The following is a 121,896-nucleotide window of genomic DNA, read 5'->3' on the forward strand; positions in this document are numbered from 1 at the left end:
AGCCGCTCCACAGCATGTGGGATCTTCCCGGACCGGGGCACGAACCCGTGTCCCCTGCATCGACAGGCGGACTCTCAACCACTGCGCCACCAGGGAAGCCCCTGCCTGCCTTTTTCATGGCTGCATCCCCAGCCCCTAGAATAATGCCGGCAGGTGGTATTTAGATAGAAGTCGTGTGCCCTGACTTCAGGTCTGGAGCACTCAGACGTCCAGGACTGAGGACTTGCAGACAGTAAGAAACCCACGCGGGTGGCATGTGGCAGCAGTTCAGGCAGCAGCACCTGACTCTTGCAAAAAAGGAGACTTATCTGCCTCATTCTAATTTCAAGAAGAAGGTGCCCATATACTGGACAAATGGCTGAAGACATTAACTCAGTGGGCTGGCAGAGATTTTTATGAAGTGTGTGTGGCAACATAAGTTATGATAGAAGTGAAGATATCAGGATAAAAAATACAGACTGATTACAGGCAGGGTGTAAGCAGCACAAATACAGTGACTGATTTTTTTTACTTGTTTTGTTCACAGCCATTGCCTGGAACAGTGCCTGGGACATGGTGGGTACTCCGTAGATACTTGATCGAATGAATGAACTAGGCATAAAATTGGCATAAGATTGGAAGTTCCAGTAGCATCAAGGGTATTAAGGTGATGTGATTACTTTTTATTCTCTTGTTTGATGTCTTCCCCGTTGTCTATAACGGAGTTAGGCAACTTGTCGATGAAAAAAATTTTTCTTACGTTTTTTGGGCAAAGCTTTTCCGAGATGGCACCACACTAGGTGGCCACCAGAGGGCAGGGTTGCCCTACTGTCGGGGGCCGTAACCACCAAACCAAGTTTCTTCTAAAACCCTTAAGTCATGTGGAGGTTTAGTTACACACCTGGGGACCTTCCTGGTGACAGGATTCAATCCTATTTCTCCCTCACCCAGCTCTCAGCTCCCCAGATTGGAGGCAAAAGCTTTTGTGTGAAGAACACAACCTGTCCCATTGGGCCCTGCACCTTCTCTGAACCAGCTTTTAATTTATTGAGTGCTGAGCCCCTTCTGAGTGCCGTCTCTGGGATGAGCAGTGAAGAGGACTTGGTTCCTACACTCACAAAGCTTGTCCCAGGCCTGCTAACCTTCAGATTCACACAGGGAAACTCAGGCCTGGAAAGATGCCAAGCTTGGCAAAAAAAAAAAAAGTCTAGAGCTTAATTTAGCAACCTGTCTTATTTATTTGTGTGTCCATTCAAAAAGAGAGTGGTACTGGTGCGTGTGGCTGGGGCTGGTGGGAGGATTCATTCATTCTCCCCAAATATGCACCAGGTCCCTCTTCTGCACAGACACTGCTCCAGGCACTGGGGAAGCAGCAGACCCTACCCTCGTGAAGCTTACAGTTTGGTGGTGGTGGTGATGGGGTTACAGACAAATAAATACAGAGTGTGAAGGTGGCGATGAGGGCTGTGAAGGAAAACAGGCAGGATAAGGGGGTTGAGAGTGATGGGCTGGTGATGCTGTTTCTATAAAGAAGTCAGGGAAATCTCTGATGAGGTTAATTTTGAGCAGAGACCTTAGTAAAGTGAAGGAGCAGAACTAGTGGCCATCTGGGAGAAAGCAGAAGGGACAGAATGTGCAAAGGCCCTGAGGCAGGAGTGTGCTCAGGTGGGAATGTGTATGTGTGTGTGTGGGGGGGTGCAGGTTCTGGAGAGGTGCAAGATCCCACAGACCCTGTGGGCTGCTGTAGACTTTGCCTTTTGCTCTGAGCTGCTGCACTGAGAATAGTCTGCAGAGGCGCAAGGTGGCAGCAGGGAGACTGGTCATCTGGGTGAGCTGATGGTGGCCTTACACCTGGGACCCTCAGTAAACGCTTGCTGAATCGAACTAAGCTATTCTTATCAGAGCTTGCTTGAAATCATGACCTCCTGACCTGCTACAGAGAATGGAAAAAGCACCACAGGAACAAAACCTCCAAAGGAAAAACTGCCCCAATTGTGGTGGGATAAAAAGGAAGATTTTTTTCCTATTCTCCATCAGGAACCAGAATTCTGAAGGGGAAAGGCTCCTGGCCAGAAATGCCTGGCCAGACCTCGAATTTGGCAGAAGAGCGATCTGAAGCCCAGGGTGGTGAGGTGACTCATCCAAGGTCACACAGCAGCTTAGTGGCCACCTGGGATGCTGGAATGAGGACTCTTGCCCTGCACTGTGTACCTCTTGCTGCTTTGTTCCTTTTCCCAGGCTCTCAGACAGTCCCTTCTCTGCTCCCACAGTATGAATCGCCTCTCGCCTGGGGCTCCGCTCGTGGCTCTGGCTACTCGCCAGCTCAGCCAGGTTGCACCCAGCAGCCCCAGCCTCGCTGTGTTCTCCCAGGACCCTGAGCTGGCTCTGGTCCTCTTTCCACTTGGCAGGCCCCCTGGTTCTCTCACTCCGAATCCAGAACAGAAATAAATTTGATCTGTGACTGACGCTTTCATGCAATGTTGGTGAGAGGGAGAATTTGCAGTATCTATCAAGATTACAAGTGCCATGCCCTTAAACCTAGAATTCCACCTCCAGGGTTTATCCTGTGGAAACGCTGTGACTCTGCACTCTCCTGGTGGCCTCCTCTCTGGCCTTTCCCTCTGCCACCCAAGCTCTCGACGTGGCTGTTTCTGCAGGCACTAGACCTTTGAGGCCTCTCTCCCTCTGTGTGCTCTCTGGGTGTGACTCTCCGTTCCCTTGGTTTTAAATGCCGTCTCTACGCTGACTCTCCCTTGGTTAAGACATCTCAGTGGCTCCAGTCTCATTCAGCCAACTGCCTTTTTATTTTTGAGATGTAATTTATGTACCATAAAATTTGCCATTCTGAAGTGCGTATTTCAGTGGTTTTCAGTATATTCACCAGGTTGTGCAGCCATCGCCACTGTATAATTCCAGAACATTTTCATCACCCCAGAAGGAGCCCTGCCTCCACGAGCAGTCACTCTCCGTTACCCTCTCCCGTCAGCCCTAGGCAGCCGCTAATCTATTTTCTGTCTCCATGGATTTGCCTATCCTGTACACTTCCTGTCAATGGAACCATGCAATAGATAGCCTTTGTGTCTGACATTCTTTCACGTAGCATAATGTTTTTGAGGTTCACCCATGTTGTAGCGTGTATCAGTACTTCATTCCTTTTTGCGTCCAAATGAGGGTTTCATCATATACCATAGATGTAGACCATATTTTGTTTACCCATTCATCAATGGATAGATATTTGGATTGCTTTCGTTTTCTGGCTGTTATGAATAATGTTGCTGTGAACATTTGTGTACAAGTATTTGTGTGCCTATGTTTTCAGTTCCGGCCCATCTCTCTAAAGTTGTAACCCTTCTTCCCCATCCCGCCCTTCTCTCCTGCTTCCTCACCCCTCCCTACACCACCCCCATGGCACTTAGCACTCTGTATGCCACTTTGGATTTTACTGATTTGATTGATTGTCTCCCTTTCTCTCAATAGAATATAAACTGCATTTTTGGCTGTTTTGTTTATTTCTGTATTCCTAGTGCCTTGAACAAGGCCTGGCACCAAAGTAGCTCAGTAGATACGTGTTGAATGAATAAATGAAGGAAGGAAAAACAACTGTTCTGCTTCTCATCTCTTTCTGCTCCTCCAGTTCTCTAACTAACTCAGGGGTAACCACTCACCATTGTTTCCCAGGTAGTTAACTCGGTTTCTCTAAATAACATGCCACTGCTGCCTTCTTTTGATTTATCCATTTTAAACTTCTATCAGCTTCCTCTGACCCTGCTACCTCTTTTCCATTATCCCCAAATTGATGTTTTACATTTAGTTAAATCATTCGGACTATGGAAATATCGTTCGGTGCAAAGACAAATTTGCACTCTCATTATATTTCCTTCCTTAAACACCTTTTTGCTTTTCTTAGAGCTTCTAATTGCCTATGTCATCCCCTGCAATGTTTATTATTATTATCATCATAACTCTGATCATTTAAAAAATTTTTATTTATTTATTTTATTTTTGCCTGCATTGGGTCTTCGTTGCTGCACACGGGCTTTTTCTAGTTGCGGCAAGCGGGGGCCACTCTTCGTCGTGGTGCGTGGGCTTATTGCGGTGGCTTGTCTTGTTGTGGAGCACGGGCTCGAGGAGCGCGGGCCTCAGCAGTTGTAGCACGCAGGCTCAGTAGTTGTGGCTCGCGGGCTCTAGAGCGCAGGCTCAGTAGTTGTGACACACGGCCTTAGTTGCTCCGTGGCATGTGGGATCTTCCTGGACCAGGGTTCGAACCCGTGACCCCTGCATGGGCAGGCAGATTCTTAACCACTGCACCACCAGGGAAGCCCCAACCCTGATCATTTTTGAATGGTGTACCATATTAGAGAGTCTTAGCAGGTTTTTTTCCTCCATGGTGCTTATCACAACTTGTAATTATGCATTTACTTGATTGTTCACTTTCTTAAATGTCTCTTGTTGAAACATAAGCTTCTAGAACAAAGCCTGCTTTGTTTACCAGAGCATTTCCAGCACCCGGCACTAATAGATCCTCAATACATATTTACTGAATAAATGAACAGCAAAAACTGGCAACATATATGGCCACCAGTGGCTGGTTGGTTCAGCAAATTGTAGAATATCTCTATAATGGAATAGTATTCAGCATCTGGAAACAATGAGCTATGAAGGTTGAATACTCTCCTGTATCACCACTGTTTTGTTCTTATCACTGCTAAATCCCCCAAATTTTGCAGCTTCAGAGGAATCACTATATTATATTATGCTCAAGGATTCTGTGGGTCAGGACTTGACCTCCACATTTGTTTTTAAAACTTAACATAGGGACTTCCATGGTGGCACAGTGGTTAAGAATCCACCTGCCAGTGCAGGGGACATGGGTTCGATCCCTGGCCCAAGAAGATCCCACATGCCGCAGAGCAACTAAGCCCGTGCGCCACAACTACCGAGCCTGCGCTCCAGAGCCTGTGAGCCACAACTACTGAAGCCTGCGTGCCTAGAGCCCGTGCTCCACAACAAAAGAAGCCACCACAACGAGAAGCCCACGCACCGCAGTGAAGAGTAGACCCTGTTTGCTGCAACTAGAGAAAGACTGCACGCAGCAACAAAGACCCAATGCAGCCAATATAAATAAATAAAATTTTTAAAATGGTCAAATGGTAACTTAAAAAAATTAACTTGTGTTTTGTCTTATAAGATCGAAACATAGTTATTACAGAAAAGTCAGAAAATATAAACAAAAGATCAAATAGAAAACACTTTGTAATGTAACTCGTCTAGCAATGAGCACTGTTAAAATCTCCAACGTGTCCTTTCCAGACCCTTTGTGTTCTGTTTTCTCGTAAATCCTTCCAGGCTTAAACAAATGTATTTACAACTCCATCGTGCTGGGTTGTGATCTGTATTTTCTACCCACCAACACATTGTGGCAGTCTCCCTGTATCAGTGATACCAACCTCAGCCTCTTTCTTCCAAAAGCCTTTATAACATCATATTATGTTTGTTCATTTGTTCTTCCCTTCATTGAACAAATGCCTGCCATGTACCAGACACCGTGCTGTGTTGTTAGGTGTATAGTGGGGGTTTTTTTTAAGTGGATTTTTTTAAATTTATATCTTATTTATTTGTTTTTGGCTGCATTGGGTCCTCCTTGCTGTGTGCAGGCCCTCTCTCCTTGCGGCGAGCAGGGGCCATTCCTCACTGCGGTGCACGGGTCTCTAACCACAGTAGCCCCTCTCATTGCAGAGCACAGGCTCTAGGTGCGCAGGCCCCAGCAGTTGTGGCACACGGGCTCGGCAGCTGTGGCTCGTGGGCTCTAGAGCACAGGCTCAGTAGTTGTGGCGCATGGGCTTAGTTGCTCCGCAGCACATGGGATCCTCCCGGACCAGGGAGCAACTCAGAATTTCACTCGCCGGTAGGGCTTCGTGTCACCTGTAGCCTTGAAGGGCTGATGTCATTTGGCGCCCTCTCTTCAAGGTCATGGATGAGAGTGTTTCCAAAGACCAGTCCTTGCACAGATCCTGGAGCCCGACCATGGAGGCCAAGCCCTTCTTGCTGTCATGCCAGGGTCCTGTCTGTGACCACACACTCCCCCCCAGATGGTGACACATCTTCACTGAGTCACCTTTGGTGGAGAAGCCACACCTCAAAGTCCCAAAGTATGATGAAATGGGACTCAACTGCTCCGACACATTTTCCTCAAGGCCGTGTCCCTTACTCCTTAAGGCAAGACCTTGACCTGAAGGATTATTATGGGATCTGGGGGTATCAGATACTGCAGCTGTGTGAATGTGAAAGAGAGCTTTATATTTATTTTTGTGTTGTTCATTTAAAATTTATTATTAATAAAAATGCTTTCTTACAAAAGGGCTATATGTTTATTTTAGAGAATTTGGAAAATTTAGAGACAAATGAAAAGAAGAACACAAAACGCCCCAGTAATCCCTGGATTAGCACTGTTAGCATGTGGGGCACGTTTTCCGGAGGATCTAGTTCTCTTCTGTGTACTCTGTTAAAACAGCAAAAATGGGATCACACCACAGATATTGATTTGCCACTTGCTGTTTACCACTTAATAACAGCAGGAATGTCTTTCCACGGGATTACACATTTTTCTACTGTGGGAGAGACTTCTGGGTGCTCAGGTCGGCAGCAACCTTCTCACCCACGTGGGACGCTGGCCCTGCCTTGCCCTCTGGGGGTGGTACAGAGGAGACCCTCGCTCTGGGCCCTCGTGCCCCCCGACCCCTCTGGGCCCCATGCTATGGCCAGTCCAGGACAGGGGGACGGTGCGCATCCTTTTCCCTCCCCTCCCGAGTATGAGCCTTGAGGTTTTAAGTCTGTTGTTTCAGATGGCCAAGCAGACCCCCGAGTAGGCAGCAAGGGAGGTAGGCTGCGGAGCAGAGACCTCAGGGAGCCTGAGAACTTCTGAGAGGCCCCCGCACCCCAGCCTCCCGCCTCCCTTCCTCCACCCCTGCCCCCACCCGCCTGCTCTTCACATCCCATTACCCTGGTCTGACCATCATTAGCGTCTAAAACATTTGGGGGGCCGAGAGTCACTGGGCTCTGGGGCCTTTGTCATCCACCCACTTGAGTGGAGTACAGTGGGCTGAAGGCCGCAGAAACAATGGCAAATGGCTCCCCTGCCGGTGCTGATGCAGCCCCTCGGGCTCCCCTGAAAGCCTCTGCCTTCCTCAAGCTCCTCTCCCCTCCCCGAGCTCATCCCTTTCCAGCTCCATCTGGGAAATCGACCTCTTCAACTCAGTGCCCAGCAAACCACTTCTGCTCTCAGCTCCTGAGCTTTTTAAAAGCAGAAGGAGAAGATGAGACTCGACTACTGTTTTTGTCTCCCTGCTCCCTCCCCACTCCCCATCTAGGCCTGTGCAATGGAGGCAGCAAGCAAGCGGCTGCCCAACGAGATGCCACGACTTTGTTAGGGGAAGACAGGGCCTGGGGGACACTCTCTCTCCCAGGGGCTTCAGGTGAAAAGCCAGGGCCCCTTGACCACATTTGTTTCCCCTCAATGACAGTCCCCGGGCCAGTGTTCTCAAGGCCAGGCCACCAGCAGCCCTGGGGCGCAGTCACCACAGATGGGAAGTGGGGGATACGTGACTGGATGTGCAGGGAAAGCTGCCCTGTTCTGCCAGGGCTGGTGAAGAATTCAAAGACTCTTTGAGGGCAAGCATAGCCACCATTCTCTTCTCTTTTAAACTGGGGTATAATTTACCTAGAGAGAACTGTGCACATGGTGACTATAACTTTTGTTCTCTTTTGATACACCTGTGTGACCCACACCCATCAAAATATAGAGCATTTTCCTGACCCCCGAAAGTTCTCTCATATGTCTTCTCAGTCAACCCCTCACCACCACCCCCAGCCCTCCCCGCCAGGGGCAACCACTCATCCAACTTCTCTCACCGGAGATGAACTTTGCCTGTCCGAGGACTCGGTATAAATGGACCCACACACACCGTGTAAACTCTTCTGACTTCTTTCACTCAATCTCATGTTTCTGAGAGTCACCCACGTTGTTGCGTTCACCAGTAGTTTGTTCCTTATGAATACACCACAAGTTTTCATCCGTTTCCCTCCCAAATCACCCCCTCTTTTTTTTTCTTTTTTGATGTGTATTTCTCTTCTTTTCTTCTTGGCCGTGTCACACGGCTTGTGGGATCTTAGTCCAGGGATCAAACCCAGGCCACTTGCTTTGGGAACGTGGAGTCTGTGCCGCTGTGCCACCAGGGAAGTCCCAGTTATCTCTTTATTTAGATATTTAGATATTGTCTCTTGATTTCCTAATGATCCCTAGTGACATTAGTTATGCATTACTTCTCTCTCTCTCCTTTGTCAACTAATTTGTTGCTCAGGGTTTTATCTCTGTAATCTGAAATAAGTATCATTCGATTTTTTCAGTTTCAAAGGACATTGTTCTATTCTCCCCTAGTAACCAGGGGCAGTCAGAAGCCTTATTCTGGCTTGTACTCATCGCCTTTCTGGTTCTCCCATTTTCAGTCAGTTGAATTATTCCTGCAGTGTCAGAGCATCTGACACTTACCTGTAGCTTCGTCTCTTTTAGTTTCAGTTCTTCAGTTACATTTAACATCACCCCACCCCACCTGACCAAGAGTTAGGCTGAAGCTTCAGAACAATTTCACAGTTTCCTTAAATTTGGTCTGTGGTAGGTTCCTGCATGTTCATACCTGGTTGTTTGTGGCCTTTATACTTGAAGAGTAGTTTAACTTAATATTAAATCCTCGGTTCACACTTTTCAGTGAGAATGCTGTTTCCATTGAAATGTTACTGCCAAGAAGTCCGAAGCCAGTCTGATTTTCTTTTGCTTTTCTTTGATTCGTACTGGATTTGGATTTTTTGCATTATGATCAGAGAATATTTTCCTTAATACTCAAGCCCAATGATTGTATTGAAATTTTGTCAGTGTTGAACATTTTGAGTCAACTTTTCAAGTTATGAAATGCCCTTTTAATATAAGCATTACAATATATGTATGTCTATATTTTTTAATCTTTTAGTATAGCAATGTTTCCTTGAATTTTATTTATTTATTTAGTTAGTTATTTAGGCCATGCTGCACGGCTTTTGGGATCTCACTTCCCGGACCAGGGATTGAACCCGGGCCCTGGCAGTGAAAGCCCAGAATCCTAACCTCTAGGCCACCAGGGGACTCCCTTGAATTATCATTTTAAATGTTAGTTTGTTCTTTTCTGGGGGTTCCAATAAAATGTGGCTCAGATCTCCCTTGTCTAGCTGCTTTATGTATCATTTTCTCTAGAACCCTCTTATTTCTCTTTTTTCTATATGACTTTTCTTTTAATTATGTCTTTTAATACTTTATTCCTTTTCTGTGCTTTTAATCATGTTTATTTTCTCTTATGGTTGTGTTTATTTTTTCGTGTATTTCTTCTAGCTTAATCTTTATCTCTGAAACATCATTTTTTCCTAATACATTTTTAAATTCAATAAGAATTCTTTCACATCTTTCTGTCCTTACTGCTCCACCCCCTTGAAATAACTCGTTAATTCAAGTTATTAGACCATATCCTCATTTTCTTTTGCCTGTTTATTTATTTATTTATTATTTTTTTGGCCACACCTCTCGGCTTGTGGGATCTGAGTTCCCTGACCAGGGAGTGAACCTGGGCCCTCAGCAGTGAGAGAGAAGAGTCCTAACCACTGGACCGCAAGGGAATTCTCCTTTTGCCCGTTTAGATGGGATGGGTTTTCTTAGGCTACTATAGGAGGTTCCCATGGAAGGGCGTGAGATAATAGAAAGAAAAAAAAAAAATATATATATATATATATATACTGGCCTCTGCCCCCCAGTACCTGGCCAGAGCTCCTAAAACGCTTGTATCTTCCTTAGTGATAAGAGCACTAAGAGCATCTCTTGTTCTACTGAGGCGACCCTGGCTGGGCTTCTGGATGATTCCTGGATGGGGACTGGTCACCAGAAAGACCAAGCCATGATCAGAAGCTTGGAAATTTCATCCCTGAGAGAAGGGAGAGGGGCTGGAAATGGAGTTACCTGCCTACGTGAAGAAGCCTCCGTAAAATCCCAACAGTGCAGTGTTCTGGAAGCTTCCAGGTGGGTGAACACATCCACACTGGGAGGCGACTGCACTCCAGTTCCGTGGGGACAGGAGCTCCTGCGCCTGGAGCGCTTCCAGACCTCGCCCTGTGTATCCCTTCATCTGGCTGTTCATCTGTGTACCTTATCATATCTTTTAATAAACTGGTGAATGTAAATGTTTCCCTGAGTTCTGTGAGCGGCTCCAGCGAATTAAACCTGAGGAGGAGGTCACAGGAACCCCCGTTTTTTAGCCAAATTGGACGGAAGTTGTGGGAAACCTGGGGACCCACTACTTGCGATTGGCATCTGAAGTGGGGTGGCAGCAGTCTTGTGGGACTGAGCCCTTAACCTGTGGGATCTGACACTATCTCCAGGTAGAGAGTATCAGAATTGAGTGAAATTGTAGGATGCCCGGCTGGTGTTGTAGAGAATTGCTTGATGTGGGGAAAATCCCCCCACATATTCGGTGACCAGAAGTGTCAGAAGTGAAGTGTTCAGTGTGAGTAATAAAAGGAAACACACAGGAAAGAAAGAGGAGGGGAAAAGTGGGTGATTTTTCTTGCACAAAGGGGTAAAATGTCACATCTTTGTATCTGGAGGATTCCCTCCTCTTCTGCTATGTTGAAAGACAATGCATGGCTTTCTCAGAGAAGTAGTCACTTTTCTGTCTCTCAAAAAGTCACCCCCTTTTTAAATAACAGTTATATTGAGATATTATTCACTTCCTATACAATTCATCCACTTAAAGTGTACAATAAAATGACACTTATAATATTCAGAGCTGTGCAACCATCACCACAATCAATTTTAGAACATCTTCATCACTTTAAAAAGAAACCTCGTACCCATTAGCAATCGCTCCTATTCTTCCCAACACGCCCAGCCCCTGGCAACCACGAATCTACTTCCTGTCTCTATGGATTTGCCTCTTCTGGGCATTTCATATAAATTGGATCAGACAATATGTAGGTTTTCATGTCTGGCCTCTTCCAATTAGCATAGTGTTTTATTTATTTATTTATTTATTTTTATTTTTTTAAGCATAGTGTTTTTAATATTCATCCATGTTGTAACATCTATCCATACTCCATTTCTTTTAATTGCTGAATAATATTCCATTGTATGGATATACCACATTTTGCTTATTTATTCATCAGTGGATGGACATTCGAGTTGTTTCCACTTTTGGATACTATGAATAACGCTGCTACGGACATTCATGTATAAGTTTTGGGGTATATACCTAGGGGTGGACTTGCTGGGTCATATGGTGACTCTATGTTGATAATAGATAAGCCGAGGCATATTAAAATCTTTAAGAGCTTACCTGAGCAAAAACTGATTGGATTGGGCAGCATCCAATCTAGCAGATAGAGAGGAGCTCTGAGGAGCTGTGCAAAATAAAAGACTTTTATAGGCAGAAGGGATTGGGAACAAGGAGATTACACTAGCAAAAAGCAGGTTGGTTATTGCAAAGTTACTTTCCTTTAGGGGACGGCAGGGGTCTATCAGGCAGATGACCTAACTAGTGCGGGTCAGGTGATTCCTGAATTCCTGATTGGTTTGAGATCCCATTTCCGGGAGATTAAGTCTTGGTCTGGTGATGTGGGGCTTAGCATAAGAAACTCCATTTCGGGCCTGTTGTCTTGTTTTATTTATTTATTTAGTTATTTAGTTATCTATCTATCTGGCTGTGCCGGCTCTTAGTTGCAGCACACGGGATCTAGTTCCCTGACCAAGGATGGAACCTGGGCCCCCTGCATTGGGAGCATGGAGTCTTAACCACTGGACCACCAGGGAAGTCCCTGTTGTCTTGTTTTTAACAATGTTTAACTTTGGGAAGAACTGCAAACTATTTTCCAAAGCGCTACATTATTTTACATTCCAACCAGCCACAAAACTTCCTTTTAAAAGCAAATATTCTGTAAGGTCTAATTTAATATATTGAAATGAAATTTATGTATAAGATGACCTTCCCACGTCCATCATAAATAGAAAATGTTTCAAGATAAAGACCTAACTATAATAAAAAGGAGAAATAAAAGGAACATAATTGGGGCTTCCCTGGTGGCACAATGGTTGAGAGTCCACCTGCCGATGCAGGGGATACAGGTTCATGCCCCGGTCCTGGAAGATCCCACATGCCGCAGAGCGGCTGGGCCCATGAGCCATGGCCGCTGAGCCTGCGCATCCGGAGCCTGTGCTCCGCAACAGGAGAGGCCACAGCAGTGAGAGGCCCGCGTACTGCAAAAAAAAAAAGGAACATAATTGATACATTAAAAAAAAATGTGACCCAGGACTCAGAAGACTGGTCTTCTCTGGTGACTTAGAAACTGGTCCTGGAGGTGCCTCCCCAGAGGGTCCACCAATGGCTTGAGCCCCAGGCCCATCTCTGGCATTAAAGACACCTGCCCAGGGGATGTTTTGAAGGAAGTCACTTTTGTCTGACATAAAGGTGTTGGCCATTTTGTTAAAAACCAAACTACCTTCCAGATATCCTTGCACAGCTCACATCACATGCACACGCGTGTTCAGGTACAGATGCAGAGTCATGGGCTTTGGAGCTGCTGCACAACAGGTCACTGTGCACCAGCTCTGCCCGGGCCTGGCGTCACTCTCCCAGGGCAATGGGGCATGAGGGTGTGGTGTGGGCTCTCTGGACCTCAGGCCGGCTGCTTGAGTTTGCTGTCCTGGTTGCTTTGAGGAGGGCATGGAAATGGAAGTCAGGCACCCAGCAGGCGGGGCTCAGAGATGGCCCTGAGCTGAGTGCTTGTAAAAAGGCCACTTCAGCCCCCTCCACGCAGCCATTGTTGGCTCTGGAGGAAGGACAGTCTGGGGCTGCTGAATGCCTCTCCCTCGCTGCACTAATGGATGTACATTATCAGCGTCCCTCCTGGCCACGAGTCACTCTCCCTACCTCCACCCTTGGCTGAAGAATTCTGCATCCTTCTGGAAAAGTGGCTGTCATGCTGGCAGCCCTCACAAAGGCATTTCCCCACAAAAGGACCATTATGACCACCGCAGCATCAGAGGGTGGCTGCTGGTGCCTGGGCTCTGGAGAGTCTGCTGTGTTCTTAATGTCCACGATGTCTTCAGCAAGACTCCACCTCCAAGAAGTCTGCCCTGATTGCACAGGAACAAACCCTCCGTTTGAAAAAAAGGGATCAGGATAACGGAGTAGCTCTGGAAGAACACTCACGTGGTTCCATGTGGCGATACACCCGTGTATAGAGCGCAGGGGAGGGGAGCTTGACATTTCTAACACAGGACTGTAAACACAAACTCACAGTCCTGGGGTGTTGCACTGTGTAGAGAAGCAATCACAGGGGGCTCTTTGCCTGGGGCTGGCCACCTGCAGGTTCCCTGGACCCCCGACGTAGCTGCCTTCAGGGCTCTGCCCAGTAGAAGAGAAGGTTATCGGTCAAGTGACCCCACTGGCTTCCTTTGGAATTTGTAGTGGAGAGAACAGAGAACTGGTTGACTCATGTGAGGGGACTCAAGTAGAAATTTAGAGAAAAATAGGGCATGAGGGAGGCCCAAGAGACCGACGGACAGAGAGGGCTTAGCTCCTTGGCCCAGCGGGCTCTGCTCTCTCCACTCTAGGCCACATTCTCTAAGACTAGTTATTCTCTACTACAGAGTTTGACTCTAGATCTGAGCTTAAAACTGTTGCAGGAGGGGGACCCCTTCCAGGGGACACACGTGATGACAAAACAAGAGACTTTATTGGGAAGGGGCACCCGGGCGGAGAGCAGCAGGGTAAGGGAACCCAGGAGGATTGCTCTGCCACGTGGCTCGCAGTCTCAGGTTTTATGGTGATGGGATTAGTTTCTGGGTTGTCTCTGGCCAATCACTCTGACTCAGGGTCCTTCCTGGTGGTGCTTGCATCACTCAGCCAAGATGGATTCCAGTGAGAAGGATTCTGGGAGGTTGGTAGGACATACGGACTGGTGTCTCCTCTCTCCTTTTGACCTTTCCCGAATTCTTCCCATTGGTGGTAGCTTGTTAGTTCCTCGTTCCTTACCAGGACCTCCTGTTCTAAGACGACGCATGCAGGTGGCTACTATCTTGCCTGGCCAGGGCAGGCGGTTTCGGTCAGTGGTTCCCCTAACAAAACCATAAAACACCAGACCTGGAAGGACCTGAGGGGCCATCTCGTCCACACCCTGCCTCCAGGCCACCGTTCAGATACGGAGACTGAAGCCCAGGGGGAGGTGCCCCTCGGCAGCAGAGCTGGGGCTGGAACCCAGGTGTCTGCCCTCCCACTGCCTCTGCCTGCACTCTTGACTGTTTTGGGCCCTCAGGGGGCTGTGGACCAGCTCCTGGGAGGGACATGGACTCTGGTTCCCTGCCCCTCTGGCCTTGCACCCTGCTGCCCCCACCCCCACCCCACATCCAGGGCATGCAGACGGAGGCCCAGGCTTTGCACTGGTGCACACATTAGCAGATAAAAGCAGTCTCAAGGGTCTCTTCATGAGGCCCCTCCGGCTGTAACAAAGCAAATTAAAACCCCATTCAAAGGTCAATTGAAATCTCTTCCATTCCAATTCTCTGCACAAATTGATTCCTCTTTGCCCTTGGGGTCAAACCGAAAGCCGTTGAAGTGGCCTGGCCACAGTGCTGAATGGGATGTGCAGTGAAAGGGGTTGCAGATAGGAGTGTGTGTTGCAGGGGATAAATGGGGCCAGTGGGACCCTCCCCCATTCCCTGGGCCATCTGGTGCGCCAGAGACCTTCTCCTCCGCTGTGCTCCAGGCTTCAGGGTCCTTTTTTGGAGACTAGGCCTACCTCTGCCCCCCAAACCCCATCGGGCTCCCCTCGGGGGAATTTGTAGTTAGCTTTTCTATTGACAAGAATCTAATGGTAGTTAGGATTTCTTGCACCTGCTCATGAGTCTTAAGCACTGTGAGCTGGGGCTTTGGAGGTGCCCAGAGAAACTCAGAGAGGTTAAGTTACTTGCTCAAGGTCACAGAGCTCATTGTTTCCACCTCCAAACCTAGCTACCCCTCAGTCTTCCCCAGATCACTGAATGGTACCACCCCTCATCCAGCAGCCAGAAATCTGGAACCATGTTTAACCCCCTCCCCTTTGCCTCACTTGCACGTCTGCTCCAAGTCCTATTGGTTCTGACCCCCCAAAAGAGGCTGTTGGTTGCTTGCTGTCTGATTCGTTCTCCAGACATTAGCCAGAGCCATCTTTTCAAGAAATTCCACTGGATCCTGCCATTCTGTTGCTTAAAACCCAGCAATGGTTTCCCTCTGCACTTGGCATAAAATCTAAGTCGTCATCTGACGACCTTCATAGCCTCCAAGGCCTGGCCCCTCCTGTCCCTCCTCCCAAGGATTGCTCCCCTCCCCTGCTGCCACTCCAGCAGTGCTGAGAACCTCTTCTCTGCCCCAGGGCCTTTGCATCCTCTTCCTTCTGCTAAGAAGCCTTTCCCCTCCCCTCTCCCACTCTGTTTCCTTAATTGTATTTATCACAGCGAGTAATGACTCGTGGACTACCTTGTTATAGGTTTCCCTAGAGCTGAAGTCCTCTTGGGAGCACAGACCAGATCTGTCCCGGTACATGTAGGGGTCAATAAACATCCGTCGAGTGAATGAGTGACGGAACAAAACCTGGGCCCTCCAAGCCGGCACTTTTCCCACCTCCCAGTAAGCCCTGTGTGAGCACCCACTGGGGGACTGGCACTGGGCAAAGGGCGCATTGAAGAGCAGCTGCTTCAAAGTCACTGTGTCTTAGCGATTCTGCACCCGACCCCACACGGCTTTCTAGCCCTGCCCTCTGCTCCCCCAGCCCCACGCCTAAATGCCTAAATCCTGCCTGACTTCCTTCTCTCACCCCCTCTCCCCGGCATCAAGTCAGACCCCAAGGCCTGGCCGTGGCCCTTTTCTGCCGCTCCCTCCCAGGGTCCCTCCGCTTGTCCTTTCCTCTCCAGGCTCTCTCCCTAGCTTGCCCTCCCTTCCCTCCTACACCGCTGGGGCAGAGAGGCCCTGCCCGAAGCATGCTCACCTTCCCACCCTTCTGTGTGCCTCCCACGGACCCCCTCTCTGCAGCGCAGGGCGGCCCCGGGTCCTGCTTCCCGCCCTCCTCGCCCACTCCAGGCCCCACATCTGCTTTACTCTCTCACCGGGAAGCCCCTCTCCCCGGCACCCATAATGCACCAGGCAGGAGGCTCCCCTGTAGAAGGACACTGGTGTCCTCTCTTCTTGTCTCTGAAAGCGGAGATGCCTGGAAGGTGAGAAGCCTGCAGTGACTTAGGTTGGGGTCATGGGGGGCCAGAGCCACCCCAAAGCTGCCCGTAGTCCCTGGGCTGCTGCAGCCGGGGAGCGGTGAGCGTTCCCTGCCGTCCCCAGCAGGCACACACATAAAGGGGCGGGTGCTGGGCTATTTCTAATCCAGACACATTGTGTGGAGGGAGATCACCTGTCAGTTTTAGGTTCATATATCGTGCAGAGGAGGTTTGGAGAGAGTTTTAGAGGCTCATGCATGAGCTTCTGCAAATGCAATCTTCAGAGGGTCTCCCTTCCGCAGTCACTCCCTCCAACCCTCTCTCTGCAGAGCCTCTTGAGTACCCGTTCTTCTCATACACTGACTTGGGAGCTGTCCCCTTGCCGGCAAGGGGCACCAGCGGAGCAGGCCTGAGGCCCGTGCGACCCAGACAATAGCAGGAGTGAAGCACTCCCTCGGGCAGAGGCCCTGGCTGGGCCCGAGGAGCCCTGAGAAGGGACAGTTGTTCTGACCTGAGGCAGGGCTGGCAGCCTCCCTGGCTTGTCCCCTGAGACTTGGAGCGGCCAAGATGGAAGGCTCGGATTCCCTCGCACCCCACCTCCACCCCTCACTCCAACCCTCAAGGCTTGAGTGTTGGCTTGTCCCAGAGTCTGCGGAACACAGGCAAAGGGCAGCCTCATCCCTAAGTCTTCTCTTTCCCCAGTGAAATGTCCCCTGTTGCCTGGCCCCAGGGCCTGGAAGCTGAGGGCTAGTCTACCCTGCCCGTGTCCCCTCCCGTGAAAGCTCTCAGCCACCCGGCCTGCCCAGCACTTCCTCTCCCCCAGGAGTCTGCCTCCACACCTGTCTTTGTAGTGCATTCACACCCTGGTGACATTGCTTTTCCAATTAAACCCTCAAAGGTGAAAAGCTGGGGTGACGAGAGCAGCCGTGGCCCTGGCCCGCAGCCAGGTGTGGATGCCTCACCCCGGCCCCAGGCCCTCAGATGAGCACATCAGCTCCCTGCCAGAGTCATGTCTGCTCCTGTCTCCTTCCTCCTTCCCTTCCCCCCACCCCGCCCCTCTCCTTCCCTCCTTCCTTCCACGCCAGGTGGGCTCTCCTGGGACCAGCACTTCCATGATAAGAAGAACAAGGGCAACCATAACTAAGGCCAGGCCCTGCTCTCCCATCTTGACATGTGTTACCTCATTGTGTCCATATGGCAGCCGCAGTCATTTCCCTCATTTCACAGATGGGACAACTAACACAGAGAAGTTGGGAATTTGCTCAGAACCACACAGCTAGGCAGTGGTTGAGCAGGATGAAGACCAGCTGTCTGGCTCAGAGCTGTGCTCTTAACCATGACATCACACTGTACCATCCACGCAGCCACGGTAACCTCAGATGGGGAAGTGTTCACGACACCTTCCCCCACATTCATGCCACCTCTTTAGTAGTTCATGAACCTGCCTCTGCCTCCTCTCTTGCCTCATTGCTCCCACTGTTGGCTGGACTGGCCTCCAGGCCCTGGAGGAGAGCATCGGGCTTTGGGTCACCCCGTGCTGGCTCCAGGCTCCCTCCCCTCTGATCATTCTCCTCACTGCTGCAGAAAGCTGGTCCTACGGCCCCTCTGACTCAGTCCCTGAATGGTCCCCACCTCCTTCCCTCTGACCTCTGACTGTTTCCAGTCTTCTCTCTCTCCCTCTACCACCTGTACCAGCATTCCGTGAACATAAGGTTTTTCCTGCCTTGAATCCTTTGCACATGCTGTTCCTTCTGCCTGGAATTACTTTACTCTCTTCATCCTGGTGACCTATTGTATCAAGACTCAGCCCAACTCAGCATCCCCTTCTCTGGGAAGCCCTTGCTCACTACCCACCCCCTCGACCTGGAAGAGTAAGTCGCCTCCAGATGCATACATAGACCTGTGCCTATGTGTAAGAAGTCTAGCTCCCCTGAGGCTGCATGCTGAAGACGTCACGTGGCCAGGCTGCATGGAGATAGACAGAAGTGTCTGAGGAGCCCCAGCTCTCCTTGCACCCCGCTGAGTCTTCCCAACCAGGAGCCAGTCGTGTGAGTGAGTGGCTTCAGATGATTTATAGATGTCGGCCTCTGAGCTGCCCGAGCCGCTGCCAAGTAGAGGAGGGACGTGTTGGCCATACTTGGACGTGTTGGCCAAACCTTGGCCATACTGCAGATTCATGAGCAACGTAAATGCTTAAAACCATCAAGTTTTGGGGGTAGTTTGTGATCTAATATTAGATAACCAGAACAACCATTATTAACACTTTGGTATCTCTTAATCTTTTTCTCTATTTCTATCTCTTTCTGTATTTACAGTATCCCTCCATACTCACGAGAGATTGGTTCCAGGACCCACCTCGGATACCAAAATCCACAGACGCTCAAGTCCCACAGTTGGCCCTCTCTAGCCACAGTCCCACGTCCGTGGTCTAACCATGATCATGTAGGACAGCAGTATGTATTTACTGAAAAACATCTGAGTGTAAGTGGACCTGTGTAGTTCAAGGGTCAACAGTATATCTATATTTTATCAGTGGTCATTTTTTATGTCTAGAAATAAACCTCTATTTTATTTTGAATGGCTGCAAAATATTCCGTTGCATAGCTTTACCATAATTTTTATGAGTATAATTTACTGTTTTTATAATTACACTCAAGATGTTTAGTTTATTTCATTTTACAGCTACTATAAACTATGTTGTATGAATAGTCTTGAACATTATTTAGGGTAACTGTTAGATATTTCCTCAGGAAATTCTGGATCAAAAGGTAAAGGCTTTGGTACAGACAGAAGTCACTCATCTTCCCATGGCTTATCCTGTGTCTATACCCCCTTCTTTCTTGGAAGAGGAAAGCTTTCCACTGTTTGGAGGCCAGGTTCTTCCTCTGGACCCCACCTCACCTCTACTTAAGACTTGGATCATTTGGTTTCAATTTCCCCTTCTCCACTGGATTATTTCCATCAGCATGCAACCATGCTCTAGTAGCTTTCTGCCGTCTTCATCCTTGATTCTATATTACCCTCCACCACTGCCCCACATTCACCATTAGATTTCTAGAAGGAGTTGTTTTTATGCCAGGACCAAAGGGAGAAGTAGCTAAATTTACGAAATGAACGGGGAGATTTAAAAAACATACATCTATTAGTAACTAATGGATTAAAATGACAAATAATCAGAAAGGATAAGGGTATAGAAAGGATATAGAATATTTGAGCAATCATAGAATACATATTCTTTTTAGTTTACAGGAAGCATTAATCAAAATGGACCATATGTGCAACCATTAAGCAGTCCCGCAAAATTTCAAAGGACTAAAATCAAAGTATGTTCTTTGACCACAGAACAGTTATGCTAAAATTTACTTTCAAAACAGAACTAGAGGGCTTCCCTGGTGGCGCAGGGGTTGAGAGTCCGCCTGCCGATGCAGGGGACACGGGTTTGTGCCCCGGTCCGGGAGGATCCCACGTGCCGCGGAGCGGCTGGGCCCGTGGGCCATGGCCGCTGAGCCTGCGCGTCTGGAGCCTGTGCTCCGCAGCGGGAGAGGCCACGGCAGTGAGAGGCCCGCGTACCGCAAAAAAATAAATAAATAAAATAAAAAAAAATAAAGTGTTTTAAACTCAATGGTAATAAAAATATGACATATCAAAACTTGTGAGATGCAACTAGAGCCATACTTAGAAAGAAATTTATAGCCATAAATACACATGTCAAAAAGAATAAAGGTTGAATATCAATTATATAAGTAAAAGCATTTATTTAATATCCAACTCAAGAGAATAGAAAAAGAATAGCTAATTAGAAATTAGAAGGCAAGAAATAATAATACAAGTAGAAATTCTGGAAATAGAAAAAATGTACATGCAATAGAGAAAATCAACAACATCAAAATTCATTCTTTAAAAATACTAATAGGACTTCCCTGGTGGCACAGTGGTTAAGAATCTGCCTTCTAATGCAGGGGACACGGGTTCGAGCCCTGGTCCGGGAAGATTCCACATGCTACGGAGCAGCTAAGCCCGCGCACCACAACTGCTGAGCCTGCGCTCTAGAGCCCATGAGCCACGACTACTGAGCCTGCGTGCCACAACTACTGAAGCCCGTGCGCCTAGAGCTCGTGCTCTGCAACAAGAGAAGCCACCGCAGTGAGAAGCCTGCGCACCGCAATGAAGAGTAGCCCCCACTCGCTGCAACTAGAGAAAGCCCGCGTGCAGCAACGAAGACCCAATGCAGCCAAAAATAAATAAACAAACAAACAAATTAATTAATTAAGTTGGTAAACCCCTAAGAAAATCAGTCAAAAAAAAAGAGAGAGGACATAAATTACCAATATCAGCGATAAAAGAGGACCATAAGTACAGACTCCATAGGTGCCAAAAAGATAATAAGAAGATATAATAAAAAATTTAAGCCAATAAACTTTAAAAATTTAGGTGAAATGGACAAATACCTAGAAATACACATCTTACTAAAACTGACACAAGAAGAAAGAGACAATTGGAATAGTGCTATTTAAGTAATTGAATCTGTAATTTAAAACCATTCAACAAACAAAAAACCTTAAAAACCTAGATAGCATCGCTAACAAATCATCCCAAACATATAAGGAAGAGATAAACACCATTGTACACAAATTCTTCTACTAAATTAGAAAAAATGGGGGTGGGTGGAGGGATTTCCAACTTGTTTTATGAAGGCAGCATAATTTTGATACCAAAACCTAATAGGAATTCTACAAGAAAGGGAAATTACAGGCTGGTCTCATAAACATGGAAGCAAAACTATTAGATAAAATATTAGCAAATTTAACCCAATGCTATATAATGGTAGCACATCATAATCAAACTGAGCTCAATCCAGGAATGCATGGTAGGAAATTCACCACATTATCAGAATAAAGGGGAAAATCATATTATCATCTCAATCAGGGGCGCCTGCTCCAGGCTTTCAAAGAGGAGCTCGTGATATAATGAAGCAAGGGCAGTGGTCAGTCCTTTCTGGTAATATCAGCCAAAGTGGGAATGACAACCTCCCAACCTGGTTATAGAAGTGACATCTATGTCCAATGCCTGTGGTGTTGACAGTACAGCTTGCGGCCTCTTGGTCCCAAGAGTGGTCTGGTTTTCTTTCTCATTGGATCCAATCAGTGACCATGATTCCAGCCACCTTTTGTCTCTGCCCATTTTTGGATCCTGGTTGTCCAACCTTCCCAGGGATTCTAAATGTGGTTCAATGGAGCTTCAATTCACATGGGCCAAAGTCGGTTTTGCTGCATGTAATTAAGAACTCGACTGACAGAGGAGGACAGAGGCTGGGTCAATCTGAACTTTTCCTGGTCTGGCTTTTCTGCTACCATCAGCTGCCTCTTAAAGTTATAAAAATAATACAGAGAAAAATGAGATTAAAAATCACAATCTGAGAGGGCTCGTAAGCCTGGCAGTGGTAGGGGCAGTAGCGGGTGGAAGAGGGAAGATGGAAGACCGAGTGGAATTTGTTCCAGCTGTGAAAGCTACGTGTACAGGTGAGATGGGAATGGGCTTCTCTGGAAAACAGAGATTGCCGTGTTTCATGCCCTGGTCGGACAAGTGACCAAGGAGGGCTTCAGGGAACAGGTGATGAGGGATGAGCTAAATCTTAATGCAAGAGTCTAATTTTCCCAGGTGGCTGGAAGGAGAAAGGGTGTTTTAGTTGAGGGAATAGCATGGACAAAGAGATGGGGTTTTGAGAAAATAGTGGTTATGGGAATGGGAATGTTGTGGATGGTTGATGTGCCAGGACACAAAATGGAGAGGTTGGAGATGACCCTGGAAGGAGGCCAAGCCCAGGTAGTAAAGTACCTTATTTACTGTTAAGGAGAGTGAATCTCTCCTGTGGCCCAAAAGAAAAGGGTTGCTGAATATAAAGCCAATGTCACCAGCCAGAAATTCTCAAGGGAGTCCTGGAGTCTAAAAGGGCGTCTGATTGGGAATAAAGAAAGTTCCTGCAAATGACAGGTGAAACAAGCACCTTGAAGTTGTTTAGTCCCAACACTCCTGCTCACCCCTGCCGCTCCTCACAATTTGCTTCTGCTTCTTTACTCCAGGTTAAGGTAGAGACTCTTCCCTTGTACGTTTGAGCTCTGACCTCTCCTCCCTGGCCTGACGTGTGAGACTAGCACCAAGCCAGACCTCCAAGACCGGGTTTGGGGAAGACTGAGAATCCCCAGACCACTCTGTTAGCTCATTGGCACAGGGAAAGTACTTCAGCCGCTCTTCACAGAGGACTCCCTCCTCCCTCCATTAATAGGCTAAGGTTAACAGCACTTTTTCCTTGGGGTTTAGGGCACAGGAGGGAGCCTGCCAGGGACTAGGCTTCGCAGAGGAGGCCCCAGTGGGACAGTGCAACACACCTTCACACCCCCAAGAAGGCAACGTGTCCTGGGTCTCAGGTGAGGGACTCCTGACCTTCTCTGCCCCTGGTCTCTCCAACCTGTAACAGAGGGATTGTGACTGCTTGTGACATTTTCACATCACAGTTTCCAAATGCTGGGGAAATCTGAGGCATCACAGACGTACTCCCTGGGCGGTGGTATTTACCTCCAAATGCGAAGGAGGCAGATGCCAGGCCAAGCACGTACACAGGTAACTTCACCCTCTCCTCAACGACCTCAGCGGGCGCGCTAGACCTGCCCCACACCAGGGTGCTAAGCCTCCCGCCCGTCCTAACTACAGACCCAAAACCATCCTTAATTAAGTTCTTACCTGCCCGCTGCCAGGTGTGCCCTTCAGCAGGACAGTGTTAATTCCAGCCTCCGGGGGCAGGGATCCAGCCCCCTTTCCGGGCACGTCTGCTCTCGCGCTCAGCCCCTACCTGGAAACCCCCTCCTGCGCCCCACGGCCCCCCTTCCTGTGGACGGGGGAGTTGCCTGTTACGCTGCCGCTGCCGGGAAGTTCACTCACGTCCAGCGCCCACCCAGGCGAGCCCCGCAAGTATATAAGGACCGCGGAGAGCGAGCGGGACAAGGCGGCGCGAAGGAAGAGAAAGAGGGGAAGAAAAGTGACCGAGAGGCCGCCGAGCATCCTCGCCCCGGAGCAGCGGGAGTCGCCCGAGAGCAGCCTCCCCGCGACAGGTAGGGGCGCCACGCCGCGGAACCTCGCTCTTATTCCCGGACCCCTTGCCCCTGGGGCCTCGGGATGCTCTCGCCCAGCTCCGATCTCAGAGGTATCTTTGACTTGCCGCGGTCCTGAGTTCTTTGAAAACTTTCTGTACTGGGTGCAGCGTGGGAATCCGCCGGCAGCGGGGCGGCGAAGCCCAGCCTCTGGACGGTGGGAGAGCGGCTGCGACGGCTGAAAGTGGCGCCTTCCTCGAGCTGGCAGCCACATCTCCCCCGGGGAGGGGGGCTGCTAGGGTCCCTGAGGCTCCTACCGCGTTCTGGGGAGATCTCGGGACACCCAGTCTTTCGGGTTTTCTTCTGCTTTTCTGGGTAGGTGTCACTTCTTAAAAGATACCATACGATGTTGGAAATGGGGGCAGAAGAGACGAGGCTAAAAGTCACAATAAACTCCCTGCATTCCAGACTTTTTTGGATTCAAATTTCTGAATCCTCGTTTCCCTGTCCGCCTCAGCACACCCGACGGGGCCGCGCTCTGATACAGACATGGCCTCCCCTACGAAAAGCAGCTGGTGTTAAAAAGAGGTGGCCCGGACGGGAACTGTCCACGGTCCTGAACCATCCCGTCTCTTCCCTCAATAGGACCTCAGAGTGGACCTTCTATCTCGCAAACCCTAGGTTGCAGGGCAGAAGCGGCCGTAGGAGCCGATGGAAGCCCAGGCAAGATGGAGGCTCAGGCGAGGTGGGTTCCCAGGGAGGGAGAGAGAGTCTGCAGGGCATTTGGATTCCCCAAATTCTTCCTGAATAAATGGTGATGTGGTGGTTCCCACAGAATGGCTGGAAGGAGCCAAGGAAAGTAAAAGTGTGCATTTGTTCTGTCCATTGTTGAGATATCTACAGACTATGGCTTATGTAATGACTTAATGTTCCTTTGACATTCTGTTTTAGGACTTGATACGTGTGTATCATGGTGCAAGGACAAAGCTCTGCGCCTCTGGTCCTCTAATCTTTACAGAGGGCATGGCCAGTGTGCAATTTTATACTAACAAACAAAATGTTTTGGGTGGTGCGGGAGGGAGGGACTGGGAGTTTGGGGTTAGCAGATGTAAACTAGTATATACAGGATGGCTAAACAACAAGGTCCTACTGTAGAGCACAGGGAACGATGTTCAGTATCCTGTGATAAACCATAATGAAAAAGAATACTTTAAAAATAAAATAAAATTTAAAAAAACAAAAAAAGTTTTGTTTAGCTCATAGAGAATTCACCTACACAAATGAATTTCTAATAAGTGTAGTTCTATTATAAAGTTAATGTCAAGATTAGCAAATTCCAAATTTCTACTTATTTTTCCAAGCTTTCAATTATTGGACACTCCCTACTTACAGAAAGCACTTGACAGCTCCCCCTTACTTTATTGCTTTAAAAAATAACACAATTATTGGACACTCCCTACTTACAGAAAGCACACTTGACATGTCCCCCTTACTTTACTGCTTTAAAAAATAACACAATTATTGGACACTCTCTACTTACAGAAAGCACACTTGACAGCTCCCTCTTACTTTATTGCTTTAAAAAATAACACAATGTAATATTTGTTTTTTGTTGAAAAATAGAAAATATACAGAAGCAGAAAGAAGACAAGTTGCTTTCAGGGAGCTATCTAACTTTTTAGCAGGAGATTGCAGCTCTGAGAGGGTGGGGAGTGAGAATGTCACCCTGTTGTACACATAGCCAATGGAGCAGGAGAGGAAATGCTCTCTGAGGCTTTTCAGGAAGGTCTGAAATCATGAGGTAAGTTTTTAGAAAATGAAATCATTCCAGGGCTTCCCTGGTGGCGCAGTGGTTCAGAGTCCGCCTGCCGAAGCAGGGGACACGGGTTCATGCCCCGGTCCGGGAAGATCTCACATGCCGCAGAGCGGCTGGGCCTGTGAGCCATGGCCGCTGAGCCTGCGCGTCCGGAGCCTGTGCTCCTCAACGGGAGAGGCCACAACAGTGAGACCCGCGTACCGCAAAAAAAAAAAAAAAAAAAGAAAATGAAATCATTCCAGAATGGCCAACTTTGAGAACTGAAATATAGTTGAGGGGACTGTCAGACCTGCATGATTTTACTTCCTTCTTTACTAATATGTTATTTTACAGTTGCCCATAGTGATATAAAACTGTCATTTTTCTGCTTCTCTTGTAAACCTAGGCGTTTTTTTCTGACCAAAATGCGTTGTGTGGTCTCAGAGCTTTAACATAAATTGCCTTGTCCACCAAATTCAGGCTTTGTACTTGAACTGGAGCACCAAAAGTCTACAACAGGAGCAGCCTGTCCCAGGTCTCAACTGGACACCAAGGTTGACCAATGTTCTCCCAGTTGCCCTGAGACGCTGATAGGCTAGGCCACTGGCTGCCAGCACCACCTAATGGCTGCTCTGAAAACACTCAGGCTGTGCTTGGCAACCACTCAGAAGGGAGCCCTTTTGCCTCAGCTTTTGGGGGAAGGAGTGGGGTGGGACAGAGAGAAGGAAGTGGCTTCCTGAAGTAGACAATGAGAGCCAGGGGGAACTTTCACTTCCAGAGCCTTCCCTATAAAAAGATTTGGCCTATGCCTCCACAAACAGGAGATTTCTTTAGGCAGATATTTTTAAATTAGGAGAGAAAATTAGTCATCCACACCTTAATGTGAATTACTTTTCTTATCTAATTAGGTTTCTTCCTAACAGGTGGTTGAAAAGATCTTCTGAAATCTAAAATGGTTGTGGAGCTGTTGGTGAGCTGATGACAGAACTCAGGGTCATTTCAGAGGGCTGACCTTCATGACAGGGGACAGGGCAGTGTGAAAGCTAGAAAGCTGGGGAAAGAGTCAGATACATGGGGCAAAATGCAGCCTTGATTCTTCCCTTTACTGCATCCTGACCCCTTGAACTCAGCATCTGACCAGAGGTATTTCCTGACTTCTCTGAGAAAGAGTCTTTGGTAGGTGTTCACAATAGGAGGTAATTCCCTTCTGCCCTGTGTGACCATCTCCTTCCCTTCCACACCTACAGCATCTTCAAGTCCAGCTATTTCAGACTACATTTGAGAGACTCATAGAACAAGAGGAGGTCTGACGTGTAATGTGTTCAGGAGATGAGCCAGTTTTAAAAGAATGGGTCTGATTTAAACATAAATCTCGGGCTTCCCTGGTGGCGCAGTGGTTGAGAGTCCGCCTGCCGATGCAGGGGACACGGGTTCGTGCCCTGGTCCGGGAGGATCCCACATGCCGCGGAGCGGCTGGGCCCGTGAGCCATGGCCGCTGAGCCTGCGCGTCCGGAGCCTGTGCTCCGCAACGGGAGAGGCCACAACAGTGAGAGGCCCGCGTATCGAAAAAAAAAAAAAAAAATCTCTTCAAAGTTACAGGGGCCTGAGAAATAGTGATCCCCTGAGTGATGTGTGTACAGGACATCAGACTGGGTCGGCTGAGGTTTTGGCTTAACTGGACAGAGATTTTATTTGCCTTTATTTAAACCTACTATTCATAGGAAACAGGGTTTCTGAGGAATGATAGAATCCTGGTGGAGAGGAGTAGACCATCTCAAGCAGGAGTTTCAGAGTGCTTTGCCTTTCCCAAGTTACTCCTTCGATCTGGAGTGTTAGAACTATAGTTTCCTGAAGATGGTAAAATAGAAAAGCTCTGTGCTGGATCAGGAGGACTTAGCCTTACCTTGTCATGAGCATCTGAGTCACTGTCTCTCCCTGGGCCTTAGTTTCCTCATCTCTCAAATAAGGGGCCATACCAAATGACCCCTAAAATATCTTCCAGCTCTAATGTCCTTTGGGGTCTGATTTTTAATAGAAGATAAAGGAGAAATTGTACATAGTTTCCCCAGGTCCCACTGCCCTCCTCTCTATCCCAACTCACACGACCACCCTGCACACCGCCTGCTCCTTGAGCTTGTCCTCGAAAGGCCTTGAGCTCCACAGATGAGTATATTGTTAATGTTGGCTCACGGTCCTTTCTGATGAGTGGCCAACATTGTTCTGCTCCTTGCAGGGGTCCCATTAATCTTGTTTGCCTCTGCAGAGTCTCAGCCTGCCTGGAAGATGCCGAGATTGTGCAGCACTTGTTCGGGCGTCCTGCTGCTGACCTTGCTGCTTCAGGCCTCCATGGAGGTGCATGGTTGGTGCCTGGAGAGCAGCCAGTGTCAGGACCTCACCACGGAAACTAACCTGCTGGTATGTGGGCTGTGGTCGCCATCTTGGTTTGGGTATCAGATGGGACTGAGGCTGGGACAGCACAAAGAAAGGGGTATGGGGAAGGGGAAATTCATTCCCAGAGATATGGGTAAGTCATCCAAGGGCAGGAATAGACCTCCAGAGTGAAGTCAGAATTGGGCCAAGGAAGGGAGGAAGCAGCTTCAGGGAGATGGGTCTGGTCTCCAAGTTCTGCTTGATTATCTTTACTTCCTGTCCTGTCTTCTTGTATAGAGACCCACTTCATTTAAGCTATTTAGAGACAGTGCCATTAAAGCAAACAATACTAACAATGATGATAACAATAATTGCTCCCTCAACTGATCCTATACTTTCAATCTTTTAGCCCCCAAATTATTCCTTTTTATTTTATTTTTTTTGCGGTACGCGGGCCTCTCACTGCTGCGGCCTCTCCCGTTGTGGAGCACAGGCTCCGGACGCGCAGGCTCAGCGGCCATGGCACACGGGCCCAGCAGCTCTGCGGCATGTGGGATCTTCCCGGACCGGGACACGAACCCGCGTCCCTTGCATCGGCAGGCGGACTCTCAACCACTGCACCATCAGGGAAGCCTCAAATTATTCCTTTTTAAATAACCTCATGTCACTTGACATTTCCATTCCATTTTTCTTCCCTTTCTATCTACTACAAGTTACAAAGCCAGGAAGGTAGTACTATAAACCATCTCTAGAGGGAGAAGGAAAAAACCCTTCAGCAGCCTTTCCAGAAGCATATAAAGGCCCTTTTTGCCAGGCTGGAACTCCCTCTAGGTCACCACAGTGTGTGTTTATATGTGTGTGTGTGTTTATGTGTGTGTGTGTGCGTGTGTGTATTTGTATTGGGAGGCATACATGAGAAACAATACCAAGTCAAGGCAAAAGACACACTGCTGGTGTCTGTGACTGAGTTCCATCCTTCTGCCTGTAGCTGCCTGGTGAGGGTGCAATGCATATCACTACATTCTGTGTATTTTGTCAGTAGAGAAGCTGAGTTTAGGTGAGGAGAGAGACTTTCTCAAAAACAGAGTAGGTTGCACGTGGAATATAAAATAGAAATAAAGAGCCTAGGGAATCCTGTGAGCTCTAGTTCAGAGACCCAAGAGACTCTTGACACCCATTGCACAGGCTCTTCCGTTGAGAGCTCACCAGGGAACGACCTCTGGCCGTGGTCAGGCCCATGGGTTCTAGTCCCAGCTCTGTCACCAATGGGCTGTGGAACCTTGCCAAGTTCCCTTCTCCTCTCTGAGAAATTGGGTGTCATTATGTGTCCAGGGGAGAGGAGTATGAGATAATTTTTGTTTTCCACTGTTAATATTCTGCAGTGTTATAATTCTAAATCCCTGGAGTATGAAATCCCCAACTCAACAGAGTGGGTGCGATCATTCTGTTCCCTCCTTTGTTGTTCCCAGTAACTAAAAACTCAAGGCTGCAGCCCCAAGGTCATTTTCCTAAGCAAATGTGTGCCACAGTTGTCCAGTTATAGGGAGAGGAGATACAGGCTCCATGACCCCTGCAATGGAAATAATCCTGACTTTCTACCCTTCCCTCCAGTCAGAAGGTGACAGGGAAGTGAGACACCTCTTCCCAAAGCTCACTGATTGAGGAAAGTATAGGATCAGCTCAGAAGACTTGAAAGTGCGTGCCAGATGGGTGTGGGAAAGTTTGGAGGGAGATGGCTAGGGGAGGGTATGAGGTAGGTTTGCAGACCACTGGGGTAAGGTGGAGGCATTATGGAAAATACAGGCCCTAGAAGCCTGGACTTCTTTTCCCACGTTGGGAGATTCTCTCCCAAATTTCAACCCGATGCCCTTCCCAGACCAAACTGAACCATGTTCATTTATTCAGGATTCACTAAGTGCCAACAACTACCACCCACCTGCCGTTTACTGATGAATTCCTATATATCTGGCTTATAAGGTTTAAGACGTTGACCCTGCCCACAAAGCTAGGGGACAAGTAAACCACCGAGTGGGACAGGATTTTGTTGTAGCTGCCAGGCAGGGGTACCAGGGGACAAACGAGGCGCTGCCCGAGCTGAGTCTCAGATGTCCGTGGGTGCCCAGAGGCGGGGGTGGGCAGACGTCCTCGGCAAGGAATCCACAGGGCACTGGGGCCGCTTGTGCGGCCCGCACGTGCGGAGGGAGCAGAGGCGCAGGTGCAGCTTGTCGGTGGTGAGGCCGCCGCGACGGGGGATGGGGGCCGCGGGGCGCGGGGTCCTGACGCGCTCGCCGCTCTCCAGCAGGCGTGCATCCGGGCCTGCAAGCCAGACCTCTCGGCCGAGACGCCCGTGTTCCCCGGCAACGGCGACGAGCAGCCGCTGACCGAGAACCCCCGGAAGTACGTCATGAGCCACTTCCGCTGGGATCGCTTTGGCCGCCGGAACAGCAGCAGCAGCGGCGGCGGCGCGGCCCAGAAGCGCGAGGAGGAGGGGGTGCCAGGGGGCGAAGGCCCGGGACCCCGCGGCGATGGCGCCGAGCCGGGCTCGCGCGAGGACAAGCGCTCCTACTCCATGGAGCACTTCCGCTGGGGCAAGCCGGTGGGCAAGAAGCGGCGCCCCGTGAAGGTGTACCCCAATGGCGCCGAGGACGAGTCGGCCGAGGCCTTCCCCCTTGAGTTCAAAAGGGAGCTGGCCGGGGAGCGGCCCGAGCCGGTGCGCGGCCCCGAGGCCCCGGCCGAGGGCGCAGCCGCCCGGGCCGAGCTGGAGTACGGCCTGGTGGCGGAGGCCGAGGCGGCCGAGAAGAAGGACGAGGGGCCGTATAAGATGGAGCACTTCCGCTGGGGCAGCCCGCCCAAGGACAAGCGCTACGGCGGTTTCATGATCTCCGAGAAGAGCCAGACGCCCCTGGTCACGCTGTTCAAAAACACCATCATCAAGAACGCCCACAAGAAGGGCCAGTGAGGGCGCAGTGGGCAGGGCTTCTCTCCCTGGGAAGTCGACCCCAAAGCCCCACCTCCTGCCCTCCTGCCGCCTCGCGGCCTGGGTGAGGCCTCGCCCAGGCGGTGATGGCGCCAGGCATTCCACCTTTTAAAGCTGTCTGTAGTTAGGAAATAAAACCTTTCAAGTTTCGCATCCGACTCTGACTTTGAGTATTGACTGGGCGAGTAAAATAAAAATGCATAGCCATCAAATAAAGAGGACACATATTGAAAGAGCGATAGTGGTTTCCATGTGACCAAGTGGTAGTATGTTTCATAGGATATAGTGGGAATGAAAAGAAAATGTATTTCCCACCCGTGACAAATGGGGCTTCAAGGGGTCAAATAGTTTGGGTGATGGCTCAGTATGGCTACATTTCCCACTCTCCATTGGATGGGGAAGGACTGCTCAGCTGGCTGATGTGTCAAGAGGCAGGATTCCTCCAAGTGACCCTGCTTCCCATCCAACTCCGTGGGCCAGCGGGAAGCCGATGAAGCCCAACCAAAACTGGGAGGACGCTCTGGGCTCAGGTGGCAAGCTGTGGTAATGCCTCCGTGAATCTAGCCATCTGGGACCTTGGGCAAGTTTCTGAACTTCTCCAAGATTTAGTTCTCTCATCTACTCCTTTCTTCCTTGCTACTGTGAGGGTTAATGAGAAAATGGATGGGATCATGTTATCACTGAGAGGCTAAATGTGAGAGCTGAAGGTTGGTATCAGTTCAGATTTGACTGCCTTATCAGACTACTCGCAGATATTCTCAAACACAGGGTCTCACCCACATAAACACACACCCATGGAGACACATCTGTCTAAATACAACACAAAATGCACAGATGCTTCTTCCAGTCCCTAGGGCTCAAGCCTTGAGGTGTGACTATCTTTTCCCCCTTGTCATGCCCAAGCTCTCTCCTCATGTCCAGCTGCAGCCTTCTCTTCATTCTCAGCGCTCGTGGCTCAGGCCTTAACTATCCTAACAGCTTCCTAACCAACTGGTGCCCTTGTCTCCAGTTGCCTTCTTCCCCAACCCATCGTACACATTCTTCATATTAATGTATACAAAATCTTGCTTTCTCCATATTCCCTAACTCGACACAAAACAATCGCCCCACCCCCACTCTTCCATCAATTCCAAACTACTGGGCACGGCACACACAAGGGCCCTTGTCCATCAGTTTCACTCTCCTTACCAAACCCCACTTCCCCTGGTCTTCTCACTCTTCTACCATCCTCCTCCACCCTCTGCCTGGAATTCCCCACCTTCCCCCTCCATTTTGAATGTTACCCTTTTTTCAACATGAGCCCAGGCTGAATTCCACTTCCACTGGGAAAGTTGGGATCTCTTGCAGCTGAACCTGCTCATTTTCAGGGTTTCTGCAGTCAGCCCCTCTGCATTGGGGGGGGGGGCATGCAGACCAGCTCAGATGGCAAGTTTCTTGCTGCACATGTCTTGTGCTTTTCTCTCAGGGAAACTCTAAGCTCCACAAGGGCAGAGGCCAGGGGTTGGGCTTCTCTTGTACGTCCCCATGATGTTTTCACGATGTTGGGGCCCCTGGTTTGCAGTCACACACATTTACAATCCACAAGAGACTCACAGACACTGATGCACAGAGATGCACATCTCCACATCAATTGCATCAGACATACCAGGGGATGATGCAGATCAAAGCCAGCTGGGGAACGCTTCTGTGTGGCACTTCCACATTTACTCCCATATATATATATATATATATATATATATATTTGGTACGTGGGCCTCTCACTGTTTTGGCCTCTCCCGTTGCAGAGCACAGGCTCTGGACGCACAGGCTCAGCGGCCATGGCCCACGGGCCCAGCCGCTCCGCGGCGTGTGGGATCTTCGCAGACCGGGGCACGAACCCACGTCCCCTGCATCGGCAGGCGGACTCTCAACCACTGCGCCACCAGGGAAGCCCTACTCCCATATTTTGATGATCTTAGAAGTTCACAATTAAAGAAAACTGGAATGCACCTGGGAAGTCCTGATGGAATCAGAAAGCCAGACTTTTAAGATAAAGTCTCCCTCAATGAGGGTTATATGAAATGGGGCTAGATTCTAGTCACTGTAATGAAGAAATGGCCCAGGGCTTCCCATCTGAGGATGCTCCTATGCTGGGAATCCTGGGCCTTGTGTTTACATCTTGGTAGCATCCTTTCCCTTACCCTCCTTCCTTTTGAGGCAAGTAAATAATGATAGGCGGGGGTGGCTAAATGTCAGTGATTAATACTGGTGGCATTTTCAGATCCTGTTTGCATCTCAAAAAACCATTTACTTTAAAGAAATCAAATAGACAACCGTGTGGTGACAACATTAACATTTATTTGAAAAGGGCATCATGAAGGCTCATTGGGAAATCACGACTAATAGTCCTAAAGAATAATCTTGCTAAGAGTCCTTCTTCCTACGTTCCACCCCCGCCCCCCCCCATCCTCCTTCCTATCCCTTAAACTAATTTGATTCAATGAGTTCAAAATACAGAAAACCGCCACAGGCACTAATTCTGCACTCACATATAAATACGTCAGCTATTATATACATACACTGTCAACTATGAACTACACTATACACACTTGCACGCGCACGGGCACACACACACTCAGCCAGGTCATGAACGTCTAAATGGACACAGACATGTCACAATGTATGTGTAATGCTGCAGCATTTGTGGATTTACAGCTCTGCTCTCCACAGGCCAGAATCAACAGCCATGGAGGAAGAGCTCAAAAGGGGAAAGTGATGGGCTGGGGTCCCAAGGGCTCCTGAAGGAGAAAAGACCTGGTCAACCTGGTTGGTGCTAAAGGAGAGCACGGAAAACAGGCCGCAGAGCCCCCTCCCACAGGCCTGTGTCCCCTCCCTACTTCCCCAGCTGGCAGGCCCCACCAAGACCATCCTTCGGCAGGCTTCAGCCCTAGGCTGGATTTGGGATACGGGGTATTTTAACTAGAAGATTTCTAGGCTTAGCGAGATGAAGAGGCAATACACTGCCCTAAGCCTTCTCCCCAGACATAAGGAAGGTGCCTCGTTTCAGCACAACTGCCTGCCAGGGTCTTTGGGTCTGGAGAAGTGGGCGTGGCCTGCTCAGAGGTGCCCACTTCCCTGTCTACCATCAAACTTACTATTCAGCCTGACAGCTCAGGTCTAGTCTTTTCCCACAGGCCCCAGCTGGCCAGCTGCCATTTCATGGTCATAAAGAGGAACTGGGAGAAAGTCTCACTTCTCAGTGAGACTCTCTGTACCCAGGTGAGAAGCCCCAGGGACAATGGAATAGCAACTGGAAGGTGTCATGACCCAAGGGCCCCTAGTGAAGCCAGGAGGTCTGGCCTTTGAGGAGTCTAAACAACTGCAAGGCTGTTCTGATTCTTAGGTCAGTTGAAACATATCCTCTGGGACTGAGAACACCCAGGGCAAAGGACAGTGCACCTGGGACCCCTGCACTCCAAGCACTTCACATGGTCCCAGCCCCACCTTTTCACTGCTCATCCATCTATGCTTATGCTTGAGGCGGAGGGCTGGACAGAGGGGAATGTCTGAGGACTTCTCTCCTTCTTCTTCTGACCCACTCAGGCTACTTCTCTGGGGAGGAGATGTGTAGCAGCCAAGAAATCACTTATTTCTACTTTTCAAAAAGAGGAAAATGGGAACAGGCACAGGCCATGGGGGACCACTTTGCAAGGAAAACCGTAAGGAGCCTCCAGGGTCACACTGGGGCTCTCCTCTCATCTGCTTCTTATGCATTTATGTGACGCAACCAAGTTCACTGAAATTCCAAGTATATCCATGCTACTGGGTTCTGTCAGCAGAGTGCTAACCGACCCTACCCCTTGCCCACGAGGAAGAGTCTTCAGCAGTTTTGGGGAGTGACTGGCTTGCGTGGCCTTGCTAACTGAAATTCACAACAGAGGGGGGAAAGCAAAAAGGGCTGGTTGCTTGACACGGTGACGCCAGCGGGCTTGGAAGGCAGGAAGAGTGGTGCTAGGCTGAAGGCTGGGGCACCCACCAAACTCTGCTTGCCTTCTCTCCCAGGGCTCGGGAGGGCAGGGGTGGGGTGAAGGAGGCTGCTTAATTTACCAGGTAATTGTTCCAGTTAATGTTCATCATGAACTTTCTGATTCTGAGGCATCTTTGGCCAGAATCCGTATTCTACTCCATGTCAGCAGGCAAGTTAATACTCTACTGAGTGTAAGTTTAAATTGAAACCGAGAAGGAGGGCACTCAAAATGTGGCCATGTCTCCAAAGGAAGCACATCTTTGCTATGTAGCGGTGACACAAAGAAAAAGCTGCTTCAGACAGAGGAAACAGCAGTGAAGTATATGAAGAATGGGAATCCTGCACCTTGTTTCTTCGATCTGTTCCCAGGGTGGGGATGAGGGAGAGACAGCTGATGGACATGTAGGTCTCTGGTTCTAGTGCTGGTTCTAGAAAGAGGCTCCAGGGAATGACTGCCAAGTCCCAGAACCAGGGCCCCAGGGCAGTGCTCAGGGTGCAGTTGCTATGGGGGTGGACCCTACAGTCAGAGAAGCACTAGAGAGAAACAGGGCTTCGCGTCAAAGCTGAGCAGGGAAGAAAGATGGGAAGATCCAGTGAGGAAAAGACATGTTTGTGGCTCAAGATTTACATTTTCTCTGAAGCTTCTTCCAAAGGTCATTTGTCTTCAAGTTTGTTTCTAGTTATTTTATTTTATTTATTTATTTATTTTTTTTCAGTACGCGGGCCTCTCACTGTTGTGGCCTCTCCCATTGCGGAGCGCAGGCTCCGGACGCGCAGGCTCAGCGTCCATGGCTCACGGGCCCAGCCGCTCCGCGGCATGTGGGATCTTCCCGGACCGGGGCACGAACCCGTGTCCCCTGCATCGGCAGGCGGACTCTCAACCGCTGCGCCACCAGGGAAGCCCTGTTTCTAGTTATTTTAAATTTGGTTTCTTAATAAAGAGATATTAAAGTAAAGAGAAATCTCAGTTCATGCCTGTAAAGTTGGGTTGAGTATTAGCCAAAAGCCATAGAGCAGAGCCAAAGGCTGTGGTGGAGGGGCGGGAGCCGGGCCCCCTCGGCCCTGTAGTCATGTAGACCCTCTGGAAGCCACAGGCCCACAGCACAGAGGCAGCAACCAAGGGGGGAAACTATAGGAACGAGGGTCAGGTAGCCCCCACACCCAACAAGATTATTGCACACGCAACAGGAGAGTTCCATGTGTTAAGATTCTCCTAATTTGGACAAATACACCTATCAGCCCTGATAATCAGGCTCTCACAGTGCATCTGTGCAGGGCCACGCACAGAGGTGTGACCCGAGGGTGTCCTGAGAAGACTGCCCTCCCCTTAGCAGAATCAGCCCGCTTCTGACCCCACCCCACGCTGCCGAAAATGGTACCCTCAAAAGGGGTTCCTTTGGGTCAAGAAATCTACTCACCCTCCCTCTTTTCAAGAGCAAATTCTCCAGGAAGGAATCATGTGACTATTCTCACCTTCCTGTGAGTCATATCAGCTCAGAAAAGTTATGGGAAGTTAGACTGGAAAAGAAGAAGGAAAGGGCTCTTCTTGGCCAGAGGGAGCTGCCTCAGGAAGAGGCCCAGGTGAGGTTCTGCCAGCTGCTCCTGGACAGGAGGCTGGCCCGTGCTTCTGCTCCCTGGCCCAGCCGGCCAGCCTGGGGACACGGGCTCCCTCTGTCAGCGGCCTGCTGCCCCCCACGGTGTCTCTACCCCAGCTTCCATTATACAAGCTCAGTATTAATTAACAATAGAAACAATTCACGAAGAGGCAATTGGCAGGGTGAGCAGGGGAGTGGAAAAGACACCAGAGACTTGAAGGCCTTTGGACCCTCAAATGGGGAAGGAGGAGGGGACACTCTGGAGGAGATCAGCGCCCCATCTTCCAGCTCTCACAGGCCACTGCTTTACGGGAGGAGCTGGCCTTGCCTCCTCCTGATTGCAGTCTACGGCTTCCTTTGACCAACTGTGTCTCTCTCTAGTTCCCTCCCGGGGGAATGGCAGCTGCACACCCACCCCCGTGAAAGCCCTTCACTTACTACACTAAGCAGGAGTTTCCTGGGACCTCAGCCTCTCTCTGGAGACCCCCAACGACTCCTGACCCCAGGATGACACAGAAGAGGAGACAAAGGGCACAGGTAGGATGCTTATTAGCCCCAGCGTGGCCAGATCTCCCTCAGGGAAGACAAAGAGGAAGCAGGGAGGCCGAGAGGGGGGCAGGGGGGCCCAGGGCTCCACCTTGCTTAGCTGTCCAAGGTGCTTTTTCTCTGAGATCCCAGTTAGATCTCCATGGTGTCGGGGTGGGCGTGAAGGCGAGCCCCTCCCTCAGGCCCCACCCCTCCGAGAAGCTGTGTCTTGGAATTCAGTATACGCACAGATCGGGAAACTTCATCTCATAGACGGGGATGGAGTGGCTCTGAGGCTGGCCATAGGCTGCAGTGATGGTCCCTGATGGGCTTGGTGGGGGCCTGGGACAGAAACACAAGGAGGGGAAAGGCATGAGGACAGTTCTGGGATCCCGCCCCGTGCAGCAGAGCAGCTGATTGAGGTTTCTCTTTGAATAGGGACCAGAGATTATGTCACTCCGTGGTTCCCAGGTTTCAAGTTGTTCTAGAATCTTCAGCTTGAAGTCAAGCTTTATTGCAAGCTCTACAGCGACTCTGTTGCTCTAGAAAGTACCAGCTTGTGACACTAGGACCCCCGGCTCTTTTCCAGGGTTCACTGAGCTGTCTCTTTCTCCCTTCAGTCTCTGTTTCCTTATCTGGGGAGACTTGGTGGCTGACTCCAGCCCTGGAGACAGAGGCTGGGGGCAGGGAGGGCTGAAGACAGGTGCAAGAGGAGGACTTGGGGGGAGGGGTACCTACACTGGGCCACAGAAGTGGGGATCCCCTGCCCAGGGCTGCCACTTACCGGATGGTGATTTCAAAGATCTGATTGAGTTTGCTCTGCAGCAGTGATGCCTAGACACAAACAGAGGGAAAGTGAGCCAGGGGTTGACTCCCAAGCCCCCCTGCCCACCATGCACTGAAAGTGCTGGGCAGTTGCGGCCTTAGGAAAGAAACCGGTGTGAGCTTGTTTCCAGCACTTATCTGTGGACCCTGGCGGTGGGTTCAGATCAGAAAGAGCCGCCCAGCAAAGGCCTGTCGGGGACAGCACAGAGGCCAGGAACCCCAGGAAGGACTTCAGCCAAAGTTCTGGAAGAGCCCTTAGCTCCTCCAAGTGGGGCAATAGGGCCTGCTGGGCAGAGTCAGGAGGCTCAGAGCTGGTTCCAGCTCTTTCCTTAACTCCCAAGGAGCAGTTGTACAAAGTTGGTGCATTAGGGAAGATGTTCTCTCTGGTCCCTTCCGGCTCCACCTAAGTCCACGTACACAGAGAGTGAGATTGTGCTCAACTCTGAGCTCACGAAATGAGCAGCCTCTACCTCTCAGGATGGAACTAGAGGTCAGCATAATATAGGCCCAGAAAAATCTATATTATACTTACATGTATTTTTATATATAATTTATGTATTTTTTATATATTACTATATATAATTATTATAATATATGAGAAGTTTATGTATATATATTTGAAATATATATAATAGAAAATTACACGTGTTTTTATTGAGAGGAAAAAGTACAATAAAATATAAGTTATTTGTAGACTTTGGATGTTTACAATTATGTTTCATTGTTACGAAGATGGACACTGGGGCTAACAAATCCTGGAATATCATTTTCAAGGAATGTTTGTGCTCTTCCCTTAGCCATCTACTCGTCTGGCACCCTCTCATTCAGATTTCTTTTCCAAGGCCAGGCCGTTCCATTCCACCTGCCGGGGTCCCCCAGTTGGAAGCGGGCCCTCTAGCAAACGCTGGCCATCTTTCCTGTGCCCTGGCCCCTTCCCCCATCACTCCATAATGTGACGACCCTAATGGCAACAAACTGGCAGAGTTGTCATGAGAAGGAGATAAGCTGATAAATATAAGATGCTCTGATGAACAGCAAGTGCTATTTCCGTTCCTGCTCTGATGATTATAATTATCATCATCTATCTATTTGGTACAGGAGATCCTGAGGTCAAGGTTTCTCCCTTATATGAAAACTGTGACCTCTGGAGGGGTGTATGACTAATAGCCTTAGGTTCATGGGAAAACAATGTAGTGCCAAGGCACTGTTGGGATCTAAACCCTAATTTCTGGATGACAACAGAACCAGGATCTCCTAGAAACTCAGTCCTGCCCTGGGCCCCCATCCAGTGTCCGTTTGATCCCGGGAGGGGCACCGTTACGTCTCACTTACCCGGGCCCCGCAATGCGCTGCAATCTCCTCAAAGGGCGCCTTCTGGAACTTCTCCACCACCTGTCGCCGCCGTTCACGTTCCTGCTCCTCGACGGCCACGCTGTCCACTGCGCCACAGAGAGCCAGGTCAGCCCTCAGGTCCTACCCCAGTGATGCAGTCTGAGATTTCCCCCCAGATCTCCACTCTGCTGATGAGGGGCAGGGTAGCGTGGAGGGTGCGATGCCATCACTCAGCCCTGGGAGGGCTAGACCCTTTTCTGATTCTGCCTGAGGGCTCAGCCCCCTTCCTTGCCTAAGAGTTTGAAAACTAGTTGAGTGGACCCTTAAGTGGGGCTAAAGCCCCATGTAGCTGCATTGACACTGGGACTCTTAGACGGAAGTTCCTGGAACAGGAAGTACTCTGGGGGAATATGAAAAGGGACATCAACAGTGGAAAAGCCACAAAAGACAGCGAAGAACCCCTACGGCAGAGCAGTCGGAGGCCATTAAGTTTAAGGCTTCTGCGTATTCCTCTTGGTAGCCGAAATGAAAAAAAAAAAAAAGGAAGGGTATGAAATATGTTCATCATGCCCAGTTTAAGAAGGCAGAGCAGTGGGAACATTTAGAAAGTGTACCATCAATGACAACAAAGATAAAGACTTGTTATCAGTTACCGGAAAAATTCTCTAATTCGGGATACTTCATTGCCCAATAATCTAGACGAGGTAATACTGCATTTTAAAATCTATTGCCATGATTAAATAAATATTAATAGGATTTGTTCTTAATGGCTTTCACTAAGAACTTTTTCAACTTTTTCTTTTGTATCACACTCCACCAAAAAATTGTCAAGGTATTTATACACATTAAAATTGCAGGTGGGAGGGAGGGAGACGCAAAAGGGAAGAGACGTGGGAACATATGTATAACTGATTCACTTTGTTATAACCAGAAACTAACACACCATTGTAAAGCAACTATACTCCAATAAAGATGTTAAAAAAATAAAAAATAAAATTGCTTTTTACTTGTCTGATTGGCTGTAACCCTCAACTGACCACTTTTAATGGCAGCAGTCAGTAGAAAAAGGGTTCCTGGCATAGGACATGGACACCCCCCCAACCCGTTAAGAGAGGGGGACTTTTAATTGCAGCTTCAGTAGTTGTGAAGAGTTTAGAGGAAGCCACCAGCCTCTCCCCTCACACCTGTGTGAATCACACTTGCGAGGGCAGCAGACAGCTGCACACACCCACACACCTCTCCAGGACCCAGCCCTGTGATCCCCTCCCTGGGGGGCTCCCACTTACCAATGGCCTTCTTCAGCGTCTCATAGGTGATCTCCTCGGCAGGCACGCGCTGAGGGAGAGGGAACAGAAGTGCTCAGAAAGGGGGAGGGGGGAGCGGGGGTGGGGGGAGGCAGCCTTGGCTTCCTCAGTTACCTGGCAGCCACTTCACTTCTCAGAAGAATGTCCTGAAGGGAGAAACTCCCTGAGGACACCCACATTCTCACTAGGGTCTCTGGAAGCTGCCTGAGCAGGCACAGAGCCTCCAACTGAAGGAGAGCAGGGAGAGAGAGAGGAGGGGAGGCTACTGCCTCATCAGTCACAAGTCTGGCCTGAAAGAACTCACTGGCCCCTCCCCCCCAGCCCCCCAGCGGGTCCTGTTAAGCTCCCTGGGAAGAAAACACTGTAATTCAAACAAATCTTCAGAGGACTTAACAGAAAATATTCGAAACAAGAGAAGGCAGTTAGCAAATATAATCTCATATGAAAATTTCAAGAACATTTTTTTTTTTTGGCGGCACGCGGGCCTCTCACTGTTGTGGCCTCTCCCGTTGCGGAGCACAGGCTCCGGACGCGCAGGCTTAGCGGCCATGGCTCACGGGCCCAGCAACTCCGCGGCATGTGGGATCTTCCTGGACCAGGGCACGAACCCGTGTCCCCTGCCTGCATCGGCAGGCGGACTCCTAACCACTGTGCCACCAGGGAAGCCCCTGACTAACATTTTTGAAGACTCCTGATATTAAATTATCCACCAAGGTGATGTGAGTATTCAGTAAAGGTAAGGCATACTGAGGTTGGTCCAAGGACCTGGGTCACAGGATCTCAGTGTCCTGGGAACCCATAAAAGGAGGTGGAAAATAATAAAACCCAAAGCAGGGTGTTCTATGGATGTGTGGCCTTAGGTCAGATGCTGAAAATTGTGAAGGAGGTTGGACTAAATTCCAGGAATTCCCCCCTAGACTGTGAGCTCCTTGAGGCAAGACCCATGATTTCTTCATATTCTATTAGTTAAATGTAATATTACATGAACGAGGCAGACACAGGAGAGAATGATTTCATTGATATAAAGCCCAAGAAGTGACATAAGCTGGGCTAGTGGCTCCCTCTGGGGAGGGGGTGCAGAGGCAGGGCTCCTGGAGGACAGCATTTTAGTCCCTGATCTGGGTGTGAGTGCATCCGTATATCCACTTTATACACTCAGACAATGCACTGAGCTTGGAATTCCATAAATGCTTGTTCGAGTAGGAATGGACAGAGTTGTAGGTCTGGGATAAAGTCATCCAACAAATATTAAGTGAGCACCAATTATGTGTAGGATTCTTGGCTAGTCACTTAGTTGAAATTGCAAAATGTATTACTATAGGAATGACACGCAAGAGAGCGCTATCATTCACTCTGAAGATTCATTCACTGTGAAGGTTCATCCTCTGTAGGTCTGTCTATCCACCCATCCATCCATCCGTCCATCCATCCACCCATCCACTGTCAGCACTGACCAACATCAGATATTCACGGGTAAAGTGACAGGAAACCATGTGGTGGTGGGAGAAAAAGGAAGACAGGTCACTGGGTAAAGGCAGGCAGAGAGGAGCTGATGGAGGAGATGGACCACAGGCTGGATGTTGATGAATGGGCGATTCAAGAACATAGAGGTGGAGAGGAAGGGTGATTCCGACATGGGATTTCACACTAGCAAAGACATGGAGGTGAATGAGATAGCATGGGGGAGACTGAGAGCAGACCAGCCAGAGAGGAGGGGAGATGAAATGAAATGGGAGGGCATCCCTGACTACAAATGGCTCTGAATGCCAGGCACTGGGCTTGGAATTTAACCAAACCAGCATTTATTGATCACCTGTTATGAGGCTGGCATTTGAGGCTACAGGGAGTTACCGTGAGATTCTGGAGGGGTGGGGGGGGCAAGGTGGGCTGGAAGTGGAAAGAAGTACAGCACGGCAGAAGGGTGGAGGCTCCCACACCCCTGCTTTCGATACCAAGCCATCCCCAGGCTAAGCTGACTCTCTGAGGGGGAGGAACCCATGATGCTGACCGAGGGGCCATGAGGGAGCAGGCAGCTGTGTACCCAGGTGAGCATTTCTCTTCCTTCTTCTGCTTCACTTTACTTATCAATTCCTGAGGGTCTCTCAACTCTCGGGAAGGAAGAATTACAACTATTGAGGGGATAGCAGTCAACTCACGCTGTGCTCCTAACACGTGAGGTTCCCATCCCTGCAGAGCTGGAAGGGCCTTGGAGGACCCCTGGCTCAACCTCATGTTGCTTCTCCAATTAGCCTGAGTCAGAGCTTCCTTCCTTCCATGGGAAGGTTCCAGACAAGCTTGGGAAAGCCCTGCCCTGGAGGTCTGCCCTAGTAACCGAGGAGCTGTTGGAATGGCTGAGGACACAGTTAGGGGGAGGCTTGACCTTTACCCCACTGACTTCTCCTTGCTCCAGGCCCATCTGGGGAAAGGCTGGGTGTCCAGGCTGTCCTGCACAGCTACTCCAGGCTGTCCATGCCCAGGGATCTCACAAGTCTCCTTGTCCCAGTCCCACCCAGATGTGCATCCTCCCTGCTTCTTGCTAAGGTTCCCCTGGGTCTCTGTCTCCATTAACTCCCTTAATTGGCAGTTACCATTTAAAACAAGGGTACCGCATCCTGAGGCTTCAGTTCCCTCGGGATGCCTTTCTCCCTCCTCACTGCCCCGCCCACATTTCTTTTTCATTTTAGTGAGTAAATTTGGTATTTCCACTAAAATTCTCTATTCCCCCTTACTTGTGGGTACACCTTCTTTATTTTCTGAGGTAGAAGCACTACCGCGCAAAAAAAAAAAAGCATTTTTCTTGACATATCTGGAAGAAACATTGTAAAAGCTATTCTTGCCCTCCTCTTTTCTGTGAGGCCTTCCAATTTCCAACATGGAGCACGTCCGCCTCCATCATGAACAGGGAATGACTACCAGCAAGGCTTTCAAGACTGACTTTTATAACATGCTCATGGGAGTGTATGGGGTGGGGGGGATTCGGTAATTTTTTCCAGATGGAAATGTCTAGGATACATATGATGAGAGTCAGTAAGAAAACAGGACTTACTTGAGAAATTTACTTTCTGTGCAACTTTAAATGTGTGGGGTGGCTAAGGGAGTCTAGATCGTGGAGTGTCTGACCACCTAGGAGGTAGGAAGAGTCCCCTCCCGGGAGGACGCTGAGCTTCACCAGGACAGTGGATCAAGAATGAGACGCTCACCTCCTCCTTCTCTGGGCTGTTCCTCGATTCTACCTCCACCTGCAGGGAAATGGTTTCTCCAATGCTCTTCCTCTTGGATAAGCGATCCTCATCTGGGAAAGGAGGATAGAGAAGCTGGAGTCCCCAGCCCCTGCAGAGCAAGCCAGGATCATGCCTCCAGCACCATCTCCCAACCCCCCTGCCTTTGCCTGGTCCACAGTCCTCGGAGGGCTCAGAGGGAGTTTATACGCTGGGGCTACAGCTGGAGTTTATGGAGGGCTGCGGGCCTTCACCGCCCATCTTAGGGTGGTGAGTTTTGCTTTTTAGGGCTAAGATTTTGAAATTACTGATGAGCACAAAGAAGCCGCTTATGACCAGAAAGCGTATCTCAACTTTCACAAGGGTCATCTGCTAACAGCACCAGCAGCTGTCATTTGCGTAGCATTTCCTACTACGGGCATCTGCCTCTACCCTCTAAGGCAGGTATTGCTAATATCCCTATTTTACAGTCAAGGCAACTGAGACTCAGGGATGCCAAGGGACTCGTCTAAGATTCTTCAGGAAGTAAGCTACAGAGAACTGGGTCTCAGACTCCACAGCCCATGTGTGCTCTTTCCGGCACCGTGGGGTCTCTCCCACGCACAGGCCAGGCTATCCCATGGGCCAGTTACTCCCAAGGACCCTGCACTGAAGAGGAGAGGTGGGAAAATCAAGGATCTCACCATGGATTTCCACTGTGTCTTTCAGCTCTTGTGTGACATCTAAGGTGCCATGGAAGGTGACCGAAGGACCCACAAGTCCCTTCCTTTCAGGCCCTGGCCAAGAAAAGCCAGAGGCAGGCTCGGAAGTCCTCAAGCAGGGCTCCTACCTGTCAGCTGAGGGATGTAGGGCAGGCAGAGCCTGTCTGCATTGTAACCACTGCCCCCCAGGACCTCACTGATGTTGCTCTGGCGGAAGAGAAGCTCAATCACCACTCCATCGACGTTTTGAGACAGCCTGGGAGACAAAGGAGGGAAGAGGCAGATGAGAACCATGGGGGACTAGAATGATTTCCTGATGACCTTCCTTATGTTTTTTTTTTTTTTTTTTTTTTTTTTTTGCGGTACGCGGGCCTCTCACTGTTGCGGCCTCTCCCGTTGCGGAGCACAGGCTCCAGACGCGCAGGCTCAGCGGCCACGGCTCACGGGCCCAGCCGCTCCGCGGCATGTGGGATCTTCCCGGACCGGGGCACGAACCCGTGTCCCCTGCATCGGCAGGCGGACTCTCAACCACTGCACCATCAGGAAAGCCCGACCTTCCTTAATTTTAAAAGTAATCCTCAAGGCAGTTCCCCGGTGGCCTAGTGGTTAGGATTCCCGGCTTTTACTGCCGTGGCCTGGGCTCAATCCCTGGTCGGGGAACTGAGATCCCTCAAGCCACGCGGCAAGGCTGGAAAAAAAAAAGTAACACTCATTATACAAAAGTGACAGAGGAGCAAAAGGAAAACAAGCCACCTACAGTCCCACGTTCCACATTCAGATTTTGTGCAGAGTCCCTCAGTCACACACATTTTTGCACACACACAGACATCCCCATGGCCCCCACTGCCCTGTTCTAGGATCTATTTTATTCACCTATTGTACAGTGAATATCTCACATGAACTATTCTTTAAAAACACTTTGGATGGGCTACCAGTTGTCTAGGGTGTGGATGGGCCACCATTTATAAAGCCATCCTCTATCGTGGGATATTTTGGTTTTTTCAGAATATCTTTCCCTTGAGTCCCTCTGATGCTGAGGTGATGTTGGCCCACACTGCAGGCTGAGAAGGCCACTTGGATTGGCGGCACTGTCTTGTCAAGAAGGACTCCTCCAGGATTTGTTCCCATGGGCTTGGTCAAAGTTCCCAGAGGCTGCATGCAGCCCGTATTCTACGGTACAACACGCTGAGATGGCTCAAGGCATGAATTATGGTCAGGTGAGGGGATCACACTTGACCCAGGACTTCTGGGTCATAGGCATAAGGTCCACTTTCTGCCCTTGAGCCCATAGAAGCCCAAGTCCCTGGCCTCAGACCATCCACTTCCTTGCTCAGCTGCTTGGGTTGTCCTTGAGCACGTCCTCAGTGTTCTCACCTGGGCCTCTCCACAAACACGTCCTCAGGGAGCATGTACGGAGCCTCTTTCTTCCTGCTCTCTATCACCTGAGGTTTGGGAGGAATCGTGAGAAAAGCTGGGTTCAGCAGGGAGAGGGAAATCCAAACAGGCCAGTGAAAGAGTTCCCACTCCCCTGAGCACTTCCTCCCTCCCACGAACCCCCTGGAAGAGCACCCATGGCTGGGCTTCTGAGGGAGAAACTCAGACCAACAGGGACCTCAGGGCAGCCTGTGAAGCCCAGGAGGACTGCTCAGGCTGTCTCCAGTGACACACATGCATTAAGTGTCCTCCAAAGGCAGGGGACTTAGCTCCCAAGAGAGTTCAGTTTCTTGCTCCTGTGTCCTATTCCTGTTTTCTGTTTAAATGCAAAAAAGGGAGCATAGGTCCCACTGTTCCCCAAACCCAGGTGCACTGCAAAAACACCCTGATGGAGAGTGACGTGGTGAGTTTCCCTCAGCATCCTTTGCAAATTTTTGACAAGAAAGCTGACAGTTATTAAGATGCTGAGAAGTGGGAGGACGCTTGGCATGAAAGTATGTGCAGGAGGTGAGGAAGCCATGATGCTACTATTTTTACTGAAGAGGATGTGGGGGCATTGCCTTTCCTGCCCTCCTGGATCAGCCCAAGGCTGGGAAGATCCTGCCTCATTCAGGGTGGTCTCTGGCACAGCAATACAGCACCTTCCTCCATGCCCACAGCCAGCCCAGGCCAGCTGAGACCTGAGCTTTCTTGTTTAGTTTTATTTTGTTTTGCTAGTGTATTTTAAAGTTAATCCTACGTATTATATCATTCTACCTATACATAGTTCAGTATGTCTTAAAATGCCTTTTTGCAACAACTGAGAACATTTGATTATAGACCGGGTATAAGGTAATACCAAGGCATAACCGATAATTTAATTAGGCATGTAAATAGCATAGCAATCAGGTAGAAAGGTGTCCATAATTTTTTGGACACACACTGATATATGCAGAGGTGAAACGACATGATAGTCAAGGTTTGTCTGAACACATTTCAGCAAAGAAAAAGAAAAGGAGACAGATGAAGCAAATGTGGACGAATCTTCATAACTGTTTAGTTCATGTGACAGCTGTGCAGATGTTCACTGCCCTACTTATATTGCTTTTGTGATATTTGAAAATTTTCATAACAAAAACTTTCCTTAAAGTAGCTTTAGTCCCAGATGACCTGAGAGATGTGGGTATGTGCGCTTCCGGGAGTGGGGGGAGCATAGAGGGGCCGGAAGTAGAGGAGGGCAGGTAGCAGGTTGGGAAGGGGTACAGGATACTGCCTGTGCCTGACCCTGCCCTGCTATGTCATGTCGTACAGGAGGAGTCACTACCGCTGAGAATCTCTCATCGTTAGTTCTCATGCCTAGACTAAGCACAGGGCTCATGCAATTAAGCAAAAGTTGTTCTGGGGAAACCCCAAGTCAAGGGCCTCCTGAGCTCTCAGGGTCATGAGGACACCAACCTCACGGATGTGCTGGCAGAAGGCAGGCACTGTCGTGAGTTGGCTGATGAGGTTCAGGTAGGCGGCACCCAGCGCGTAGAGGGCACAGCGGTTGTAAACAGGCAAGTTCTCTTCATTGACCTGGGCCACGTCCTGTGGCAACACAGAGGGAACAAACTATGCTGGTGCCCCACCCTCCAGCCACCCTCTACCAACCTCCTTTAGACGTGGCCCACTACTCAAGGCAAAGCCTTTTCTAGCATTTTCCCCGTAACTCCCTGGGGAACAGGGGTCGCCCTCATTAAAGCTGAAGCAAATGGTCCTTAGAACAATCCATGAGCTGGAGGCTCGTATCCTTGAGTGGAGAGGCGACGCCCTCAGGGCCCCGCTCTGCAGTTCCCGCTGTAGGGAGCTGGACTGTCCAAACCCTCATGAGTCCCACCTCCAGGAGGCCGTCACCTTCACCACAGACCCTGGATGATTCCTGGAGGACTGGATTGGCTTGCTAAGCTGGGTTCACATGTTAAACCGACAAAGCTGTGTGAGTCACTAAGGGATCGGGACACAAAGGAATCTCAGATTCTAGGATGAGGACGATCGGAGCATCTGGGTTGGCCTTGCAGGACTTAGCGCCATCAAGCAGGTGGCTGAAGAGTCTCCACCACACAATTCCAGGGTCGCCACCATTCAGGATACGATGCCCACCTAGCCTCGGGGCCCTGCTGACCCTGGCCTTTGAGGTCTGAAGGACCTGCCCCAATTCCCAGCATCCTGAGCAGTGGACTTCCACCCAGGCAGACCATGAAAGTCTAAAGCCCTATCTAGTGCCACGCTGGCTGCCTGAGAGTCACGAGGGGAGCTTGTTGAATCTCCAGATCCCCAAGCTTGGGGACAGAACTGGGATTATATATTTTTATTTATTTATTTATTTTTATTTTTATGTTTTGCGGTACGCGGGCCCCTCACTGCTGTGGCCTCTCCTGTTGCGGAGCACAGGCTCCGGACGTGCAGGCTCAGCGGCCGTGGCTCATGGGCCTAGCCGCTCCGCGGCATGTGGGATCTTCCCGGACCGGGACACGAACCCATGTCCCCTGCATCGGCAGGCGGACTCTCAACCACTGCACCACCAGGGAAGCCCTATATATTTTTAATAAGTGCTTAAGGCAATTCTGAAGCACAGCCAGGTTTGGGAACTAGGTAATCTTTAGACAAATGAGTTTGTATGGAGATCACTCCAGGCTTATGGGTACCCTCTTGGCAATCCTTGGAGTCTCATTCAGACCTTGCAAGAGACCCAGAATACTAGGGTGAAGGGATATTTTTGAAAGACCCTGTTTCCCAGGTCTCCTTTACTCTGAGGATGGGCCAAAGCCATGAATTCAGCATCGTTTGGTGGTCCCCAAATAGGACCACGGTTTGTGGTCTTCATGGAGGAATGGCCAACCAAGGGTGCAATACTCCTGGGCTCCAGAACAGGTGTTAAGCAGTGGCTACTTGGCTCTCTCACTAGTGCTTGGCCAAAACAGGTGCCTTCCCCCGATCCCAACCCCTATGTCCCGCCCACAGGGGGCCCCACCTGGACAGCCAGCACCAGGCGGATGAGGTCTACCACCACCTCCTCGTTGGCCAGCTCAATGCTGATGAGCGCCAGCAGGCCGTAGAGCGCCTCGTAGTGCTTCTGTATGTTCGTTTCCTCCTTACAGCTCAGGTAGATGTGTCTGTAGAGCTGCTGGGAGTGCTGGAGACGGGGACAAGGGTGGAGGCAAGGCCACGGCGGGCAGGGTGGGGACAGGAGGGGCAAGGAGAATGGGAAGAGCAGTCTGAAGGGGGCGATGCAGCTGTGTGTACCCCACCTCCGCCCTCAGGGACAGGATGCCTTTAAAGCAGACCCCAGTGGAATCGGGCAGTGCGGGAGTATGTGCTTAGGGAAGGTGGGCCCAGTGAAACCAGCAACAAAAGCTGCTGCCCAAATCCAGTTTTAGAACATAGTCAAGGGATGCTCCTCACTCTGGCTCGGTGATAAGTATGACCTGGGGGCTTGATCCCCTAGAGGGGTCGGCTGGTCATCCGGACTAAGCATAGTCAAAGAGGAGGAAGTGGGTTCTAGGGGCATGGCCAGTGGCGACTTGGGGGCTGGAAGACTGGGGTCCGCAGGGCCTGACCCACCCGGGGTTCACTGTGTCTTGAGGTCACGCTTGCTAACCTTCTTCATGAAGATGGTGTCCTGCCGGGAGCACTTGTCCACTTTCAGCTTCAGGACAGAGATGTCGCTGAGGGTACTGGGAGGGGACGTGAGGGGCCACCTCAGTCAGCCCTTGCGCGAGGCCAGCAGAGCTCACATGGTATCACTGGGCTCTATCCCAGTGTTGTTAGTTGTACCAATGCCTCCCTGTGTCCTCCTGCCCTGGTTCTTAGCCTGATCTCCACTTTCTCCCAAGTTCTCAAGCTCCTGTCTCTTTTTTCTTAAATACTGATCCAGATTACCCTCTTCCTCCCTTTCCTTCCTCCCTTTCAGCCCCCCAGTCTCAACTGATAACCCTGCATCCCCTTCTTTCCTCCCCACCTGAGAGCTCCCGTGGGTACCTGCTCTTTACCTCCCAAATCTCCCTCCCTTGCTTCACCAGGCACAAATGCCCCTTCAGTCTCTCCTTCCCTTGTAGGACCCCAGGGTCCATGTCCATGATTAGCTCCCTGGGGGGTTCCCACTGAAGATCTGAATCGTCTTCCCACCTGAGTGCGAGGTCCTAATGGGAGTCTCCTCCCCCATCACACACCAAATAGAGGGGAGACCCCAAGTTCACCTGATGGTGGAGAACTTGTGACGGTTGCCATGACGATCAATGAAACTGATGAGAATCTCTAGAACGAAGAGACGGATCTCTGCGTCCTCCATGAGGGCGGTGGAGAGAAGGCGGTCAAGGAAGTTGCTGGGCAGAGCTGACATCATGTTGTTGCACTGGAAGCCGGTGGATACCTGCAAGGGAGCCCAGGATCACGTGCTTACGAACGCCGGCCCTCCTGGCAGCAGTGAGGAGACTGAGGGGCAGTCGGCAGAATTTGGGTCTGAAGCATCCATCCTCTCTAAACATCTCCCAGCCCAGTTTCCCTGTCCTCCACCTTAGGCAGCTTTTGGGAACCCTCCAACATCTACCTAGGCAACCCGCCCAGCTCAGCTTAGCTAAGTGGATGGGGACAGTATGCAGGAACATTAAGTTACTAAAAGCAAGCAAAGGATGAGCCCTAGAAGAGAGCAAAAGCCAGGGAGCCTCTGAACCTAATGTTTCAGCCCATTAGGGCACAAATGGCGAACATTCACCATGAACACGCTTCATTAGAAGACGAACAGTCACAAAGAAGGAGAGACAGTGGAAGAACTTACAGCTGGGCTGAGGAATTAGAACCCACGGACATGGCAACAGCCGAGAGCACACACAGCATTTGCTTACATCTCTTCTAGCACGGCCATAATGAGGGTCTTCTGATTAAAGCCAGCAGGCGTAGAGACACCTCACCCATGATGGTGTCAAAGTAGTTAAAAGCCGCAAACCAGATTTACTGTTAAGTCCATATTGCAAAACAATGCCTTTGATGATTCAGCAGGCCCTTGAGGCTCTGGTAAAGCCTGGTGGCATCGGTAGTAAACGTCAATGTTCACTGAAGGGGGATGTATTTGAGTGTGCCCCAAACTGTCACCTTGGTAAGACGCAGGGTACAAATTAATGACGGTAAGCTCAGCAAAGAAATGGCAGGAGTACACAGACAAAGGAGGTACCAGATGTGGGCAGTGTCAGCACAAAAAACCTTTATAAAAATAGTGTGACGTGAAAGGTGTGGGCTGGAGAGAGGGGAGGGAGGGCGTGAGCGGGAGTGAGGCGGCTGTGCAGAGCGGCAAGGTTAGAACAGAGACGGGTCGAGGGGTCACATGGGGGGTCTACGGAGGGAAAGGGGACTGAGGACCTTCCAATTTCAGTCTGAGAAGTTTGAAATCTGGATGCACATCAATTAGAAACTGAGATTTACTCTTTAACAAGGAGCAACACGTGAAGAACAACATTTCTAGAAAATTCTTCCTGGTTGTATTTATGATAGGTGAGGAGGAGGGAGCAACTATAGAATAATCTAGTTCTGAGATGTCCAGAGTTTAGGCCAGGGTTGTGCCTTGGGAAGCTTGTTACAAATACAGATTCCAGGACCTCAGACTAATGGCTCAAAATCTCTAGGGAATCTATATGTTAAACAAGTTGGTCATAGGAACAGCATTTGAGAACAATAAATCTAGCCTCCAGTGATGGCTGCAAAGAAGGAAAGAAGACAAATGTAAAAAAATTGATAAAGCGGGGAATTCCCTGGCGGTCCAGTGGTTAGGGCTCGGCACTTTCACTGCCGGGGCCTGGGTTCGATCCCTAGTCAGGGAAATAAGATCCTGCAAGCTGCGTGGCCTGGCCAAAAATATTTTTTAAAAAAATTGAAAATTAAGTTAGATAAAAGAATTATGGCTATTATTTTTTTTTAAATGGATAAAGGGAAAGACAGTGGCTAGGGGACTGAGGTGGTCATAAGTACCAAGGGAGAAACAGGTGGAAGGGACCTGGGGAGATACTTGGAGGGAAAAAGGGCAGGAACCAATAGAGTCCACCTCAATACAGAGATAATGTTTGAGTGACAAGGCCATCAGTAGCTGAGAAGGTACCTTTGTGAAAGTTAGAAACAGGCATCCTGCCTGCTCTGGAAGACCCAGCCCTGTGGGTACCCAGCCTGGCTAGTGAGTGGAACACAGGTTGGATTTCAGCCCCCTACTCACCCCTTTGGCTGGGCATGTTTGTGCAGTGTGCAACCTGCACAACTGTATGTAGTAGCCTTGTCTTGTTTCCTTGGAAGGAGCTGCCTCCTACAGAGGCAGAGCAGGAATGGGGACAGGAGAGGCTCACCTGAAGGAGGGATTTCAGCAACATAATCTGGGTCAGTCGGTTCCTGTTCTCCCTATAGACCAGAGACACAGATGATCACCAAGATGGTGATACAGGCAAAGACCCCACACTTGCCTGCCCAGTTCTTTCTCCTGATTAGATTCTCCATGAGGCTTATCTTGTTGGGTTACCCAGGACAGTGATTTCCAGACCAGGGAACTAATGGCTCCCCCCAAGGTGGGAGGTTGTTATTGGTGGGACAGCCTGAGGAACTGTAGGATCCAAAGGCCCACTAAAGGCTGCTGAGGGATTTGAGAGTAGAATGAGAGAAGACAAGTAAGGACAGAACCAGGAAAGTTGAGGTGGAGAAGGGAGAGAGCCCAAAAACGTGGGACGGGGAGTCAGGTGGAATTTAGGCTGGGAGAGGAAGGGGGAGGAAGGCATGGCAGACTCACCCGGTCCTCCCCATCTCCATGGGGTGATGCAGGGAAGGCAGTGGAACCTTGCTCATGATGAAGAGGATCACCTCGGAGCGCTGGTAAGTAGGCAACGTGCTGGCAAAGGAGCCTTCAGGAAAAAGACAGAAGAGAGGGTTTGAGGCCGGCAGCTGCTGGAGTCTCCGCTCAAACTTTCAGCTGAACAAACTACTGTGAAGAGTGCGGGCTGCTTCTCTAGGGAGACGATTAAGACCCAGAGGGAGACACCTAGATGACGGCAGAGGACTCTTCCAGGCTCCCGTTCCTTCACGTGTTATTCCGGAGGCTGTGGTTAAGGTCTTCGGGATGGCGAAGCTCCAGTGGCGCTAGGACCAGAGGGCTCTGAAAGTGATGAGCCCTTACACGCACATGGTGGCTTTATGGTTCTCCCCTTCCACATCCACGTGCATATCCATGGCCTTCTCCCTGTCCTCTTTCCTTCCTTTTCTCTTTCTTTCTCCCACCTCCCCTCCAATCGCTCAAACGTGGAAGCATCAGGCGGCCCTAATGGGGACTGGGGTGCGGGAAGAGTTCGCCTGTCTCAGCCTCTGATCTGAACTTCAGGCTGAGAAACCCAGGGAGATTGTGCTGTGATCTAACTCGGGCCTGGCCCAGGCCACTCTGTGAGCTGTGTGCGCCATGGGCTGACTCCATTTCCCCCAGTGTCCGTGAATAACACGATTTAAGTGGATGACAATCTTACACTCCCCTGGACTAACATCCTCGCGGAAGGGGCCTCGCCTTCCCGCCCGCCTGCCTGGAGCCTGCCCACCTGCCTGCCCCTCCCACCGCAGTTCCGGCCCCGGGCCCCGCCCCTCCCCGGGCCCACCTATGGTCTTGATGACCGCCTCCTGGAACATGCGCTCTTCGTGCTCCTTGATGATCTTGGTGCCAAGGCTTATGGCCCCATCGTAGCTCCCGGTCAAAGCGTAGTCGATGCTGAGCCGCAGCTGCCTCAGCAGAGTGTTGAACATCTCCAGCACCGTGGGCCCTGAGCGCAGCGGGGTGGGAGACCTGAAATCCGGGGCTGGCACTCCTCCCTTATTCTCCCCTGCCCTGCATTATCGGGCAAGCCCAGGCCCCCTTCCAGCCAGGGGCTTCCTCTGCCCACTACCTTCCCCAGCTGATTTCTCCTCCTGAGGAAAGCCGGCTCTGACACCTCCCTATCGTGCCTTGCCCTCTTCTGGAAGGGGAGGCAGCCTACGGTTAAGGGCAGTTCCTTGTCCTTGGGGGGGTCCCCAGGCTCCACTCCACTCGGGATCCCCCTTACCCACAGAGCCCGTGGCGGCGATGACAGCAGCTTCCGACAGGACCTCCACGATGCCCGCCCGCACCGTGGCCGCGCTGCGGCTGTTGGCATCCAGGTGGCTCAGGAGCTGCTGGATAACCAGGTGGGAGTGCTGCGGCTGGGGGGGAGGGAGAGGTGCTGGTCCCCAGATAGCAGCCCCCATATGGCCTCTGAGCCAGGGCAGCCCTCGACGAGGACCCAAAGCTGGGTGGACAAAAGGGAGGTCCCAAGGCTAGCAGGCACTAGAGGTGGCACCCGGATACCCCAGTCCTTTTCCTGAGCCCCTCCCCCTCCTCGGTCCAACAAGGAGCTGAGTCAAATCCCAATGAAGACCTGGATTTCCACATTTTCCCTGGGCCCTTTCACTTCAAATGGGTCAAAAGTCAATTTTAAGATACTGTCTTCCTTTTCGGTTTCCCCAGATCCCAGGTCTTATTAGGGCCACAAGAGGCCCGGTGGTTTAGTCCAGTGGTGCTCAAAGTGTGGCCTGTGGTCTGGTGCCAGGTCAAGATCTGTCTGATGCCCATGTACATTGAGCTAAGTATGGAAATTGAGAGTAAGTGTTGAGTAAGCAACTTGACAGAAGCCATGGCAGCCAATTATGGTCTGTGGGCCTGTATTTTGCATGAGGTTGTCGTTTGTTTTTTCTAACAATTCTTTTTGTGTTTTATAAAGTATGGGTCTGTGACATATTGGAGATTAAACTAGTCCTTCTCCACGACTAGATTAAGCAGCGCGGGTTTAGACAACTAGGGGCTTAGGAGAAGTCACAGAGGACAGCTGGTTTTCTCCAGGTGTGCACCGTTCCGCTCCGAGAGGCGCCACCTTGGCCAGAGGGACAGGCTGGACCAGGGGAGCCGCCGTACCTGAATTGAGTACATGATGATTTTAAAGCAACGGATGGCGAACACCTTGGGTTCCCAAAGAGAATGGTTATCCAGATGGCTGTGAGGGAGAAAATATGGAGAGTAACTATGAAACGCAAGTGATGTTAAGAGGGAGAAGCTTGGTGGGAGAAAGTCACCCCCCCAGAGACCCAGCCCCTCTCGAAGCTCCCAGGTAAGTAGCAAGGGCTTTCAGGTGTAGGTGAGAGAAGGGAAGTACGAGAAGTCAACGAACAGGGTTCCATAGCTGTGGGCTCAGGAATGAAGCCGGGCACCTTCCTCCTCCCAACTCCTCTCCTCAAAACTGTGCTCAGTCACCATGTGGTAGCTTTTTTTTTTTTTTTTTTGCGGTACGCGGGCCTGTCACTGTTGTGGCCTCTCCCGTTGCGGAGCACAGGCTCCGGACGCGCAGGCTCAGCGGCCATGGCTCACGGGCCTAGTTGCTCCGCGGCGTGTGGGATCTTCCAGCACTGGGGCACGAACCCGTGTCCCCTGCATTGGCAGGCGGACCCTCAACCACTGCGCCACCAGGGAAGCCCACCATGTGGTAGCTTTTGATGCCACAGTGTGGGGAACATGGGCACAGAGAAGGGACCCACTTGGCCGAAGCACCACAACTATAACACCTCCTTCCCTCCTCCCGAGTCAGCAAGGAGATGCCGGACCTGAAACTGTTCAAAGCTGAAGGCGGGTGGGTGGGGAAGGGGAACACTCACACGAGAACAGGCTTGATGGCGTTTTTGATGTTGCCAAAGGCAGCCCGGCCCAGCAGTTCCCGAAGGCACCTCTCAGCCAGCTCTGCAGGGTTCTCCTTCTCCTTCTCTGGTGCTTGGAGGGGGGAGGGGGACCGGCTGTGGAAACACACAGCCCACGGGTGAGGGATGGAATGCACAGCTGGGCGTCGCTTTGTGCAGGCCTTCTGTGCTTCCCTCACGCAAATGGTCCCAGTAGGACAAGCAGGAATTTGACGTGGGCTGCACTAGGTCACAGGGGAGGTGTTGAGGCTGTCAGAAGTTAAATGGGGGTAAGGAAGCCCACAGTGGAGGAAGATTGTGGGAGGAGGGATAAAGTTCTTTTTCTGGACATCCTAGGGATAGGCCTGATGTGCCTCTGCGGGAAGGATAGATGCCCTGAGCACCATGGGCCTGGGGAGGCGCAGACCACGAGTGTCTCCATGCCCCCAAGGCTTTGGAAGGAACGACAGATGAGATAAGAAGAGAGGGAGGCCGACAGAGTTGGAGAAAGCAGAAGTGAAGGGGAGAGAGGAAGGAGGGGAAAAAGGAAAGGCACGGGCGTTGGCTTAGTTAGGTGCGACTCAGTGGTACCCACCCACCTCCACCTGAGACCACCAGGGAGCTTGTCAGTGAGATGCTATTCCAGGAACAACCACCAGAGGGCACACTAAATTTCCCAACCGGCTCTAGCAGCGCAGGCTCAACTGACAGAAAGTGGGGAACCCACGATATCTTCAATCGGCGTCATGCTCAGGCGACGTGGACAGCACCGTGAAACTCTCCCTCCATCCCACTTCACAGAGGGGAAGAGTGAGGGGCAGGGACAGGATGAATCCTTTCCAGGGGTTCCCAGATTAAAACTCAGTATCTGTAACTCGTGTCAAGTGGCTGCTGGCTGGTCAAGTGGGCATTTCTAAGGGACTGGAACACCACTAGGAAGTGAGAGAGAAGAAAGGTCCTCCTCAGCACCTGGAACCATGAAAGGCATTTAAAAACCTCCTTGGCCTGCTGCTTCTAGAAAGACCAAGGGAACCCGACTCTTGGTTCTTTGTGTTCAGTACACACTTACCCCAGGGAGCCCAGCACCATTACTGTTTCTCCTTCAGGAATGCAGACCTTAAGGGGTACAGCAGGCTGGTAGAAGGCCAGAGCCAAGGCTCCTAGGGAAGCAGCTTTGGACTCACTGCAGAACAAGCCACAAAAGCCAAGAGCCCTGACTTTGGGGCTGGGTTTTACCAACCAACCCAGCCGTGTGGTTGCCAAGTGCCCTGGGAGGGCTGCAGGGCCGCGTGCAAGCTCCCCCGTCTCCTGCTCACCTCTCCGCCTCCTCCACGTGTTGCAGATTGAAAAGCAGGGATGGGACGATCTTGTCCATGTGCTGTGGGTCCCAGATATTGGCCTGCAGTTCATCATTCACGGTCTTCCTCACCACCCCTTGTAGACCTTTGATACCTGACATTCGGATTCTGTAAGGAAAAGGGAGACATGGCGCCATGAAGTCTGCAAGCCCTGACAAGTCCAGCTTCTGTGACAAGGAGAGGAGCACAGCGAGGGGATTAGGGATGCACTCGTCCCTTAAAAGGCAGAACAGAGCCCACCTTCTACTCTTCATGTGACTTGGCCTCCTGGCTGGCCGCCTTCTTGTGCTGGTGGATGTGAGCACGAAGGCCACGTCTTCTGGCTTGTCTTGGAGATTCCCAGACAGCCCTTGCCCCGTACCACCCGGGCTTCATCCCTAGGGTGCCCAGCTTCTCCAGGCTCCTTAGTACCTAGCTGGGTTTTCTCCAGTTTGAGCCCAAGATATAAGAGCTCAAAGTGCTGCCAAGAACGGACGAGGCAGAAACCAGGGCTGTGAGCAACTTACAGGGGGAGGGGATCTGGAGGGGGAGGGATCTGGAGGGGGAGGGATCTGGAGGGGGAGGGGATCTGGAGGGGGAGGGGATCTGGAGGGGGAGGGCATCTGGAGGGGGAGGGGATCTGGAGGGGGAGGGCATCTGGAGGGGAGGGCATCTGGAGGGGGAGGGCATCTGGAGGGGGAGGGGATCTGGAGGGGGAGGGCATCTGGAGGGGGAGGGGATCTGGAGGGAGAGGGCATCTGGAGGGGGAGGGGATCTGGAGGGGGAGGGGATCTGGAGGGGGAGGGCATCTGGAGGGGGAGGGCATCTGGAGGGGGAGGCACAGAGCTGTCAGACTCTCAGGCACAAAGAGGTCTTGGCTGGGACTAAGCTGGCTGAGAAAGCAGAGGGGAAATGAGTAACAGCACAGAGGGGACCCCTTTTGCACATCCCCAGTTCCCACTCTGCTGACTCAGGGATCAGCACAGCCCTGCAGGAGGCGGCCCTCTTTACTGGCCATTTATTTCAACCTGAAGTTCCTTTTTTTAACCAAAGCTTTTTTTTTTTTTCCTGATTATAACATAATACATGCTAATTATAGAAAAGTGTAAAGATGATTTCCCATGCCATCGCCGCTCAAAGATAATTATCTTGGCATTTTGGTGTCTTTCCTTTCTTCTGTGTATAATATATAAGAGGATCAAGAACCTGCTGCATATGTAATTCGTATTGGCTTTTTTCACCTATAGCATTCTATCACAAGCATTTCCCTACATCATTAACTCACAAACATGCTGAATGGTTATGTGCTACACTGTTATCAGAACTTTCTGAACTAGTCGCCTATTGGTCATTTAAGTTGTTTCTAAATCTTCTTCTGTAATAATGCTACAATGGACATCGCTGTACAAAGTACTTTACTACCTTCCAAATCATTGCCATGAGTAGAATGACTGAATCGAAAGGTAAGGAATGAAAGGCTCCCAGTTCTGCCAGATTCCCCCCACGCCCACTGCACAAGCTGCAGGAGAATACCATCCTCACTGTGCCTGCCTCAGCACTAGGGATCTCATTCTAAACATCTGCTCTAATTTTGTGGCTCAGAAAAATCCTCATATCTTGTAGCGATTTCACTTCGTATCCTTTTGATGATTATTGGAGTTGAGCCGTTTTTCTAAATATTTAGTTGCCATTTGTCATTTCAGCTTCAGTTTTAAGTGCTGTTACCACGGCGCTACCCTGAGCTTTACGCGGAGACCATAACTGGGTGGTGAGAGATGCCTAATGCACCGTCATCCCCTGGCCCAGGACCATTAGGGCTGCTGGCAATGGACAAGGATTTCCCGGGCAAACACTTAGCTCCTCTAATCCTGAGCCAGGTCAGCACCCTGAGCTGAGGTTGTCCGGACTCGAGGACGAAGTAACTGTAATACAATTCTGCTAACTATTCCTGGCTCCAGGTTAAAGGTGCTCCCTAGTGCACTACAGAAATAAATCCCAGACATGCTGGACTCATGTCCCACCCAAGAGAGCCTGGCTGGCAGGAAACCAGGCCCAGGGGATGGAAATTTTTCTACCCAGGGCTTCCTTATGTGTGACTCAATTAATTTTTCTTCACTCTTTCAATCTCCCCAGAATCCCTTCCACATAGGTACACATTTCATTCCATGATGCCCAGAGCTGACTGATCAGGCCTGGGGGAGAAGCAGCCTCTTACTGTTCCTTATAATGGGCTCAGTGGAGGCCTGCCCACGTGCAAGGGACTGAGAAGTCTCTGAACCCAAGGGGACTACACACACACACACACACACACACACACACACACACACACCCCTATTCATGAGACCCAAGGGTAGTTCTTGGAAAGGAGCTCTGAGCTCTGCAAAGGCTGCGAAGGACCAGGGGGAGAGCTCAGGGAGAAGGGGTGCAGGGAGGTTAGGGATGGGAGACAACACAAAGGGAGAAACTCCCCTCACCCGGCAGCCTTGCTTCCATGGGCGGCAGGTGCCAGGCTGTGGGTGCTGATGGCACTGCCCGGTGGCCAGAAGCAAACCTCAGCACCCTTCTCCTGACCTCCAGTCGCTCCCCACACCATCAGGACACGGTGCGACCATGTCTGCTTCTGTGCCTCCTCCCCTGCTGTGGAGTGTGTGTGTGCGGTTGTACGTGTATGAGTGTGTGTAGAGCAGCATGGAGTGTCCCCTCCCCTCCTGGAGCTTGGCTCTACCTGCGGTCAGCACCTGTTCCAGCCACACCTGGTCACAGTCCCCCCCTTCCCCATCACCTGCTTCTGGACACACCCCACCTGCTCCAGCCCCTTCTGCCTCTTCACAGCCGTTCTGGAGCGAGGTAGCTGCTGAGGGAACCAGCGCTGGGGAGACAGGGGTTCCTTCCTCCCGTGACCCCCACTGGCCCCACTGAGGCACTGCAGCAGCACAGCCCCAGGGAGCCCCTGGCTGGTCCAGGCGAGACTGGGGAGCAGGGACACTGCCATCAGTCACACAGGGTCCTGCCCTGGAGCCGTTCCACAGCTTGGGAGCTTTGGGAACAGGCAGCCTGGGGGATGGAGGGGTTCACGTCCTGTTTCTCCAACCCAGACCAGCAGCCGTAGTGAGGAAGCTGTAGTTTCGGGGCACACAGGGCTCCTGGACCGTGCCATTGTGTATCATGTGCACTCGGGCCCGCTGCAGTGCTGACGTGATGCAGGAAGAAGCCATGGGCTGAGCTCTGGAACAAAGCCATGGAGACCCAGTCTCCCGTGGGCATGTTGGCCACCCAGCCTCAGCCCCCAGCCCCTTCCTTCTCCGCCTCCTGCAGCTTTGCCTGGTAAGGACAGCTCAGCCCTTTTCCCTCCTTCCTCCTCCTTTTCCTGTGTTTCATTTCGCCTCCCCAGGTTGATAAGCACTCTTTGTAGGCAGTGGTTTACTTCTCATCCTTTATCTATCGGTATCAGCATATATTTGTGTGAATTTCTTTGTGATTTCATTGAGGGGTTTAATTTCTATGTCGAGGAATGTATTTCTGTAAGTTAAGTATTTTTGTGAGTGTGAGTATGTGTGTGTAAAAGTGTGTTCTGTAATTCAAGATGTTGATCTGAAAAGCATTCCTTCATTCACTTACTCAACAAGTATGTCGTGAGTGCCTGCTGCTCTCCAGGCACTGTCTTAGCACTTGGGATGCGTCAGAGAACAAAACAATGACTCCCGTCCACACAGAGCTTACATTCTAGTGGGGAGAGACAGACAATGAATGAGAAACATATGTACATTATGGAACATGTTTGAAGGGGATGAGTGCTATGGGGAAATAAAAACAGAGCAGGGTGAGGGAGAAGGCGAGCGTCAGGGGAAGGCGTTGTTGACAAGGGGACACTTGAGCAAAGCCTTGAAGGAGGTGAAGGAGTGAGCTGTACAGCTCCACAGAGGAAGCCTCCCAGGCAGAGGAACAGACCGTGCAAAGGCCCTGTGGCAGGAATGTCCCTGGTGTGTTTCCAAGGCAGCACGGAGGCCTGGGTGGCCGAAGGGGAATGAGGAGGGGAAGAGCGGAGGAGATAAACTCAGGAGGACAGCAGGGATCAGCCAGTGTGAGGACCTCGGCTTTTTATTTGTGGGTGTATATTTTGATGGAGAGTGGTGAGTGGGAGTGTTTCTAGGGTGTATAAAGGCATGTACTTATGAACAAAAGAGAGCACAGGTGTGTACATGTGTGTGTCACTGGCTCTCAAATTGGGCTCAGAGGACCGTCACCTTACGTCCCACCCTGTTTTCTGTCCCCAGAGGCTGTTCCTTTAGAAAGCATGTGCTGGGAGCCTAGCTCTGTCCACGCATCCACCTAAGTCCCGCCAGGTGCCCCTTCCCCACCAGCAACATCAGAGCCTCGGTAAACGCCAGTGAAATCAGACACGCAATCCGGGCTGGGAGCTCTGCAGGACCATCAATGCCTCTGCCATTAGAGGCACAGCCTCCTCCACTTCCCTTATACTCACTTAGTCTTGATCTCCAAGTCTTCATGGCCAGAGTGGCACATTTCACTGAAGCGAGACACGAAGAAATCGTAGCTCCGATGGTAGGATGGGGTGTCCTCCTCTATGTTGGCAAACTTCACAAACTGTGTGGGGGGAGAGGGGAAATGCATCGTGAGGTGACCCGCCATGCTCCTCGCCTTTGGGCTCGGGGACCTGGCATCCCCCAGGCCCTTTGCCATAGTAAAGCCACAAGAAAACACATCTTAGGAACCATGCATCTCAGGATCTGGCTATAGTCCACCTCCCAGAGCACACTCGGGAAATCTGAGTTTCTGAGTTCTCCTTTCCTTTCTACACAACAGAGCAGAACCCCTGGCCCTTCTCAGCCCTCCCCTGCTGGGTGAGCAGAGGATGGAAGAGAAGAGAAAGAGAAGGGGGCTCAGTCACTTAAGTTCCTCCTCCCATGTACATCCAGAGCTGCCCCAAACATACAGGCTGAAAGGCAGTGAGGAATAACGCTGGAAACTGAGCAAAAGCCAAGGCCACAGCACAGAGCACCACCCAGGAATGCATTCTGGGAAACCAGGACAGCGCTGAAATTTGATTTAAAACTGTAATCACGTTTTATTGTTAAAATTTTGAGTACACGTTTAACGTTTGCAATTTCGGTTCATTAAGCCTTGCTCAGCATTCTCAGCCGCTAGATTCCTTCTGTCATCACCAGGCCGCACACTTGCAGCTCTAAATAGGGACTTGATTTCAAATGAGTCTCTCAGAGAAGCAGGAATCACAGACTGAGTGGAGTTAAATGACTAAAAGTTAAATATAATTTTTATAGGTTATGTTGTTTAACGTTATGAATTTAATACCACAAACAACTCTAAACGGACTAAACTTAGACTACATCCTCCACTATTCTGCCTTGTATTATTATATAATTTTTACAAACCTTCGTTGGTTCGAAGAGGACATACTGTTATTCCTAAAATTATCTCATCAGCACACTCATAATATTCAGTATCAACTGTCAACCTGTTTCCCCATTTAACTACTTAAAAGTTGTTCATAAATTTTTGGGGGATGAAAATTAGCAACTTCCACAAACATCCTTGTTATTACAGTGTTCTGTTCTTGCAATAATAAATATGCATTTATTTTCTGCTGAATCATAAAACCTCAACATGCAAAGCAGATAAGGAAATCTTCCCTTCTAAGTTACATCTAAAATGCACACATATATGTGGAAGTATTCTGATATTAGCAATAAACCCAAATGACATTGCTTGCATCATTGATGGGGTTATGCAGAAGAGGCATAGTGGTAATCCATGTGATCACAAGATCATTGATTAGACCCAAGTTCAGGAGTTCCAGAAACAACGGTAGAGCTGGCCTTTGGCTACGTGATCTTCCTAAGCCCCACGGGCTAGAACACAGACTTAGGCTGATACCGAGGCTGAAACTAAATTTGGGTGCACTGCTGCTCTTAACCACCAACAGGATGTTCCCAGGCTGCACTCCCCATGGCCAAAGCCTGGCTTGGTCCATCCACTGAGAGGGTCATGCAGCTATGCGGTTCTAACCGCAGATCTACCTCTAACTGGTGGGTGACCTTTGAGTGGGACATTTGACTTCTGTCTTGGTGTTCCCATGTGTGAAATAAGCAGGCCAGTCTTCGTTCACTACATTTCTTTATTTTTTTATCGATGCTATATCTACTTCAAATATGATGAGGCAGCTTAAGATAAGACTATGTGTATGCGAGAGTGCATGCATTTCAGAATAATCAAAACAAGACTGAAAAAGAAAAGAGGCCAGTAATAAAGGAGAAACAGTCAAAGACTTTGTCCCCAATACAGTGACTGTGTAAACCCAAATGTATGTCAGGAGCATGAATAATCAGACTTCATGGTCACTGGTGTAGGAGTTTATGGGCTAATAGCAACGATGTTTAGAACATATGTGTATCAGGTACTGCCCTAAGCATTTGACATACATCAGCTCTGTTGTTTCTTAAAATGACTCTAAGTTAGAGAAATATTATTATTCTCATTTTACAGAGAGACTGAGACCCACAAATGTTACATAATTGCCCAGGGTCCTGCAGGAGAAACCCAGGTCTCAAGCACGAGCCTCTCCAACAGAGCTCTGCCCAGAAAACCTCCAGCTCTGTTCCTGCTCCTGGCTTCCTCTAGCGCCTCAGGCCAAATGACCCAGGAGAGTTGCTCTGGGGAGGCGAGGGTGATGGATATTGTCAGGGAGAACAAACAGAGGATGAAGAAGCTGCCAGAGGGGACCTTAGTCTGGCATTTTTAAGAGGGCTGCAGGAGTGAGGCCACTGGTTTCCAAGCACTGCGGTACAACAGAGTCGAGGGGTCTCCGTGACCATGCAGATATCTGCCACAAGCCCCAGACGTGCTGAGTCAGCACTGGAGGAGATTCATCTGTTAGATGGTCTGAGGCTCACGCTTGAGAAACGCAGCAGGATTCCTGACAGGCAACCTGGCGGCCTCCCTTCCCTCTGGCCCCCCTCCCCACGCTGATACTTCACGGAACGATTCCTGATCTCTGTGGACGTGACATCAAGTCTCTTCACTTTTTTTTTTGTTTTGGCTGTGCCACGTGGCTTGCAGGATCCTACTTCCCTGAGCAGCGATCAACCCCCATCCTCGGCAGTGAAAGCACGGAGTCCTAACCACTGGCCCGCCAGGGAATTCCCAAGCCTCTTCACTTTCAACCTTGACTTTCCCCTTCCTCCAGTGCCGTGGAACCTCAAGGACTGGTGGCGCGTCAGGTGGCCTGGCCGGAGCCCTGTTCACGCCCAGTCTGCTCTGACTGTTTTCCACACCGTACAGGCTGCTGAAGATTTCGACTACGACGCCCTGGCTGCAAGGTTAAAGTGGAGATTACAATCAATTTCTTTTAATTAATTAATTTTATTTATTTATATTGGCTGCATTGGGTCTTCGTTGCTGCGTGCAGGCTTTCTCTAGTTGCGGTGAGCGGGGGCTACTCTTAGTTGTAGTACGTGGGCTTCTCATTGCAGTGGCTCTTCTTGTTGCGGAGCACGGGCTCTAGGTGCGGGGGTTTCAGTAGTTGCAGCACACAGGCTCAGTAGTTGTGGCTCGCGGGTTCTCGAGCGCAGGCTCAGTAGTTGTGGCATGTGGGCTTCAGTAGTTGTGGCACGCAGGCTTCAGTAGTTGCGGCACACGGGCTCAGTAGTTGTGGCTCACAGGCTCTAGAGCGCAGGCTCAGTAGTTGTGGCACCCGGGCTTAGTTGCTCCGCAGCATGTGGGATCTTCCCGGACCAGGGCTTGAACCCATGAACCACTGCACCACCAGGGAAGCCCCAATTTTTAAAAAATGGAACATTCTGTGATAGCCACAGAGGTAACGCAGGGTAGAAAACACGCATGGGGATTCCGTTCCTAGAACTACAGAGGCTTTTTTCTAGGCCGGCCCAGCAGTCACTCCTGAATCTCCCCCAGCTGGGCCAGCCACAGCTGCTAAGCTCACTGGAAAATTCCCTCACTCTTTTCTCTCGTGACTCTCTGCATCCCTAGATTTTTACTCTTCTAGAGTCTTCTTCCCTGGAAACTTAGTTTTGAGTCTCCTTCTCCATTTTCGATTTTAACATGATGGTGCTCTATTTAAGTGGACTATACTCGCCTACATCTGCCGGGCCCACAGTCAGACAGCCGTGTCCTCACTCTGCTTCTTGTCACCTGTGTGCCTGTGGACATCGTTTAGCTTCTGAGCCACTGTTTCCTCATCTGAAAAATGGGGGTGATGGGGCCTATGCCACGGGCTGTCAGGGCTGTCACCAGGGTTAAACGAGGGATGTATGCAGAGCCTGCCCGGAGGAATGCTCAGGGCTCTGCGCTGCAGTGAGCATGGTGATAGGGGCCTTTCATGGTCTGCTCATCAACTCCGGTCCTCGGCTCTGGTGCAGTGTGACCCTTGTCCTTTCCAGCCAGGCATTCACAGAGGAGGAGCCCAGATGGGCAGCGTGAACCATGCAGGTGACCAAGCAGGATGCCGGGGGCAGGTGTGAATATGGAAAGAAGGAAATGAGTTAACAGCCACCCCAATGAACTGGTGCCCGAGGGTGGGAGTTGAGGACAGTGGCAGAAGGCAGGGAAGTTGGAAGATGAGGGCCAAGCCCCCTGAAGCACCCTTCAGGAACCGAAGGTCAGTGAGTGCAATAGGATGGGACAGAGCCCAGCACCGAGAGACAAGGAGGTGGGGCTCGATGGGAGCTCTGGGCAGCCGGCACAGCAAAACCGGGAAGATGTGGCCGAGCATTTGTTTTCATCTCTTTAAAATGCATAGATCACGTCCTAGGAATGTGAATGAGGGGGAGATAATTAAGAAAAGCTCCCTGAGTTCCTGGGATAACAGGAACTGAGTGAATTCAAGGCTTACTGTAAGTGAGGTTCCTAGTTCTAAGAGGCTTAAACTTTTTACGGTCCCGCAGGATTCAGCACCGCACAGTCGTGGAAGGAGCGTTTGCGGGGCAACGTACAAATACATTCAAGACACTGCTTCGCAGACAGCACTCCACTCTCCACGCGCCTGCCGCTCCGCTCCACCAGAAAAACAATTTCGAATATGGTTATTGTGAAGCATGTTTGCTTTGTTTTGACTCATACTTTGTTCCGTTGGGAGCCTTCAAAATACTCCTTGAAGAAGCTATTTATAGACACGGGAGTTTGTGTCCGGAGGACCCACACCAGGCCCCGTGCCCCATCTCTAACGCCACGTGTGGATGGCAGCACTCCGGGAAAGAAGGAGTTAACGCCTATATGCCGAGAAATGACAACATTAAATGTTTCTAAGGCACCTGCAGCTCAGGCATCATGTTAGTTTCCCGGGGCTGCATGCCTCCAGTCTCTGCTTCCGTCTGCACATTGTTTCCTCCTTTGTGTCCAACCTCCCCCTGCTTCTCTCTTCTAAGACCCTTGTGATTGCATTTAGGGCCGACCCGGATAATCCAGGATAATCTCTCCATCCCAAGATCCTTAACTTGGTCACATCCGCAGAGACCCTGTTTCCGTATCAGGTGACATTCGCAGGTTCCAGGGATTGGCACGTGGACATCTTTTGGGGGACCATTTTCCAGCCTACTGAAACATCCATTACCTGACGTAATTTTTGGCAAACCAGCGAGTTTAATAGGAGCGATATTGCTCCCATTGTGAAGATGAGGAAACTGGAGCTCTAAGGGAGCGACTGAATTATTTCAGGTCAACCCGCTCGTGACAAGTGGAGCTGGGGCTCAAATTTGGGAATTCTGATACTTTGATGCTCTCTGCCCTCCACCAGTGGTTTTTAAATTTTACTGTGTATCAGAATGACCTGGGGAGCTTGCTGACAATGTAGACTTTTGAGCCACCCCAGGCCTGTTGAACAAGACTCTCTGTGGGTAGGACCTAGGCATCTGCATTCGGAACAACCCCCCCCTGCCCCACCAACTCCTACCCTGGAGATTCTGGGGCAGGGCATCTACAGACCCCACGTCCTTTGTTCTTTTACTGGAAAGCTGGACCAGTAGCTGTGGAAATGATCCGAGGCAGGCTAGGAGGAAGAAAGCTTAAGCAATATATTTTGGCCTCCTCCTGTCCTTGGTAACGGAGGCCAGTCAAGGCTGGAGAGATGGCCACCTCCTTTGAACTGGGGTGGCCTGGGGTTGAACCAAGGGGTCCATCTCTGAGGCCCGGGAGGCTGCAGCCTCCAGGCTCAGGCTGTCGACCAGCCAGGCCATTGCCTCGCTCTCCAGGACTCTTGCTCTGTTACGAGATCTGGTGATGAGGCTGCACTCGATGCCATCCAGAGGGATTGAACCCCGTTTATTACATTACGGGTGGCACCAGGGCTAATAAAAGAGGCAACATTTGGTACCAGGAGCTCTGAGCATCCTTGGGAACCCTTGGTTTGATAGCTTGTCAGGAGGAGCTTCCCTTCCCTGAGTCTGAAACTACGACAGCACAGATGACCTGCCCAGATGACCTGGTCAGGGAACGTTGGCCTGCAGTATCCCCATGGGGGCAGCTCCGAGGGAGCCCACCTCAAGCTGCTCCTGAGTCCTCCAGGGCTGACAGGAGGAGGCCAAAATGGAAACTTTGGTAATTGTGGTTCAGAGGATGAAATCCGGGGGACCTGGTCATGGGACCACACCCACTGTAGGAGTCCACTTGGGAAACATGCCCAAACCTGGCTGAGATGGGGTTGAGACTCTAGGGTTTAAAATAGAGCCTTCGGGGCTTCCCTGGTGGCGCAGTGGTTGAGAGTCCGCCTGCCGATGCAGGGGACACAGGTTCGGGCCCTGGTCTGGGAAGATCCCACATGCCGCGGAGCGGCTGGGCCCGTGAGCCATGGCCGCTGGGCCTGCGCGTCCGGAGCCTGTGCTTCACAATGGGAGAGGCCACAACAGTGAGAGGCCCGCGTACCGCAATAAAATAAAATAAAATAAAATAAAATAGAGCCTTCATCCCTCCTATTAGAGGCAGAACAGTGTTATGATTATGAGAAGGGGTTTGGAACCAGAATGCATTTCTGAATCCCACCTCCCACTTAGTAGGAGGCTGATAGGAGGCACGTTTCTTAAGCTCACCATGCTTCGGTCACCCCATCTGTACAATGGGGCCAGCAAGAGCAGCTGCCTCATAGGCTTGGTATGACCAGCCCATCAGAGTTAACAGTTATCACCTCATTTTTCCCCCAGTGGATTTCTGGCTTGCTGTCAACACTCCATACGTTTTCACTGGGCCCATTTACCTGTGTGACTCACTAATGTTTTAAACACTTGATACAGCAGGAACTTCCTGGCTACTTCACCCCTACCATTGTTAGGTCCTACCTTACAAATGGCTTTTGTTAAAATGCTACTTGCCTAATGCACAAGACTGTGAAACAATAAAGTTGGGTTTTTTTGGTTTTATTTTTTTAAGATATTGCAATGATGAGGAAGGTCTCCATAGCAACAAACTGGAGACTGTGAAGATGTGACACTTCAAAGGCCAAGGGCACCACTAGGGTGACCCTTTCAAGACCAAAGTTTCAGCTCTTCAGCCAAGTTTGCTGGAGGAGATTCCCAACCCTCTGGCACAAGCAGGAAGGCGACACGGTTGTGTGAAAACTAAGAGTTACTAAGGGGCTGGGTCAATAGAGAGAAAGCAACCTCCAAATATTGACATTGCAAAACCAGCTCTCCCTGGGTCTGGAGAAGAAGCTGAGCTGGTCGGCCTCACTTCAGCGCTAGCCAAGTCTCTCCAAGCAGAAGTCAGCCTTTCTCTCTTCTGTAGATGGGCATTCTGAACCCAACTCCCTGTCAACAATAGAACCACACTGTAAAATACTGGGCATAGGGATTCCCTGGTGGTCCAGTGGTTAAGACTCCACGCTGCCACTGCAGGGGCCACGGGTTCGATACCTGGTTGGGGAGCTAAGATCCCACGTGCCGCTCAGCACGGCCAAAAAATAAAATACTGGGCATAGAGAGAACCCTAACTCTTTCATGGTAGGACTGCAGGCCTTTTCGCTGTGTTAACCTACATAAGGAAAAATGGGAATGGTTGTTCTGTTGCACTAAGATGAACCCTAGCTGGAAAAGACACATGGTTTTGACTTTAACACCCCCTACCCTGTTCTCCCAACTGCTCTTGTTTATAGCAACTCCCGGAAGCAGTTTTCACTAAAGCCAGAGGAACAGTCCTACTGTGACATGATCGTGCCCTGCAAATCGCCTGCCAACCTGGGTGTAGTGATTCCCTAGACCTAGGACATCCTCCCCTGTCTACCCATATTACGTCTTTCCTCCTTCAAGATTCTTCGCAAAACTGACTGTGGTTTTAAAAACTCCTGGGAAAGCTCAGTCTTTCTGCCCGAGAAGGTGATCCCTCTGGCCCCAAGTAGTCCCACGTGCTAGCCAGCCTCCAAGGTCTACACTTGGGAAGCGTGGACCCAGGGAAGCACTGGCTGCCTCTGCTCTAAGATCCCCATCGTTTGCTGGCGCTGACCCCCGTGACCTGAGCTCTTCCACTGGCATCACAGTTCTGCCCTGACCTCCCTTCATGGAACCCACTTCTAGGCTGCTGGTCTCCAGCAGTGTTGATTTCTGTCGTGGTGTGGAAGATGAGAGAATTTCTAGTCTATAGATGACAAGTTGCAACCACGAGAGTTGATAAAATCGTCCAGAGGCAGCATATAGAGTGAGAAGAGGACAGAGCAGCAACCTTGGAGACCACAGACATTTCACGGGGACATGGAGAAAGAGAATCAATGAAGGAAACTCTATTAGTTTCCTATTGCTGCCGTAATAAACCACCACAGTTTAGTGGCCTAAAACAACACAAATGTATTACCTTGCAGTTCTGGAGATCAGAAGTCTAAAATGGGTCTGCAGGGTTGCATTCCTTCTGGACACTTCCAGAGAAGCATCTGTTTCCTTGGCCTTTCTAGCTTCCAGAAGCCACCTACATCCTTTGGCTCCTGGCCCCCTTCCTCCATCTTCATGGCCATCAGAGGAGCATCTTCAAATCTCTTCCTCTCTGTCTCTCATCTTCTGTCTGACTCTGATCCTCCCGCTTCCCTCTTATAAAGGTCTTTGTGAGTACATGGGGTCCACCTGGATAACCCAGGATAATCTCCTTATCTCAAGATCCTTAACTTAATCATATCTTCAAAGTCCCTTTGGTCATGTAAGGTAACATTCACAGGTTACAGGCATTAGGATGTGGACATACTTGGGGGACCATTATTTAGCCCACCATAGAAACGCAGAAGGGTGGGCCAGGTGGGAAGAGCTGGGATGACAGGGCCAGGAGGTCAAGGGAGTATGAAGAAGGTGCAATCAACGGGAAGAAATGCCACCAGAGATAGAAACATCCACTGAAAAACGAGTGAGGAATGGGTTATTTGCGTGGTTTCCACAGATTTCTAACTGCAAAGACAAAAAAGTCCTTTTACATTGGAGAGAGCCAGCTGTCACTACCCTAACCTGGGATGGCACTTAGCATCCATAAAAGTGGGGCACCAGACACTTGTGGTCCTTTTGGGATGCTCAGTGCAGGGCCCAGCACTCCCCGTGAAGTGTTATGCCTCAAAGTATTTAACCGCAGCCAGTCAAACCTTCAAGTCTAATTCTAGTCTGCAGGAAGTATAAGAGACAGGAGAGCAAAACGAAGGACACCACAAGGAAATAATCAGACAAACCCAGACTGTGGGGCATTCTGCAAAGTGGTGACCTGGGCAATATCATGAAAAACAAAGAGGGGCAGGAGAGGGGTTGGGACTGGTTAAGAGACATAAGGGACACAGAAAACAAAGTAAACACATGATCTTTACTGAATCCTGATGGGAAAGACAGCAATACAAGACAGTGTGAGGACTATTAGGGAAATTTTTATTTGGACCAATTTTTTTTTTTTTTTTTTTTTTTTTGTGGTACGCGGGCCTCTCACTGTTGTGGCCTCTCCCGTTGCGGAGCACAGTCTCCGGACACGCAGGCTCAGCGGCCATGGCTCACGGGCCCAACCGCTCCGCGGCACGTGGGATCCTCCCAGACCAGGGCACAAACCCGCGTCTCCCGCATCAGCAGGCGGACTCTCAACCACTGCGCCACCAGGGAAGCCCGAAAGAGCAATTTTTAAAAACTCAGGTAAAGTTCACAAAACATAAAATGAACCCTTTTACAGTGCACAATTCAGTGGCATTCAATACATTCACAATGTTTTGCAACTAAAGCAAACCCCCAAAGGAAACCCACCTCTTGGTCATTAATGGGTCACTTTCCGTTCCTCTCCCTCCCAGACCCGGCAAACACTAATCTGCTTTCTGTCTTCATGGACTCACCTATTCTGGATATCTCAGCTAAACGGAAATATAACGTATGACCTTCTGGGTTGTTTCCACCTTTTGGCTATTGTGAGCAGTGCTGCTATGAACGTTGGTGTACAAGTATTTATTTGAGTATGCATTTTCCGTTCTTTTTGGTATATACCTAGAGAGAACTGCTGAGTCATATGGTAATTCTATATGTTTAACTTTCGGAGGAACCACTAAACCGTTTTCCGCAGTGTCTATACCATTTTACATCTCCGCTAGCAACATACAAGGGTTCCAATTTCTACACATCCTCACCAACATGTCATTTTATAGGATTTTTAAAAATATAGCCATCCTGGTGGGTGTGAAGAGGTATCTCACTGTGGGTTTTTTTTGACTTGCATTTCCTTAACGATTAGTGACGCTGAGCATCATTTCATGTGCTTGTTGGCCATTTGTGTATCTTCTCCTTGAATGTCTATTCAAGTCCTTTGCCCACTTTAATTGGGTTTTCTTTTTGCTGTTGAGCTGTAAGAGTTTTTCATATATTCTGGTTACTGGACCCTTATCAGATATACAACTTGTAAATATTTTCTCCCATTTGGTGGTTGTCTTTTCACTTTCCTGACAGTGTCCTGTGATGCACAAGAGTTTTTAATTTTGAAGAAGTCAAATCATCTATATTTTCTTTTGCTCCTTTTGTTTTTATTGTCGTATCTAAGAATTCATTGCCAGATTCAAGATCATAAAGATACACCCCTGTATTTCTTCTAATCTATAGGTTTAGCTCTTACATTTAGGTCTTCAATCTACTTTGAGTTCATTTTTATATATGTTGTGAGGGAGGGATGAAAGTACAAACTTTAAATCCGTGATCCTTCCTAATAATTTTATTATTTACACTAGGCTAATATATGAGATTGTTTATGTGAAGGACTTCAGTATTCTCAGATTTAATATTTTCAGCTTATCCTCACAGAGTGACCTCAGAAAGTCAGGGCACATGGTCATTGCCCTGTCCCTGAGACATACATTTGGACCTCTCAGGCAATAAGGCAGGTATGCAGAAGCCAATCCCTAAGCAAATCATTGAGCTTAGCTGGCTCTGGCTCCCCCTCATCCCCTGACTTTCCTGGTCTCTCACTGTCATCCCAAGTTCAGATATTCTCATTAAAGACCTGAAAGCAACACTTCAATTTAAAAAATTATACTTTACTGCATATGATGTGCAGAAATGGTATTAGCAAAACCAGACTTTTTGCTGACAGGTTTTACCGTAGCTTCAATCCTTGGGGTGGTCAAGTACAAGCTGGATAAAGACCCATTAAGGATGAAGAAAGAAAGAGAGAGGAGGTCCCGGGCTTAGAGAGCTGGAAAGAGCATCTGGTTGAGGGACACCGCCAGCAAAGCCTGCCTCTGAAGCTGAACTCTGAATCTATTGCAATGATCTGACTCAACTTTCTTATAATCACCTCTCCTTACATAATCTCCATTGTCTGCAGTACGGTAATCATTAGTCAACTGCTTTCTTGCTAATACTGTGATTCACTGTGATGGGGAATCTAGGAATTGGCAGGATTCTGAATTTTCAAGCCTGTAGCTAACAAAATGCCTACCCTGGGCCAGGATGTGCTGTAGGGAACGCTAGCACTGACAGCCACATGCTTCTATGTCTCCCCCGCCGACCCCTGGGGAGATACCCTCTGGATGCATTGATGACTGGTTTAGTTTCCATGTACATGTTCTCTTCTAGACTATAGTTATCTTAAACAGGGCAAGTGAAACAGTAACTGAAGCTGTTGCCAGGGCAACATGACAAAAGAATTTACCCTCAGCTACTGTATATGTAATTTGTCAAAGGCAGCTGGCTCACAGAGAGAGGAAAGAGGGGAATAGGTTGTTAGTTTTGGTCTTTGAAAGAAGAGTTGAAAGACTATCTTCTGGTTAAATCAACTTAAGTAGAACAGAAAAGCAGCTGTGACCTGTGCAATAAACACTCAGAAAAGTCAGGTTGGGAAGGCTAAGAAGGCAAACCTTAAACTTATTTTTATTTTCCTGGTGATATTTGTAAAATAGTTGCATGTCAGGGCTTTTAATACCAAGCTGCTTGAAGACCTGGAGCTGAAAGTATTCCCTGAAGGGGAAGGAATAGAGAGACAGCAAGAAATGGAAGAGAACAAGCGGGATATTCAAGTATGTTAGATACATGCAAAGCTGAGAGTTCCTGACACATCTGATAGCTCTTCTCTCCCAAAACTATAAGCCCTCATGATAGCCGCCACTTGTACTGAGACCAGTTACGTTACAAAGCTTGGACTGAGTTCAATCCACTCAGGGTATCAGTGAGAAGCCAGGCTCATGAAAGATAACCCGCTCGAGGTTACCCAGCTAGGAAAGGGCAGAACTAAGCCAGAAGCCCTGTTTCCTGCTTCCCTGTGATCTTCCCACTTATCTGATCCCTCTGTCCTGTGAACATCCGTTTACTTCGTCTTCGAAAGAAGCACAACCTGGACAGCTTTCAAAGGATGCCCCATGGAGTCAGGGGCCAAGCTCTGAGGGCACTGGGCACCCCCCGCTCTCAAACAAATACCTCCCTTTCTATTTTTACATCTATTGGGGCCTCACCTAAACTTATTTAAGGGAAAAATCATTTTTAAAAGTCAGAAACCAAATAGGAATGGATCCTCACCATGCTGGCCCAGAGGTCCTACACCCCCTCCCCACCATCCCCACCCGCAAAGCCCCTTGGGCCCCCTTACCGAGTTGGTGCCAAGGATCTGCAGGTTGGGCTTCTCAGACTCAAGCAGCTTGGCCACCATCTTGAGGAAACTCTCCACGAAGAGGTTGATGCTCTGGCAGTGACAGGCCATGAGCAGCTGGTCCAGCGCCTCCATGGCGATGCACACGTACCTGGGGAAAGCAGCATCATTGCCATCACTCAGCCTCGCGCCTGCTCCACCCCCACTGCGTGGCCAGGGCAATCTAGACGGCAGTGCAGTGGCCACCTGGGCAACATCCAGCTAATGCGGCTCTCCCCCGGGTCGCCGACGACTGGACAGTTGTTCCAGCCCAGCCCTGAGAAGCAGAACGAGGCAGAGCTGGAAGGGAGCCTAGAGATGAATTCATCCAGCCCCTTATTTTACACATGAAGAACTTGAGGACAGACAAGGTACACCATTTCATGAGGAAATACAAGCAGAAAGAACTGATGCCCAGAAGAGCAGCTTCTGAACTCAAACCCAGTGAGGTCAGAGAATTACTCATCCAAGTCAAGACGTGTTTGTTGACACTGTCCTCGTCAGCGCAGGGGTGTAAGGATGAAGAAGTCCTTTAACTTAAAGAGCCTAGAGTGGGAGGGATAAGATGAATACACAGATATCTCCTCTAAAGGGAAAATAAGAAATGTTACCAAAAAAATGACATCCCACGAGGGTTCCAAAGAAGGAAAGAGGCTCTAGTGGGGAGGAAGCAAAGAACTTAATGAAGAAAGTTTAGGAAGAATCTGAAATGGGCCTGAGGACCAGCCAACTGCAAATGTTAAGGAACATAAAATTGCAATTTTTGTAGTTGAAGACCTCAGAAGTTCTATAATGAAGTCCTACTCAAACAATACGGTTGACAGTGTTACCATGTTTGGATGACACTCAGCTTGCCCAGGGAGCATTTTTACCTCATGGAGAATAAGACAGAATGAAAATTCTTTTCTCCTTGTGCAGCAGGTGCTCTGTGTCAATTCTAAGTCTCTAACCACTTAATTATTCTAAAGACTAAAACCCGAGTGAATACTTTCACAAACTAGGAACGCACGACATCCGATGGTGAAGAGCTGCCCATCCCATTTTTTGAGAACCAAATGAGCTCCTCTTTATATTTCAAGCAAACCCTAATAACCGCTATCCTTTATTCACAATTCTACTTTTAGAAGCAGCAAAAAAGAGAGCTGAACCTTCTCCTACCTGCCAGCCCTTCAACCACATGGAAACAACAATCTCATTTACTATGTTCCTCTCTTCTCCATGCTAAAAATACCCAATCCTGGGAATTCCCTGGTGATCCAGTGGTTAGGACTCTGCGCTTTCACTGCTGATGGCCCGGGATCAATCCCTGGTTGGGGAACTAAGACTCCCACAAGCCTTGCAGCACGGCCAGAAAACTAAAATAAAATAAAAAATTGAAATGCCCAGTCCTTTCCAGACTAGCCTTTGCAGGACAAACCCCAATTACTGTCTTCTTCAATGCCTCTCTTAAATCCCAAGAAAAAGGTCACAAATCAAATTCCTACTGAGAATCAGGAATACACATCTAAGCTCAAACCCAACATTTGTTCCACGATAGTGACATAATGAGCATTTGGTCAGGTAAGGCACATCATGAAAGATACATCCCCTACATACCAAGCATTTGCATTCTAAAGAAAGCAAGGCAGGGCTTCCCTGGTGGCGCAGTGGTTGAGAGTCCGCCTGCCCATGCAGGGGACGCGGGTTCATGCCCCGGTCCGGGAAGATCCCACATGCCGCGAAGCGGCTGGGCCCGTGAGTCGTGGCCGCTGAGCCTGCGCGTCCGGAGCCTGTGCTCCGCAACGGGAGAGGCCACAACAGTGAGAGGCCCGCGTACTGCAAAAAAAAAAAAAAAAAAAAAAAAAGAAAGCAAGGCAGACATTCATAGAAAAACGTTATCTTTTAACTTCTAATAAGGGAGACTCTGCAAAACTATTCTGGTTAAAATCTTTACAGTTTTCATTAAGGAGTTAGGTGTCTAGGACAGAATGCTAAATGTCTCCCCTGGAATCTATTTTTGCCCTTTTCACTAGTCATTTAGAAGTTTAGCTGAGCTGTGGCTGCCCACTGGGAACATTTCCCAGCCTCTCCTGCTGCTAGGTGAGGCCACGTGACTTACATGTTGCCATTAAAATGAGAGGGAGTGATGCGAGCAACGTCAGCATTGCTTGCTTGAAAGACAGGATTGTCCTCCGGGTCCTCTCTTCCCTCTTCCTGCTGGCTGCAGAGTGGCAGCAAATAGATGGCCAGAGGTGAAAGCCCCGGATGACCTCATGGGCGGAGCCCACCAACCCAGACTGGACTATTGCACGAGAGAGAAAAAATATTTCCATATTGCTGGAGCCACTGTATTTTCAAGTCTCTTTATACCCTAAATAACACAAGTATCTGATAATCAGGTTTAGGAGTGCTTTAGAAACCTGAGGGCACAAATAAAAGGGAATCCTGAGCGATCCAAAGCAACTCAAGTGACTGCCCTCACAGGAAAGAGAAGTGAGGGCTGAACATGACTCCATCCTGCAAGAGGGGAGATCAGGCAGACTCCATGTACTCGGAGTGTGGTCATGTGCCCATTACAGGGTGGTGACCCCTCTACTCATAGAGCCATGTGGAACACAGGAAGTACTTCCTGATACAAACAAAATGCAGGCAAGGTAGAGTGAGAAGAGAACTCCAAACCTACCTGGGCGCTAAGGAGTCAGGCTGATGCCTCTAAGTCAGAGCAAGTTCTGCTACTTGGCCTCTCTTTAAGACGCGGCCGAGAGGGACTTTCCTGGTGGTCCAGGGGTTAAGAATCCGCCTTCCAATGCAGGGCACACTGGTTTGATCCCTGGTCGGGGAACTAAGGTCCCATGTACTGCAGGCAACTAAGCCCTCACACTGCAACTACTGAGCCCACGCGCCACAACAAAAGACCCAGTGTGCCACAACGAAGATCCCATGTGCCACAACTAAGACCCGAAGCAGCCAAAAAGAAAAAATACAAATTAAAAAAAAAAAAAAAAAAGAAGCTGCCTAGTGTCAGGTTTATATGCCGTGTACATAATAGGGGATGAATTAAAAGATTTTTTCTTTATGTTTTGATCCAAATCATATCTCTTTGAAGGTTAGGCAGATAGTACAAAACTCTCGATTAGCTAGTCTTTGTTTTAAAACAGAGTTTGGTTAAATAAAAAGAATGCACAGGAAGCATGACTATAGGATGATTTCTGAAGACACTACAAAACCACAACACAAAGCTCCACAAAGCCCTCGTGGCAGCCACTCAGTTTCAGACATTGTGCGTCTGAACTGCCTCACACATAAGCCAGCTTTGCAAATCCATGTGTATAAAAGTAACAGCAGTCATGACGTTTTCTAAATGTCCTTTTTTAAAGACATCAGTCACCATTTCTTCAGTACCCTTGCCCTAACTTCTTTACCTAACAACCATAAGTAAAACAGCCTCTCTACTCTGAAATTTTCCTTCTCACTTTTGTAAAATGTTTATTTCTTTTATTTATATGAACTGAGTCAGCTATTATTATTGTTTAATATTATTAAATATCATTAAATAGCTGTCTCTGGGCACATTCACAAATGGATCCGGTCATGCTCTTATCTACAGAGTGTCTTTCAAATACAAAGGCAGCATTGGGTGTTTGGGCTCGTTTGGTGAACTGGAGCCACGTTTTCTCCTGCTCTGGAGGGCCCGCCAGTCCTCGATAGCCTTGCCCTTCACAGGATGTCACAGCCACAGTTCAGGATACCTGTCGTGCCTTGCAGACCCAGGCCTGGCATGTTCCGGGTCCACTGTATAGGCCGTGAAGCAGACTGATTCCTGCAGGGTTGGGGAAGCAGCCTGGGCCGGGGCCCTTCCAAAGGGACAGATTTTCCCTGCGGAGAAACCTGGACACACTCTGGCAACCAAACATGGCGGATGGGAAATGGGAGCAGGCAGCGTGGAATTCTCTTCTTCTATGAATCATCCCAGCATCCTTCTGCATGAAGGGTTTCACCATTATTTTATAGAGTTTAAATGAGGGAAAGGAAGGGGCGGGGTGGGGTTTGGCAAGAGAAGAAACCAGAAGGCCTCCCAAACCCCAGAGCTTAGATTGCTGCTTTTCCCTTTCCTGTAAAAAAATTCCCAGAAAATCCTGATAAGGAAAACCATCCTTTGCTAGCCAGAAAAAAAAAAAAAAATTGGCTACTGACCAAGAGAGGAAATTTTGATGGAAAGTGAAAATGATGGTAGAAGTGAAACAGAAAAGTAAAAAAGTTTAAGGCCTAGTTCTCTGAATACACACTCCTTCAATCCCCATCTTTGATCCCAACACTAAGGATGGAAGGATTATAATTGCGAACTTGAACTTTTCAAAGTATCTTAGAAGATTAGAAGTCAATGGGCTTTGGAACCTCCTGCTCACTGCATTGGTCCTATCTTATCATAACCTTCCTGGGTACATCTTATCCATTAAGTCTATACTTTCAAAGAGCACGGGCTTCTCAGGGTAATGTCCACTCAACAGGACTGGGGCCAAATAGGTTAGTCTCAGCAGAGATCTGCTCTGGGCTTGGTATCCTGAAAGGAGTCCAGTGTAGTAATAGGTCTGAGAAACTGGCCTGACTGGGTAGTTGGAACAGGATGGGGAAGAAAGGAGCTGGTGAGAACCAGCCCACCACAGGGGCCCAAGGGAGAGGCAAGAGTAGGGCATGGACCACAGCAGCAGGTGATGACCAAGGATCTTGGATCCACTAGTAGGGCTTCCCAGTAGGTGAAGAAGGCAGAACTCAGGGAATCTGGGATGGACTGGGGTTCACAGGCAGCAAGTGAGGTCAGGAGAGGCTACTCAGCAGGTTATAACAACAGGAACTCAGAGTCATGGGCCAACCACAGCAGAAGGTGAGTTACAACAAGTGAGGAAAATACACAGGGGGGGCCTGGTGCATAGGAGTGAGGCAGGAAATACCTTGAATTGAATTCCAGAGCAGGCAGCTGCTTCTGCTTGAACACCTTTCACTCAGTCAGGAGTGGGCTTAGGAGCCTCCGGGAAAGGAGGAACTGGCAGTCAAAGTCTGAGAACCAGACTTGGTTGCAGAGGAAAGCAGACCTAGGGTCAGAGATGGGAACCAGCACACAGAGAGAGGGGGCAGCTTTAGCAGGGCCAGCCATTGCCCAAGAATCACTCAAAGAACCTTGACAAAGAACCTCTTATTCTGGGCAGTCTGAATGTATTTAGTCACGTCCCCACTGCTGGACAGAAACTTCTGGGTTTTAGCAGCCAGAAGTAGGGGTTGACCTCAGCCAAAGGAGGGAAGGATCAACTCGTCATCTAGTAGGAATCTGTGACATCTCTGTCTGAAGGGTCAGCTCCGTCCTCCAACCAGGTTCAGGGTCCTTCTGGGGACAGTGTATCTCTTGGGAGCCCCACCAGCTCAGCTCCAGGGTCAGGCTCCTCAGGGAGTAGCCCACCCCTCTTTGGCATGGGCGTCTCCATCCTCCAGGCACTGGGGAACCTGACAAATTCTAATGTGGCCTTCTGAACGTGGTCATTGCTCCACGGTCATTGTCAGCTGACCCTGAATCTCACCCGGCACTGCCGTTACCTCCCTTGATCTCCAGTTTCTAGGGGTGTTCTAGTAGTTGGGCTGAACTGGAAGAAGAAAAATATGAAGAATTCTCACTTTTTGCTGCTCTGCACATCACTGCCCATTATGGCGCACACTGAGTAGCAATGCCTTGAAATTTGTATCTTATCCTCTCTCTGCCCACGTTTGGTTATCACCCTTGTTGCTAAACACATACGAGCAGAGGAGGGTGGATCTGCCACTGGGTCCAACACCCAAGGTTCACGTCCACATGGTCAAACCATAAACACAGACACCTGCACGGCGGTAGGGAGACAGCTCCTCAGACTGTCTGCAGGTAAATATTTCACTCTTCCAAACCTGCCACCAGTGATTAGGACAATGATGATGAATGTGGCATTGGGTAAGGAAAGACAGGGAGGGAGAGGAGAGAGAACAGGAGTACAGATCTAACAGATTTTCCTTCTCCAAATGTTTATGATTAGAGCCCCCAGAGAGGCCATCAAGGCTTTAAATACTTAGAGGCTGCAATGGCTATTTTTAACAGAACGATACCAATTTTGAGTTGCAGTTCTAAGGGCAGTGGAATGTTTCTGAGTGGCTCTGCTGGCTACAGGACATTTTTACTCAGAGAACCATCACTGCAGAGAGGGCAGGAAAAATTAGTATTAAATGTTTAATGGTATTGCTTGCATATTAGTTTCAGGTTCAGTCTAGGATAAAGTCATTTTTACTTGCTTGAGCCTGCTTTATAATATGTCAAGGCGATTTATATAATCAGCACGTTCATTCTATTCATGCCCTTTTGACTGAGTGTGTAACCTAATTTTATCATAGAAAGGGATCATAGAAATAAATCGTTTCCGGTCTTGCTTTTATACCGGGGATAGCTTGATGTAAGCGTGGCTGGTGGGTCCCGTGGAGGTGTGGACCTCTATACACTGTCAGCACAATGCAGATCTTTACACTGTGGTTCTCACTCCACCTTCCTCACCAGGAGGAAGGGACCTTGGAGGGTGATGGGGCTGATGGATGGTCGTAGGGGGGGAAAGAGGGTCCAGGGGAGAGATCACTGCAAAGGCTCAGAGGCCAGAAAGTCAGGGGGGGGGGATCGTCAGCTAGTCCATCTGGAATGGGTTTAGAGCAGCTGTGGCAGGTGTGTCTGGGTTAAAGGCAAGTTGGGGGCAGGTAGTGGAGGAGCCCAGAAATCAAGCTGAGACCTTGGATTGTACGCTAAAGAAGCCAGGAAAGTATAGCTTGGTCTGTGTTTTGAAGATCATAGTGTTGATCTGGAAGGGCCAGTAGAGGAAAGATGGGAAGCGGGGAGACAATTTTCAAGGCCACTGCCATAATCCGGAGCCTGCATCAGGAGAAAGGTAGGAGCAGAGGAAAGTAGAGGATGGACATAAAAGGCTTCATAGAGAACAGAACCAATGAGACTTAGGAACAACTGCCCTAGATCTACCCTTCCCTTTGCTCCAACAGCCGTGCCACCAGGGACATCTTAGAGCTCTCTTTACATCCAGCCCCACTCCAGATTGTGGCATGACGGTAGCGTAACAAACATGGTATGTCCTGCCGTTGACTTTTTTCATTTCAGGAAGTAATACATGCTCAATAGAGAATATTTAGGAAACACAAAAATGTAGATAGAAACCAAAAACCCCAGCCACCTTGTTCACAAAATATTAAGAGTACTCAATATTTTGGCATATTTATTTTTACTGTATTTTCCAGGCATTGAGATTTGTTATTGTTTTTAACTTGATTTAAATACTGTGTATATAAGTATGTATTCTATTTTTCATTTACTTATGGCATTTTCCATATTGTATGGAAAGTATGTTTATAAACACCATTTTTATTGACTAGGTAACATTTCCTGAAGCGATAAACGCCATAATTTACTATTCTCCTCCAGTTGGGCATTTAAGTTACTTCCATCTTTTCAGTATTATAAAAATTACCATAATGAACATCTCTGTGTGTAAAGTTAGATTATATATAAGACTGATATGGTGGGATAGATGAATAGAAATGGAATTACTGGATCAAAGGGCATAAGTGTTTTTGAAGCTCTTGACATATATTTCAAAATTACTTTCTAGAAAGCTTCAACCAATTTGTACTCATTCTAGAAAAGTATGAAAATGCCTCTCATTTTGCCATCCCTGGGTTAACACTGGAAATTATATATACTTTTTTAAAAAAACAATTTGATAAGTGAAGGTGGTAGCTTAGTATTTCAATCTACCTATTTGGCTGTTTAATCTATTGATCAGGGACTTCCCTGGTGGCACAGTGGTTAAGAATCCGCCTGCCAATGCAGGCGACACGGGTTTGAGCCCTGGTCTGGGAAGGTCCCACGTCTGGTGGAGCAACTAAGCCCGTGCGCCACAAGCCCATGTGCTACAACGAGCCTGCACTCTAGAGCTTGCAAGCCACAACTACTGAGCCCACATGCCACAACTACTAGTTCCCCCACCAGGGATGGAATCCGTGCCGCCTGCAGTGGTAGGGTGGCGTCTTAACCACTGGACCACCAGGGAAGTCCCTCCTTGCTTTTTAAGAGAGTAAGCTGAATGAGGCAGGGTGGGTTTGGTGAGAGTAACGGCACATTCTGGGTTCAATGGTGTGTGAGGGCTTCTGGATAGAGACACGGGGGTAAATGGAGGCTAACAGAGGTGCTCCTAGGAAGCCAACACCCCCTTCTTCCCAAATCTTGGCAAGGGCATCACATTTTACCTTTGGAAAAGCACAGGGAACCCACTCCTCACTCCCAGTCCCCATTTTCTCAGGCTGTTCAACAATCCAGTCTATTACCATTTCTTAAAAGGACCCTGGGACTTCCCTGGTGGTGCAGTGGTTAAGAACCCGCCTGCCAATGCAGGAGACACAGGTTCCGTCCCTGGTCCGGGAAGATCCCACGTGCCGCAGAGCAACTAAGCCCTTGTGCCACAACAACTGAGCCTGCGCTCTAGAGCCCGCGAGCCACAGCTCCTGAGCCCCCGTGCCACAACTACTGAAGCCCGTGCACCTAGAGCCTGCGTTCCGAAACAAGAGAAGCCATCACAATGAGAAGCTCACGCACCACGACGAAGAGTAGCCCCTGCTCGCAGCAACTAGAGAAAGCCCGTGCACAGCAACGAAGACCTGGTGCAGCCAAAAATAAATAAATAAAAGGACCCTATGTTTTGCCCTGAAAATATATAATTTCTGCAAATCTCTCTCCACCCTCCCATACTACTTACCCATACCGATGACGACCCACATCACGGATGAGCCTCTCAGAGAGGTAGGCGCCAATGCGATCGAGCTTTTCTGGAGCTGACAGGGCGTAGAAGGTCAGCTTCTCCATGTTGGTCTTCACCAGGCCATCCTGTAAAAGACAGATCATCCTCACTGTGGCCATGCGATGGCTAGAAGACTTCAAGTCTAAAGGTAAATGGTCATTCAACTTAATCAACACTTACCAGAGTGCCTGTAATGTATGCGACACACACATGTGGGTTCTGGGGATCTAGAGATGATTAAAACATAGACCCTGCTCTCCAGAAACTCACAACTTCACCCAGTGTGCTAGCTATAAGCAAAAATAGTCAGTGATATAAATGTACATATGTGTGTGCATGTGTACACTATATGTATTTACATATGTATATGTGTATGTACATGGAGGTATATATGTGTGTGTGTATATGTGTGTATATGAATGGATGACAAGTCTTCAATGAAAGCAATGCAGAATTAAAACGTATTGGATATCCAACATCGAGAAGTGGACAGGAAGAAGGCAGCTCTGCAGCTTTCAGGGAATTGTCCAGAGGATGTTGGAAATGTGACCCTCCACTGCCTATCAGGAAGAGGTCATTGATTTCCAGAGAAGAAGTCAAGTACATCAGACCCTTTCCAAAACCACATAACCCATAATGAAGCCTGACCGTAGAGTGGCAGCTTGGAAACCAAGAAGCCAGGTGTCCCCTGTGCCAACTTGACACCTGGCAGATACCAGAGGGAGCGTGGAGAGGACACGAGCTCCAGAGCCAAAACCCAAGAAGGGAAATGCTCACACCTGACAACAGCGAAATAGTACCATTCTGAGTTAGCGGCTCAAGGAACCATCACCCAGAGAGACATGAGTGAAGACAATGCTCAGCAGTGGTCAGAAGCACCGAGCACCGAGACACACTTCAGAGCCCTCTGCGGATGCTGCCCGCATAGCGGCCCAAAGCTCCTCGTTCTTCAGGCTCCCAGCTGCCTCTGGTCACCGATGGGGCTGCGGCCGAGGTTTTGGTGTGTCTGAGTGAGCCCCGGGGCCTGCCCTCCCTCGGAGCAGCCCCCAGGGCCCTGGATGGGGTAAGGTGGTGAGAGACATGCTGGCGGCAGGAGACGAGACCCACCTCGGGATCCTCAGGGAAGATGTTGTCCACCAGCCTTTTGTACCTGGGGCGCAGGGCACCGCAGCAGCCACATACACCTGCAACGGCAACGAGAAACACCGGGGAGCTAAGCCTCCTGGTTAGGCCGAGGGGACCAGGTTGGGCCGTTTGTGAGAAACCAGACCCAGGCTGGAAACAGAAGGGTCCCTCCCTTAGAGCGCCAGGGCCTCGGTCCTTCTCACTGCTTCCCCAGCCCCAGCCCCACTCCAAGACGGCTGCCTTTTCCGCTGGGTGTCTTTGCTTGGAAATCAGGCATAGGTGCCAGCAGACCAGCACCTGTTCAGGAAGCCAGGCCATAGAACACACATGTGTGAACACGTGTGTACACACATGCACACACACGCACGCACACACTCACATCCACACCCCACACACACCCACTCACACCACACACACCCACTCTCACACTCTCCCCCACACCCACACACTCACACTCCCATGCACACTCACTGTAACACACACTCACACACTCCCCCACACACACCCACACACTCCCCCACACCCACACTCCCACACACTGTCACACACACTCCCCACACACCCACACACACTCACTGTCACACACACTCACACACTCCCTCCCACACCCCCACACCCACTCTCACACACACCCACACTCCCACACACACTGTCACACACCCATACCCACTCACTGTCACACACACACTCACATACTCCCCACACACACCCAAACTCCCACACACACTCACTCCCCACACACCCACACACACTCACACACTCCCCCCCACACACCCCCACTCCCACACCCCCCACTCTCACAGACACTCCCACACACACCCACTCACACTCACCCTCTCTCTCACACACACACACACACACACACACACTCTTGCTCTCTCTCTCTCTGGGAGAAGACTATACAACGGTCTCCTGCAGCCCAAGGCTCTTCCCCAGTGTCCTGGAAGATGGACACAGCTTGGAAGAGCGGCTGCTGCACCTACCCGGCCCCCTCGCTTGATCCCCACTTCTTTTCTACTCTGGTCCTCAATCTCCTTTACCACCCTCTCTCCTGGGGCCATTTCCATTATAGAATGTTATGTGAAACTATGATAAATTAACACTACATTAATTATTAACATTTGAAAATGCATCTTTAATGCAGCGTGACTGCGGTGTTTGAAAGCCTTGGTGTTTGAGAGTTGGAGGGCTTCGGGGGGCCACCCAGTCGGTGGTTCTCACCACTAGCCCTCCCCCACCCCAGGAGGTTCTCACCCGTCTGGGGCAAAATGAAAAAAAAACTAAGAATAATGTACCACGTTTTCAGAAAGCTGAAGACTGACATGCGCTCCTTCTTTGTATTTTGGTGCTGTGAAGTGACAGCATTAGGAAATCAGTGATAATAAAACAAACCTGGGGAAAATAAAAAGTTGATGAGTCTAGGTCCCACCGTAAAAAACTTTCAGTTGGAACCACTGATCTCCTCCCTTCCTCCTGACGCAGACGACTCCCCTGGCACATCCCAGCCGCACCCTCCCTGCATTGGGGAAGGGAGAGGATGGCAGGGAAGGGCCTGGGAAAGTCCCCCCCCCAAAAGAAAAAATAATTGCCTCCTCATTCTACCAATTAACGCTTAAATCTGTTTGTACAAATGCTTTACTTGAAATGCAAATGTGCCCTGGAAGGATCAAGCCTATGGGTCATTCAGAAAAGAATGAATTACTTTAGTGGGAATTACTTAAATCACACAAAGAGCCACAAAGAGCTTTACAGCGGCGAGCACGGCGGCTCTCCGGGACCAGGATGGGGAGGGCATGAGGGCGGCACCACCAGGAGGAGAAAGGAACCGGGATCCCGGCTCCAGGGGAGACTCGGTTGTTAGGGGATGGGCATGTCCTTGGAGAAGCCAAGGGGCACCCTGAGGACAGGATATCAGATTTGCCATATCCAGGGACTACTGTGCCCTCAGCCTCCCACCCACCCCGGGCACAGGGAGGATTGTGGACCTAGTCCTCGGCTGCAAACCGGACTCTGGGTTCGGTCTCTCTGGGTTGGGCTGCTACTGGCGTCTCCCCATCTCCTCCCTGCCTCTGCCTGGGAGAAGGTGTCCAGGCTCCAGCTGGCTGGCATCCAGGGCTATTTCTTGTGACAGGACAGCTCCCTGGGGCCCCTGGCCTCAAGGCCCAGGATTTAAACCTGCCCTCCTGCCCTCTCTCTGCCCACTGCGGCTGTCGGTACGCTCCTTCCCAGGATGCCCAGTGGCACGTGCCCTACACGCTCCCTGAAACAGGAACACCGGCCCTTTGCATTTTAAGGGAGTGAGAACTAGAGAAAATGAGAAATTAGGGCCCCCAAACCCCACTGTCAGTCCCTTCTTCAAACCTTTCTGAAGGGCCCGCGAGCTGGGACCTGCCCTGGACAGAGGACAAGCTCAGGGTTGTTAGAAACCCCAACTGGTCGAGAAAGCACAAGCCCATTTTGGGTACTCAGGGTAGAAACCTCTGTGCAGGGGCTCCCCATCCCAGCACAGAGGCCACGACGCAGGGCCTCCGTGAGAACCCATCGCATTCGAGGCCCGGGCGTTCTCCTGCCTGTGGGGAGAGGTGAGAAGGCCAGAGAACAAGAGATGGGAGCAGGTGCCCCTATCAGCAGAGCTGCACTGCTTTCGGGTGCTTCCTGACCTACACCCTGGCGGTTCCTTCTAGTCTGTTCTTTCTTTCCAACCTCCTCAGACCCTTGGAGGGCAGCAACATGGGTTTCAAACCAAATCCTGGCACTGCTGCTTCCTAGCTGTGTGGTGTTGGGCAGGTAATGACATTCTGTGTGTGCGGTGTCCTGGGCTTAGCACACGGGGCTGCTGTGAGGCCACAGCGAGTTTACGCAGCAAAGCACTCAGAACAGGGCCGGCCTGCTAACACCCAGTGCAGGTCCCCGCCAGCTGCTCTCCCCTCTGCATTCCCCAGCCCAGGGCAGCTGAGCCCTTCCCGAACTGCTAGCTGGTCGGTGCTGGCTGGTACATCTTAGCGTGGCTTCCCCACTGACCACTTACTCAGCTATGGTGAGCAAGGTCAAGGGGCAGCTGAAGGCCTAAGAAGGAAGAATCCCAGAACGTTCCCAGAAGATCAAACTTCACTAGCCTGTGGGTCTGAAATGATAATCTGACCTCAACCTCCAGTCACTGCCTGGTCACCTTCTCAAAGCCAGCATCCCTGAACTTTCCTGCCTCAGCGTCAGCTCCACAAGCGCACACAACAGACTGGAGTCAAATGCTGTCGAGAGATAAAGCAAGAGGCTCACTGGGGAGCACCCATAGGACTGTACGTTGGAGGGTCGCCAGGAGAGTAGTTACAGTGGGTAACTAACAAGCGTTCATCAGAAAAAGGGTCTGTGGACAAATAAATCTATGAAACCTTGCACACCAAATCCCCCATTTCAGATTTGCAGGCAAATAAGCTTATTACAGCCTCTGAAGAGTCATAAGGTAAAGAAATCTATTTAAATTTGTTCAAATCAACATCTCCCCATTTTTCACTGTTACAAAGAGCAGCATGATGAATACTTTTAATCGTCTTTTTTCAAGGCATGTGTATTGACTACTGTGTGGGAACAGAAAGGTATATGCTACTATAAATGGAGCACATTGGAAACTGCTAATCTTAGAGTTTAAAGAGTCCTGGGTTCAAGTCCTGGTTCTGCCATTTGATCTTTGAGACTCAGTTTCCTCATCAATATAATAAGAGGAGGGCTTCCCTGGTGGCGCAGTGGTTGAGAGTCCGCCTGCCGATGCGGGGGACGCAGGTTCGTGCCCCAGTCCGGGAGGATCCCACATGCCGCGGAGCGGCTGGGCCCGTGAGCCATGGCCGCTGAGCCTGCGCGTCCGGAGCCTGTGCTCCGCAACGGGAGAGGCCACAACAGTGAGAGGCCCGCGTACTGAAAAAAAAAAAAAATATATATATATATATATATATATATAAATAAAATAAGGGGAGATTTTCCCTAAGGTACAATTCTATGATTGAAGTCTGAGACCATTTGCAATAGACTCTGGAAAGGGAGAAATCACCTTGAGCTCTGCTGGTTGTGGGAAGGCTTCCCAGGAGAGGAAGGACAAGAAGACGTGGGGCAGGATTCACAGAGGTGAAAAGGACAGTGGGTACTTTATTCTTTATGTGCCAGACACAGTGCTAAAATACTTTACAAGCATCAACTCACTTAACCCTTACAATAACTCCATGGGGGAGGTATTGTTTTATCCCCATTTTACAGATGTGGAAGCTGAGGCACCAAAAGGTTAAGTTACCTGCCTAGAGCCACACAGCTAATAAGTGGCAGGATTTGAACCCCAAAATCTACCTCTAGGGGCTACGATGTTCTTAAGTACTACACCAGGGAAGGGATGCATTAGCTAGGGAACTAGGGAAGGCTTACACAGAAAGGGAAAGACCACTAGGGCAGTGCATTTTGAGGGAAACCACAATATGTCAACCCCAAATATGCCTCTTTGACATAAAAATTGTCTTGAGCTGAAGGCAATTAACTGGCAGCAAAAGGCAGGAAAGGCTCCCCCTTTTCTGCCTCAAGAGCGGAGATAAATGCTCCTTTTACTGGAGACAGACTTTAAGAAGTCAGCAGAGGAATCTGCAAACAAACCTTGTTAAGCTAACCCTTATCTTCCTAGTTCTTTCCTCACCATTCACTACCCATAGCCCCAACCCCTTTGTCTGGTCAGTTCTTCACAAATGTATTATTTCTTTGTCTAAAAGGTATAAAATCTTCCTGCTCTGGTTACTTCTTTGGGTCTTCACTCTCTTGTGAAGGCTCCCAGGCACATGTAAAAATTCAATCAAATTTATATGCTTTTCTCCTGTTAATCTGTCTTTGTCAGTTTAATTTTCAGACCCAGCCAGGGACCCTCAGAGGGTCAAAGAAAACTTTTTCCTCCTCTATAATTTCAAACTGTAAAGTGCACACTCATCATTTGGGGATCTTATTAAAATGCAGATTCTGCTTCAGCAGAGCAGGGGTGGGGCCTGAGACTCTGCATTCCCACCAGACTCCAGGTGATGCTGATGGCCGTGGCCCAGGGACCACACTTTGAGTCTGCAAGCCACCAGAGCACAGTGGCTAAGAATTTGGGCTCTGGAGTCAGACAGGCTTAGGTTGACATCCCAGCTCTTCCAATTTCTTATTGTTTGATCTTGAATAAGTTACTTAACCTAAACCCAAGTTTCCTCATATGAAAGATGAAAATGATAATGGTTCCTTCTCAGAGGGCTGTGGTGAGGATTAAATAATAACATCCCCCTGGCTCCTTTTTCCTTTCTAACTCCCTTGAAGGAAAGATACAGAGGACCAGGCGGGGGCCAGACTGAGTACAGCCTTAAACAACAGGCTGAAGAGTTTAGGCTTTGCCTACATTAACCGAGAGCTCTGGGAGCCTCGTGAGCAGTGGGTGACATCGAAGATCAGTCCAGAGGTGGCATGCAAGATGGGATTGGACAGAGAGATTTAAGGCAGAGATGTGTGAGCGAATCGCCCCAGGTCAGGGGCAAATACCTGAACTGAGTGATGTTATCAAGATGGGAGAGTAAGGGGCAGAATCAGCAAGACTTGAGGAGCTCTAAAAGGAGGAACAGGAGGAAACTACAAAAGAGGACTGTGGGCTTTTCGGTCCCGCGACCAGACACCACAACCCCCTTGACTGAAATGGAGAAGAGACAGGTAGCTGGGGCTGGGGGGAGTGGGGACATCTAGGTGGGATCATCCAGGTAGTTGTGAGGAGGGCTCAGACTCATGGGAGAGACCAGGGCTGGAGCTCTGAGGGTCACTGGCCCTCATTGTCCACTGGTGTGTGAGAAAGGACCCGACTGCTCAGGGGAAAGGGGCAGTAGGAGCGGAGCCCCAGAGGATGGCTGCCTTGTCCACTCCCTCTTTCTTTCTGTCTTCCCCACCCACTACTTTTCTGTAAAGCCTTTCACCTTTCTTTGCCTCCTTTCTCTGCCCATCCCCTAAGGCCCTCCAAGCTAAGGCATTTGGGGACTTCATGCTGTTCACACTGATCCTGAAACAGGAGGGAAGGGGGCAGGGCACAACCCCTGAAAGAATGACATAGCCCGAGGACATGACATAAACGGATTAGAACCAAAGGAGTCCAAGTTGACTTCCACTAGACCTTGAGCCTCAGTATATGCTCACTGTAACACACCAGAAGCTAAATGACACACCCACAGGCGCCATGACAGTCCTAAGGCGACAATAAGGATCAAAAAGTGGGCGGTGGCCCAATTCCTTGAAGTCCCCGCCCCCTCCCCAAAATAGCTGGAATACTCCCCCCACTCATTAGCCTATGAAATTACCCACCCCTATAAAAACTGACAACCCCATACCCTGGCGCCTTTCTCGCCTTCTGAGATGGCCCACGCTCTGTCTGTGGAGTGCGTTTCTCTCTAAATAAATCCACTTCTTACCTATCACTTTGTCTCTCACTGAATTCTTTCTGCAATGAGACATCAAGAACCTGAGCTTCATTAAGTCCTGAAACCAGGTGTGTGATCTCAGTTGGAAGACTGTGGGTTTTGGCCGGGTTTGAGATCAAGCCGCGTGGGTTCAAATCCCAATCTGAGGTGCACGGTTTCCATCCCAAAAACATGCCCTTATTGGCACACCCCCCACCCCTGCTAAAATTCAAAGTCCCCCATCTGATTATCTAATTCACGAGAGGCTAGTAGCTGATCAATAGTCTTTCAGAGGGTATATGCATTAAGGCTTAAAGGCTGAAAAAAATAATCTCTAATAGTTGAACCTTGGAGACATTTGGGTGAGGAGGGTGTTTTATATGAGGAAACCAGTATACAAGTGTCTACAAACTGTTCTGATATGTTGAGCTCTGGAGTTTGTTTGCTTGTGTTTTAACCCTTTCACACCCAGTTTTAAGGAAAATAAGGTAGGGAAGCAAAATTAATAGGCTTGTTTGGGGGGGGGTGGGGAAAATATAGAAAAAGTTAACAGTTTTTTGTTTGCTTTTAAGCAATCACAGTAACTTTCAAAAGAGAATGGGGCAGACAACTATGAAGCCATATAGGTGACCACGTCCTGATTAAAGGAAAGAAACACAAGAAAGGATCATTGGGGAAAATAACCTAAAGCTATTTACCATCTTATCTGCTCTACTTTAAAAAGGAACCGATCATATGACTAAAGAGATTTTTTGGAATCTCAGCCAGAAGTCAGAAAAGCTCCACACTTCCTGCGTAGGTAATCAAAGCAGCAAATGAAGGTCTCCTCTCGATATGAGGACATATGTATATATATAACTGATTCACTTTGTTATAAAGCAGAAACTAACACACCATTGTAAAGCAATTATACTCCAATAAAGGTATAAAAAACAAACAAACAAACAAAAAACCAAAACAAAATAAAACAAAAAAAAAGGTCTCCTCTCTGATAAGGCAAAGAGCCAGAGGGCTTGGTCAGGAGCCCACCGCCTCTGGGTGCCAAAGCAGTTCAGGAGGTGACAGAAACCCACAGGCACCCCTAGAAAGCTTCCAACCAGAAAAAGGTGAATTCGAAGTAGCCACAAACAGGCCAGGGGGGAAAAAAAAACAAAGAATAGAAGACATTTAAAAATAAATTGAAAACAGTTCCTTGTTACGAGAGATTAAGTAATATATTTTCATGTATTTCTTTAGTCTTGCTTCTAATGGTATTTATTCTTAATGTTTGTACATAGAAGTATATGGAGTTCAACTCGCCATTTGCCTGTAAGAGAACCTATTAAATTATGAGTCATTTTATTTCTAAGAGAGAAGCACTCTCTACCAGGGCCCTCTCTCACTCTCTGGGGATCATGTCTGGCATATCCAAGAACAGATGCCAGAAGTAAATTTAATAAGGATCCTCTTCTGTCACTAGGACTTGTCTTACCTAATATTTTTATACTTATTTTAAGAAAAAGAGGGAAATGTGATATGGTCAATTTCACTAGTATGTATGTAGCTGCTCTGGTTAGTAAAAGGTCATATCAGCGGGATTAACAGAGTGTCCAATGACACTCAGTGGCTTCCTCCAACTTCAAAACTCTAAGCATGGTTAGACCTGCACCAGTGGCCCATCCTGCCATCTCCCAATAATTCACCTGCCCCAGCCTCAGGGGCCTCCTTGTACCATCCTGCCTCAGGGCCCTTGCACTGAATATTCCCCATCTGGAATGTTCCTCTCTGTATCCTCCAGGCTCCCATGCTCATTTCTCTAAAGCGTCTGCCCAAATGTCACCTAACTGTGGAGAACTTCCCTGACCATCATTCTCCTTTAATTTTCTATCCCTGATCTATTCCTCTTCGTAGCACTTTTTACCAACTGACATACTTTGTATGTGTCCACACTCTGTCTCCCCCACTCAAAGGTAAGTTCCTGGAGAGCAGAAGCCCGGCCTGTTTGTCCCTGCCTATCCCGGAGCCTGAACAGGGTCTAACCTGTGGCGAGGAGGAGGGAGAAATAGTCATACCCATCTGTTGAATGAAGAAAGAGTGTGTGATTGGGAGGAAAGCGATCGTGAATTTCAAAGTCGGTAAGAGGCTGACAGGCATTTAGCAAAAGGTCTCTGGGTGCTTGCAGGACTTTCTCCTAGGAGGACTCGGGGAACGTTTCTATTGGAGAACCGTTGGCTCCAGTTCCTGAATCCTGCCCGGGATTCTGGGGTTGCTGCCACCTGTGACTAGGAGCCAGGCTCACTGGGGCCAATCCCCCTCCAGGTGTGTGTGGGGGAGGGGGACTTTGGGCAGTGGGTAGCCTGGAATCAGGGCTCCTTCTGCCCTGCCCCTCCCTCCCTCTGACCCCCTGCCTGCTGGCCCCCAACCCCCTAAGCCCCGTTTGCTGTCTCCTGGCTTGGCCTGTGGCTAGTCCTGCATCTCCGAGGAGGGGCCAGAGGTGATCCTCTGTGGTTCTGGTGCGCGGCCAGGATAAGAAGCGCTGGCCCAGCTCTTTGCCTGGCAGCATGTGATGGCAGATCTCACAACTGCTGGCAGCCTCCGCGGACTCTGGACCGCTCACTCGGCAGCAACCCTGTCTTCACACCTCCTGCACGCTGCAGCCCTGTTTCTCCTTTGCTCTGCTTGCCTGATCCTAGTTTCTCGACTGATCTGTCCGCTTGATCGGAGCTACCCACAACCTGGGGCGACTGGAGGTCTGTAACAAGCAAAAACTCTCAAACACTAAACACATCATGCTTTTCAACATCTAGGCCACTTCCCCCAAATTCCCTATTTCTAACCCAGCATCACCTGCCAGGCCCCCTGAGATATAATATTAGTTCCTTTAGATTCCTTCCTCTCCTTATCACGGATCCAGCCTCTGTCATGCTGATCTTTAATAACTAAAAAATCCACGGTTTACCACCTCCTCTGTGCAAAGCACTAGGCCAAGCAACTTTATACATATTTTGTATGTATAATACTCAAAACAAAACACTAAGGTTTGTACTATTATTTTATAAAGAAGCAGGATCAGAGAGGTCAGATGCCCTGCCCAAAGTCACACAGCATGTGCCTTTCTTCAGTGAGGCTCCCCTAATTCTCCCATCACTTTCCCCAAAATACAGCCTCAACAATTTCTCAGGTTCATCTTGTGCTCTCCTTTGCCACAGCTACCATACTAGGATCCCTCTCTTACACCTGGTATCCAGTCTTGTAAATGCCACTCGGCCAGTCTCCTTGCTTCAATTCATTCTCTAGGTAGTTTTGAAGCAAATTTTTGCTTGATTTAGTTTGCTTCACAGCTAAGCCGTTTGTCTGGCTCGCCATTACACTACACGTCAACCCTTCCACTTGGCATTCAACAAAGGATGCCCTGTAAAAGTGGGGGTCGTTCCGTCTTCATGTCCTTCCTCCTGGCACAGCTCTTGTCCAGCAGCCAGAAGCCACATCAGAGTCCAGCTGTGAGAAGGGCTGGGTGGTCTGAGGAGCAGACTGGGGGAGCCATTCAGCCACGGAGAGCCCCACAGCTGCAGAGGAAAGGATGTTCAGGTGACAGGGACAGGGCAAAAACTGGAGACGGTAAAGGAGCAGGAAAGTCAGAGTCACGGTCCTGGGGGTCTTGAAGTCATCACACTGCGGGGGACGGGGGGCGCTGGCAGACCCCAGCACGTGCTGAGTCCTCATTAGAAGACATCCAACTCTAGGCATTACTTGCCCTCTGCCAGCTAACTTCTGTTAGCTGGTACAAGGTACCCCTTGTACCAAATTATCTTACCCAATCTTCTACCACTGCTTGCTCAGGCTGTTATTTCAGTGAATGGCATGTTCTACCCACCCAGATAAACTGTAAATTCCTCGGGTCTCATTTTCTTCTAACCTCAGTACAGTATTTGGAGCCCAGCAGGACTCGAGGAAAACTGTCATGACATGTGATGCCTTTGATCAGCGTGAGGTCCAGGGAAGTCACCTCCTCTCCTAGACCTTGGTTTCCTTTTTATAAACATCAATGCCATTATTCCCATTCACCAAGAAAAATGCCTTTTTGCTTAAAATAGTTCATATTTATTTTCTCAGCTTTACAATCCCCTTGTAAAGGCAAGGGCTGGACTTGCTCGTCCCTACCAAAGCAAACTGAATTCTTTTTAAACAATTTACAATAAAATTTAACCCAAGGCTAATGGCACTGACACTCCTTTCAAATGAATTGGAGGAAACAGAACAAAGTTCAGAGAGAAAGGGGCGTTAGGTTCAAGTACCTCCCGTGAGGACCAGGTCTTGTGTCCAGCTGATGTGAACTGAACTTCAGCACTTTGTACGGTACTCGCTGGTGGGGTGGGGAAGAGGAAAAAGTTTAAATATATAGGTTCTGCCATCAAAGAACTTACTCTCTAGCTGGGGACATAAGACCCACCCACATTTAAAGTTGATGATGTGTCGCAATGAGACTAAGAAGTCCATAAAACTGAAGAAATCTCTGGGAGTTTGATGAGTCCAGGAAGGCTTCCTGGAAGAGGCAAGACCTGAGCTGGATCTCTATGGGTGGAAAGAGCAGGTAAGAACTGATGGACCCATGAAAGGAAAAGTCAACAGGACTTCAAAGGGAAAAATTTTAAGAAAACCATAAAGGTTCCCTTTTCTCTTTTTCCTTATTTCTGATTTTAAAAGGAATACATGCTTATATGTATACGAGTGTAAAATAGGAAAAAATAAAAATGAATGTAAGCATCACTTATAATCGCACAATTTGTGATTATTAACCTTATAATGTATTTCTTCTGGTTTTTGTTTCTGTGTTTATACATATTTTGAAAATATGCACATAAAATTGGGATCATACAGTAAAGCATTAAAACCTATGTTCTTCTTATATTGTGAGCATCTACTGTCTCACTAAATATTTTTCAGATCCTCATTTTAATGGCTACTTACTATTCCATCTTTTGACAAGACCCTGATTTATTTAATCATTTCCCATTGCTGTTTCCAATTTTTCATTATTCTGAATGATGCAGTGATTTGCCCTTGATAATTAAAGCCAGGAATCGTACAGGCAGAGCCTGGTCTGGTTTTATTGGTGATAAGGAAACCAAATGGCGCCATGTGGCTGTGGGGACAGTAGTGCGGTGGAGGGGACATCTGTAGGGCCAGGACCCATCTCTCATTGTCCAGGGAAGATTCGGGATCGAAAGACCAAGAGGAGGTGCTGACACAAATGTGTTTGGGGAACGAGGCAGAGTCCGAGTTTCCAGACAGATTTTATTGGAAGTGGAATTAAACAGTAGCTGAATTCTCCGTGGAGAGATAGTTTGGACCAGACTGTGTCTGAATTCACAGACAACCAGTAGCTGTCAGTAGCCTGACCTTTTGGAACTCCCTCACTTCCAATACACTCACTGCTTTCCGGCCAATCTTGGCTAATCTGATTGCCACCTTAATTGAGGGTGGGGATTGAAAAACAGAGAAATGTGTCCAACTGATTTAATGTCAATGCTTCTATTCTTTCCTAACTGTAAGCTGCCCTGGGCTTGGGTATCACACTTCCAGTGAGTAATAGGTAAAAATAAACAGAATGTTTTTCCATTTCTTGTCTCTTGGAAACACTAACAGCAGGAAAAATGTATCCCAACTATTTTCAGGAACCAGACAGCCTGACTTCCAACCTCAGTTCCAGCTCTCACAGCTGTGCAAACTTAGGCAAGGTTTCAAGGTCTCTGCGACTCGGGCTACTCATCTGCAAAATGGGAACAACAGAACCTACTTCATAGGGCTGTGGTGAAGACTTGAGAAGTTAACACAAGTGAGTTCTTAGAACTGTGCCTGGCATCTAATAAGCACTCAAAAAATATTAGCTGTTATCATCATCGATATTACTATGGTAACTGTTATTAAAATCTCTTCCCTAACTTAGGAGAGAGAAGGCAAGATAGAATAAAATGGCATTTCAGAGCAAGAATGGCCCTTAAAGCCTTTTGGTTTCATTTTATACTTGGAGTGTGAAGCATAAACAGCTGTTAAGAAATCGAAATCCAAATCCAGGTAGACACACATCCCCTCTCGAACGCCCAAGGACAAACCTCTGAGTAGAAACACAACTGAGCAGGGGTCATCCTGACCAGCGGCAGCAGCTACCGTGTTTTCAGTTGGTCTGTGCCAGGCAGCACCCTAAGTGATTCACCTGCATTCATTCATTTACTCTTTACAAAAGTCTATGAGGTTGATACAAGTATTCTTGTTTTACAGATGGCACCAAACAAAGGCTCTTATCCAGCTTGTTGACTTGTAAATTAAAGCACTGAGGTCTCAGTCCTCAAATACCATATACTGTGGATAGGTAAAAATAGAAACGAAAATGTATTCAACAGGAATGTGGACCATGTAATCAGCAGCATTCTAATTAAATGTCACACATGCACAGAGCAGGATTGCTGAGAGATGGAATTGGAACATGTCAGAGGAGACTAATTTTGAACATTATTTATAAAAGGATTCCATTCAGTTGTGAGAAAAAGAGGGCTTTCCATGTAGCAAGAGGGTAGAAAGAAAACACTGACATTTCCTGAGTGCCTATTTGATCATGTGCCTAACTTAAGCACTACAGTTTTTAAAAAAATCCCATGAGGTATTATCACTCTACAGGGGAGAAAACCAGAGCTCAGAGAGGTTGGTTAAGTTGCCCAAGAGCGCTCAGGGTGCAGGGAACAGGGCCAGGAACAGAACAAGGAAGGCCCTCTGACTTCAGAGCAATAGTATGTATGACGATTTGAAGCAAGAGTAATTATGGTAGGCAGGGATATGAAGAAAATGTGCTCAAGTAGAAAAAGATAATTTCTAAGATGGATTATTTTTTAAAAGTCATGTATAACTGATGATGAAATCTGGACCAGCTCTGTGGATTGTACCAATGTCAGTTTCCTGGTATTGATACCGATCTATTGTTGTACAAGATGGTAACATTGGGGCTTCCCTCATGGTGCAGTGGTTAAGAATCCGCCTGCCAATGCAGGGGACACGGGTTCGATCCCTGGTCCAGGAAGATCTCACATGCCATGGAACAACTAAGCCCATGTGCCACAACTACTGAGCCTGTGCTCTAGAGCCTGTGAGCCACAACTACTGAAGCCCGCGTGCCTAGAGCCCGTGTTCCACAACAAGGGAAGCCACAACAATGAGAAGCCCGCGCGCAGCAACAAGGACCCAATGTGGCCAAAAATAAATAAATAAATAAATTTTTTTTAAAAGATGTTAACGTTAGAGGAGGCTGGGTGGAGCATACAGGGGCCCCACCCTGCACGTTTCTTTGCAATTACCTATGAATCTATACTTCAAAATAAGAAGTTTTTTAAAAGGTGGCATATAACAATGAGTGGAGGTGGTAACTGGCAGAAGAACTCGACAGAGAACTCTGATCTACTCATGGGGGGCACAAGAACCAGTGTCATGCCAGAGCCTCTCCCACAGCCTCAACTGTGGGAGAAATAAGGTTTGCCAACACACATACTGAATACCTATTATGGGCCTCAGTTGTACCCAGGGCTTCCTGGGGATATGAAGCATTAACAAGACATAGGTCTGGCTTTCGGGGCTCTTACAGTCTAGCTGCAGAGAAAAGGCACAATCGCTTAATAAAATATAAGCCGGCCTAGGTGTACTGATGTTTCTTAAGGAAAGTTTCATGTGTTATAGCGACTCAAAGGAGAGTGCATGGGCTTCCCTGGTGGCGCAGCGGTTGAGAGTCCGCCTGCCGATACAGGGGACACGGGTTTGTGCCCCGGTCCGGGAAGATCCCACATGCTGCAGAGCGGCTGGGCCCGTGAGCCATGGCCGCTGAGCCTGCGCGTCCAGAGCCTGTGCTCCGCAACGGGAGAGGCCACAACAGTGAGAGGCCCGCGTACCGCAAAAAAAAAAAAAAAAAGAGAGTTCATAGTGCATGCTGCTTAGGCTGGTTGGTTAAGGAAGACTTCTTGGGGGCGGTAGGATTTAGGTAGAGCCTTAAAGGATGTGTAGGGGAGGGGGAGGGACAGTCCAGGCAAGAGAAACTGTTAAGTAAAAGATTACGTGTAGACATGGCTTTGGAGCCTAAGCTTGCCTGGGAGCTAGCTCCTTGCCATCTAGCTGTCAGTGTAGAATGGGCATTCAAAAAAATTGTTGAATAACTTAAATAATATTCACAGATAACAATTTTAAAAGATTCATCCTCAGTATGGTTACTCCAAATAGGAATTGTATCACATAGATACAGTTTTGTGTTTTATAGCATAGAAAGAACATACTTTGGAATTAAGCAAAACTGGGACTATGAGCTGTGTGACCTCAGGTCATCCAAGCCCTCTGTCGGTTTCCTCATCTGTGGGAGATGAGTAAGGCACCTAGCATGAGCTGGTACACAGTCGGTGCTCCATAAATGTGAACTCTCTGGTCCCTTCACCCTATTTCATAAGCATTTTTCCTGTTGCTGAATTGTCGTCATAATTACCATTGTTAATGTGGCTTAAAATTCTAGGGAGAAGATCTATAATCATTTACTGAACTGTTTCCATATTATTTGACATTTATCTTGTTTATACTTTGATGCTTTAAAAATAATGTTGGGACTTCCCTGGTGGTCCAGTGGGTAAGACTCCGTGCTCCCAATGCAGGGGGCCCTGGGTTCAACCCCTGGTCGGGGAACTAGATCCCGTATACATGCCACAACTAAGTCTGCATGCTGCAACTAAAAGATCCCACATGCAACTAAAGATCCCACACGCCTCAACTAAGACCCAGCACAGCCTAAGTAAATAAATAGATAAATATTGGAAAAACAATAATGTTGAAATGAGTGTATATACATTACAGCTTTTTTCACTTTCTGGATTATTTCCTTAGGATAGATTTCCAGAAATTGAGTCAAGAGGTATGAATATTTTTAAGACTCAAGAATGTGAACTGCCTCTTCAGGGACAGGAAATGGCCAAGGGTAGATGGAGAGGAGGTTCCAAACAGAAGGCTGTCAAGTCCTTAGGACACAAGAAGCTCTGACTGCCCAGTAAGGACTCCAGACTTTATCTTGTAGGTGAGAGAGAGTTATTTAAGGGTTTGTTGAAAAGGAGGTATAAGAGGCTGAAACTAGTGTATTCTAGGAAGACCAAGCAAAAGTAATCTGGCCATTGGAATATGTCCCCAAGACTTAGGGAAATACGGGTGGTGGGAAAAGAAAGAGAAAGGAAGAGCCAGATGGGCCAAATCTGAATGAGAACAGCGCACAGCTGTGAATGACAGCACAGAGAGGGGACGGGAGTCCAGAGCTTAGAATTAGTGACAGAAATGGGGATGCCTCACCCTCAATGGTGGCTCCCTGCCCACACTGGTCCTGGAAATGGGATCAGAAACTCTTCCTGCCACTGTGGAATGACAGTATCAATAACACCACATCACCACAGTGACTCGCGAGGTTTGGGACCAGCCATGAGAAAGAAGGTAGATTGGGGCCAGAGTCTGAAGACTGCCCAGTAAAATCAATACACCAAAAGCCGATTACAAATCTGGAGGGCAAACAACAGAGAGAAGCCTTCCAGAATCAGCATTCTGTTTTTCAGATGTCTACTAACCATAAGCCCAGCATACACTGCCACCACGACGTCTGTCAACAAAGGAACGCAGTGAAACTTAGCCAGCTGGCTGAAATGTATTTGAATAAATAATTTAAGTGCAAACCTCACTGGCATACTTTTGAAGACTAGGTAACAGCATGGAAAATTTCCTAGGATGGAGTGTTTAATAAGAAAGGTATATATGTGCTAAACTATATCCGCAGTATGGCCCAAGCTATGAAAATTATGATTAAATTAGGACAAGAGATGTGGAGAAAAGAAAACAGCTTGACCTGTTGGTGTATCAAACCACAGTGAATTTTCTCCTTTGTTTTCATTTCCACGAATGCTGTATGGATATTTGCAATTCCCCCTGCCCTGATCTTGTCTGTAAGCCTGGTGAGCAGGGCCTGTTCCCTCTGAGCCTCTGCTCCACTCTCCTGTGCTCACCTGCACTCCTCTCTGTCCCCAGCTCTTTGTTGGACAGGGGCCCATTCCCACTCCTGGCTGTGGTGGGACATTTCTAACTGAAAGGGTGTTACGGGCTGTTTACCACTTTCTTCCTCCGTACTTCATCCCAGCTCAGCCATCACTAACTCCTCCAGGGTTGAATTTTAAATCACCACTGGGAAAAAAACTTGGTGTGGAATCTTTAATAATTTTTATTTCAGGGCTTCCCTGGTGGCGCAGTGGTTGAGAGTCCGCCTGCCGATGCAGGGGACACGGGTTTGTGCCCCGGTCCGGGAAGATCCCACATGCCGCGGAGCGGCTGGGCCCGTGAGCCATGGCCGCTGAGCCTGCGCATCTGGAGCCTGTGCTCCGCAACAGGAGAGGACACAGCAGTGAGAGGCCCGCGTACCGCAAAAAAAAAATTTTATTTCAGCATGCTTTGAAATTGGGGGGGTGGGGGGAGTATTGCATGAGCTACACTGTGACCACCAGAAGCAGGCAACGGTTTCTCTTCTCACTTTAATTTACACTGACTCCCAGCCATTCCCAAGGCCTGGACCTCCTTTCCCTCATTTCCAAAGTGACTCTGATCCAGATCGTACAATGAATCTTTGTTTTACTCATTGCTCAACATCTAATATCCAACGCAAGCAAATACATGGACCTTTAATCCCATTTATCTTATATTTGTGTCCCAAGATGGGTCTAATGATCACAGTTTGGGAACTCTAGATATGAGGCACTTGACATTCCAGATTGTCCTCAAGTCTGCAGTGAACTCAGCTCGCAGAGGAATGCTGTCTGTGTCTGTCACCTTCAAATTGTTATTAATGTCTCAGTATTTTCAGAGCTCATCACAGCCTGTTGGATAAAATCTAGGTTTCAGCTTCTCAGCATGGGGAGTGAGAACAAAGATCAGAGTAGAACACGGCTGCCAGCTTCCTACAAAAAAGTAATAATATTAACGGCTCCCCTGCACTGTCTCAGACACAGGGGCTTGTAGGACATGTCGGCCCTGACCCTGCATGTTCAGTCCAGGAGAACCAGGGCTGGGAGGACCACAGACGGAATATTGGTACTTTTCCTCCCCTTGGTTCACAAATCCCATTCTCAGTACCTGCACCTGCTCAGATGCACAAGAAAGCAGGTAAGAATGGATTGGTGGCTTTGTTTGGAAACAACCTAAATGTTGATCAATAGGAGACTGGCTAAACAGACCAGGGAGTATCCATGCGACGGACACTGTGCAGCAGCTGAAATGAGTAAAGCAGAGCTGAGAGCACCACTGTGATAGCTCTTCAGACACACTGCTAATTGAAAAGGAGGCTGCAGAACTCATGGCATGATGACATTGGTGTGAAACACTTACTGGCCCAACAAACTTGGCACATATGCAAATATGTGTGTGAAATATACGCTGTAAATGCACAAAGAGAGACCCGTAAGGACACACAGTGCGGGGTCATCAGTGGTTACCTCCAGCGTGGGATGAGGAGATGAGGTAGCCACCAGTCACTCGTGGTTATTTAAACTAATCAGATTTAAAATTCAGTTCCTCGGACACACTAGCCACACTGTATGTGTTCAGTAGCCACAACTGGCTAGTGGCTACCTTACTGGACAGCGCAGATAAAGAACATTTGCATCCGACTTAGAGCCTTAGTTTTTAGTTGAATGTCCTCCCCCAACAAAAATGTTTTATGTACTCCTCACTTAATTTAAAATAGATATAATTTAAATTTTTTTCCCATTTTCTCTTCGGGGTGAAACACCTCACAAAGTCTGATGCGAATAATTTTCTGTTCAAAGATTTGGAATCCAAGAGTTTAAAACACACACACACACAGAGGGACTGTTTTCTGTATTTGGTTCTTGCTGGAGCTGATTCAAGACCTGGCAGTCATCTCATTTATTCATGCACACACCAGGCATGCAACACAAATGCATCGAGTCCATTAGATGTAGATGAAGAAAAAATAATAATAAAACCAGGATGCGTGAGTCCCTGTCCTCTTGGGCATGGGTTCGAGCAGCCATAACAAAAGGACAAGTGTCACTTGAGTCAGAGAGCCAGCGTGCTGGGACGTCAGAGGGTGGAGGTGTCATTTCAGTTTAGGTGCTTCCCAATGGAAATGAGGTACAGATAATGTGTTGACAAAGAGGAGAGAGGAGGGCTTTCCAGGCAGTGGGAACAGCATCTGCAAAAGCTCGGAGGAGCGATGTCCAAGGGAGCCTTCTGAGAGAAGTCAGCGGGCCAGTCTGTCCAGGGCAGTGTGAGGGCAGCTGGGGTGTCAGGGAGGGGCCGGGTGGTGAGATGCCCTGGATGCCAGGCCAAGAGGGGAGAACTGTCATTATACTAACAGCCACGTCATCTTTGACTGTGCCTCAGAATGTGTAAGGAATCTACTTCCGGTGGATAGATGGATGGGGCGTTGCTGGGCGGCCACAAAGAATGTGACAGCCCTGGCAGAGGAGCAGGACGAGGCCTTGAAGTAGGAATGTCCAGCTGGAGGTGTGACAAACGTGGGGAAGTCACACAGGGTGAGTGTGCGACCCGGGTCGGCGGGGTGGGGCATATTCAGTCTCCAGCCCGTGGCGAAGCAGAAATAAATGGAAAGGGAAATCAGGAAGAAGCAGAGGCTTCTGATGGGTGTCTCACCGGCCCCAGAGCCAAGGGATGATATTTGGGATCAAGACCAGAGATGGGGTGAGTGGAACGCAGGCTAAGCTCAGCCTCCCTCCCTCCCTTTACACGTGAGGGCCACCAAACAGAGTTGACAGCTGAGGGGCAAGTGGAGGGGCTTTCTAGGGGCGACGATAGAGACAGGAATGGCCGGGCCTCACGGCATCTGCACAGCGCCCGCGATCACAGAGGGAGGCAAGGACCCGGAGGGCACCGTGTCCCGGCAGTTTGAGCCGGGGAGGTGAGTTTCAAAAAGTGAAAATGGTCATGAGAGGAAAAAAACAGCAAGAACTGAAAAGGCGAAGGCAAAGGGCTCGGTAATCAGGCCTCCACTGGTGACCTTCTGGACAGGTTTTCAGTAGAGGTGACCTTGGAATCTCAAATAGAGCGAGTCAAGTGGGGAATGATTACTAAGGGAAGAGGAGAGGCGTAATCTCAGCTTCCGCGATTGCGGGTTTAGAAGCGTCAGAAAATATTATATGAAACACTGATTTAAAGATGACACCACCACCGGCAGTGCTTGGCTTGCCTCTGCCTGGGTCACGGGGACACGTGACTTTGACAAACTCAGCCTCCACCAGGTGTGAATAATGGACAAACTCCAGGCTGCTTCTAGTATCAGAAGCAGCGCAGGCCCCCAGGCCACGCGGGTTAACTTCCGAAGCGGCCCTGAGACCTCCTGCTTCCAGTGTAGCCTTAGGACCCTGGAGGTATTCTGTAACTTTGATGATAGAATTACTGCTAACAGAGCATTGTTGGCATTTTATAATTTAATTGGTTCTCACTTTATAAACTTTGTTTATCAGTATAAGCAGTGTATTGTTTACATATATGGAAGGAAGTAATTTGTGGGCCTTCAAAACCCAGGGAATCCTAATAAATGAGATCAAGGGTGGGGTGGGGTGCGGTGGGAGGTTAATGCCTATGTGCGTGGCTGTCTGTAAGGTGTTCTGAGCTCATTGTGGGAATTCCTTCATCTGAAATTTATCCAGCGAATACCTACCACCTGGCATATTGAGGCATTCAATTTTTTTTTTTTTTTTACGAACACATGAACCAGGGGAATTTCCTCGTGGTCCAGTGGTTAGTACTTGGGGCTTTCACTGCCAGGGCCCGGGTTCAATCCCTGGTCGGGGAACTAAGATCCCAAAAGCTGCATGGTGTGGCCAAAAAAAAATAATAAAATTTAAATAAATAAAAAAATAGAATAGAATTTAAAAAAAAAAAAGAACACATGAACCGTGGGGGTAAGGTTTCCAGTGGATAACTCCCGCCCTCAAAGAGTCTGCAGCATAGGGAGTAGAACCCATCACATGAAAACAATAGAGTGCTTGAAATCTCACTGCTGATTTGGTTTAAGTTTGGAGCTAAGAACTGGAAACCAGGACTCAGGATTTATACCATGAATGCTTTCCCCATTCCCATAATATGTCCAGTTTCCTACTGTGGTCACCAGGCAGCCTATAAAAAGCAAGGTTACTCACCTCTAGCTTTCCAAATGAACACAGTATCAAATATAGAAACCAGAGGAAGCTTCATTGTTATGGAGCCAAAATGATTGAGAGCAAGTGTGAGTGCTTTAAATATACAGATGAACTAACAGATTTAAGACACAGACTCTTAAAGGCTAAGAGTCCAAGATCAATCATTCAAAAGGTCAAATATATAATCAGAGAATCTGTCACAGCATGAGCAGTGGTGATGGAACACAAAACAGGCACACCCCAGAGCTGCTAAAAGATAAAGTCAGGACCAGGGTGACCATGGTGCCAGAGAGGACTTTCAGAAGCAACACTTTTGAAATGCAAAACAGAATTAGGAGCAAGCACCAGAATTCGGCCAAAAAAAAAAGCAAAACAAGTGCTAGGTTGAGCCACACTAAAAATGCCAAGTAAGCATCAGGCCAAGCACAGCCGAGACCCATTTTATGAGGCAGTTCTAGTGCGCATGGGCATACTGAGTATATACCTGCACAAGGAAGAAAGTCCCTCCAGCAGGTTCTGCCCACATTGCAAGAAGCAAAAAGCAGATAGTCTGAGAAAGCAGCTAAGCAGAGTGGGTCCTGAAAGCAGAAACCCAGCTGGCCAGGGACAGCTTCTTAAAAAGCTCTGAATGATGAGTGGAGATTGCGAGCTTCAAATCAGATCTTCAGCCTCTGGAGGGGTGGCTCTGTCACTGCTATGTTGTCATTAAAAAGGATCTGTTGATAGTAAAATACGTATTACAACCCCTCCTATTAACATCAACATCAGCTAACATTAAGCTCTCATTATGCATCAGGAACTGTTAAGAGGTTTGAATGAATTGTTTTATTCAATCCTCCCAATAGCACTGAGGTGGAATCTATGTCCCCATTTTACAGATGAGGAAAATGAGGCTTAGTACACGCAGTTGAGAAACTTATCCAAAGTCACACAACTGTTACTTGGGGTAGTGAGATTCAAACCTAGGCCTATCTGACTATAGCATCTTCACACTTAACCCCAGGGCTGCAAAGGAGACACTGAGATTTATTCACTTCCATGTGCCATTGGAAAAAAATCCATTTTTAGCTAGGGAGATGTAGGTCTTTGTGCAGAGATATCACAAACCAGCACATTATTAAGAAACAGGTGAATAATAAGGCCATTAAAGGCTATGCATTCTTAGGAGAACGACATCACTGAGAGGTCACAGAAGCCCCAAGGAGGAAATGGAAAAATCAATCCTGCGCACACACCCAGCTCTGCTCAGCCACCCTCCGTGCTGGTCCTGGTGCTGAGACGGGCACCAGCAGGCCTGGTCAAGCCAGGCTTTGTTCTGCCATTTAAGGTCCAACAAGAGTCAGCAGTGCCCATGGCAGTGCTCCAAAGGCCTTGCACCAGATGGCCCTCCTTACGAGCCCTCTGCCCCCTGCCCTGCCAGCACCATCAACCTCCCAGCTGCCAACGCCGGCCTGGACTTCCTGGGTCAGCTTCTTCCGCTCTCTGCTCAGCACAAGTTTTCTAGCAGCATGCGCCCCACCCAGCAGCTCTCAATGAGCACTTTTCCTGGGGTGCTGGGGACCTTGCTGGGCTTCGGATGACAGCCCGGTGCTGGCTGGCACGGGTCCCTGGCTGTCTTCTGGCACACCAGCTGCCAGCAGTGCAAAACAGACCTGCGATTGTTTGCATGCATGTTTTCTTTCCCTGGGTTTCCTGCTCTCTTATTGCAATATAATTAACATGCAGTAGATGCACAGATCTTACCAGTTCAGTGCCTTGAGTTTTGACAACTGCCTATACACTTGTGTAACCACCACCCAAACAAGAGAGAGAACATTTGGGATGTCCCCAGAGTTACCCTTCCCAGTCAAGCCCCTCACCCAACCACTATCTGATTTCTAACTTCTATCATCACTGATTTGTTTTTGCATGTATTCTTGCCTAATTGTACCTAAAACATAATGAGAAGATGTTAGATAACCATCCACAGGCCTTTGATGGTGAAAAACATTTTGGATTATATTTAGTTCTGCCATTAAAACACATGCTCACTACACAAAACGTAAAAAAATACCAAACAGTTATTTTGTTTGCTTTTTGTGTTTAAAAAATTTTTTTTTTAATTTTTATTGGAGTATAGTTGACTTACAATGTGCTTTTAATTAATTAATTTATTTATTTATTTTTGGTTGCATTGGGTCTTTGTTACCGCGCCCGGGCTTTCTCTAGTTGTGGCGAGCAGGGCCTACTCTTCGTTGTGGTGTGCAGGCTTCCCACTGCGGTGGCGGAGCAGGGGCCCTAGGTGCGCGCGGGCTTCAGTAGTTGGGGCATGCGGGCTCAGTAGTTGTGGCGCACGGGCTTAGCTGCCCCACGGTATGTGGGCTCTTCCTGGACCAGGGCTCGAACCGTGTCCCCTGTATTAGCAGGCAGATTCTTAACCACTGTGCCACCAGGGAAGTCCCTGACTTACTATGTTGTGTTAGTTTCAGGTGTACAGCAAAGTGAATTGGTTATACATATACATATATCCACTCTTTTTTAAGATTCTTTTCCCATATAGGCCATCACAGAGTATTGAGTAGTTTCCTATGCTACACACTAGGTTCTTATTAGCTATTTGTTTTATATATAGTAGTATGTATATGTCAATCCCAATCTCCCAATTTATGCTTCCCCCCCATCCCCTGGTAACCATAAGTTTGTTTTCTACATCTGTAACTCTACTTCTGTCCAAATAGTTTTCATTTTTTGTTATTTTTTAATAAATTTATTTATTTTATTTATTTTCGGCCGCGTTGCGTCTTCGTTGCTGCGCGCGGGTTTTCTCTAGTTGCAGAGAGCGGGGGCTACTCTTTGTTGCCGTGCACAGGCTTCTCATTATGGTGGCTTCTCTTGTTGCAGAGCGTGGACTCTAGGCACACGGGCTTCAGTAGTTGTGGCTTGCGGGCTCTAGAGCACAGTCTCAGTAGTTGTGGCGCACGGGCTTAGTTGCTCTGAGGCATGTGGGATCTTGCTGGACCAGGGCTCGAACTCGTGCCCCCTGCATTGGCAGGCGGATTCTTAACCACTGTGCCACCAGGGAAGCCCCCAAATAGTTTTGGAAAGAAAGTTTAAAAATCATCTGGGATCCTATCACTCAGAAATAACCACTGTTATTATTGTAGAGGGTTTCTTTCAGGGCTATTGTACCTGCATTGAGGACAGGCTGGCTTTCTAGCGTGGCATTAGCTTTTTTTATAAATAAATAAAGCTTGCTGCTGCCCTCAGAGCAGGCCACTTAGAGTTGCCTGTAGTGAGAGGCAGCTTCACCAAAAATCAACCTGCAATTTCAAGCGCCAACTCTTGTGGTTCATTTGGGGCCGACATCTGAATTCATTGCTTGTCTTCTGCAGAGGAATGTGTCTGGCACTTTTTTTTCCACTGGCAGTCACATGACCTCTCCTGGTACCTCAGTTTCACTGCTCAGAAGGACAGCGTCTAGCTCCTTGAGACGCACCTTCCCCCACAAGGTGAATAATGCATTTGCCATTAAATCAGACCATTTGTAACAGAACCTCCAAATTTGATAATCATTCCTCCAGCCACTTTCACAAAAATGCAGCCACAGACCTGCCCCTGATATTATTCAAATTTTCTTCCTTTGAAAGATGGCACTTTAATAATATTCTTAATTTAAGTTGGAGTTTTCTAAAGATCCCAAGATTATGATGGTGTCAGTTTCTGGGTCTCCTTTTATATACACCCCAAGCAACAAGGTGACTAATGCTAGGTCATCAGCCTAGCCTTATTTATGCTCCAGAACTCTTTTTATCTTGCAGAACTCTGTACCCATTAAACAACTCTCCATACCCATCCCCCTCAGCCCCTGCTGACCTCTATTCTATGAAGTTGACTACTCTAGGTACCTCATATAAGTGAAATCACACAGGGTCTGTTGTGTTGTGACTAGCTTATTTCACTTAGCATAACGTCCTCAGGGTTTATCCACTTTGTGGCTTGTGTCAGGATTTCCTTCCTTTTTAAGGCTGCATAATATTCTACTGCATGTGTGTGTGTGTGTGTGTGTGTGTGTGTATATATATATATATATATACCACATTTTGTTTATCCATTCATCTGTCAAGATATAATTAGGTGGCTTCCACTTTGGGCCATTTTGCATAATGCTGCTATGAGCATGGGTGTACAAATATCTTTTTGAGGCCCTGTTTTCACTTCTTTTGGTATATATCTAAAGACAGAATTATTGGATCATACAGTAGTTCTGTTTTTAATTTTCTGAAAAACTGCCACAACGTTTTCCACTCCCACCGGCAGTGCGCAAGGATCCCAGTTTCTCCACACCCTTGCCAACATTTGTTATTTCCTGTTTTTTTGGTAATAGCCATCCTAATCAGTGTGAAATAGTATCTCGTTGTGGTTTTGATTTGCATTTCCCTAATAATTAGTGATATTGAGCATCTTTTCAGGTATTTGTTGGCCATTTGTATATTGTCTATGAAGAAATGTCTATTCAAGTCCTTTTCCCATTTTTAACCAAGTTGTTATTCTGTTGTTGAGCTGCAGGCATTCTTTATATATTCTGGATAGAAATCCCTTATCAGATATACGATTTGCAAATATTCTCTAGGTTGCCATCCTGTGGGTTGCCTTTCCACTCTGTTGATAGTATCCTTTGGTGCACCAAAGTTTTAAATTTTGATGTGGTCCAATTAATAATGGCATTTTAAACGAGTCCACTTGGACTAGAAGAGAAAACAGTGTTGGGAAAAAAACCCAGACCTCGTTCTTTTCTTAGTTATGCCACTCAGTGAGCTGGATGACCTTGGACAAGGCATTTAATTTCTCTGAACTTTATTATCTTTTTTTTTTTTTGCATTACGTGGGCCTCTCACTGTTGTGGCCTCTCCCGTTGCGGAGCACAGGCTCCGGATGCGCAGGCTCAGCGGCCATGGCTCACAGACCCAGCCGCTCTGTGGCATGTGGGATCCTCCCGGACCAGGGCACGAACCCGTGTCCCCTGCATCGGCAGGCGGACTCTCAACCACTGCGCCACCAGGGAAGCCCTGAACTTTATTATCTTTATATGAAAATTGGAGAGGGGAAAAGAACACTTACCACACAGGATTTTTGTGAAATGTGAATGTACATAGGGCAAGAATCATAGCATCCAGCACTTGGAAGGCACACGCCTCTTATCCACGCCTACCCCAGCATACTTGTCAGGAGCATCGTTTCATTCAACAGGACCCCAGGACAGACACTGTTTGAATTAACAAAGGGATCATTATCCTGGTCTTATCAGTGAGGAAATGGATGCTTGGCCAGGTTACATAGAGAACCCAAGACCCCGGTGCCTACATCACCACTGGGATCTCCTGCTGTGGATGCACCCACAGTCCCTGCTGTCTCACCCACAGGACAGACCAGTCACCCCAACCCAGGTGCAGACGTAAGAACTGGGAAACCCTTCAAGACCATCCAGTCCGGCTCTCCCAACTTACAGATGGTGAACCTAAATCTGAGGGAGGTTGAGAATCTTGCCCAGATTCACACAGCAACAGAGCCTGAATCACCCTGACGGCCAACGCTCCCTCCCAGCGCAGAAATGAATGTCCTTGAGAAAACAGAAGGGAGGCCTTGTATGATGTCCAGCACCACCCACTCCTCTCCAGAACACTCAGCCCTGTTCTGCTCCGACAGTGTTGTCTGGGGGAGAAGAGGACATTCCCAGCAGTGCTAGGGAATATCTTCAGGGTGAAATTTCTCAAGATAGTCAGACAATCAGACATGTTTACTCTATTTAGCAGCCCCTGGGCCCAGGCCTGCTACAAGGACCATGCCCCTATCAGGGGTTTGAGGGAAGCAATGGGACGACCCTGGTATTTTTTCCCTTTTCTACTCTACCTGTATAGGAACCTCAGCCAAAGTCAGCACACCTGCTATTCCAGGTGCCCCCGAACTCTAGCCCTGAGACCAAAGGTGCACAAGGATGCAGAGTGCTTTATCCAGGAACATTCTGGCCAAGTGCTTCGAGAAACAGACATTTCGTTGCCTTTGCCTCAAAAGGCCTTTTCATCTTTCTTGTTTTGTGAAAGAATACTGCACAGACAATATGAATGGAAATCAAAATAAAGATTTACCCATAATTATGCCACTAAGTAACCTTCCTTTTTGAAGAAAATGATTGTAACATTTATTCCGAGCTCTACAAACCAAGAAAGAAATATGTAAGAATGACTCTCTAACTGCCCTAACCATCTCATTGGTAGGCCAAGTGGTTACCTCTCATCATTAACACCATTAAAGTCTGGAGGAAAAGCCAAATGGTCATATTCTGGCATATTCTTTATGCTCTACAAAGTTACGATCGATGCGGAAAGGCACCGTAAGATGGTAAAATATTATTGTCACTACAGGATTCTCTCTGTTCTTAGAGAGATTCCCCAGCCCACCATCACTGGTACCTTGGAAACTTGGGCTGCTAGGTATGTACCTATGGTTGGATGAATGACACATACAATTATTTTATAGTTCGATGCAAATATCTGAGGTCTTACTACATACCAAAGATCTCCCCTAGATGCTAGGAAAAACGAAGATTAAGGTAGAGGTTGTGTCCTCAAGAGGTTCACAGATCTAGTGTGTAAAGGAATAAATGACATTCAGTTTGACAAATACATGAAAAAAATAACAGCCAAGTATAAGATACAGTGGGGACACAAAGAAGGCTTGGTGAAGGCTGCACAGCTCTGGGTTTTTTCAGCATCCATCCTGTATGACTCAGCTCTCGGAACATACCTCCTGCACAAGTAGTAAGAAGCTAGGAGGTGCTGGGAATGCATCGCTTTATTACAAGCAGTGCCTTTCTAAGAGATCTTCATCCAAGGTCTTTATAAATGTTCTTGTAACTTAGGACTTATGATTTATAAATGTTATTTCACGTATTAGTCACCTGAAAAGAAAGTTGGGACATGGAGAGAAATTGTTCTGAATAGTTATGACGAAGCTTGGAGCCCTGCCAGGCTAAGAATCTAAGACTCCTGGTTCCCAGATGCTTGAATTTATCTGGGTCCTTCTGTAGGGTAATGAGAAAGTTAGCATTTGAGCCCAGGAATCCTAATTCTCAGATTTATAGGCAAACTACAGCATGTGAGTTAGGGCACTGAGCTTCAAAGTCCTCATCAGGCACCCATATTCCTAGACGTAAAGCCACAACTAAACTATGTAAAATCTACTGAAAGACTCAGTTTGGAATTCTCTTGTGGTGAAATTTGCCGTTTGGCATAAGGCACATGTAATCGCCATCAGGTACAAAAGCAGTGTTTTAATCTCACATGCAGTTCTGTGAACACTTGCTTAAGAGACAATGGAGAATGAACTTCAACCAGCTGCATGACCTTGGGCCAATTATTGGTCTTCTGAATCTCTGTGTCCCCAGCTCAACCACAGGTGTAATGACGTCCACCACCAAAGGGTTGTTCTGAGTGGAGGTAATGAACAGCATGACACAGAATAAACATTGCTACATTTTAGTAATGCATAAGAATTTAGCGTAGTCTAAGGACTTAGATGAAGATGTCACACCTGTCCTCTTTGTGGTCTAAGAGATTTTCTCATCTTTCTGCTACAGGGATGAGAGGGACCCAGTCACGGCCCACCAGTCTGTGCATGGTCCTCGAGGAGACAAGAAAGTGCTCGACAGAATCAGCGTTATGGCTGTCCCCGTTCAGGGTCCCCATCTGACAGGTAGGCTTCCCAGAGGCAGGGGCCCAGCTTGCCAATCCTGTAGCAGCTCTCTGGTTTGACATTCTTATTATCAGACCCCTCTGTCTAAGGATTTTAACAACTACAGTCTAAATATGACATACTCATCCTCGTAAGCAGGGACTGTCACTGTTTCTGGAGAGGGCATGGCCTTGCCGGAGAAGCAACCACGAGAATTGCTCAGATGATGATAATATCCCCTTTCATAGGTATGATGTTCTATAACATAAATACATGTATGGGGACATTTTCTCATTACAAAGCAAACTATCCCCGTTTTATAGGGGAGGGAATGGGCTCAGAGAGAGAGGAAATAACTGTCCAGGGTCCTATGGCTAGAAGGTGGCCACTAGGGACTTGGACCACTGTCCCTCTCTAACACACACAGCTCAGTCCTAACCCCACCTCTCAGAGGCAGCAATCACTGCTTCTAGGCTGGCTGGACCTGAAGATGTAGGGAAGGAGTTTTAATTCACAGACAAACTATCAGAAAAACAGAAGCTCCTCCTGTGAATGAAGGTCTCAGTCTCTGGGGTCCTTCTGGGTCCTCTAGGCCAAGCACTGACCATGGACCATGTTGTTAAGAACACTGCCAACAAGGCATGTGTGTGACTCAGTGCTGGTTGAATGACGGCCCCATCCGCCTGCCTGCCAGTCTCTCTCTCTGAGATGCACGCCCAAGCTCCCTTGTTTTTCATGCCACCACTGGTGCTTACGTTGTCTTCCGCCCTCACCAACCTACTCTCCTGAATCCTCTCTTACTTACCTTTTCTCATCTAGGTCCCCCAGACTATTCCTGGGCCATTTCTCTCTCTGACAAAGCAAAACGATGATAAAGGAGGCGGGGAGGCTGCCAAGAGGCAGAGGCTCCAACCTGAAGCGAGCTCCCTGCTTCCCTGCTGGCGGGCCTGGGACCAACGAGAAGGCACATCCCCCTCAGCAGTTCATCCCTGACGCGCACACTCTCCTCTCTCCCCAAATTGACATGTGCCAGTCTCTGTGGTGCAGTGAGCTCTGCAAAGGAAAGACCCATATTCTCTGAAATATTCAGAATATTCTAGGGACAGCATTGTAGGAGGGGGGTGAGTCCGCACTGTGGAGCTGGAATGCCGAGGTTCAAATCCCAGCCCAATCACATAACCATGTAGCCACGGGTGGGTCACTAAAACCCTTAGCTCCTCAGTTTTCTCATTTCTAAAGTGAGAATAATAATTACCAACCCCTAGAATTTGGGGAGGATTAAATCAGTAAATACCTAAAAAGTGCTTAGAACGCTGCTTGGCACATAGTGGTGCCCAACGAATGGAAACGAAAGTCAGCGTAATTGCACTGTTATTCAAAACACAGTTAAGGCTGAAATACAGAGAGGGTCAGAAGTTATAAAGAGGTAAATTTCAGAAAAGACATCTAGCTCAGGATTCACCCATTCAACAAGGATGAATGAGTAGGTTTTTGAGCACCTACTCCATACCAGGCAGTGCTCTGTGCCCTAAAGATGCAGTGGGGAACACAGAGGAGAGGAGTATTAGATTGTGGTCCATGGCTGTACAGTGAATTAAAATAAGGCATGTGAACGAGAGGGACAGACAGGCCTCCCTGGATTGTGGAGACAGGAAGAGCTTCTCCAGGGAGCACACTCTCAAAAGACTCCCATTCATCCGTAGAAGGAGAAAGTAACATCCACAGCTGCGAAGCGGGGCAGGAGCCTCGGCAGGTCCTGGCTCATCCAAACCAGGAAGGAAGCCGACGGCAGAGCCCGTGGCCATTTCAGGGAGGAATCAGAATCCACAGACTTGTATTTGGACCAGTCTTCATACTCTACAAACTGGGATAGAGCTGATTAAGGGAACTATATTTTCAAAAGAAAAATCTAATTTAGGCCAATATTTTTGAAATATCTCCTTTTTAAGGAGGAACTCAGGGAGGAATTTCTTCCAGATCTTAGCATCTCAAAAAACTGTATTTGTCCCAGGCAATTGCATTTTTTTAAAAGTTTTAAAGATGCTATGAGTTTTGCAAATGACTTTTCTCCTCTTTTTTTGGCCTACAGGAAGCTCAAAACTGAATTTGCAACAGGGCTGTTTGATAGGTGTTTTTTCCCTGATACAACTTTATCTTTGGCTTTTTTTTTTTTTCTGTTTTACTCTTAGATTTTCTTTGCATTGATTGATTGATTGATTGATTGATTTTTTTGCGGTACGCGGGCCTCTCACCGTCGCGGCCCCTCCCGCTGCGGAGCACAGGCTCCGGACGCGCAGGCTCAGCGGCCATGGCTCACGGGCCCAGCTGCTCCGCGGCATGTGGGATCTTCCCGGACCGGGGCACAAACCCGTGTCCCCTGCATCGGCAGGCGGACTCCCAACCACTGCGCCACCAGGGAAGCCCGATTTCTTTATTTACTGTAGCACAGGTGTGTGTGTGTAACATATATGCTCCAAATCCTCTCTAGAATTAGTTAGATTATAATCAATTTACTGCTCTAGGTAATTTAGCACCTATTTCACAATCAACTATTTTTTATATCTGCTTATATAACCCACATTTTATGTACCATGGGAATTTTTTTTAAAGTTTCAGTTCACCTTATCCCCACCCAGTCCTACTGCTTTTTTTTTTTTTCTTTTTTTAAGGGGCAAACATCTTCCACTGCATATGCACAATTGTAACTGGTCCAAAGCCTTCTCACTCCTTAGGCTACTGCCTGCATCTTCAGCATCTATCTCCTCTTCTTTCCTTCATTTCCCCTCATCCCCCCACCCATTCTGCACAGTGCCCCCCAGTTTCATTTCTTTAAAACATTAATTGAGCAAATCAGCCATTTGACAGTTTTCAACTCTTCACCGGCTCCTACTGCTCATAGGGGTAAGTGAAAACTCCGTATCCTGACAAAATCTCCTACTCCATCACATAATTCACCATCTAAACTGCCCAATCCCTGGCAGTTTCCCTAACTATCCCTGGACGTGGCTTTTCTTTCCCCACCTCTGTGCACTTACCCTGGTGTGTCTCCCGGCATGCTCCCCGGCCCCATACCCCCCAGCCCTCAGAAGGTCACACAAATGCCTGCTGTCCTGCGAAGCCCTCCTAATGGCTCCACCTCCCAGTGGGCTCTTCCACGTCCAAATATTGCTGGCTGACCATCTGAAGAGTAGCTCCATTCTACCTCGCGAAACTGTGTAATTTTACTGAACCTGTCTCTGTATCGTTTAATTTTTTGCAGGTTTTACAACTCGTTTGCGCACTGAAACTGGAAACTTCTTGATGCAAGGAACTTTTATACATTTTTTATCCCTCACGATGCCCTGTGTAGTATCATATATAGTTGACACTCCACAAATACTTGATAGTTTATGTCTATTTCCCTTCAAAATACAAAGCATAAAGCAAATGACAGACCAATGGTTAAGTCCTCAATAAATAAACTAATCATACTCATATGACAATTCACTAAAATGCAAAAGATTAGAAAATATAGGAAGTGTTTAACTTCACTAGTAATAAAGAATACAAGTTAAAATTATATAATGTTTCTTATCAAATTAGTAAGATTAGGAAAAAATCTCAACCTTTAATGCTTTTGAGAGTACAAGGAGATAGGTACTCTTATAACTGCTGGTGTTATCGATACAAATTGAAAACAATTTGACAATAAGTAACAAATCTTTAAAATGTTTATATACCTTGATCAACCCATTTGGAGGGCTAGGGAGATACTCCAAGGTGCAGAGAAAGCTCTGTGCACCAGCTACTCTTCCCAGGGTTATAACACTGAATCTTTATGAACAACTTAAATGTACAATAAGGAAATTATATGTCCATTCAGTGGACTGTTACATGGCATTAAAATGGCATTAAAAATGGCAGCCAGTGACTCTGTGTTAACTTGGGGTGGGGGAATGCTTATATTCTAATGTTAAGTAGAAAAAAATAGAATACCACATTATGGGAAATGAATAATTCTAACCACATAAACAAATGCATGGAAGGAAAGATATCAAAATAGTAAAAGCAGTTATACTTGTTTATTGTTTACGGTGTTTTCCAGATTTTCTAGAAGGACTGGATGACTACCAGGGGGAAAAAAAAGATGCTTTTTTTTTTTGGCCACACACCTTGGCTTGTGTGGGATCTTAGTTCCCCAACCAGGGATCAAACCCGGGCCCCCTGCAGTAGAAGCGCAGAGTCCAAACCACTGGACCACCAGGGAATTCCCAAAAGATGCTTTTCAAAGTAGATTTTTCTTTTATTTATACCAGGAACAGTATCACAAGCACTGTTATTAAGTTTATGAGACATAAGCTTAATTTCCTTTTTTTTTTTTTGTGCCCCTTTTTTAAAATAAGAAATGGAGAGAAGAGAGAAAGTTGAAGAAAGGGAAGGAGAAAGTGCGGGCAGCTCTCTTATCCTGATTAATCCCTGCAGGAGGTGGGCATTGTCATCCTGTAGAACCAGGAAACAGGCTCAGAAAGTCAGGTCCAAGGTTACCTGAGGGGCAGAGCCACCATCACAACCAGGGTAACACGCCAGGAGCAAGGCAAGAAAGAGAAAAGAAAGAGCAAAAGCAGGTGAGCACAAAATCTTAGGGGTAATTTATATAACAATATGAAAGGTTGGTTCTAGTGGGTAGAATTGTGGATGGTTTTTTTTCCCCTCCTCCCTTTTCCAGATTTTCCATAAGGTGATATTAACTTTTTGTTTTTATTTATGTGTGATAAGGAAACTGCAACCGTTTGAAATCACTGAGCTGTGAGCAGCAAGAGAGAAGACAGGCTCTACTCACTCCACCCCCCGCCCCGCTACGGGGAATAAAGGAGTCAGGAGGAGAAGGGAGGGGGCGGGGGGACAGCTCCCACCTGAACAAGCCACATGCTGCACCATAGGACTGCGTCAGGATTTGGGGGATGAGGTTGGAGTGTGTGTGTGTGTGTGTGTGTGTGTGTGTGTGTGTCCTTGTGGAGCTGTCTGCCAAGGTGAGCCTTTGTGCCGCACGTGGAGTAGGCTCCACCCTGCACTTCTCCCCACCATCCACAAGTCACACACACATGCGCTCTGTAACGCACATTTACAGAAAGTTGTGTGCTGTTCCCTACAGTCGGCTTTCTGAATCACAAAGCATGAAGAAAGGCCTATGTTGGGCATGAGGCAGAACCTAGAGGTGAGGAGGGATTCGTTAGTGCAGTTTTTGTTTAAGGGAGATTGGGCTACACAGACGGTGGTTCTGGGAAAACGCTTCCCAATCGTCTTCATGGCCTGCTGCCCTGATTCCGGAGGGTAGTGTTTCTTGGAGAGCTCGGCCCCGCCTTGGTGCGTAAGCGGGACGCTCCTAGGTGGGACCACCGTGGCTCCATCCCAGGGGAGAAGCAGAGGGAAACTTTTAATTATGTAATTCTAACACACACAAAAAAACCCTAATGGGAATCCATTTTTTGCAGAGAATTTGCTCACAATCTTCCTACCCGAGTACAAAGGGCTTTTATAGTTTCCCAGATCCCTTGTCAGTCTGTGTTCATAGTTAGAAAAAGAGTGTGGGGGGTCACCTGTGTCCTTTCGGAGAGCCGCTTCCAGAAAGTGGCTGGGCTTTAGGAATGAGTGAGCGGTGAGAAGCAGCTGGGGTGAGTTTGGGGAAGGGAAGGAGAAGTACTTCAGTGGCTTGGGTGGCTAGCTAGGTCGAGGTGACTTGTGTGTTAAGCTGGGGTGGGAGGTTATGCAAACAGGCATCTTTAGGAGCCAGCAGAGAGGAAAAGAGAAGGGCAAAAAAAAAAAAAAAAAAAAAAGAGAAGGGCAAAGGTCCAGGAGGACCTGAAGGGCACAGGCTCTTGAGCAATTTGTCTTGTGAGTGTAGAACCTCTTATAATGCACTGTCACATCCATGGTCCAGCTCTGCGGCTCACACAGACCTGGGAGGTAGATGGGCCTCTCGCCGTTTTATACAGAGATATCATTCTGAGAGACAAACCCACTTGTCTAAGATGAAACAAACATGAACTGACTGTGGGTTGAGATGGGCTGGCCCCATGTCTAGGATTCTTTCTGTCCCAGATGGTACCACGTCCTCTAGCAAAGACAAGGGGCCCTTATTCTCCCATAGATGGAAAGAAGAAGATGGGGGAAACTGAGGACACAGGGAGACTGAGTTGTCGGGGGCAGAGGTAAGGTGAGGAGGAGACGAGAGGGGAGGTGAAGATCTGTCCAGCATCACCACGCAGCTGAGAGGCAGCAATGGGAGTGAGATTATGCACACTGATAATGGATCCAGTAACCAGGGTGGATGGTCAAGGGACACCTTTACCTAAAGCTCTTAGGTGACTGTTGGCTCTACACAGGGGCCTCACTGCCCATCAGTTAATAAAATCCCTGGTGGCATTTTCCCAGTGAGCATTTACCCAGGGCATCGGGGAGGGGGAGGGGCACTGAGCTAGGAAGCCCCTGTTTTCATTTTGCCTTTTTCCATCTAACTGTGTCACCTTGGATAAATCACTCAGAAAATAAGAACCAAATATAAGAAGTCTATGATTCTAGGCCTTCCCCACCTCCCTATTCACATCTTTTTTCATCATTGATTGCCGCTGAGGAGAGAAAGATTGTAAGTATGACACGGACCCTTTCTTTTCATGAGAGTCAAGAAAATACTAAAATCCAAGCCAACAAGCCCTCCCCTTGGAGAGTGGGCACCTGTCACACCTCCTAAGACAAGGCTTTGCACTAAGCGAGATTCAGTAATCATCTCCCAACCAGCACTGGCATGACTTTGCTGCAGGCAAGTATGCAGAGGATTCCTTCATTGCAATCTTTCTATGCATGATTCAGGGGTAAGTACCGTCTCTGTTTGCATCTGGAGGAATAAGAACATATTATAAAACAGAACTGAAAAATCTGTGGTGTACCCAAAAATAGCACGCAGATATTTCAGCCTCCCGGTTCACCTTTCTGTACCATCCAACTCTCCCTTGACTTGCTTCGCACAACAGAGGCAGACTGGGACTCCCAACGCTCAGGCATCCTGGGATCAGTTATCCAACTGTCTCGGACTAAATGCCTCGAGGTGACCCAGCAGAACTAGGGTTCCTAATTCTTACCCATTCTGCGGGGCCTCGTCCTAACTCCTTCCCCACTGCAGGCGCCCCTGCAGTCACATGCTTTTATCAAGTGATCTGCAGCTTTAGCCTGCCCACTCTGCAGAAAAGAACGGGGGAAAACAGAGAGTAAGAAAATATAGCTCTCTCCTGGGAACCTCACAGCCTCCTAGCTTATAAAACACGACCGCCTTGCTACCTTCCTGCAGACTCCCCATTGGCCAGCAGCACACTCTCGGAAGTCAATCCCCTCCCACCCCACTCCCCAGCCTTGGCCCATCCAAGAGATGATACTTGCTTGAAGGGACCTGATGATGTTCCAACCTGGGTCAGAAATGCACATGTGTGACCAATGGGGCAGGTAAGGAGGCTGATTAAAAGGCTGACTGTCTCTCTAACAATGAGGCCCACTGACTGCTGAGCCTTCGTACTACACTCTCAGCTTCCTGTGCCTCAAACTTTGTGACTCATAGCGCTTGCTTGCAGAGTGAGGCAGCTGAGCGGCCTTGGCGATGGGTTAAATCGGGAACGTGCTTTTCTTCCGACACTCACCCCTCAGGTGCCATCTGAGCCCCTACCTGGCCAGGGGGGTGGGAGCTGAGGATAGCTTCAGCTCTTTTGCTGGCCCTAAATAGCTGCAAGAGCCTGATTTCCGATGGACTTAGGTCCATGGGGATCCTCTCTCTGTCTCTGTCTGTCTGTCTCTCTCTGTCTCTCATACACACACACACACACACACACACACACACACACACACACACCGGTTCAGAGTATCTGGAGGCTCTGTAATGCCGCTGATTTCTAAACCGGTCTGGGTCTCCAGTCCTCCAGTCCTCAGAGCTGCAATCTGAGACCCAGAGTGCTATTTTCTTCACCCACACTGCCTCCAAAACCAGACGAATTCCTGGAAATTTTTAAAGCAGAACAGGGTATCAAGAGGGTCTGGCTAACTGTTGCACATCAGTTGAGGGGATGGCCGTGGAAGGGGGCTAGAGAGGTCAGGGGACAGCCAGAGGTGGCCGCCCAGAGCTGCCCGGCACCCTCAGCAGCGTCTCTCCCGTTCATCCCTGCGGAGGGCATATCTGGAAGTTCGGGAGCTTCGGTCCCACGGGCGGCAGGGGCAAGCAGAGGGCAGGTCCATCCAGGGGCGGCGAGACCAGGCTCCCAGAACTGGCTCTCTGGCCAGCCCTCTGCACCGCGGGCGCCGCCTCCCACATGCTCGGAGCCTGCACAAGACAGGCAGCGAGCGTCTCCCCGCAATCCCGGACCGGCTTCCCGCATAAAACTCCCCAGCACAACCTGCTTTTGTTAATTCTGCAAATGCTGTCACGACACCCCCTGTCTGCTCGGCTCCAAGGGAGACTCGCTTTCCCCAGAACCCAGCCGCTTCGGATCCCCCGAGCCCCCCGCACCCCGACGGACCACCGCCCACCCGCCCCAGCGCCCTCAAACAGCTAGGTCCGAAGGACCTCGAGGACCCTACAGCCCCCGGTCCTGAGCATCTTTGTCCTCCCAGCACAGACGCGCACACAGAGCGACAGAAAGAGCCCAGCCGGGCACCGAGTCCGCGCCCCTGGCCTCGCCGGGGCCCCGCAGGGGGACAATGGTCCTCGTTCTGCAAGTTTGCGAGCCCGGAAGCAGAGCCCTCCTTACCGTACATCTTGGCGGGGCGAGTGCCTCCCGGGAGGCCGCGTCGCCTGCAGCCAGCCCCCGGCGGCGCCGGCCTTTCATTCACAGCCGGGGTGGCCGATGGCGGCGGCCGGCGGAGGCCCGGGCGGGGCGGGAGCAGGAGCTGGAGCAGGAGCGAGAGCGGGGGCCGGACGCCAGAGGGCAGGGGCCGGGAGCCGCACGCCCATTCAGCAGCCCCGGCTGAGCGCGGCCGGCCTCGGCTCGGGTTTCTGGGCAGGGCTGCGCCGAGAGGGGCGGAGGCTATGCTAATGAAGGTCCCTTCCAGCGGGCTCGGCCACTGCCGGGCCGCCCCGCCCAAGCTCCGCCCCGCCTCGCCTCGCCCCCCGGCAATTCCCACCCTCCGAGAAACCCAAATCCCTAGAAGCACCTTTCCCAGGCTGTCGCCCCCAGGTGCTGGGTGGCGCATTTTCCAGAGGCAGCGTCCCGCAGTGGAAGTGACCCACCCTGCTGTCCGAATGCTTAGGCCTACAGCTGAGATCTCCCATAACCCGCGGGCACCGAGGGTCAGCAGGGGTGCTGGAAGCTGCATATGTAGCCCCTCCCCCAAATTTATCCAGAATGCGTTGTCTGATCCAGGGGGCGCCAGGAAGAGGAATTGGGGCATAACCTTCCGCCGTCCCTTGGCCCCCTTAATAAACCCCATTCCCTAATTAAGCCCTCAGCTATGGCCACTCTCTTGCCAAGTGCTCGCTATCAAAGCGCGTCTTTCCTCCGCCAGGTACGCAGGAAACGCACACCGTCCCACCGCTCAAGTGCTGCAGGAAGTCAGCTTGCTTTTCCTCTCCCAGATTCACAAGTGTAATTCACATGCTTTGTGACCAGGATCCTCTCTACCTGTGCCCCAGGGCCGACTTCACCCTCTGGAACCAAGTGAGAAACAGACACAGAGAGGCAGAAGGCTCACGCCCACAGCCTGAAGACAAATTCTAGCCCAGCTCAGGGCTTCCCTAAAGCTTCTCACCCAGCCCCCCTCTACATTTCACATGTACCCCAAGGTTGAGGGGTTTTGTCCTCAAAATATTCTACTAGTAGAAGTTAGAGAGGAGAGAATCTTAAAGATGCTGTCATGTCTCTCATTTTAATAAAGAGGAAACTGAGGCTGTGAGAAATTAAATTGTGTCCTTTTTCCTAGATACACTGAGCTGTGTGTCCATAGGCCAGTCATCTCCCTCTCTGAACCTCAGCTTCCTGCAGGACTGTTGGGAA

At 48.9% G+C, this 121,896-nt stretch overlaps 2 protein-coding genes, 1 long non-coding RNA gene and 1 other non-coding gene across 10 annotated transcripts in view; 2 read left to right on the forward strand and 2 right to left on the reverse strand.

Annotated features, from left to right (window-relative positions):
* The window catches only part of LOC115854013 (uncharacterized), a 9,003-nt gene extending 5,187 nt beyond the window's left edge, over positions 1-3,816 (forward strand). For both annotated transcript variants that reach the window (XR_011377916.1, XR_009566267.2), the window contains exon 3: positions 1-3,816. This exon is cut by the window's left edge and continues 1,925 nt beyond it. This is a non-coding gene — a long non-coding RNA (uncharacterized lncRNA).
* Positions 3,817-27,451: 23,635 nt separating this feature from the next.
* POMC (proopiomelanocortin) lies at positions 27,452-30,663 on the forward strand. The gene is made up of 2 exons (XM_030857708.2): positions 27,452-27,583; positions 29,841-30,663. The coding sequence occupies exons 1-2, from the start codon at positions 27,452-27,454 to the stop codon at positions 30,495-30,497; spliced, it is 789 nt and encodes a 262-aa protein (XP_030713568.1). The 3' UTR covers positions 30,498-30,663.
* A 2,169-nt stretch (positions 30,664-32,832) lies between these two features.
* EFR3B (EFR3 homolog B) lies at positions 32,833-120,921 on the reverse strand. 6 transcript variants are annotated; one of them, XM_060309083.1, is made up of 24 exons: positions 120,655-120,921; positions 83,527-83,603; positions 82,378-82,505; positions 73,541-73,691; positions 60,978-61,099; positions 56,474-56,623; positions 56,227-56,340; positions 55,140-55,274; positions 54,406-54,484; positions 53,522-53,657; positions 53,081-53,242; positions 52,231-52,342; positions 51,797-51,848; positions 49,670-49,842; positions 49,072-49,147; positions 48,445-48,606; positions 46,890-47,021; positions 45,396-45,463; positions 44,150-44,277; positions 43,303-43,394; positions 40,085-40,133; positions 38,799-38,905; positions 37,426-37,475; positions 32,833-36,983 (listed from the first exon to the last, which is right to left on the reverse strand). In XM_060309083.1, the coding sequence occupies exons 1-24, from the start codon at positions 120,659-120,661 to the stop codon at positions 36,878-36,880; spliced, it is 2,568 nt and encodes an 855-aa protein (XP_060165066.1). In that variant the 5' UTR covers positions 120,662-120,921; the 3' UTR covers positions 32,833-36,877. The 6 variants fall into 6 exon arrangements, with proteins under 6 accessions (XP_060165066.1, XP_060165064.1, XP_060165063.1 ...); XM_060309081.1 differs by having other exon boundaries at positions 53,522-53,627; positions 120,655-120,787; XM_060309080.1 differs by having other exon boundaries at positions 53,522-53,630; positions 120,655-120,787.
* TRNAR-UCU (transfer RNA arginine (anticodon UCU)) lies at positions 116,063-116,135 on the reverse strand. The gene has a single exon. It is a non-coding gene; the product is annotated as a tRNA-Arg (tRNA).
* Positions 120,922-121,896: the final 975 nt, after the last annotated feature.

Source organism: Globicephala melas, chromosome 12, assembly GCF_963455315.2.
Source record: "Globicephala melas chromosome 12, mGloMel1.2, whole genome shotgun sequence".
NCBI lineage: Eukaryota > Metazoa > Chordata > Mammalia > Artiodactyla > Delphinidae > Globicephala > Globicephala melas.

Bases quoted from the DNA above. Each gene is read 5' to 3' on its own strand.
- POMC (XM_030857708.2), top strand. From the start codon at position 27,452: ATGCCGAGATTGTGCAGCACTTGTTCGGGCGTCCTGCTGCTGACCTTG. The intron at 27,584-29,840 runs GTATGTGGGCTG...GCTCTCCAGCAG, and splicing joins CCACGGAAACTAACCTGCTG to GCGTGCATCCGGGCCTGCAA.
- EFR3B (XM_060309083.1), bottom strand. The intron at 61,100-73,540 runs GTAAGGGGGCCC...CCCCCCACACAG, and splicing joins AGATCCTTGGCACCAACTCG to TTTGTGAAGTTTGCCAACAT. The intron at 40,134-43,302 runs GTGAGCGTCTCA...CCTCTCCCTCAG, and splicing joins ACAGCCCAGAGAAGGAGGAG to CGCGTGCCTGCCGAGGAGAT.